Source organism: Myxine glutinosa, chromosome 3, assembly GCF_964187855.1.
Source record: "Myxine glutinosa chromosome 3, kmMyxGlut1.1, whole genome shotgun sequence".
In the NCBI taxonomy this organism is placed as follows: Eukaryota; Metazoa; Chordata; class Myxini; order Myxiniformes; family Myxinidae; genus Myxine; species Myxine glutinosa.
The window spans coordinates 148,012,039-148,156,217 of NC_136263.1; the positions used below are offsets into that span (position 1 = coordinate 148,012,039).

At 44.6% G+C, this 144,179-nt stretch overlaps 2 protein-coding genes across 4 annotated transcripts; one reads left to right on the top strand and one right to left on the bottom strand.

Moving 5' to 3' along the window:
• The first annotated feature begins 4,599 nt into the window (after positions 1-4,599).
• LOC137423129 (cathepsin D-like) lies at positions 4,600-32,372 on the top strand. Its single transcript, XM_068109959.2, has 9 exons — positions 4,600-4,702; positions 4,811-4,943; positions 5,045-5,168; positions 27,473-27,591; positions 28,292-28,491; positions 30,666-30,788; positions 30,871-31,012; positions 31,773-31,871; positions 32,088-32,372. The coding sequence occupies exons 1-9, from the start codon at positions 4,638-4,640 to the stop codon at positions 32,247-32,249; spliced, it is 1,167 nt and encodes a 388-aa protein (XP_067966060.1). The 5' UTR covers positions 4,600-4,637; the 3' UTR covers positions 32,250-32,372.
• A 13,557-nt stretch (positions 32,373-45,929) lies between these two features.
• SELENOI (selenoprotein I) lies at positions 45,930-108,440 on the bottom strand. Of its 3 annotated transcripts, none has more exons than XM_068109957.2 (10): positions 108,147-108,440; positions 101,669-101,737; positions 96,655-96,763; positions 96,405-96,479; positions 80,475-80,737; positions 78,973-79,081; positions 66,202-66,250; positions 58,376-58,556; positions 49,887-50,069; positions 45,930-47,074 (listed from the first exon to the last, which is right to left on the bottom strand). In XM_068109957.2, exons 1-10 carry the CDS (start codon positions 108,207-108,209, stop codon positions 47,009-47,011), a joined length of 1,167 nt encoding a protein of 388 aa, XP_067966058.1. In that variant the 5' UTR covers positions 108,210-108,440; the 3' UTR covers positions 45,930-47,008. The 3 variants fall into 3 exon arrangements, with proteins under 3 accessions (XP_067966058.1, XP_067966057.2, XP_067966059.2); XM_068109956.2 differs by lacking the exon at positions 108,147-108,440 and adding an exon at positions 102,519-102,646; XM_068109958.2 differs by lacking the exons at positions 78,973-79,081; positions 108,147-108,440 and adding an exon at positions 102,519-102,622 and having other exon boundaries at positions 80,687-80,737.
• Positions 108,441-144,179: the final 35,739 nt, after the last annotated feature.

Sequence of the window (144,179 nt, forward strand, 5' to 3'; positions counted from 1 at the left end):
TCAATGAACGAACGCCTTGGCGGCAATGAAACACGAAGGCCCTGGGGGCAATGAACGAACACCCTGGCGGCAATGAAAAACGAAGTCCGTGAGCGCAGTGAATGAAACTAAATGCCTCGGGGGCAATGAAATATGCCCTGAAGGCAATGAAACATGCTCTGAGCACAATGAGACACGAACGCACTGAGCGTAATGAATCAAACACGAATGCCTTTAGCGTAATGAATGAAACACGAACGCCCTGGTCATAATGAATGAAACACACTCGCCCTGAGCGCAATGAATGAAACACGAACACCCTGAACGCAATGAATAAAACACGAACGCCCTGAGCATAATGAATGAAATTCGAATGCCCTGAGCATAATGAATGAAACATTAATGCCCTGAGCATAATTAATGAAACATGAAGGCCCTGGGGGCAATGAACGAACGCCCTGGGGGCAATGAAACACAAAGGCCGTGGGGACAATGAACGAACGCCCTGGGGGCAATGAAACACGAAGGCCCTGGGGGCAATGAACGAACGCCTTGGCAGCAATGAAACACGAAGGCCCTGAGCACAATGAATGAAACTGAATGCCTCGGGGGCAATGAAATACGCCCTGAGGGCAAAGAAACATGCTCTGAGCACAATGAGACACTAACGCACTGAGCGTAATGAATGAAACACGAACGCCCTGAGCATAATGAATGAAACACGAATGCCCTGAGCGTAATGAATGAAACAATAACGCCCTGAGCATAATGAATGAAACACGAACGCCCTGAGCGTAATGAATGAAACAATAACGCCCTGAGCATAATGAATGAAACACGAATGCCCTGAGCGTAATGAATGAAACAATAACGCCCTGAGCATAATGAATGAAACACGAACACCTTTCGCGTAATGAATGAAACACGAACGCCTTTAGCGTAATGAATGAAACACGAACACACTGAGCGTAATGAATGAAACACGCACGCCCTGAGCGTAATGAATGAAACACTAAAGCCCTGAGTGTAATGAATGAAACAGGAACGCCGAGAGCACAATTAATGAAACACGAACACCCTCAGCGTAATGAATGAAACACAAACACCCTGAGTGTAATGAATGAAACACTAACAACCTGAGCATAATTAATAAAACACTAATGCCCTGATCGCAATTAATGAAACACGAACGCCTTTGGCATAATGAATGAAACACGAACGCCCTGAGCGTAATGAATGAAACACTAATGCCCTGAGCGTAATGAATGAAACACGAACGCCTTTAGTGTAATGAATGAAACACAAACGCCCTGAGCATAATGAATGAAACACTAATGCCCAGAGCGTAATGAATGGAACACAAATGCCTTTAACGTAATGAATGAAACACGAATGCCCTGAGCGTAATGAATGAAACACGAATGCCTTTAACATAATGAATGAAACATTAATGCCCTGAGCGTAATGAATGAAACACTAAAGCCCTGAGCGTAATGAATGAAACAGGAACGCTGAGAGCGCAATTAATGAAACACGAACACCCTCAGCGTAATGAATGAAACAAAACACCCTGAGTGTAATGAATGAAACACTAACAACCTAAGCGGAATGAGTGCAACACGAACACCCTGAGCGTAATGAATGAAACACTACCACCCTGAGCGGAATGAGTGAAACACGAACACCCTGAGCGTAATGAATGAAACACTAACACCCTGAGTGGAGTGAGTGAAACACGAACATCCTGAGCGTAATGAATGAAACACAAACGCCTTTAGCATAATGAAAGAAACACGAATGCCCTGAGCGTAATGAATGAAACACGAATGCCTTTTGCATAATGAATGAAACACGAAAGCCCTGAGCATAATGAATAATACACGAATGCCTTTGGTGTAATGAATGAAACACGAACGCCCTGAGCGTAATGAATGAAACATTCATGCCCTGAGCATAATGAACGAAACACGAACGCCCTTAGCGTAATGAATGAAACACGAACGCCCTTAGCGTAATGAATGAAACACGAACGCCTTTAGTGTAATGAATGAAACACAAACGCCCTGATCGTAATGAATGAAACATTAATGCCCTGAGCATAATGAATGAAACATGGACGCCCTGAATGCAATGAATAAAACACGAACGCCCTGAGCATAATGAATGAAACACGAACGCCCTGAGCATAATGAATGAAACATTAATGCCCTGAGCATAATGAATGAAACATGAAGGCCCTGGGGGCAATGAATGAACCCCCTGGGGGCAATGAAACACGAAGGCCGTGGGGACAATGAATGAACGCCCTGGGCGCAATGAAACACGAAGGCTCTGGGGTCGATGAACGAACGCCCTGGCGGCAATGAAACACGAAGGCCCTGAGCGCAATGAATGAAACTGAATGTTTCGGGGGCAATGAAATACGCCCTGAGGGCAAAGAAACATGCTCTGAGCACAATGAGACATGAACGCACTGAGCGTAATGAATGAAACACGAATGCCCTGAGCGTAATGAATGAAACATGAACGCCTTTAGCTTAATGAATGAAACACGAACTGGCACGGTCTTCAAGACAGAAACACGAATGCCCTCGGGGGCAATGAAATATGCCCTGAAGGCAATGAAACATGCTCTGAGCACAATGAGACACGAACGCCCTGAGCATAATCAATGAAACACGAACGCCCTGAGCGTAATGAATGAAACACGTATGCCTTTAGCGAAATGAATAAAACACGAACGACCTGAGCGTAATGAATGAAACACGAATGCCCTGAGTGTAATGAATGAAACATTAATGCCCTGAGCCTAATTAATGAAACACGAAGGCCCGGGGGGGGGGTGCAATGAACGAACGCCCTTTGGGCAATGAAAGACGATGCGCCTGAACGTTATGAGTGAAATACGAACGCCCTGAGCGTAATGAATGAAACATGAATGCCTTCAGCGTAATGAATGAAACACGAACGCCCTAAGCGTAATGAATGAAACACGAATGCCCTGAGCGTAATAAATGAAACATTAATGCCCTGAGCATAATGAATGAAACATGAAGTCCCTGGGGGCAATGAACGAACACCCTGGGGGCAATGAAACAGGAAGGCCGTGGGGACAATACACGAACGCCCTGGGGGCAATGGAACACGAAGGCCCTGGGGTCAATGAACGAACGACTTGGCGGCAATGAAACACGAAGGCCCTGGGGGCAATGAACGAACACCCTGGTGGCAATGAAAAACGAAGGCCCTGAGTGCAGTGAATGAAACTGAATGCCTCGGGGGCAATGAAATATGCCCTGAAGGCAATGAAACATGCTCTGAGCACAATGAGACACGAACGCACTGAGCGTAATGAATCAAACACGAATGCCTTTAGCGTAATGAATGAAACACGAACGCCCTGATCGTAATGAATGAAACACGAACGCCCTGAACGCAATGAATAAAACATTAATGCCCTGAGCATAATTAATGAAACATGAAGGCCCTGGGGGCAATGAACGAACGCCCTGGGGGCAATGAAACACAAAGGCCGTGGGGACAAAAAAACGAACGCCCTGGGGGCAATGAAACACGAAGGCCCTGAGCACAATGAATGAAACTGAATGCCTCGGGGGCAAGGAAATACGCCCTGAGGGCAATGAAACATGCTCTGAGCACAATGAGACACGAACGCACTGAGCGTAATGAATGAAACACGAACGCCCTGAGCGTAATGAATGAAACACGAACGCCTTTCACGTAATGAATGAAACACGAACACCTTTCGCGTAATGAATGAAACACGAACGCCTTTAGCGTAATGAATTAAACACGAACGCCCTGATCGCAATGAATGAAACACGAACGCCTTTGGCATAATGAATGAAACACGAACGCCCTGAGTGTAATGAATGAAACACTAACGACCTGAGCGTAATGAATAAAACACGAACGCCTTTAGTGTAATGAATGAAAAACAAACGCCCTGAGCGTAATGAATGAAACACTAACGCCCAGAGCATAATGAATGGAACACAAATGCCTTTAACGTAATGAATGAAACACGAACGCGCTGAGCGTAATGAATGTAACACGGACGCCTTTCGCGTAATGAATGAACCACGAATGCCCTGAGCGTAATGAATGAAACACTAACACCCTGAGCGGAATGAGTGAAATACAAACATACTGAGTGTAATGAATGAAACACGAACGCCTTTCGCGTAATGAATGAAACACGAACGCCTTCAGCGTAATGAATGAAACACGAATGCCTTTAGCGTAATGAATGAAACACGAACGCCCTGAGCATAATGAATGAAACACGAACGCCTTTCGCGTAATGAATGAAACACGAATGCCTTTGGCGTAATGAATGAAACACGAACGCCCTGAGCGTAATGATTGAAACACGAACGCCTTTGGCGTAATGACTGAAACACGAACGCCCTGGGGGCAATGACATACGCCCTGCGGGCAATGAACACACCTGGTGTGATGGCGAGATTGAGGAAATACCACACAAGCAATTTCAGAGCCGATGATGAGGTGCGTGTGTAATTAATGATTTCGGGTTACGGCTCATATAAAAACCACGCCGACGATGAGGTCGAGACACGTTCCTTGGTTGTAGTTGTTTGTTGGATTTTCGGGGCTCGGGCTTGGTCAGTGGAATCATGAAGTGCAATGTGGTTGTTGTTTTTGTGGTTGCGGTGTTTATGTGTGGTGAGGGTTTACTACGGTGAGTGTTCATGACGTGTGCTTGTGTAGAAGTTGATTTCGTGTCGGATTATCGAGTGTATTGTGGATAGTTTAGTTTGATGTCTAATTGTAGTTTTGTTTTTGACAGGATACCTTTGATCAGAAGTCGCACGGCACGGAGACGGGCAGGTGATCTCAATCTACCTTTCGATGGTTTGCTGGCACGTCTCAATGGTAGCGCTCGGGGAACCACCATGGAAGAGTTGATGAATTACCTGGATGTACGTTCTTTCATACATTCATTCATTCCCCATTCTCCCAATTCAACATCGCTACCATGGAAGATCCGACTACTTGTTGAACCACAATGTTTGTTTTGCAGGTTCAGTATTTTGGTCTCGTCGGCATCGGATCACCTCCACAGACCTTCAAGGTGGTCTTTGACACTGGTTCTGCCAATCTCTGGATTCCGTCGAAGCGCTGCTCCACAAAAAACCGAGCATGCTGTGAGTGATTGTTGGTGGGGGTTTGAATCTTCTTTTTCGGGGTTCATGGTGCTTTTCATGAGTTACTCCAGCCAATCGTTTGTGTCCCAACGTGCTTGGTAAGGAGACTAATGGGCCCATCAAGCCTGCTCTTTCCAAGCACATACAATTATTCCATAAATTCGATTTTTAAAATCTGATTTCTCATTGGTTTTTATTTCTCATTTCTCATCTGCAGATTAAGTTGCCGCAGCATTTGTTTTGTATTTAGTCTGTGATCAGGTTTTGTTATCGCGATAACTTGATGGCAGGAGGGATCCAGGTCAAACTTGGCACAAGTGTGTACAAGGTAGAGATTAGATTATGGGGTCAGTTGACCTTGTAGGTAAAAGATTTATGGGATTTTCACCAAATTTGATGTCGATCATTAAAATGGAGCAAAAGTATGATGTTTGTGTATTTGTGACACAGGTTTTTATTTTCAAGTATTTATAAAACTGAAATACGGTGCATGAGACCAAGCCATATGTCTACATTATCTATTCTGTACTCTTTGTCGGTTGTATCTTGTCTATTACTTTATGTAGTTACAATATCTATATATATATAAAACTGTGTAATGTTACCGATAGACTCCTAAACAGAGGCTCATGTACTTGATATTTGGCACAGACATGGCCATTGAGCCTGGTAAGAGCATGGCCGACCTAAAAATTGATTTCATAATTTTTTTTTAACCATATTTTTACCTCAGCGCATTTCAGCGAGGAATATTATGCACGGAATCTGACCGGTCCCAGAGCAGCGCGCTGATTCGCTCAGAGCGATCACGTGATGTTCCTTGCCGCCATTAACTCAGTTACGCGTTCGCACGTATTTCAGAGCGAAAAGCGATTGCCTTTTTTCACATTTCAGCGACGAACATTGCCATTCACACCACATAGGGTTTTTTCCCTTTCATCTTTAGATCCATATTTTTTGCCATAACGTAGTGCATTATGGCTCTCTCGAGCTCGAGTTAGCCAATCACCTGGGAGCATGAGGCCACGTTGGCCACGCCCACGACAGGACGCAGAGTTGCAATCGATCGCACAGAGCGATCACGTGATGTTCCATCCCGTCCCACGTCACACGTTTGCACGTAATTCAGGGCGAAAACCGATTGCGTTTTTTCACCTTTATGCGATCGTGTTTTGTGTCGATTTTGTGCGATATGAATTAAATTTTAATTCATATTTCGTGTTTATGAATTCGAATACGAAGAATTTCCCCTTTCGATTTCGAATACGAATCGAATACGAGCTTGAGTCGAGAGGGCGAATATACGGGTTGGGAATGTACGGGTCTCCCTTCCCCCGCCCAGCAACGCCGGTCCTGGAGGGCGTGGGTCACAGGATCGGTGAGTCTCCAAAATCCGCTTCGTGCTCTTGCGAAGATGCAGGACGATGTCGCGATTGTTGTGCTGCTCTCCGAACATGAGAACTGCAACGTCATTGTTGACTGCCCCCCCCCCTTCTCTCCCCCTTCCCTCCCCCTTCCCTCCCCCTCCCCCTTCTCCCTTCTCCCTTCCCCCTCCATCCTCCTCCTCCGTCCTCCCCCTCCCTTCCCCCTCCGTCCTACCCCTTCCCCTTCTCCCCTCCCCCCTCCTCCTCCCCCTCCCTTTTTCCCCTTCCCCTTTCCCCCTCCCCCCTCCCATCCCCCTCACCCTTCCCACCCCCCCTCACACTCCCATCCCTCACCTCCCCCCTACACCTTCTCCACCTCTCCTCCTCCCATCCCTCACCCTCCCCCCTCCCCCTCTTCTCCCCTCCCCCCCTCTTCTCCCCTCCCCCCCCATTCCCCTCCCCCTCCCACCCCTCATCCTCCCCCCGTCCCCCTCTCCTCCCTCCCACCCCCCTCACCCTCCCATCCTTCACCTCTCCCCTCCCACCCCTTCCCCCTCCAATGCTCACCCTCCAATCCCTCACCCTCCAATCCCTCACCCTCCAATCCCTCACCCTCCAATCCCTCCCATCCCTCCCACCCCCCTCCCCCCTCCTATCCCTCACCCTCCCCCTCCCCATCCCTCCTTCTCCACCTCTCCCCCTCCCCCTTCCCCTCTTCTCCCCTCCCCCCCTCCCCTCCCCTCCCCCGCCTGGCAATGCCGGGTACTTCTGCTAGTATATTATAATAGAGCAAACGTATATGGTTATTTATATGTGACCAAAACTTCTTCAAATAAAATTAACACCCTAAACAGTCCGTGAACTCTTAATTCCGTTTATACTGAGACCCCTCAGACCTTTGCCGACCCTTTAAAGACCCAGGGGAAACAAAAAAAAAAAAACCAAGACACCAAAATTGTCAAAGATGCCTATCCCTCTGAAACGACGTGCAGTGAGGCATGCCGAGTCGCGCTAGCTAGATTAATGAAAAGGATTAAATAATTAAATTTATATATGTGGCGAAAATTACATGCCCAGACCATGGTTATTGTTTGAATGAAACACGTTGTAGTTTGAAAACGTGGTTGTGGATTTCAGCATCAAAGGGTCAGGTAAAAATGTGGTAGTTGAGAACAGCTGATGGGATTGAAATCACATCACACATGGTGCATGTATTGGGCAGAGACCATCGGTCAACTCGAAGAGGGCCGTTCAAACTAATTTAGCAAATTGAAGATTCCTTTGAGCTGAAACGGGCATTCTCCAACCACCTGCATCATAGTCTTGTCAGGTTGTTCTTACTTTTTTGGGGTCCTCTACTTAAGCCTCAACATTGTACAATTAAGGATGTGGATCTATAGCTATAAATCTGAGCCTGTGTACATGTTGAGAATTGAAGTCTTGTCATGTATATTGGTTTGTAGTTACAGCTTAGGCTGAAACTCTGGTTGAGGTATGCTATTGGCCAATGGATTAAGAAATTATTTTACGACTTGCCGAAAGCACCCGGCGTTGCCCGGGTTCTTTTTGAATGAATTTACGACTATAATTCAGCTTTTCCCCGCGGCTGTAGAAGAATGACTACTATAATTCAGCTCAGCTTTTAACACAGACTTGGCATTTAATATGGAATATTTTTTTTGTGGGGGTGAACTTACTTTTCAAGATGACTTAGAACCAAAAGTTCATTGGAATTATGTTGAAATTATTCTAGATTTTGTTAATGTGACCTTTAAAAGAAACAAAAATGACATTTGACATTTCGAAGCAAATAAATTGATCCTTGAAAGTGATGTAAACTGATATCGAACTCAATTCACGGACAGTACTGTTAAACTTCTGTACGTTTTCCAGAAGTATCTCTTTATTTTGCACATTAGCCAAAAAAATTTTCAACAAAAGCTAAATTATGATGGATTACGGACAGTAAAATTACAGTTCAGTACTTCGTGTAACCCCCACGAGCATTCAGAGCACGTACACCTCGAGGCATGCTGTTCACGAGATTTGCCAAGGTTTGGACAGGAATCGCTTGCCATGCAGTGACAATGGTCTGCTGCAATTCACGCACAGATGTAGGCTGCTGGTCCAAGTTGTCAATTTGACGCGTTAATTTTGCCCACAATTTCTCTATCAGATTCATATCCGGTGACATGGCAGGCCACTCCATATGCTCGACACCACTGTCAGCAAGAAAGTGTTGGATCATGCGAGCACGATGAGACCGTGCATTGTCATCTTGGAAGACAAAGTTTCCTCGAAAGGCTGCACGAGCAAATGGAAGCAATGTTTCTTCCAGAATGACCCTGTACTTGAACTGGTTCAGGTTTCCATTCAGAACAACCAGGTCAGTTTTGCCCCCTGCATGAAAATCAGGCCAAAAGGTCACCCCACCACCTCCAGCTTGGACTCTTGGCACTATACAATCTTTGTTGTAGGCTTCATGCACTTGTCTGCGCACTCGGACGTGGCCATCTTGACGACAGACCAGAAATCTAGACTCGTCACTGAAGGTCACGTGATTCCAGTGTCCTGGCTGCCATTGACGGTGCTCTCTGTCCCACTGCAATCGGCGCTGGCTGTGTCTGGTCAGGCGTGGCTTTCTCAGGGGATGCCTGGCACGATAGCCTGCTTGAACCAGTCGTTGGCTGACAAGCCTTCTGGATACAGGCACATTTGTCAGTTGCTGCCACTCAGCCCTAAGCCGATTAGCTGACTTGGTACGGCCATTGCAGACTAACCAGTGCAGCTGACGATCATCTCTCCTTGTGGTTCTGCGTGGATGTCTTGGCCTCGGTATTGGATTAGGGACACCCCTCTGAGCATTTCGTTTCAGGATCTTTGACACCTGACCTTGAGTGATGCCATACTGCTGAGCAATAGCACGCTGTTTCATGCCAGAATTTTGTAAAGCCACCACTCAATGACAAACAGCATTGTCAAGTTGACGGACCATCTCCAGAGGAAGCGGCAATAACTTTTGTAGATGTGCAGCAGTTGTTTTCCACTAATACAGAACGCAACAACCCTTATATACCCGAGTAGTGTAATAATGTTGGTTCTGGGACACCCCAAATCCCCATTCACTTACATGTTAATTTTTCCATTCCCTCATTGCCCCTAAACACCTCTTTCTCTCACCCTGTTCTTTACGAACCTTCTAACCTTTTGACATGTTATCCTTATTCATTAGACCACTTAAACAATGGTCCTTCTGTGTGAACCTGTGATCCTTCTGACCTTATGGACCTTTTAACCTTTTACTCTTAATATCATCTGGTGAATCATCTTTGACCCACTCAAACAACGACCCTACAAATATTTGTTTGTGTGGGAAATAATTTAATTCTCCTACAACTCTCCTCACCGTCTAATACATTAACAAAAAATATGTTTGAGTTTGGTTCTTTATCAAAATATTTTAACTGAGCTAAAATAAAATGATAAACCTCCCTCAATGTTCTTGTCTGAGCACCTCCTCTCCCACATACCATTTTTAAATTAATGTATATATTTTCCTGACAACCATCAAAGTTTTCCGTCCACTCAAAAATATTTTTATCTTTTTTACCCAACTCACCGGTATTTAAATTAATCTTTTTTACCCAACTCACCGGTATCTATCTATAATTCCAGTAATCTCTGTGTGTTTGTTTGTACGTTTGTACGTTTGTACGTTTGTTTGTTTGTCTGTGACCGCTGTTTCTCGACAACTACCGGTCCGATATACTTTAAACTTGCCAGGTATATTGCTGGGGACCCGAGGATGTGCCTTTTCAAGGTTTCATATTAATCGGAGAAGTAGTTACCGAGCTATGGCGATTTCTTTACCAAACACTGCAAGCCGTTCGCTTTGGACCAAACCATTGCATGTAAATAGAGGGGGGGGGTTCTGTGGTCGTTGCGAATGGACCAAACCATTCATGTAAATAGAGGGGGGGGGGGTTCTGTGGTCGTTACTGCCACGTGGTTTCAAAGTTTTTTTTTGTTGTTGTTGTTTTCACGCATGTTTTTTTGCACCCACGTACGGGCACGCCCTAGGATGTTTACACACACACACCCCTATACAAATTTTTTTTTTTTTTTTTTTTTTTGGCAAGGAACGGGCACCCACGTACGGGCACGTCCTAGCTTATATATAGTACGGGCATGCCCTAGTTTAAATTAATTCTCTTATTTGTTTTGTGAACTTTTTTACCAGTTGCCTTTTCAATTATACCTATTTGATATTTTTCACATTCATTATGTTTTCCATTTATATACCAAGGTTGATTACACCTCCACTCTTTAGTCTGGTTGATACTTGGTTCTATCATTTATATAATAGTAAAAAAGGCGGCGGTAGCCCGTAAAAATCCCCAACCCCCGCTTTTTAACTTATCACTTATATATATCTTATCACTTATATACTTATATAACCATAAGGGAGACTATCAATTCCATTTTCTAAAATAAACCTCTTATCATCAAAAGCCCCCAATGCTTTCTTATTTATCTCTTCTGAATATAATTGATGTTTATAACTTCTTATTCCATTTATCTTTCTAAACTCTTCTTTCTTTGTTGTTAAACAGTTATAATAATCCTTAAAGTTTATTGTTTCTTTAATAACATTTTTCTTTACACCTTTTAACTTCTTATCAGTCTTTTCAACGTTATTCACAATGTATTTATAAGCATAAGCCTTTGACCTCAATCCCACAAATTCACTCAACATTTCCTCCTAATTCATCCTTGAACTTTCCAATCACCTTTTTATTTTTAGAAGAGAACAACTCACTCTCTGGACTGTAATTACTCGTCATAGATATTAATGTCTCTTTTCATGTCTGAATAAACATCGTTGGTATTAATTTTTCAAAATAAAACTATCTGTATCCATATAAAGTAGATTAACATCATTTTGATATTTCTTCCTCAAGTTATTATAAAAGTAATCATACATTAATGACTTTGATAAATCAAGAATTGATGTTCCAATATAAATAGGTTTGTTCATTTCAATACTCCCTTTAATCAAATGGATCGCACAAAAGTTGTCAGTAAAGACCTCAGCTCGAGTAAAACTCGGTCTATTAATTAATTTTGATGCTTGTTCCCAAGATGTTAGTCTGATATTTTGTCTTTCCCTCACATTCTCCATAGTCTTACCAAAGACCGCATTATTCATCAATTTATAAAAGTCTTTCTCAAAATCTGTTTTTGACTCTGTTCTTGTGTATTAAAATCAATGTACCCCTTTAACCAATGACTTTGATTGAACTTTAGAACCCTATGGATCTTCTCTACTCTTAGACCTTTTGATAAATATTGTTGCAAATTTCTTTGGTGTAGAACATAATTTTTCTTGTTATATAATGTAGTAAGTAAATTTTTCTGTTGATTCACCTATATCAAACGATCGTTGATAATCACTCAACCATTCTTTCTTTGGACTTTCTTTCTCACAAGCAAATGGGAGATCTTTGTGTAGGTTATGGAGTTCCTCTGGATATTTTAAATCAATTTCAAAATAATCAACTTTTTCTTCATCCAATTCTTTTTGTGTAGAGATACATACATCTTGTAAAACGTTTTTGTAGTCTTTCCTTTACCCATCTAAGTTTTCCATAAGGAAGAGCCTGAGACATTGCCCAGCCATACAGGTTGTTCGTGTCATAGTACATCAAGTAAGAACTCTCTTTCGTTGGATCCTAATTTGGAAGATATTTGTTATTTGCTTTTGCGTATCTACTCGAGCAGACTTGTGAAATTCCACCTTTTTGCCTTTTCAATCATCAAAAGCATATCAACATCGGTTATCAAATCCAAAGCTTGTTTTGTCATTTTCAACATCGCACTCCAGGCCAATCCAGGTGCTGTGTAGTAGTGAGCAGGATCCAATCCATATCCAGTGCGACAAACAGATCTAAAGGCTTCAAATACATCGGCCAATAAAAGCACATCAGTTTTGAGATACAAATCGTGATACTCGCCAAGATTCTTGAAGTTATATTTTTCGCAAACATTTTGTGCGTGTACATAATCTTTATCAGATATATTACTGTTTAATTTGTTATATAAATTTTCTTTTCAAGGAAGTTGTGTTTCATTGAATCTCTCAAATGAGTCCATATAGTCATAGGGGTAAATTCCCTTTTGTGTTAGAAAATCTTTATCTAAAAAATACTCTGAAAGACATGGAAACTCTTTTAGATTTTGAACCAAGTTAGCCAATGGACTTGCCATGAATTTAAATGTATCAATAAATCTGATATGAGTAATAGGAGATGTGTGAATTGTTTTTGTGAATGAAATGTATTTCTGATCCGTGTTTGGAATTGCTGAGATACTTCCAGAAGTCTTTGAGAGTTCCTTGATAAATAGATGTGTATCATAATGAGCGTTGTTATGAAGAAAGACAGGAATGAAAGAGGGGAGTTGATAATTAATATTACAACTTTGATGAGCCGGACCTCTATATTTACCAGTGAGATGACAATGGTCTCTAACCTTTAGACCTTTACCAATTTTCTTCTGACAAATATGATGGTCAACCTTTGGCTGTCTAAATTCTCTTTTTTCTTTACTTGTTAAGGACATTGGTTTATTGGTTTCTCATTATCTTGGTTAATCGGACAGTCTTTTTCTAGTCGTTTCACAAACTCCTCTGGGGTATTTGAGCCTCTATACACCTCTAACTTGTTATATTCATCACCAACGGATGATTTGATATAATAACAAAAACCACAAGGAGTATTTTTGATATTTATTTGTGTATGATTCTTTTGGATCTGGAGAAGCAGTATCTATTTTTTCTAGAATACTTTCAAAATCAGCATATATAACAAATGGATGTTTGATCTTTTTATTTTCATCTTTGAATGTGATATTTGAGCCTTCTTTAGGCATATTGATTACCGTTGATTTATATTCGCCACAATAATTTGAATGTTTATCTAATCTTTCTTGTGAATTGAAGAAGTTAAGACAACGCAAACAAATATATATTTTATTTGTTCTCTTACAGACTTGTGGTTTTATTAATTTAGCAATATCTTTGATGTATGTATAATGTGAATTTTCCTCTGAATTAAAATATAGAAGATTAATATGAGTTTGTTTACAATTGTCAGAGCTTTAAAACCTGAATGTTGTTTGTTTCTGTTAGACCATAAACATTAACTGATAAATTATTCATCTTTTCAAATTTAGGAATATCATTTAGTCATCGGAAACTTTAGATCTTTCGTATTTAATGTATTCTCATATTTTTTATAATGAGATACTCTTTCATCATGAAAATGTGGAGGATGTAAGTGTGCTAAAATAGACCAGAGAAAACATTTATTGTCTATTTTTGATATTGATAACTGCTTTTCTATTTTTGATAACACTGGGTAAATCAATGTAAGAAGAAGCTTTTAGAGGATCTGATTTAAGAATATGAATGTCTATGTAAATAATTTTTCCTATATTGAATCAACTTCCTACGATTGAATTATCCACATCTTGCTCTTGTTTAATAAGTTCATAATAGACTCCTGATGTTTTAAAATCTTGATAGGAAGATATAAAGTGTGGCTCAGTTCTCATGTATGGTGTATCTATAACTCCTTTATCCTTTGTCATTTCTAATTTTACCCCCATATAAAATTTAAGTGGTTTCATTTCTTTTAGTGTTTTTTCAATCAATGTTTGAACAGCAGGTTTGACTTTCTACAGCATCAACTATAGACTTTGGTTCGGGAGGTTTGAAGTTAAAGATTCGAATCCTGATATGTCTTTTGAAAGCACCATCAGTATTTTTAATAGTAAACAATTTTGACAAGTGTTTGTTAGTTTTAAGATGGGCTTTAAACCCCTTCTTGAGGATGGTTGTTTTAGACCTTACAATGTTTTGTTTTAGGTGGAAGAGGGGAAAGTTTGTTAAGAATGTTGTATGTATGTTTTGCGGTGAGAATATGTTTATAATATTTTACTTCCTTCTCGCAAGTATCACAATAAACCATATTTATAGCGTGAGAAAATGTGGTGTTTTATATATATCACTGTGCTTAAAATAAAACACTTTTGAGCTTTACAGCTCCGTTTTATATATATCGCTGTGCTTAAACTAAAACACTTTTTCACTCAATCATCTAAGTCATAACTATCACATGAATACTCAGAATCATACTCAGTCATCAATAAAGCTACTCATAACTATCATTTGAGCACAAACTATTAGTATCATAACTATCATCTGTGTTCAATGAAATACTATCATCACTATCGTCCGAGTTCAATGAAATAGTAAAATCTTCACTGCTGTAATGACTCATATTTAATTAGCAGAAAAAACCTTTCCATCTATACCAATATACTTTCTTTCATTAACGTATTCAATCTCTACATTTTAAATATCAAACGTTATCTTTAAATAATCTCTAACTATCATAGAACGAAATGACATTTCACCAGAAATATTAACATCATTCATTTTACTTAGATCTACACCCTTTGGATTATTAAAGTAAATACAAATTTCTCCGAGTATTGTTGATGGTCTTATCATTTTTTCAAAGTATCGTGGTCAATCACTTTTTCAAGCTTTGAATAAATTGCCAGGAGTAGAGGAGAAACTTTTGTTAGATTTACTTTAATGGATGTCTTTCCAGGTATAGTTAGAGCTCTTCCTTTAAATGAAATAGAGGGGCTCATGTTATTTTCCATAACTGGTTTTACCCAAAAATTTCCATATTTATCTTTGTTCAATTTAACATCTTTGACATATTTTTCTATCTTTCACCGAAGTAGAGATTGATTGAAATTTGTCTTTTGTGCTTTGAAACATTGTATTTATTAATGAATAAACTTGCGTTTAGTTTAAGTAAAAATTTACCATATAAATATGATAAGTTCTGAAGGATATTTAGAATTTCCAGACTCTCCATATGATAAATTAGAGAATTGTCCGGCTTGTGATAGAATAGGGCTTAATAATGAGGGTTCATATAAACAATGTATTTTCTGTGATTTAATTTTAATTAATAATAAAAAATATAAAAATATATATAACTCTTTTAAATTAGAACCAAAAATGAATTACTTTACAAGATTAATAAGAGATGAATTAAGTATTGTGATGATAATACACCATTTCTTTCAAGGGAAGAGACTATTTGTATTGAGGAAATGTATAAGGGTTTAATGATATTTATTATTCAAAATAATTTTAATGGAAATGTTAATACAAGATACTATATAAATAAAATAATGAATTATTTTGAAATTAAACCCGAACTCAGGATAAAATATAGTTTCTAAAATAGCTCAAAAAAAGTTAGATGACTTGTTTTCCAAATATATAAATGAATGATTTTTTACCCGTTTGGGAAAATAAGATAAAATTTAATAACCATAAAAACATTCCAAATTCATTGAGATGTCTAATAGTTGGTTCAAGCAGATGTGGAAAAACCTGTTTACTTTTAAAGATGCTCCTTGGTCCTAATTTTTTAGATTATGATAATTTAATAATTTTTACAAAGTCTAGTTTTCAACCCGAGTATCAACTACTCTCACAGGGTTTTAATGCAGGTCTTAAAAAGGAAGACATTATCGGTTTATTTAAACTTCAAAACAAACTAAATGATTATAATATTGAGGATATAATACAATTATTTTGTGATGCACAGAAATCAAAATCGAAACCAAAACCCATAACTTGTATTCTCAGTGATAATACGGATGATATACCTTCACCTCAAGATTTAGATAAATCAAAAAAGAACCTCATCATCTTTGATGATTGTGTTAATGAGAGAAACCAAACAGTAATGGATAGCTACTATACAAGAGGGAGACATTCTTCTTGTAATTGTATATATCTTAGTCAATCATATTTTCAACTCCCTCAACGCTCAATAAGAAACAATGCCAATACTTTTATTTTATTTAAGTTAAATTCAATAGATGTAAATAATTTTTGGAGAGATAATTGCTCTACGTTATGTAGTAAAAAAGAATTTGAAAATTATATGAAACACACGATTGAAAAATATAAATATATTGTTGTGAAACAAGATGAGATATTAAAGGATGTCTTTTTATTTTAAACATAATTACATATATAAATGATAACTATTATTATTAATCTTGTGGGTAAATCTGCTTCAGGAAAGAACTTTCATAAATCTAAACTCTTGAATAGTAAAAATGAAAAGATTGTAAGTTTTTTTAAAAAACACCCTATGATTCGTTTTGTGAGTACTACAACCAGAGCAAAGCGACCAGGAGAAGTAGAAGGGAAAGATTATTACTACATTTCAATGGAGGAACATATGCGATTGAGGAACGAAGGTCAAATATTTGAGGAGGTCTCTCTTGGTTCTACAAAATATTCACATTGTAAGAGTTAAATAAAGTAAAATCTAATGGTCTTGGGATTTTAGAAACTAATCCTGAAGGAATGAGACAAATTATTAAACATTTGTGTGGTGATGGAGTTAAGATTTTATCATTCGGTTTTGATATCGATGAGACAACGCAAACATATGAAAAGCAGAGATACAAGTATTAGTGAAGAAGAAATAACAACTCGTATTAATACCAATAAAGAATTTGATGAAATATTTAAAGAAAAGGATTTATTTCAACACATTTACTATAATGATGAAGAAAAGGAAAATTTTCCCATTGACCTTTACAATTCATTAAATGATATTTTTCAATAAATAAATACAGAAAATGAATACTGAAGAAAGAGCAAGAAAGTTTAAAGAACATCAAGAGTTGGTTTCAAAAGTTGTAAAACAACAGGAAGAGATAAAGAAGAAACGGAGACAGAAACTAACTGGTGAAGAAGCCTTTGAAAGAAAACAAGAGAAATTTTTTTAACCACTTTTAAAAACTCAACACCCTACAGTTCCCACGGTAGAATTTACTCCGAAAAAACTTCAAATGCTCAAAGATTTTAGTCAGATAACAAAACAAGAACTTGGAAAATTAGAATATAATGATGAAGAATTATTTCAGAAACTTGAGGAGGTAAATCAACCCCCTAATTATGTAGTGGAAGCTCTTCAAAACAATGAATATTTGGCAGATTCAAAAACCAGAGCAGGTCATTCCAACAGAAGAACCAGCAGTGTTTCATCTTGTGAAAGAAAAGGTATTGGTATTTAATGATGAATTGATGTTCTTGAGCTCTACTCAACCAAATGTTAAATTAACTCCAAGATTAATGTTTCTTCTAACAAACCCCAGATTCAGCGGTTCAAAATATTTTGAGGAACCACTTGATATGGAAAGAGGAAGATAGGGTATATATTGAGTTGCTAAATGCACTTGATTATGGAGTTTCTGTTGCTGGTAAAAGTAAGAAGAATGAGAAGGAGAAACATATTATTGATGCTTTAAGTAAGCTTGGTTCAGGTGTTAGTTTTCTTCCAAATGACCCATCACAATTAGTTAATAGGCTATTATTGTTAGGTAGTAAGAAGGCTGGAAACAACAATTGTTTTAATGAATCCTCAGCCATTTTAGATCAGTTGATGAATATGAAAATAATTAATAAATGTCAATACAAAGATATTTTATTAGATATTAAATAAGATGAGAAGCACAATTCTTAGTTTTAATTTCACAACGAGCGATTACACAGCTTCATTCCCTTACCCACTACAACTTGACCCCACAAAAGAATATGAGGCTTCTTTGTTGTCAATGGAAACTTACAATACCCTTTTTAATATCACAGAGAAAAACAACAAGTTTAGTTATAATCCAGGAAGTGGATATAAAACTAACCGTTTCACCCGGAGCTTACGAGATTTCTCAAATATCTTCAGAAGTCTCTCGCCTTATGAAAGAAAAAGGTGATGAACCAAAAAATATGGTAATAGATATTCAAAAACACTTCAAAATCAACGATTAAGCTTAAAAATAATTATAAAGTTGATTTCACGATTGAAAATTCGTTGAGCTATTGGGTTTCTCTTCAAAAAAGATTGAAACTAACAGGACGTTTTAGTGATAATGTTATCCAAATATCCTCCGGTATAAATTCAGTATTAATTCATTGTGATTTGATTGATGGTGCTTATAACGATGGAATAAGAACAAATACAATATTTTCATTCAGTGCATACTCAACCCTGATTGGTTATAAATTTAATATGGAACCAAAAAATCTTGTCTATTTACCTGTCAGGAAAAACCATATACAGAGTAAATTTTAGGATAACCGACCAAGATAATCGTATGATATCCTTTAATGATGAAATTATATCCATCAGAATTCACCTACGTGAAGTTTTTCAATAAATAAATAATGGTTATTGTGAGAAAACACGAGTTGGGAAAATATAAAATAATTACAGGGGAGGGCATGTACCTTTCACCATACTATAAGGGTGAAGGTATGTTTCTTGGGAGAGGATACTATAAACCTAAGAGACAACGAGGTGTAGGTCATCAATTTCGAAATAAAGGAGATGGGATAATTGATACTCTAATGGGTATTGGTTCAACCATCCTTAAACATAAAGACCTAATTGGTTCAACTGCTTCTGCCATGGGTTCAGTTGCGGGTGCTATAAAGAGTATAAAAGATGCTCAAAAGGAGTCATAAATTACAAGCAATCAAAGAAATAAAAAAAGGTAAAACTCAACTATCTTCACAAGAACGACAAAAAATCATTAAAATACTTGGGTCAGGGTTTCAACAATTTTAATGCTATATAAATACAAGTATGGAAGCGATTGATAGTATCTATGATTTGGATGATACGATTATCATTTCAAACTCCACTAAAAAGGAAGACTATTTTAAGGTAAATGCTATAACAGGAACAGACTGGAATTCAAACGGAACAAAAAGTTTTGAAATAAATAATCAACAAACTTACTTAAATATAGCTGATAGTTTCTTGCTGTGTAAATTTAAATTCACTAAGGCTGCGAATAATACTAATGCTACACTCATAAATGATTTCTTCTGGAAAATGTTTGACAGTGTCCGCCTGTATATTGGAACACAAGAGGTTGAAGCGGTTGATTATGTCTCTGCTACATCTGAAATGATGAAATTTACACTATATTCGTTTAGTGATAGAATGGGTAAGGGAGTTGTTGAAGGTTTTATTCCTGATATGTCAACGGGAACAAATGCTGACCCCGGTTATAGTCAAAGGAAGTCAATGTATAATGATGAAACAAAAGCAGAGAATAGTTTTACCGTAGCAGTACCTCTTAAAGGTATATTTGGATTTTGTGATTATGATAAAGTTTTGTATGGGCTTAAAATTAGATTTCAACTACAAAGGAATGATAATGTAAATAGATTGCTTTTTGGGGCTCAAAATGCTTTTGGTGATAATAATAAATTTGTTATTAATGATTTGTGTTGGTATATTAGTGAATATACTCATCTTAAAACAGAAGAGATGTTAAATAGAAGACTTAACTCAAAGAAACCACTAAATGTATCATACCTTAAAAGAAGATGTCAACACGTTAAACTGGAACACTACCTACACTTGGAATTTAGGTGTTCTTAAAGGAAAGCCACGATACCTATGGCTCATTTTTAAGTAACCAGATGGAGATTAAGGCACTGATAAGAATAATGCGCTGAGTGATAATGCTAAGGTGAAACAACTTCGGGTTTCTCTTGATGGCACATTTTATCCGCGAGATAGATTGGAAATTGATTGGGAAGCAAATGATTATGCGGAAGCCTACAAGTCCTACCAAAAGGTGTGTGAAAGTAATGGTAATAATGATCCTATTTTGGATATGGTTGTGTTTCAAAAACTTTATACAATCTACGCAATTGACCTGAGTTCTCAAAAGGAAACTATAAAGTCTAATCGAGTGGATACTTCTCTATACATTGAAAGAGGGGAGAGTGAAGAGGTTAATGCATATTGTTTGCTTTTGGAGGAAACAGAATAACAGATTAATACAGATAATGGTGTTATGATTAATATCACATAGGTTTTTTCTCATAAATAAATGGTTGGGGTATATGTTAATCAAATCAATCTTAATAAATTAACATCTTGTATTCAAAATCAAAAGCCTTGTATTATTAATGTTAATACAATTCAAAGAAAAGGAGCTGTAAGAATTGATGTTTTACTCACACACACACAAGTAAAAATACTAAATGATGTTGGATCTCTTAAAATTAAAATGACGAAACCTATGTTAAAGAAATATTCAATAGACGAGTCAAGAGGAGGATTTCTCCAGTTTCTAATTCCTTTATTTGCTGGTTTAAGTGTGGCGGGAGCATTGACTGGTGGTATTTCAGCAGCGGTAAAAACTGCTAACAAAAGGAAGGCACAACTAAAAGCTCAAAAAGAATTGGAAAGACATAAGGAGTTGGAGAAACAAATTAGTGGAAGTGGTGTAATTGTAGATTTTGCTCAAAAACTTGAGTCTACCTGATAAAGCTAGATTGTTGGTTGAGATATGCTTTCCTCTATCGCTCAAGCGGGTGTTAAACTAACTAAACGGGGTAATGGATTGTATCTTTCTCATAAATAAATGGATAAATGGTTTAAACAATTTGGAAAGAATACAACGTCAAATATAGAACTAGCTAAGTATTGTAAAACACTAAAAATTGATAATGTGGTTATTTGTATGAGATGAATTAATACATATAAATAAGAATACAAAGAATATTATTATGAATTTAGACACACAGAATGGTTCTCATTGGGTTTGTATTCATAAGTCAGGATAAATATTATTTTGATAGTTATGGTATGCCACCACCTGTTGAAGTAATACAACTCTTACAGAATGGTGTTTATCAAACATTTCAAGTTCAAGAAATTAATTCTAAATGTTGTGGTCAATTATGTTTATATGTATTATTTCAACTCAACAATAATGAAAATTTTTATGATATCATTTTTAATCTAATATAAATGACTTATGTTGGAAAAGATGGTTCTATCTTTGGAAAATCCTCTCAGGATATTGATTTATCAAATTATTATACAAAGGCACAGGCTGAACGACAAAAATATAGTGTAAGTAAAAATATTAATATGAAGAATACTTATAAATTAATCAATTATCCAAACCCTACAGATGCGAATGACTTAATTAGATTAAGTGATTTATCACAATATATATTTTTAAAGAAAACAGCACGTTTTGTTAAACAAGTAAAATTTACAATCACAACACCTGGTTATACTGACCATACACCTTTCCTCATTGAATTTAACTACCTGCTTACAATTGAATTTTATAAAGAAGGACATTTAGTTAATATGCGAATTAATAAATGGGGGTATGATATGCCTGATTTAGGGTATAATTGGTCTTTTTCAATAAACATAGAAGACCTACATGATTTTAATCAGTCTCATAAAGAAGAATATTATCCACTTGGTGAGGATAAGGATTTATGTGGAAGTACAATTAATAAACAACAAATACATGGTTTTAAGAAAAGAAAAATATATGATAGTATAGCGATGGTTAGCATGACAAAGAAGGAAGGTCATGAGATAAGGATAGAAAGCCAAGGAATACAAACCAATTTGGTAGTGGGAAGATGGGGTGGTATTACCTGTCATAATATTAATCTCACATATATTTCTGATACATAAATGGCAGGATGAAGACTACAAGAGAATTATAATTTTTGTATTCAAGGATACCTACAAGAAAAGGGTGCTCGGTATTACATACCTTATGATTTGGAGCATATACATGGGAATTTTGTCATTAAAAACTGGCCTTATACTGATATTGTTAAACCCACAAATAGAGACTTGTTTAAAATATTAAATAAAAATGAACTTCTCAAAGTTATGAAATATAAAACTCTTTTAGAAATCGTCAACAAATCTTATTGGTATCCTATTATGAGAAAAATAATTATAGATACAAGAATATCTCAAAATCCAGATGAGTATATGTATAATCTTTGGGGCTCAAGCTCAAGGGTAGCAAGGGATGAGGGAGTTAAAGAAGAGAAGGAGGAAAGAGAAGGAGGAGAAGGAGGAGAAGGAGGAAAGGGAGAAGGAGGAAAGGGAGAGAAGGAGGAGAGGGAGCAAAGAGGGAGGAAAAATATAAAAAGATGGAAATCAGTGAGATTAATAAAAGATTGAAGGTATTACAGCAAATAAATCAAACAATGCACTGAGGAGGAAAATAAAGAAATGAAAAGTCTAATGGAAATATTATTTTCAAGAATAACGGCGTCAGTCTTCACTTTCAGGGGGGAGATTTAAACGAGAAAGTGGTGAAGAAGAAGGAAAAGATTATGTGGTTGATGATGTTGGTGTTATTGACTTTAGTTAGTTTTATTTGTAAATAAATGGAGGAGAGAGTGAAGGCATTCCTTAGGATTCTTTATGTTTTAAAAATTAAGATAGAAATGTATATGTTGAAAACCAAAAAGGTTTTGATCCTCTGTCGGAATTTTTCTGATAAATAAATATGAGTTATTGTCTCAAATGTAAAAAGAAAACTAAATCTAAAAATATCTTATGTTAAAGCTAAAAATAATAGAGTTTATCAAAAAGGAATATGTCAAGTGTGTGGCTCTAAAAAGTGCCAATTCATCTCTCCTAAAAGAGGAGGAGACATACAAAGGTTTCTCTCAGGAAGTAAATTTACAACAACTGGAATTCCAGGGGAATTACATCTACCTGGATATTCGTTCTGTGGTCCTGGAACAAACCTAGATAAAAGATTAGATGAGGCTGACAATCCTAAATCTTGGTCTAAACCTATAAATAGGGTTGATGAAGTGTGTATGAAGCATGATATTGCTTATGGGAAAACCGCTACATTGGATGAAAAACATGAAGCAGACAGAGAAATGTTATATAATTTGTCTTTGATACAAAATCCTACATTGAGAGAGAAAGTTGATAGGTTTATTGTTAAAAAAATGATAAGTGTCAAATTGAAACTTGGTCTTGGTTATTCACCCTCAAAAAACTATTAGACTCCAATGATGTTATCAAGACTGAGGAGCTTTTGCCTAATGAATTACACAAACCTATAATCAAAGTTTAAAAGAAGGAAAGTTTATTCTAAATACACCAACCACATATGGTCCGCTGATTTAATTGAATTGAATAATGACAGGGGATACAGGTATGCTTTAACCGTTATTGATTTGAGGAGTAGATTTGCCTGGGTTGTTCTGTTGAAAAACAAGAGGTAATACTTTAATGTTAGCCTTTAAGCTAATATTTGATAGGGATAAAAGGAAACCAAAAAAGTTATGGACCGATGAGAACAGAGTTCTATAACAAAATATTTATGAAATTTCTTAAAGGGGAGGGTATTGAATTATACAGCACCTTTAATGAAGGAAAAGCAGTTGTTATTGAGCGTTTTAATCGCACTTTGAAAGAGAGACTATATTAAAAATTCACACAACTCGGTTCTCAAAAATGGGTGTATTTAATTCAGGATATTGTAGATAATTACAATAATACAGTTCATTCATCAACAAAATCAAAACCATCGGAAACATTTACAAAATTAGAATATGAAAAGGAGATTAATTTGAGAAAGCCCAAGTTTAAAGTTGGTGATATTGTAAGAATATACAAATGGAAAAGTCATTTTGAGAAAGGTTATACACAAAAATGGACTCGTGAATTATTTAAAATCATTGATGTAATGGATACAGTCCCTTGGACCTACAAATTATATGATTTAAATGGAGAAGAAATCTTGGGTTCATTTTACTTGCAAGAATTACAAAAAACACAAGTAAGCAGATAATACCCTTCAAAATATTAAATAAATAAATACAATGTAATGGGGATACGTTTTTAAATCTGTGAACCCCAAACACAGAATCCCACAACTTTTTAGTTGGGGCTTAACTTTTGTGTGTATGTGTGAGTGAGTCATAATAATATACAAACCCTAACCCAACCTCATCCCTAACCCAACCCCATCCCTAACCCAACCCCATCCCTAACCCAACCCCATCCCTAACCCAACCCCATCCCCAACCCAACCCATCCCCAACCCTCACATTCAAAATCCCATCCCTAACCCAACCCCAACCCTCACATTCAAAATCCCACCCTAACCCAAGCCCAACCCTCACATTCAAAATCCCACCCTAACCCAACCCCATCCCTAACCCTCACATTCAAAATCCCACCCTAACATAATCTTTTTTTTTTCTTCTTTTTTAAATACGTATTTCATTTTTTTTTTCCTCCTCTTCTTCCAATTCTGTCTTTCAAGGCTTTCAAGTTTGAAGAAGTAGAAATGGGAAGAAAGAATTTTCCAGCATTTTCTTCCTCGAACTTTCTTGATATTGCTTAAATCAAGCGTCATTAAACAAAGAACATTGTTCATTGCTTTAGAATGCAAAGACTCCAAGATGGACCCCACAGGTAGAGTCTCCAAAATAAAACCAACTTTCCAAGTTCCCAAGGTATAACCACATTCCTGTTGAGCCTCCAAGATAGGTATCACATTCCGAGTCATCAAAACAAAACCCCCATTCCGAGTCTCCAAAAATATAACCATCTTTCCAAGTCTCCAAGGTAGAACCACAATTTTCAGAAATATTGGGGGTTTCCGTGATAAGTCTCACATAGTATAACTGCGGACCATCAGGGAAAACTTCCCTTTCCCAATTTTTTAGGGTTTCTATGATGTGTCTCACATAGTATAACTGCGGACCATCAGGGAGAATTCCCGTTTCCCAATTTTCAGAAATTTGTGGGTCTCCAATGTATGACTTGTATTCTGACTCATCAAGGTAGAACTTGTTCAGTGGGTTTTGTTTTGATAACTCACAAGTATCATCATGGTAAAACTCTTTTTCAGGATTTTGTGGATCTCCAAGGTATAACTCTTGGGCTGGATCATCAAGGTAGAACTCGTTCTGGGGGTCTTGGTTGTTCAAAAAGTCTTCAAACAAAAATATAACTTCATCCGAAGTTGTTAAAAGCAGAATTTTCATTTCGTATCTCAGATGCAATTTCCTGTGAAAGAAAATAACAATGTATTAATTTAATACAATATTTTTATTTGTATAAATCAAGCTCTATGAATATTAAAATAAACTTTTAACTCTTACACGAGTCATCTAAAAAAAAAAAAAAAAAAATTAAATTATTAATTAAATAAATAAACAAACTTACCTCCATTGATAAGAGGTTCGAGTCCAGTTCATCAATCTGAAGGTTGAGTTCTACACAGGTAGTAGGACTCCAAGGAATAGCAAAGTTATCCCATTCCATTTCGGCATAGTCCATTCTCAAGTGAAGCAGAAAGCGTTTTTGAAAGCCTGTGTGGTTGGTGCCTTTTATAAGAAGGGCTGGGTGTGTCATTTCCTGTGGAAATTCCCTGGGCAAACCTGGGCGTGTCAACTGGAAATGATGTGATGGAAATTCCCTGAAAATGATGTAATGTATTACCTGGAAATGATACAATGCTGAAGAGTTTATAAAGTGGGTGGGGCTTAGCAAAAGTGGGCGGGGCTTAACAAAAGTGGGCGGAGTCTAGTAAAAAAAGTGGGCGGGGCCTAGTACAAATGCGGGCGGAGCTTACCAAAAAGTGGGCAGCACTGGAGGCGCTCAAACAAACATTGAGGGAGGTTTATCATTTTATTTTAGCTCAGTTAAAATATCTTGATAAAGAACCAAACTCAAACATATTTTTTGTTGATGTATTAGACGGTGAGGAGAGTTGTAGGAGAATTAAATTATTTCCCACACATAAACAAATATTTGTAGGGTCGTTTGAGTGGGTCAAAGATGATTCACCAGATGATATTAAGAGTAAAAGGTTATAAGGTCAGAAGGATCACAGGTTCACACAGAAGGACCATTGTTTAAGTGGTCTAATGAATAAGGATAACATGTCAAAAGGTTAGAAGGTTCGTAAAGAACAGGGTGAGAGAAATAGAGGTGTTTAGGGGCAATGAGGGAATGGAAAAATTAACATGTAAGTGAATGGGGATTTGAGGTGTCCCAGAACCAACATTATTACACTACTTACCCGATTGTGAAGCCAATCGTCAAATGTACCTGTCCTTACATTTTGTCACGCCACCTGTGATATAATCCTGTTATTGACTTCTTGCTGCGAAAGACAATCGGTGACATTGTTCTTTCAACAAAGACATCACTGAAGGGTAAAAGAAACTCACCAGATTGATATACTGAGGTCAGAAAGTAAACCCGTCAAGAAAAAAAAAAAAATTCCATATTAAATGCCAAGTCTGTGTATATATATATATATATATATATATATATATATATATATATATATATATATATATATATATATATATATATATATATAGATACATAATTAATATATATATATATATTTAATTATGTAATTAATCAATCGACTATTTTACACTCCCTCCCAATAGTCTGAGCTGCAGTGCAGCAATGCTGCGCTGGAGGATGTTTATTTGGCATGGAGGTAGTGTACTTTGAATGTATCTGTACTTGTTCCATAATTGGTTATCAAAATATGGTAGAATAAGACATCAGCATACCCACACCTGCTGCTGGGTAGCATGCTCCATGATGCAATTTACATTGATGTACCAAGATTACATTGTAGTTGGGTTTGCTCCATGAAGCAAAACTACCACTGAAATTGAGTAGTATTGAATTGTTAAATGGTTCACTCGATTCTAAAGCACTCTAGCAAGATGGAGGTTTGCTGTGTAGCTGTAGAATAATTTGTCATGCCTTCACTGCAGTATCATTCTTTCCAACTTCATATTTTTAGTTTGAGCAGAAGATTTTTCATTTTCAACAGCAGACTAAATCTTGGAAATTAAAACAAATCCATGCCAAAGTTGTAACTGCATTGGACAGTGTGTTGTCCAAGAAATGGTACCTGTGCATGCTTAACAAATGTTACCTACCTGGTGTGCTTTATTTTATTTTTTTGCAGCAACACACAAGAGGTATGACTCTTCAAAGTCTCGCACTTACACTCAGGATGGCAGACCCTTTGAGATCCATTATGGCACTGGCAGTCTTCAGGGCTTTATGAGCAAGGACATTGTTACGGTATGTGGAGCGGATGGGGATAGGAATAGGAATAGGAATAGGTATGGGTATTGTGGTTGGGGATGGGCTCGTCCACGTGGTGATAATATTTACCAGATATCCCACAAGTTGAGTTCAACCTTCAGCAAATGTTGCCTACCTAGTGGCAGTTTTATTTGGATTGTCGTGATCATAGCCACAAGTATTCCCATGGGGGGGGATCGCTTGAGTTTTTGGCCGCACTCTTGAACCGGCTGCAGTTGGCAAGTTTTACTTCAGGGTGCTGGTGATGACTTGCTTGCTCCAATGCAGTGGGGTATTTTGTTTACCTTGCGCTAATAGATGGGCCATCCAATTTGAGGGACGAGACTACAATGTCTTGCACTTAAGTCTTTGGCAGATTGTAGTTCAATGTGCCATGTGCACCATTCTTGGCCAAGGATTTTGATTGGAAGCTCATGGAAAATGGCAATATCAGATTGCCATGGGATAGTTGGCAAAAAAAGTAGGCCCATTAAGACACTTCAGGGAGAACTCTGATGCTAATACATTGCAGTTGATTTTATACACCTGGAATCTTGGGGCAGGCATTGTTGTCTATATAAAAGTGCGCTCACCCGTATTTTTTTTTTTTTTTTTTTTTTTTTTTTTTGCCCATATTGTCTGCATTGATGGATCCTGATTTCTCACGTGATATGCATGACAATCTTTCTCGCTGTAGATCGGGAATCTTAGTGTGGTTGGACAGAGGTTTGGTGAAGCTGTACAGCAACCTGGGATAACCTTCCTGCTGGCTCATTTTGATGGGATTGCAGGGCTCGGTTTCCCATCTCTTGCTGTGGCAGGTGCCACACCACTATTTGACAACATGATGGCACAGGGTTTGCTTCCACGTCCTGTATTCTCCTTCTACCTGAACAGGTGTGTGAAGTGCAGGCTGGAATTTCACTTGTTTGATTGTTAATTGTATCGATGGTTGTAGATTTATCATAAACTTTCAACCTGTTTGTCTTGTGGAAGTGGGTGGGCCTAAATAACATAGTTGAGTGACATGTGCACTTTGGTATAGTGTTCATGTTAAAGTGCAGCTATTCAAGTGTTCCTTTGCTGTCCCGTCGAGAATGAGCTGCCGTTAGTTTCTGCAGGTGGTTATGGTGACAAGCACCTGTTACCATGGCAACACTGGGGAACTTGCCAACTTCCCTTGCCCCATTTCATCGAGTATATCTGAAGATGCTTTGGCTTTTGACTGGCAATCCATAGGCTATTCCATCTTGGGATCAATCGTACTAAAATATGCAATTCGGCATCTTTTTTTTTTCTTCTTTTTTTTGACCACGATACATTCTATCGTTACTTATCCAATCTCTTCCAAACTTGACAGGATGACTAAGGCATACACAATGAGGTTGTAGCGCATTCATTGCCCCTCTCCCTACAGGGGTTTCTCCCCCGAGCAGGTTTTCCCCGTCATTGCCGTCAATGGGGTTGTGTTGAGGTGTATATCCATGTTAAGTTAGCTTTATCGTGGCGTTTTTCCAAGGCCGCTTCTAACAACAAAACTAACGATAATAGCATAATAATGTCATTACAAAACATAATTCCATTAATATCCCACCTCCCCAAGGGGTTTTTCCTCCTTGAACAAACGTAGTCAATGTTTATAAATAGTCTATCATGGCATCTTCGTGGAAGCAACGACCTCTACCGGAAGTAAAAATATAAACCACAAACACGTATGATTAGCTTTTTAAACGGTCGCTAAAGCTGTAACACTAAATGAAGAAATTTGGAGGAATCCCGACATCCGTAAGGTAATTTTACTTTCAGAACTGACCGAAGATCTGCTGTACTCCATATACCCCACAAGTGTTTGGTTAATAACATGACCCTTCCTGCAGCTACCGTGGTGACCTTTTGAAACTCTCTCCTGCTGTTTAACACAAAACAAAGGGAGGAAGCCTGGGTTGTGCTCATTTGCCAAGTTGCTAGCTAATGCTTGCCAAGCCAGCTGTTCATTAAGGGTTTTGAATGGAGTGCTTCCTCGAATGCTTAAACAACTTGGTGATCTCTCCACAAGAAACTTGGTAAATTAACACACACCCAATGTTTGAAATCCGACCATAGATCGACTAATCTATATACCCCAAAGAAGAATGACTCTTCCTGCCACTGCCGTAGTGAGCAGGTGTACTAGTAAAAGGAAATTTATTCAGTGCCTTGCTCATACAGCCTAATTAACTGTAGACAATTAATTTAGAAGCAGGACCCTCAATTCCCCTCCCACCCGATACCCAACTGTCTTGTGCACTCATTTCTACACCCTGACTATTAACCATCCTTTTCATCAAATCTCGCTTCCCATTTCCACAATGCCATAAATTGGGTAACCTTACCATGAATAACCAGTAACTTCTGTTACACCAATAAACTACATGGTGGTGACAGGTCCTAAGATAAAGTCAATATCAACCACCAAGGCCAGTTTGGGTCAAAATCTGTCTTTAATTCAGCCATTCTCCCAAACAATCTGCTGCATAGTCTTTGGACTAATGTACTTTATATACCAGCTTCTAATCTACAGGGAAGTTTCAAAAAAAAAAAAATTGCTAAGACTGGCCAATAAAAATGGACTTTATTTTGACATCAGCAGTTAGATTTCAATTAAGGAAGCTGGTATTTATACTCTAGAGATTTGAACATTTGAGAGAAACAGGTTGAGATGGTTTGGTCATTTGTGGTGGTATGAAAGTGACTGGTAGAGAAGAGCGATGAATATGAATGTAGAAGGAAGTAGAGGACAGGGAAGACCAAGAAAGACTTTGCTTAAGGTGGTGGAAGAAATCCGGGCAAGGGGTTTAACAAGGAGATGCAGGAAATAGGGTTAAATGGAGAAGATTGTCATGGGGCCCGCAAGTCTAACCCCCGCTCTCGCAGGGAAAATGGCCTTAAAATGCATGTTTACCATATCGCAAAATACCAACTTGACAACTAAGACACTATTTTGATAATATTCAGCAGTTTGTAATTGTTTGCTTGAAAAACTCGAGATGAAACTACATGTTTATTTCCACTGTTGGTTCTCCATCCCCCAGAGACCCGAACATTCTGCCAGGAGGTGAACTGATGTTTGGTGGGTCAGACTCCAAGCATTACAAAGGAAACTTTCACTACGTGAAGCTCACAAAAAAGGATTATTGGCAAATCCATATGGAAGGGTGAGATTTTATTTGTATGTTGTGTATTGTGGTGCTGTGTGTGCTAACTTGTCCAATGTGCTCATGGACTTTGTTTGCGCAGCCTCACAGTGGGCCCAGTGATGCTGTGCCGCAGTGGCTGTGAAGCTATTGTAGATACTGGTACGTCTCTGATCACCGGCCCATCAAAGGACATTGCAATGCTGCAAATTGCGCTTGGGGCAGTTGCTTCACCACATGGTCAGGTTGGTGTGATTCTTTAACCTACAGATTGTGGCATTTGATGATACCTTAATCTTCTCCCAATTCCATGAAGCTTTTACTGGTTCAAGGTTTAGTTTATTAGCTCCCATTGGACCAAGTCCAAAACAGACTTATGAATTGGGTCTCGTGCGTCCACAACCAGATCTGAGATGCAGGGACCAATTTTGTTAACTTGGCACAAAGACGATACATGATGGTGGTGCATACGTCCCTCATTTGGTTTCGTGATGCAATCAAAGATGTCAGACTGGCCATTTTGTTAAACGTGTCCCAAACAATTATTGAACATGCATGGTCCGATTTTGTTCAAACTTAGCAGAAGCACATTACATGATGGCATGCACGTGCACCTCACTTTATTTTAAGATTTGATCCAAGATGGCTGACTGGCAACCATTTCGTTAAATGTATCCCCAACCATTTATTGACTTGCATGGACCGATTTTGTTCACAACGACGATACATGAGTGTACAAATACAGAACATTTTGTTTTGTAATCCGACTGAAGATGGCTGACTAATGGCCTTTAACTCGCTCCAGCAAAATTATTAAAATCTTGGGCTATGACTTTCTTGTGTGATCAGTCATTGATTGGAGCAGCTGGTATGTAACAGTGGGCTATGGAATAGCCAATAGGCTATCTTGATATGCACCTATTCTAGGATTTGATTGTTGGCGTTTTGCGAATTTGGCGAAGATTGAAAGGGCAACTGCCTTATTATTATTATTTTTTTTGGCAGTTTTACATTGACTGCAATGCTGTCGCATCGCTTCCAGTTGTCACGTTCCTGTTTGGTGGAAAAGGCTACACCTTGACAGGAGAGCAATATGTCACAAAGGTAAGACCTGGGTCACTCTGCTTACAACCACTATCATTGCATCGGTTCAAAAGATGACATTCCCAGTTTAACTGAATTGAAGACTAGTACCATTTTAATTTTTAATAAAGCTGCCTGTTTGGGAAGCATACCTGTAAATATAATTATCCTTTCATGACCAAACTATCCATATCTTTACCTGTAGTTCCTTTGAGACTAATTTAATGTTTATTTCAGGACGTGACCTTTTATGGAACCACCTGCCTCTTGGGCTTCATGGCTGTTGATGTTCCTCCACCTATGGGCCCATTGTGGATTTTGGGTGATGTGTTCATTGGCCATTATTACACTGAATTTGACCGTGGACAAGACCGGGTTGGCTTTGCCATGGCCTTGTGATCATGCACTTTTGTATATTTGAGCGTTTAATCAAAATATAAGTTTGTGGTGTGGACTTTCTCTTGTGGTTGGGTTATTACTTCAATGCTTGAGCTTCTATTGTACAAAAATAATATATTTGGTGTCTGGGGTTTTTATTTTTATTTTTGGGGGGGGGGGGGAGATAGGGGATAGCCACACCTAAGATCCAACAGCAATGCATTTTTGTGATGTTGGGGAATGGTCCCATCAATCCATGAGGTCAAACGTTTTGGCACTTTTGATGTCAATAAAAGTTCTGGTTTCTATTCTGGCCTATGTGCACATTGTGCTGTAGTTGGAATGTAAAGCTTTGCTGCAGTCAAAGATATTTTGCATTCTGAAGCGGGGTCTCCAAAGATTTTGCTGCCACCACCATGCGTAATGTTTGGGATGCTGTTAGATGGGTGATAAGCTGTGTTCAGTTTCTGCCAGTTGTAGCTCGGCATTGAGGCCAAAGAGTTCAATTTTCGTCTCGTCAGACCACATACTCTTGCCTTGTGCATTCTCATGTGCCTTTTTTGCAAACTCCAGGCATGCTGTCATGTACCATTTTCCTGAGTAACTTGCATCTGGCCACTCTCCCATAAAACTTAGATTTGTGAAGTGCTGCAGAGACTTCTGGCAGGTTCTCCCATCCCAGCCAAGCTACTCTGTCATTGGGTTCTTGGTCACCTCCCTGACCAAGGTCCTTTTTCAGTTGGAGCAGACAGCCAGCTCTAGGAAGAGTGTGGGTCGTTCCATTATACGTTTTTCTATTTCCTAATGGTGGAGCTCCTTGCTCTTGGTAACTTTGAACATTAGAAATTGTTTTATACCCTTCCCCAGATCTATGCCACCTCAACTCTAACGGAGTTATACAAACATTTCCTTGGACTTCATGGTAAGTGCATGTCGGAGCAGAAACAACTGTGGGACCTGATATAGAAACGTTTCTTTCTAAATAGTGTCCAATCAATTGAATTGGCAACAGGTGGGGACATCATGAGGAAGATCAAAGGAAATTGGATACACCTGAGCTAAATTTGGTGTCACAGCAAAGGGGTTGAATATTTATTTACTCAAGACATTTCAGCTTTTCATTTTTAATTCGTTTAAAAAAAATTAACTCATGGGTTGTGTAAATCTGACAAAACAAAAATCTCAATTTAATGCATTTTTTATTGACTGTTGCACAACAATGTGGAAAAAGTCAAGGGTTGTGAATATTTTCTGAAGGTACTGCATACTAAAGCTGCTTCCCTGCATCTTAATGAATGATTAATCGTATTGCTTAGCTTTCTAGTCATCAGACTTGTCAACTATAGATTGTTTTTAAGATATCTTGGTCTCTTTTCTTGTCTTTTTTTTTCTTTTCTTTTTTTTCCCCTCTGGCCATGGTTTTAAGTGTGATGTGAAATATTGCTACTGTGACTTTTATGACCATTGTGACCTTTTTTGATGCATAGCCATATTCCTTAGGATCGCTAGCCTCTTGATACTGCCAGAGGGAAACTTGGAGAAAGTTTGACGTACTTGCACATGGGTGGTGTATCGGCTAACAGTCGCTGGTTTCAGGGGCGTATCTACGGAAAATAGTGCCTGTGGCAAGCACTGAAATTGCGCCCCTGTCCAAACATCTGACACCCATCTTTTAGATAACTTTACCATAAAATCAGCTCAAAAATACAAGTCAAGCTCGTTAATCTTTTAATTAACAAATTATGGCACTACATGAAAATTACAACTGCACCTTCCTTGCTTTCACTGATGCAAATTGGTCTATGATGTGCTCAAAGTCGGTTTTTTCAGTTTCTTCTCTTTCTACACAGCAGAGCAAGATCAGAGTCTGCCTTGACTCATGGAGGCTCTCAAATACGAAAGTATTAGTTTTAACTTGCTGAATGATCTCTCACAGCTTGGCGATGGAAACTGCGATGGTTAGCATTATCTGAATAGCAATGCGAAGATTGGGGAAGACGCTCATCTCCATACTGAACAATTAATTCGAGAAGCTCTTCAGGTCTTGATATTTTCATGTTGGCCCGACTTGACAGCAACATTCTGCAATCCAAAATTTATTCATATAGCTGCTGTCCAACATCAGAGCCGTACAATTCGCCCAAATTTTCGCACTTCTTCTTTAGGTCGTTACTGTCGGAGCCGTAACGCAGTCCCTCGACATTGAGAAGGAACCCAAACTTGGCGTCAGTGTCGTGCAAACGAGCGAAACTTTCATCCATTTCTCTGAAGACGGTCGAGTGTTCCTTTCATGACTCCATTTCCTCCTTGGCTGTTAACCCAGCGTCTCGAGTTCTCATCAGGCATTCGTTTCGTTTCTGACGTCTTTCAACTTCAATATTCCATTCTTGACAGACCGAGCACTTCTTCGAGTGACTCACTGACCAACACTTCTCTTTCATCATCAAAATGATCTCGGAGGGCTTTCAAATCCAGGGCAGCATCGTGGAAGTTCATGCTAGGATCCTGCAGCCTCTTTTGAATACGGCCAATGCGAATGAGTACTCTGTTCCAAAATCCTAGCAAAGTCAGAAAATCGTAACAACATGCGGTTATACAGCTGCCTTGCATCACTTCTTGTTTCACTGGTCTCGTTTTCATAGTCTATCATGTCCTGGAGAACTTGAAGTATCTCCAAGGTACTTGTTGACGGGCTTCACTGCTTCTGCCCTTGCACTCCACCTGGTTTCGGACTCCGACTTAACAGGCACAGCGTTTTTGTTTTTTTCCAGCGCTTTGTTGAACGAGAGAAGAACACTTAGAGCTTCGATGGTTCCAAAAAACGTGACCATCATTGTATCCTGCTTGGCTGCATGTACACCCAACAAGTTGAGTGATTGTCGCAATTCACAAACACTGCCAGGTTCTTTCTCACTTATTCTTTGATGAACACCACTTCTGTGTCCAGCCATCACAGCAGCGTTGTCATAGCACTGTGACCGACAATCTTGTAGCTCCATTTCATTCTTTAGTTTCAAGATTTCTTCAACCAAACTCAGCACCCTTCTGGGTTATCTGGATTAAAACCAAGGAAGGACTCTAACACGGACTGTTTTCCCCTCAAAATCAACTTCCACGTACCTCACTACTTCTGACCTGCTCACGGTGTGCCTGATCAGGAGTCGAGGCGAACATGAGACCATCATACTTGGCTTTACGAATGCTTCTCAGTAAACTCTGGCGAACAGTGGATGCCATCATGTGGATGAATTCGTTATGGACACCCGGTGAAAGATAAGACATGGATCCAGGATGACTTTCCACACAAGTGAGGTGTTCTTTCATGACAGGGTCAAAGATGGCCAGTAGTTTCAGTAAGCCAAGGAAATTTCCCACATTGGAGTCATCGTCCAGCTGAAGTGACTCCCTGTGTCCTCACAAAGCCAGGTTCTGAGTCGCAAGGAATTTTATGCAGTGAAGGATTCTCGTCAAGATATCACGCCACTTCTGCTTTCCTTCTCAATCTGACAAGTTCTGCATCAATAACATCTGTTTTCAGCTAAATTTCTTTCCACTGTGTGAAGCACTACCGATGATTCTTAGCATTTTCATGAACACATCCTTTCAGGTGCTTTCCACTGGTTGAATCCACTTTCCTGCTCCAATGAGGATTGATGATCTGACCGGAAATGGGAATGGAGAAGACAACATGCAGACTTTTTAGAAGGGGAATCGACCAGCCATGAGCGAGTCACTTCCTCACCACAATTTCCTCTTGAACCAAGTTTTGTTCATTGAGTGGTTATTTGTTGGTAGGAAAAATTGGCTTTCTATATGAAAAATTTGTTGGTAGAAAAGGATATTTCCCCTGTTCTGGGAACATTTCGAACCCAGCTTTTTCTGTTCTCAACGTGTCAGGCAGAATTGCTTTTTTCAGTATCCTTGTCGAATTTCAGAAGTCCAATGTCATGCTGTTCAATCACTTCTAGTATGATGGTTCGAGGCTCTTCGACACCATCCAGTTCACTAGGTTCAATCTCGTCAATAAACTCAACATCACCACCACTGTCTTCCCCTCCTATCATGTTCACGTTCTTTCTGGCAGCCTCATTTTAAATCTCGTCATACTCGGATTTATCTGACTTGACTTCCTCCTCGGCTTGTGACGCATTTGTACTTCATCCACCTTCGGATTCTAACAAACTTGTAGCAGGTGAAGGCGACTATGGAATGTGTCGAACAACTTGTTCCAGGCTTTTCAAAGAAGGGCATGAAGAACATCCTTGGCTTCCTTCGTCTCTTCCGTCCTTCAGCTTCACTTTCCTTCTTCGTGAAGAAACGTTTCATGGTCTTTTTACCCAATGCTCTGAAATAAGGAAATTACACTTTTAATACCATTAAATTTCACAGATTTTGCACAAAATTCTAGACTACCTCCCTAGTTTCTGCAGGAGAATGGTCTTACTGCCAGGTGCTACTGTGAGATATGTGGTCATGTACCTCCCACCACTATTTTTACCTAATTTATATAAGTGGTTTAACAATCTAGCCATCCTCGTGCTTCTCACCCATGATAATCAGACAGATCATACATCTGAAGAAAATTCTTCTTTCACTATCCGAGGATGGCTTGTCTGACTTTTATAAACTGCTCAGGGGCACCCCCCCCCCCCCCCCCCTTTAAGTGGCGCCCAGGGCACGTGCTATAACTTAGGTTGCCACTGGCCATTCGGCACCTATGTACTGTTATAACCAGTTATCTAATTCCATTAAGTTGTGGTTAACTTCTGGTAAAAATCATGATCAGCTATCCCCAAACATCTGTCCTGCACTGCTTTCCGAAGCACTGCCATAGCTTTTATTTATTTGCTGTATATATATATATATATATATATATATATATATATATATACACACACAATATCGAGGCCCGTGTAAGAGCTAATATTAATCACAAACATAATGATGGGGAGAGGGAAGAACACAAGCACAACAACGGTAGAGAACGGATCTTTGGAGATCTGTGAGGGCTTGGGGTGGAAGGGGCAGGGAGTGATATAAAACAAATGGACAATGCAAGGACTTCCAGGAAAGAAGTCGGTATTTCTTTCAAAGAGGTGGATCTGGGGTGAATTAACAGGGGTAGAAAAGATCAAAGTTTTGGATGGGGGAAGATAAGAGATGGTGGTGAACAGCTGTTTTAAAGACCTGGAGTGGGATTGAAGGGAGTGAGGGAGTTTGTTCGAGGTGGGAGTAAAAAGGAGTGAAGGTGAGCAGAAAGTCTTGATTTTGGCAGTTTAACCATAAGAGGGTTGCTGGCAGATCTTGTGTGACCTGAAGGAATATTTGGGGGGCACAGACATAGCTGGGGGAGCTAGGCCAGAGAGGAGTCGGTAGAAGACAAAGACCACCAACCTGCCTGCGGTGAGGGTGAAAGGCACTCAATCAGCTTCGCTCCGGAAACGTAAATATTACTTCAACAACACGATCGCTCCGGAAAAATAAATATTATCTTGTACATATGATCTTCAGAACGACACCGATAACAGCATTCCTCCAGAAAAATTAATATTATCTCAACATTACTTTTACAACATGATCTCCAGAAAAATAAATATCAATATTACCTTAACAACGATTGCTTCAGAGAAAGAAGCTATCCGAGGCCAATCCGTGCTATGGCCTTCTCAAGGCCAGTGACGCCTATTGGCTGCAACCTTTCGATATACATTTGATGATCCTTGCTTTACAATGAAGGGAAAACTGAAATTAAAGGCATAACGATTGTGAATACTGTATAAAGCTTCCGCAGATGGATTGGGCCGACCCGAGCAGAAACATGGCGGCTGAGGCCATTTGTGCAGCCATTGGGTGTAAGGCAGTACACCTTTGATGGTCCGCCCGCCAATTTACTAATACATACATCGTCCGTCTGTCCAAACGTCCAATCAAAAACCACAGTTTGGCTATTTAGTACAAAGATATATGTATCCAAAAAAAAAATGCTCTTGTTAAATAAAGTAGAAACAATTTTTTCTGGTACATCTTACTATAATTCACCAAATGTCCGTCCGTCTGTCTCTGTCTGTTCGAAGGTACCGTAAAAACTGCTGAACCGATCGCAAAGATATTTTGGGTGGATAATCCTGGGATCTCCAGGAGTAAAATAGGCTATTTAGTTTTCCCAATTTCAGCTTTGGTCTCCAGCATTCTCAGGGTTGGACTCCCGCATAACATTCGCGTTCGCATAACGTTCATTGTTCTCATTGTGACGATGTTGTTTTCCCGGGTGCCGCGTGATCGGTGCAGCCGTTTGTGCGGCACCCGGGAAAGCAACATGTCTACATCGATCGCTAACAGATCGATGTCTCCATCGATCTTGCCAAGGCCGTAACAGCTATCGGCTCAAAATCCTTTTAACTGTTGATTTGGTACAGTTACACGTATCGGGAATTTGGTACACGTATCGGGAGTACATACGACATAGCGATTGTGAACACGATTATCGATCACGATTCACGATCACGATCATCACGATCATAGTGTATCGATCACGATTTGAAACACGATGGAATAATATTTACCGATATGAACAGTGATGTGGCTTTTATTGAAATTCTAAAGATACTGTTTGATTTTGATGATTTGCGTGTAATATGATTCAACGGATGTTTATATGAATCGTTTAAAATTAAAAAAAAACCTTCAATTTCTGATATTTTGCCTTTTCATTTGGGCCTCCCAATTGAACCCCCGCCCTTAGGGTGGGTACCGTTGCCAGTATAATAAAAAGTAAGTCTTATACTCATGATAATTATGGATGACCAGTTACGTAAGAAAAGCTTTTAGAATATGTTGACGATTTGAGTTGTTTACAAAGATCTGTGCTGTTTGTGAGCGACATTGTGTAGGTACGTCACAAAAAAATTCAAAAACAAGGAACTCCTTGGCAAAGTCAGTACCAGTCAAGACCAAAGTCAGTACCACGTTCGGAAAGAGCATGAAAATACCATTAAAATGATACACAGATCATTGTCCTAGGTCTAATATTAAGAGTTAAAGCATTTTGACATTTACCAATTACGCGCAATTTTGGTCCTATGTAAACAAAGGAAAAATGTGTGACCTTTTTTTATTATTATTATGGTCAAACACAAGATTTCGTTGCTCAAATTAACTAAATATTAAAACGATGTGGATAAATATATTAACTAATACATTAAATTGGTTTCAGAACGATATAAACTTGCCTTCAATTAACAAACAATTAATTAACAACACAAACGTGTGATTGCATGTCATGAGATGCATGAGCTGTGAGCACACGATGCACCGCGACGACATATTTTGGAATTCCATTCACGACACGTTTTATTATCGTCAAACACAAGATTTCCGTGCTCAAATTAACTAAATATTAAAACTGGATGTGGATAAATATATACCCTAACGATATAAATTGGTTTCAGAACGATATAAACGTACCTTCGTCAAACTCAGTGGTTTTGACAACCCAAACTTGCGGCAATAAATTCACCTACTTCTCGAAGTCGGAAAATAAAGGTTGGAAGACGAGGTCAAAGGGGGAAATCTGAACTACGTCATAAGTATTTCCGGTTCATCCAAGAAAAACAAATACGATCTCTGCAGCGATAGTAATAGAGGGCTGTGCAGACAGCCGAGATCGCTGGCAGCACAGGTAGTGGTGCCACAGCGACGCGCTACTCAGCAGCCGATAGTCATGTACCTACATTGTGAGACCAACACACCACGGGCAGGGCCAAGTTTCATCATCAATCAAAAAATTTTTAAACAACGTATTGCACTCTGTTTTCGAAATAAATACAACAAAAGCAAGGACTTACAGGTGTAATGTCTCTCCACATCGACGGATTTGTCTGTCTGTCCAGTTTATCGACGCACAAGCTGCCATTGTACTGACGAATGAATGTACGCATTGCATAAGTGTGTGCGTTTACCAAGTTTCTTATGGAGTGCTCGTCAAATTGTTTCAGAACTCAATGAAATTATGAAACGCCATTCGAAACCGTTGAGAAAAGATAAGTGAACGAATTAAGGAATAATTTCCCTTCCCACATCTCATTCATTTCGTCATTCGTTCATTCCCCTGGCAATGGATGCCGTTTATCATAATCGAATTCCTCATGTTTTCCTGTCATTAAATCACGTAAATATCTCCAAGAAAACAAAGCAACAGGTAAATATCCCGTTCGTTTTGTTTATTTTTACCCCACGCTCACGAAGCGAAAACAGAGTTAAGCATTCGGTTAGGTACGGGCGTGTCCGCATCCCGCCTGTTGAATTTTATTCATACTTATGACGTCATAGGTCACGTGGTAGGACGCCGTCTTAGAAAAACGGTTCACTATATCTCCGAAACCACTCAAGGCTTATTGTGAAGTACTCCCCATGGCGAATAAGATATGTTAATGATGATGTCATCAGTGTCTTCATAATGACGTCATAATTCGACAAGTGCATCGCTTGATCTGATCAGTATGAAAAAAAAAAATTCTCCAACTGTGAATCCAAGACACGAAATTTTCACCATAGGAGTGCCTCCTCCTGAAGAATATTTTAACATGTGCTAATGATGATGTCATCGGTACCTTAATTATGACGTCATAATTCGACACTTGATTCGATTAGCATGAATTTTTTTCCTCTGCATTCTTGGCCCAATTGGCACAACATTTTCACCGTAGGAGCGACTCCTCTATAATATTTGAATGTTAATTATGGTCATACGTCACGTAGTAAAGGTACCATCTTGTAAAAACCGAAAAACGTTGCACCTCTATCTCCGAAACCACTCCATGGAAAAATTGAAACATGGCTCATTGTCAAGTAACGTGACCACGTGACCGATGACATCATTATTTTTATTTTTCTCGACAAATTTATCCCCAGATGACGCTCGAGAAATTTCATCTTGATCGGATGAAGATTTGTACTTGTCGAATTATGACGTCAGAATGGAGGAATCCATGACATCATGAACATATTTTATTCCCCATGGAGAGTGCTTTACAATGAGTCGTCTAATTTTTTTCTATGCAGCGCTTTCGGAGATATAGAAGTGCAAATGTTTTCGGTTTTTCCAAGATGGCGTCCATACCACGTGACATATGACGTAATAATGATTATCATTTTAAAAAATTATACAAGTGGAGTTGCAACTATGGTGGAAATTTCCTGTCAATCGGACCATCGGTTGCAGAGAAAATCATATTTATTCTGTGCGGACAAACAAACAGAAAAAAAGCCAAACGGACTCAAATGCAATACCTTCTCCTCAGGCGAGGGTAAAAATGTCGTTCTATGCATTCCCAGCTAGAACCAACATGGGGGAGTTTTGAAAAACCAACATGGGGGAGTTTTGAAAAACCAACATGGACTTTGATTTGATGTTGGTCATTTTTTGCTGTTTTAATATATATTTTTTTCTATGTATATTGAAAGCAGATCACACAAAAGGGTGAAACAATGCGATCTCGTGTAAAAATGTTAATGATTTAAATCTAGCAAATACGAACCGGCCCAAAACAAAATGGCGGCTTAAGACCCATATAAGGGGAAAACGGGCTGACAAAGGGTAATAGTGAGGCAACTTAGCATAACAATTGTGCATTTTGTGAGGAAAGCACCAAATTTGGCACACTAGTAGACTATCCTATTATGAACAGATTTGGATATTGGGCCATCTCAAATTCAGCCCCTGCTGGCTGTGGCAGCCATTTTCCAAAATGACACCTTCAGCTTGTTCCGACGAATTGCATCATCAATTGGCTTGGTCCTTTCCACCAGGCATTCTCTGGTGAAAGCCTGGAACTGCTCTTGGCCAATCTTCTTCACATTCCTGACAGTCTCAACTGCAGCAGGACCTGCAATTTCCTTTGAGTCAAGGACAACCAGATCCATGCTCTCTTCCTCAAAGGGGTTGCCAAGCTCTTCTATGACGTTGACAAGGGCGCGGACATCCTTGGCGAAAGAGGTCTGCACACTTGGTGTCTGGTCGTGATGACGTGTGTCCTCTCGCCTCCCCCAGTGTTGATGGCCATCTTGGAACTCTTCTATGGCCCTGGCAACTTCTGGCCCGGCAATCATCCAACGCCGCAGGGCACTTGGGTTGTCAGTGAGGGCGACTGCTCCACCATCTCCTTTGATGCAGGCATTATTCTGTTCATGCACCTGGTCGATTGGGATCGAAGAGAACACCTTCTTCGTCTTCCTTACAGTGAAGTTGCCAGCCCTGAATTATCTGGCTACATCTGGGTGCTTCATTGGGAGTGCAACCATGTCCCTCAGGTGAACAGGGACCCACCTGGCATCGTGTGTGTGGTCTAAGGCATGGAACCATGGGACAAGTTCCGTCAAGGCATCAAGGTACATCGTGAATGAAGCCTGCCGCAGAGAACGCACGTAGACCAGTACCAACATCTCTAGTTCCAGCACAGTTGCCCAGTACTGAAAGTTGGGAATGTCTTCTCCTCTCTGGTGACACCAATCTTCGAACTCAGGCAGGTCTTCTGCATCATCAGCATATGTCAAACAGTGACGTTCATACACACGGTGTTGCAGGATGTGCAGAGCCGCTGCAGTGATTTGATGATCTCTTCTTGTGCGGGTGACGTGGGCAGCTCGCAGGAAGGAGTCGGCCGTCCCTGGCGTTGCAATCTCAGCTTGAAAATCTGCAAATCTTGCAAAAATCTAATCTCTGAATCTGAGATGGCCCAATATCCAGATCTTTTCATAATACGATAGTCGACTAGTGTGCCAAATTTGGTGCTTTCCTCACAAAATGCACAATTGTTATGCTATATTTAGTTTAGCTGCCGGACTATAGGCCTTTTTTATGCCGGGGTGTTCGCCCATCTGTACAGGCTGAATCTCGTTTTTCTCAGCAACCACATGTCCGATTGAGACGAAACTTTCAGGGTTGGACTGAAACCCATGCAGAATGTTTTTTGGAAAATTGTGACGTCATCGGTCAGTGGTATGGCAGCCATCTTGGATTAAACGCAAATAATTAAAATTTATTTCTCAGAAACCCTTGAATGAAAATTTTTGAAACTTGGCACATTGTCAAGTACTCCCAATGGGGCACAAAAGCATGATAATGATGACATCATAGGTGAAGTGGTATACCAGCCAAAAATGTTTCAATCGAATTCGTTATCCTAAAAATCTGAAATTGCATGCCCATGATCTATGACCCATTTGTATTGAAATATGAAATTTATGACCATAGGTCACATGGTTTGGGAGCCATATTGGATTGAAGGAAAATATTAAATAATTATCTCTGAAACCGCGTACCCATCGATGCAAAATTTTACAAACATCATCTAACACCATTGTTGCATATACAGTCACGTGAAAAAGTAAGTACACCCCATGTAAAGTTTTGACTTTTTCAACATATAGCTATTTGATCTTCATTTCAACAATATTGATAGATAAAGGTGATATAATATAACAAATATCATGAAACATTTACATTTTGTAGTCCTTTGTATAATTTAAATAAACATAAATGCAAATTTCGCATGTGGAAAAAGTAAGTACACCTTGGTTCTAATAGGTGGTATTGCCCCTTTGGCAGAAACAACCTCAAGTAGGCGTTTCTTATAAATGTCTCCAGTCTCTGACACCGACTGGGAGAAATTTTTGCCCACTCCTCCATGCAGAATTCTTTCAGCTGTGCGATGATTGACGAGTTTCTTGCATGCACAGCTCGTTTCAAATCCCCCCACAACATCTCGATGGGATTTAGATCCGGGCTTTGACTTGGCCATTCCAGAACCCTCCATTTCTTTCTTTTCAGCCATTCCTTGGTGGATTCACTGGTATGTTTAGGGTCATTGTCATGTTGCAACGTCTACCTTCGGTTGCGCTTCAACTCTCCGACAGATGGCCTCACATTATCCTCAAGCACCCTCTGGTACAATGAAGAATTCATAGTGGATTCTATGATCGTGAGCTGCCCAGGTGCTGGTGCAGCAAAGCTGCCCCAAACCATAATATTTCCACCACCATGCTTTACAGTTGGTATCAGGTTCTTGCAGTCAAATGCTGTCTTTGGTTTTCACCAAACATGTCTTCTGGTACTGTGGACAAATAGCTCTACCTTTGACTCATCTGCCCAGAGCACATTGTTCCAGAAGCACTGGTCTTTGCCTTGGTGTTCATTGACAAACTTTAGTCTTGCCCTGATGTTCTTTCTGGACAGCAAAGGTTTCCTCCTGGCACACCTCCCATGCAGATCAAATTTGTGCAGCCTCTTTCTAATGGTAGACTCGTGCACTGTGACATCAACAATGGCAAGAGCTACCTGTAGGTCCCGTGGTGACATTCTAGGGTTCTTAGAGACTTCTTTCAGCATCTTGCGGTCTTCTCTCAGACTGAACTTGCTGGGGCAGCCTGGCCTGAACAAGTTGGCAGTTGTTTGGAATCTTCTCCACTTGGAGATAATCTTCCTGACACGCGAATGATTGATTTCAAATTGTTTGGAGATCTTTTTAAATCCCTTCCCAGACTCGTAGGCATCTATAACCTTCTTTCTGAAGGCCCCAGAGAGCTCTTTTGATCTAGGCATGGTGACACCGCACACTTCAACAACAAAGAGCAAACCAAACTAAATGTCTGAGGTTTAAATAAGACAGGTTCCTCCAACATTCTCTCTAACAATGTTCTACTCATTTGCACCTGATTCTAATTTTAGGTATTGGAAGTAGTGATAAATGTAGGGGTGCACTTACTTTTTCCACATGCTAAATTTGCATTTATGTTTATTTAAATTATACAATGGACTACAAAATGTAAATGCTTCATATTTGTTATATTATATCACCTTTATCTATCAATATTGTTGAAATGAAGATCAAATAGCTGTATGTTGAAAAAGTCAAAACTTTACATGGGGTGTACTTAATTTTTCACGTGACTGTAGTTTGAAAATGATGATGTTGTAGGTTACGTGGTTTGGGATCCATATTGGATGGAAAAACGAATCTTATCTGATCAACATAACTTCACAAATGTGATCCCCGGCACATACATATGCAGAGTGTACATTTTTAAAGGTCATATGTCACGTGGTGTGGCATATGTCACATTCGCTTGAAAGCCGATATTTAAAAAAAATATCTCTTCTCTGAAACCGCTTCAACGATCGGTGAAACCTATCATGGCTGGTGAAAATGTGATACTTGAAAACAGCTGAAGGGATTTACACTACTCACCATAAGTTAGGGATATTGTGGGAATGAGTTTTTTTTTTTTTATAGGGGTTAGGGTTATGGTATTGAAATCAAGAATGCTGTGTTTTTTCACATTCATTAATAACCATAGAATTAGGACCAACTTTTTTCAACATAATTAATACACAAAAGCAACCACACCGAAGAACCTGCCAATATCACTAACTTATTGTGAGTCGTGTAAATCAAACATGTTTATTTTTAAGACAGTGAATGAGGGCATCTACCCATTGTCGGACTATGCGGAGGCATATTGGGAACACAGGCGCATTGCTCTAGTTTTTCATAAGCACCCCGTTAATTATCTTCAAAAGGGGGTGTTTAAATTGACCCAAATATCGAGTTTTCATTCATGCCTTCCAGTGCATTTCCCTTAGTTTGCATGCAACGTTTTGGGCTGCTAGCTTTCCGTGTTTTGGAGTTATGGAGGAGACACATGCACTGACACACTCTTTTATTATTATTATCGATGACTTGAAAGTTGAAACCCTTTCAGCATGAATGTGAGCATTCAGAATATTAACAGCCTTGAAATCATAGTCCCTAAATCTTACTTTCCCCAGTCATGGACACGTGCGCGTCATTATATCCAGCCGTGCTGTCTCGTGTTGCTGCACAAGTTTACAGCACGCCCTTCATCGTGCTGCACGGTCACCATGGAATGCTTCCAGTCCGAGAATCCAGGGCGCAACACATTGGGATGAATATCTTCCCCCGTGCTGCAAAATATTACCGGTGCAATGCAACCTGTAAAGCGTCACCCCCTCTTCAAGGTAGAGGAAACCTGTTTAGTCATTGTAGATGTGGCACGGAGTGTTTGTTATAACGATATTCCAACAGCAGCAATTTTTCTTAACCAAGTGAAAAAACTTCTTGGACAACTCTATTTGCAGCATGGGCTATCACACATGTCATGTATTACAACAGGGAATGAGAAAATATGGACCCAAGAACCAGCATCTCACTGCAACCCACACAAAACATCATGCAGGCTGAATAACAGGAATGGCTGGGAATACAAATCCAACCGAAGTAATGGCTGCACAGTCCAAAAGTGTAACGGTTTTTGGACAGGGTTCATAAAAATACAGACTTGTGTTTCAGCTCTGATGGGGAAAGTGACAGTCTCAGTGCAGAACAAAGTAAATATGACAAACTATCAAAACCACATCTCATGTGTCCCATTGGACAAAATGGAACAGCTCCATTAAAGTGAGATGAAAAAAAAATGCTTATTTACATCAAAAGTTGCACCTGGAAATTTACATTACTATGCACTATTATAGATGGTGCCAACGCCCACCTGTAACTTTAAATATTAACTCAGGTGTACACAATGTCATTAATCTCTCAAGAAATAGCTGTGTAATAAAGGAAGCTGTGGTCGTTTAAAATGTCTAAGTAAGACATGCTTGCTCTGCCTGACGATGGTCATTAGGGAATAGGGAAGAGTTAGGGAGCAGCCGACATCTGTGTCTCCATCTTGGCTGGGAAACTCCCGTTGAGGTACTGTGATCGTCATTCACTATTCATTTTCTTTAAGGAAAATGCACGGACTCGAAAATGCAAACATAATTGCCGCACCTGGAGGATGGTTGGGGGGAAAAAAGGGTGGGCAGAGGAGGGGAGTAGAATGAGGAGAAATTGGAAGAGGACGGATTAAATAAAATTTGAAACAGAACATGCTATATCAACACATCCATCACACTCACACTCACTCACTCACTCACTCACTCACTCACTCACTCACTCACACACACACACACACACACACACACACACACACACACACACACACACACACACACACACACACACACACACACACACACACACACACACACACACACACACACACACACACACACACACACACACACACGATGGTATGGGGGAGGAGAGGTCCCAAATAATGTGCGGGAGAATCGACGAAAGTATTTAACGTACGTGTGTGGACAGGTTTATACGTGCAAAAGGGTCAAGTGATTGTATGTTGGGTCATCTAACGAAGTAGTCCATGAACACCACAGGCCACCTCCACCTTTTTATGTTACGAATCGTTCCAATACACCCCCAAACCCTTATCTGTCGTGGAGAGGAATGGACGTGGCTCCTGGGATGGCGGGTATCAATGGAGAGATCACATGGTACAATGAAGCAAGGAATTCTATCCCTGCTGTGCACCTTTTTGCACTATAGAATGACAAGGGGCAGCAGGTTCACAAACTACCGAAGGGTATTGAAGGATGTCCCAGACAGGAAAAGATTCAGCATGTGGACAATATAGTGGATGTGTATTGGAGAGTGTAGGAGATAGTGATGGGAGGCACATTTGAAAAACTGAAGTGAGGGGGGCAGGAAAACTGGCACAGAGGGACTATTCCACAATAAGGGGAGGAATTGGTAAGGTCTTGAGTTTGGGAAGATGAGTTGGTGATGGTTGCTAGAGGAACACGCACCACCTGGAGTGGCTTATGGAGGGGCAAATGTATGAAAGAGCAGAAGGAGGAAGGCCATATATAACCTCATATACAGACACGTGAAAAAGTAAGTACACCCCATATAAGTTTTGACTTTTTCAACATACAGCTATTTGATCTTCATTTCAACAATATTGATAGATAAAGGTGATATAATATAACAAATATCATGAAACATTTACATTTTGTAGTCCATTGTACAATTTAAATAAACATAAATGCAAATTTCGCATGTGGAAAAAGTAAGTACACCCTTGGCTCTGATAGGTGGTATTGCCCCATTTGGCAGAAATAACCTCAAGCGGGCATTTCTTATAACTGTCTACCAGTCTCTGACATCGACTGGGAGAAATTTTTGCCCACTCCTCCATGCAGAATTATTTCAGCTGTGCGATGTTTGAGGGGTTTCTTGCATGCACAGATCGTTTCAAATCCCTCCACAACATCTCGATGGGATTTAGATCCGGGCTTTGACTTGGCCATTCCAGAACCCTCCATTTCTCTTTTCCGCCATTCCTTGGTGGATTTACTGGTATGTTTAGGGTCATTGTCATGTTGCAAGGTCCACCTTCGGTTGAGCTTCAACTTTCCGACAGATAGCCTCACATTATCCTCAAGCACCCTCTGGTACAATGAAGAATTCATCGTGGATTCTATGATGGTGAGCTGCCCAGGCCCTGATGCAGCAAAGCTGCCCCAAACCATAATATTTCCACCACCATGCTTTACAGTTGGTATCAGGTTCTTGTGGTCAAATGCTGTCTTTGGTTTTCACCAAACATGTCTTCTGGTACTGTGGACAAATAGCTCTACCTTTGCCTCATCTGTACAGAGCACATTGTTCCAGAAGTGCTGGTCTTTGCCTAGGTGTTCATTGGCAAACTTTAGTCTTGTCCTGATGTTCTTTCTGGACAGCAAAGGTTTCCTCCTGGCATACCTCCCATGTAGATCAAATTTGTGCAGCCTCTTTCTAATGGTAGACTCGTGCACTTTGACATCAACAGTGGCAAGAGCTACCTGTAGGTCCCGTGATGACATTCTGGGGTTCTTAGAGACTTCTTTCAGCATCTTGCGGTCTGCTCTCGGAATGAACCTGCTGGGGCGGCCTGACCTGAACAAGCTGGCAGTTGTTTGGAATCTTCTCCACTTGTAGATGATCTTCTGGACAGTCGAATGATTGATTTCAAATTGTTTGGAGATCTTTTTAAATCCCTTCCCAGACTCGTAGGCATCTATAACCTTCTTTCTGAGGACCTCAGAGAGCTCTTTTGATCTCGGCATGGTGACGCCGCACACTTCAACAACAAAGAGCAAACCAAACTAAATGTCTGAGGTTTCAATAAGACAGGTTCCTCCAAGATCCTCTCTCACGATGTTCTAATCATTTGCACCTGAGCTGGTGCACCTGATTCTAATTTTAGGTATTTGAAGTAGTGATAAATGTAGCGGTGTACTTACTTTTTCCACAAGCGAAATTTGCATTTATGTTTATTTAAATTATACAATGGACTACAAAATGTAAATGTTTCATGATATTTGTTATATTATATCACCTTTATCTATCAATATTGTTGAAATGAAGATCAAATAGCTGTATGTTGAAATATGTTGAAAAAGTCAAAACTTTACATGGGGTGTACTTACTTTTTCACGTGACTGTAAAGTTGAGAGCCCACTAACTTGCCTACTGTGGGAGAGGAAGGAAAAAGGAAAAGATGACAAGCAAACAAAAGTGGAAAAAGATGAGAAGAACAAATCTTTCAAGATACAATTGAGCATCAAACACAGTGGGGACAAGAAGAGTTTGGCACATCTCTTAAAAGCTCCATCCAATAAGTATGAATCAGCAGGAAAACACTTTTTCCAATTATGGAAAAAAATAAGAGCAGAAGTAGAGATGAACCGGGTTTACTCACCACACACACGCCATAGTGGATGTGAGCAAGTGTCACAAAAGTAGTGAGTGCAAAGAGAAGCTGCACCTCATACTCCCCAACAAAGCCATTGCATACTGCCAACACAGTGGCAATGAGTGGCACAAGGAGCCAGTTGAAGGCTTGGCATCGGGTACAACTCATCTGGCACACGATGAGCTTGCACTGCACACCAGAAAAGCAAAATGGCATCAAAATATTTTACCGTATCATTCTTATTGGTCAATTAACAGCGAGAGTTGATCACAGCATGAGCCATTCATTATCATTCATTCATGATCATAGCATGAGCGACATCCATACATGTCGAATATGCTAAACTGGGGAATTTTGGCGCCCACCGTATTTTCCGGTGTATTAGCTGCACTTTTTATCGGCAAAAAAGTTAAAAGTTAGGGGTGCGGTTAATACACAGACACATACATTTATTTTAATTATTTTGTATACCAAGTCGAGGCTCCTGATAATGATTGAATGATTTGCAGGTGAAATCAACTGATAATGATCAGATGACTGTAAAGGAATTCTGGAATGCCTTTACAATAAGGGATGTTCCATGTCATGTTGAGGAGTGTTGGAGGGAAGTCATCCGTTCCTGTATGAATGGTGTATATGGGAAACTTTGCCCTCGATTTGTTCAGTTTCAAGGATTTCAACGTGAATAATGATGTGTTGAAAACACGACGTAACATGGTTGAAATTCCCAATGCTGTGATGAGTTGGAGGAGGGTGATGTGGAGGAGTTGCTGGATTCATACCTGGAGGAGCTCTCAAATGAGGACGTTCTACTGTTGGAGAAGGAACGCCAGGTGGATCTTGAGCATTATAATTTGAATAAAATAAACCAATAATAGTAACAATAGGACCATAACATGAGGATCGAGGCAGCACTCACCCTAACCTTTGCCTCTTACAATGGGAAATTAGTTTGAATTTACACGTTTTTCATTTACAACACTTGCACAACACACTCTCAGGCTGAAGGAGAGGAGCTGAGGAGGATGACATTGGGGACTGCATGACCAGCCCATTGTGGGCCGACAGGTTCATAGCATGCCATGATCTGTCGGTTCGATGCCGCACACACATCTTCCAACATGTACCCGATGGCACGGCCGATAAGACTACGCACTTCCTGTCCTACATCAAGCTTTTCCGGGAGCATGAATTTTTTTTTTTTTTTAAATGTGAAAAACAGGGGTGTAGTGAACACACGGTTCCGGTTAATACACCGCAAAATACGGTACTTACCACTTCTTCTTTGCCTCCACCTACGTTTTCCTTCATTTCCTATTTTCTTTTACAACACTCTCTTTCTCTCCTATTCCATCTCTTTGCTTCCTTTCCTGGGAATCAACCCACCAAACCAATAAAATGTAATATTGCAGCAATCAACCCTAAGCCCAGACACAGCAAGCCCAAACCACAGAAAAATCGTTAAAAAAAAAGAAAGATATTGTAGCGGCTACCGCTGGGTTTTCACAATCGCCTTGCACCTATCAAGGACGCGGAGCGATCACCATGCCGGGCTCGTCCAGGATGCCCGGGCAGGCCCGCGCTCAACTTGCCAGGGCTCGGTCGGGACGCCCGGGCATGCCCGGGCATGCCTGGGCAGGCTCGCCCTCAACTTGCCAGGCCGCAGCCAGGACGCTGGGCCACGCCCCCTCTCGCCTTTCCTGGGCAAACGCTCCGGGATAATATGTATATATATTGCTGCCCGATAAACGGGCTTTTGAGAGTGCCTGAGTGTTTGGTTTGATTAAAGCAACTCGGCTGAATTCCAGCTTTTTGTCGCGTCCATTCTTCCGATCGACGTGGGAGCCCCAGCTCCTTCATTGGTGACCTACCGACATGGACACGGCAGTCGCCCTTAAACTGCCTACCTTCTGGGAGGCTCACGCGGCGGTTTGGTTCGCACAGGCGGATTCCCTGTTCGCCCTGCGAGGCATCACGGCCGACGACACCCGCTTCCACCATGTGGTAACAGCGCTCGGTTCGGCCACCGCGGCCCGCGCCCTGAGCCTCCTCGAGAGCCCGCCAGCCGCTGACAAATACGGCGCGATTAAGAAGCTTCTCCTCGACGCTTTCGCCCTCCCATCGGCGGAACGCGCACGGCGCCTGCTCGACCTGCCCGAGCTCGGCGACACGCGCCCTTCCGAGCGAATGGACTACATGCTTTCACTGCTCGGCGAGCACTCTCCGGCATTCCTGTTCCGGGAGCTGTTCCTCCGTCAGCTGCCTAACCCGGTACGCCTCGCCCTGGCAAGCACGACGATCACAGATCCCCGGGCCCTTGCCAGAGAAGCCGACAAGATCTCCGCCGCAGGACAGCGCATCGCAGCGGCGACATGGGACCCACCGCCGTCCGACGCAACACCCATGGCGCCCGAGCACCCGGCACGGTCGACGACCGAACTGCCGACGCAATTGGCGGCCGCTACACCGAGCCGACCACCTCCAGCACGACGACCGGGGCCTCCACCTGACCAAGCGTGGTGTTACTATCATGCCAGGTTCGGACAGAAGGCCCGGATATGCCGACCCCCGTGCACCTTCGGCAGGCCGGGAAACGGCCGGGCCGGCGTTCATTACCAGCCATGAGCGCCGGCCACACGGGCAACTTACTGTTCATCACGGATAAAGCGTCCGGACGGCGCTTCCTGTGCGACACCGGCGCCCAACTGAGCGTCATACCCACCTCTGACCAGGACAGGCAATCCGCGGTTTGCGGCCCCTCCTTGGTTGCGGCCAACGGATCGACCATCCGCACCTTCGGCCCGCGCAACGTCACCCTCTGCTTCGGCGGCCAACGCTTTGCTTGGACGTTTGTAACCGCAAACGTGCCCATGGCTCTGCTAGGCGCCGACTTCCTCTGCGCACACGGACTGCTGGTGGACGTCCAACGGCGTCGTTTAATCAACGCCGAAACCTTCAGCTCCCTGGTATGCACATTGAGCAGCTCCGCGCCGACCGAGCTGGCATGCGCCGTCCCGGCGGCGAACGAGTTTGCTCGCCTGCTCACGGAGTTCCCGGCCCTCACGTGGCCGACGTTTTCGGCCGTCGCAGTACGGCATGGGATCGAGCACCACATACCAACCACGGGCCCGCCGGTCTACGCCAGGGCCAGCCGCCTCGACCCAGCCAAGCTCGCCGTGGCGAAGGCCGAATTCGACGCGTTGGAGCACCTCGGCATCGTGTGGCGCTCCGATAGCGCGTGGGCCTCGCCACTGCACATCGTGCCAAAGCCGGGGGGTGGATGGCGCCCGTGTGGCGACTACCGCCGTCTCAATGACGCTACCACCCCCGACAGGTACCCGATCCCGCATATCCAAGACTTCTCCGCCCGTCTGGCGGGACGGGTCATTTTTTCGAAAATTGATCTCATACGGGGATATCACCAGGTACCTGTCAGGGCGGCCGACGTCCCTAAAACGGCAGTCATCACGCCGTTCGGCTTATTCGAATTCTTGCGGATGCCGTTTGGTCTCAAGAACGCGGCTCAGGCGTTCCAGCGCTTGATGGACGGCGTGCTGCGTGACCTGCCGTTCCTTTTCGTTTACCTGGACGACATCCTCGTCGCCAGCACGTCCCGGGCCGAGCACCTCCTCCACCTCCGAACACTGTTCGGGCGCCTCAGCGAGCACGGCCTCATCGTCAACCCGGCCAAATGCCACTTCGGCACGACGGCCGTTGATTTTTTGGGCCACCACATCACCAAGAACGGGGCCGTGCCGCTGCCAACCAAGGTCGAGGCCATCACCACGTTCCCGCGTCCCCGCACCATAAAGGCCCTGCAGGAATTCCTGGGAATGGTGAATTTTTATCACCGCTTCGTGCCCCGCACTGCTCAACTCATGCGGCCCCTCTACGAAGCCCTCCGGGGCAAGCCGGCCAAGCACGACATCGCCTGGTCCGCAGCAATGGATGCGGCCTTCCAAAGCTCAAAGCGGGCCCTCGCCGACGCAACACTGCTCACTCACCCGGTGCTCAACGCTCCCATCGCCCTCACCACGGATGCCTCCGACTACGCGGTGGGCGCCGTACATGAGCAATGGGTGAACGGGGTTTGGCAGCCACTCGCTTTTTTCAGCCGGCAGCTCCGGCCGAACGAGCTCAAATACAGCACGTTTGACCGGGAGCTCCTCGGTCTACACCTGGCCGTCCGCCATTTCCGCCACCTCCTGGAGGGCCGACCTTTCACGACGTTCGTCGACCACAAGCCGTTGGTTTACGCCATGGCCAAGGTCACGGAGCCGTGGTCAGCCCGCCAACAGCGCCACCTCTCCGCCGTGTCGGAGTTTACCACGGACATCCGGCACGTCGCCGGCAAAAACAACGCCGTGGCCGACTGTCTTTCCCGGGCCAGCGCGAACGCGGTCCACCTGGGCGTGGACTTTGCGCTTATGGCGCGGACCAAACCACCGACACCACGGTGCAAGCCCTCCGGGCGGCGGACACGGGCCTCCGCCTGGCCGACATCCCCTTCGCGGACACTGTCCTGCTCTGCGACGTCTCCCAAGGCCAGCCTCGCCCCATCGTGCCCGTCACCTGGCAACGCCGCATCTTCGCCTCCCTCCACGGCCTTTCCCACCCGGGCCGGAAAGCTTCCCAGAAGCTGGTGTCGGCGCGATTCGTCTGGCACGGCCTTCGTCGGGACGTCCGCGATTGGACCAGCACCTGCACGGCCTGCCAACGGGCCAAGGTCCACCGACACACCCAGGCCCCGCTGGCACCTTTCACCGTGCCCAAACGACGTTTCGACCACGTCAACGTGGATCTGGTGGGCCCCCTCCCCCCGTCACGGGGGTTCACACACCTGCTCACCATGGTGGACAGGACCACCAGGTGGCCGGAGGCCGTTCCCCTCGTCTCCACCACCACCGCCGACGTGGCGCAGGCTTTCATCGCCACCTGGGTCGCCCGCTTCGGCGCACCGGCGGACATGTCGTCAGACCGCAGACCACAGTTCACCTCCGAGCTGTGGGGCGCGATCGCCCGCAACCTGGGGGTCAAGCTCCACCGTACTACGGCCTACCACCCCCAAGCAAACGGGTTGTGCGAGCGATTCCACTGCTCCATGAAGGCCGCGCTCATGGCCGGCCTTCAAGACGGCGGTTGGGCCGACCGGCTGCCGTGGGTCCTTTTGGGCCTCCGCACGGCCCCCAAGGAGGACCTCCAGGCATCCACCGCCGAGCTTGTCTATGGCCAGGCGCTACGCGTCCCGGGTGAATTCGTGCCCGACGCTACCAGTCCCTGGTCCGCAGCTCACCAGCGCTCGGACCTCCAGGAGGCCGCCCGACGGTTTGCCCCCGTGCCAACATCCCACCACGGTGACCCCCAGTCCTACGTCCCCCCAGCACTTCGCACAGCGGAGTATGTTTTTGTGCGTCACGACGCACATCGGGGGCCACTCGGGCCGCCGTACGACGGGCCCTTCCGGGTGCTGCGACGGGACGACAAGTCGTTCGTCATCGACATCGGCGGCAGGTCGGACCGGATTGCGGTGGACCGCCTCAAGCCGGCGCACGTGGACGTCGACCACCCACCACGGGTGGCCCTTCCGCCGCGGCGAGGCCGCCCCCCGTCCACGGTGCCCCCCACTCGACCGCCCACCACCACACCGCACCCCCTCCCACGACCCGCCAGGGGTCGCTTCGGCCGGGTCATCAGGACCCCCCTCAAATTGACCCTGCCGGTGCAAGTCGATTCTGGGGGGACGTGTGTAGCGGCTACCGCTGGGTTTTCACAATCGCCTTGCACCTATCAAGGACGCGGAGCGATCACCATGCCGGGCTCGTCCAGGACGCCCGGGCAGGCTCGCCCTCAACTTGCCAGGCCGCAGCCAGGACGCTGGGCCACGCCCCCTCTCGCCTTTCCTGGGCAAACGCTCCGGGATAATATGTATATACAGACTTGGCATTTAATATGGAATATATTTTTTGTGGGGGTGAACTTACTTTTCAAGATGTCTTAGAACCAAAAGTTCATTGGAATTATGTTGAAATTATTCTAGATTTTGTTAATGTGGCCTTTAAAAGAAACAAAAACCACATTTGACATTTCGAAACAAATAAATTGATCCTTGAAAGTGATGTAAACTGATATCGAACTCAATTCATGGACAGTACTGTGTTAAACTTCTGTACGTTTTCCAGAAGTATCTCTTTATTTTGCACATTAGCCAAAAAATTTTTTAACAAAAACAAAAGCTAAATTATGACGGGGATTACAAACAGTAAAATTACAGTTCAGTACTTCGTGTAACCCCCACGAGCATTCAGGAAAGCACGTACACGTTGAGGGCATGCTGTTCACGAGATTTGCCAAGGTTTGGACAGGAATCGCTTGCCATGCAGTGACAATAGCCTGCTGCAATTCACGCACAGAGGTCGGCTGCTGGTCCAAGTGATCGATTTGACGCGTTAATTCTGCCCACAAGTTCTCTATCGGATTCATATCCGGGGACATGGCAGGCCACTCCATATGCTCTACACCACAGTCAGCAAGAAAGTGTTGGATCATGCGAGCACGATGGGGCCGTGCATTGTCATCTTGGAAGACAAAGTTTCCTTAAAAGGCTGCACGAGCAAATGGAAGCAATGTTTCTTCCAGAATGGCCCTGTACTTGAACTGGTTCAGGTTTCCATTCAGAACAACCAGGTCAGTTTTGCCCCCTGCATGAAAAGCAGCCCAAACGTTCACCCCACCACCTCCAGCTTGGACTCTTGGCACTATACAATCTTTGTTGTTGGCTTCATTCACTTGTCTGTGCACTCGGACGTGGCCATCTTGACGATAGACTAGAAATCTAGACTCGTCACTGAAGATCACGTGATTCCAGTGTCCTGGCTGCCATTGACGGTGCTCTCTGGCCCACTGCAATCGGCACTGGCGGTGTTGTCTGTTCAGGCGTGGCTTTGTCAGGGGACGCCTGGCACGACAGCCTGCTTGAACCAGTCGTTGGTTGACTAGCCTTCTGGATACAGGCACATTTGTCAGTTGCTGCCACTCAGCCCTAAGCCGATTAGCTGACTTGGTATGGCCATTGCGGACTAACCGGTGCAGCTGGCGATCATCCCTCATTGTGGTTGTGCGGGGACGTCCTGGTCTCGGTATTGGAGTAGGGACACCCCTCTGAGCATTTCGTTTCAGGATCTTTGACACCTGACCTTGAGTGATGCCATACTGCCGAGCAATAGCACGCTGTTTCATGCCGTAATTTCGTAAAGCCACCACTCCATGACAAACATTGTCGAGTTGACGGACCATCTCCAGAGGAAGCGGCAATAACTTTTGGAGATGTGCAGCAGTTGTTTTCCACTAATACAGAACGCAACAACCCTTGTATACCCGACTGTGAAGCCAATCATCAAATGCACCTGTCCGTACATTTTGCCACGCCACCTGTGATATAATCCTGTTGTTGACTTCTTGCTGCGACAGACAATCAGTGACATGGTTCTTTTAACAAATAAATCACCAAAGTGTAAAAGAAACTCACCAGATTGATATACTGAGTTAAGAAAGTAAACCCAAGTCAAGAAAAAAAAAATATTCCATATTAAATGCCAAGTCTGTATATTGCTGCCCGATAAACGGGCTTTTGAGAGTGCCTGAGTGTTTGGTTTGATTAAAGCAACTCGGATGAATTCCAGCTTTTTGTCGCGTCCATTCTTCCGATCGACGTGGGAGCCCCAGCTCCTTCAATATTACTCGTAAACATATTTTATTAAAACCGAGGTTTGAGATTTATCCCAGGTGAGTTTGGAACAACTGTGGTATAATCATTATTTAGTTTAATTGCTTGGAAAGGGCAAGTATAAAAATATCTGATTAGAAATACATTCTAAACAAAATCATGATAGACAAGACCAAAGATTACCTGTTTATTTAGCTAGCATATCCCAGACGGGGTCCCTAACTCATGACTCAAGGAGCTCAGCTTTGAATCCTATTTTAACACCACATTGTCCAGTGTCTACCAATGGCCTTGTAATTCACATCAAAATACACTGATGTACAGCAGTCTTTAAATTGCATGCAATATATGCACAAGAAGCTCATATACGAGCCCGCGAGGGTTGCCAAGATATCTGTAACCTATGATGCAGAAACCGATTTGGCGTACAGCAGCAGAGCGAGCTTGTTGAAGCTCAACGCACAGTGTGAAAGAGAAAACCAACTGAATGCAGCAAATAATCAGCGCATGACATTCGACGCGCAGCAAGGATCAGGCACTGAAACATGGCAGCATCCGCTTCATTCAGGCCATGCCAGACCAGGACCTGTGGCCTCACTAGGTTTGGAATCTCTACGTAAGAAGTGTTAAATGTAAATTTTGTTCCGTAGCATCCACGTTTGCTCCATTAGAATAAGATTTTACCTTGCCACAAGTCAGAGTATTGTATGTAGGTGACTAGGTCAAACTCGAAACAGCCAAGTAAAAAAAAAAAATTGCCAGAAGCTCTCACCGTAATGTTGGAGAAGTACGTTCCAACAAGCCAATAGAAGAGTCGTGGTTGCACTTCAAGAATAGTCCCCCTGGCACGAACACCCCAAAGGTAACATAGCACAAAGAGTAAAATGGGAGTGAAGAGAGGCAGCAAGCCCTGCAGCAGAGAGCTCTGCTTCAATGTGTGAGAGCAGTAGGCCCTACAAAGTGGTGGAACAATGAAAGACAAAAGAAAACAAGAAAGAGCAATCAGATTGCAAACCCTCACCATGATGTACTTTCAGTGGTTTTTAAGGCTTTTGTGTTAAAACAAATATGGCGGCTGAACCACGTGACCTATGACGTCATAATTGTCATTAAAAAAAATTATACAAGTGGAGTTGCACCTATGGTGAAAATTTCCTGTCAATCGGACCAACGGTTGCAGAGAAAATAATATTTATTCTGTGCGGACAAACAAACAGACAAACAGACGGAATCAAATGCAATACCCTCTCAGGCGAGGGTAATTAAACGAACCGAAGATGTCGTGTTTGAGGCAATAGGTGCAAAAGAAACACTGTGTATCCAGGAAAATGTTTTAAGAACACATCATCATATTGGGGAATGGGAAAGAATGAAACCAAATTTAGATTTTGAGACATAAGAAGTTAGGAAAGTGATAAAGTCTATGAAGATCTGTTTCAAACCTTGTTTTGATACAATTTTGTTTGAAGAAAAATATTTTTTCCAATCCTCAAATGCTTAAGCTGTCTCTCTTGGCTCAAGAAATTTGGCCAAAGAAGTAACCGGATGGCTATCACAAATCGTATGTAGACCTTCATCTAACTTCACCTACATAGACATTATTGGGGGAATCACATGGTAATAAGTTTTGAATTACGAACAGAAAGCAAAGCTAAGCTAACATTGTTCAATGGGAAATAAAATAAAGCAATAAAACAGAGTTTTGTGTGAAAGCGCCACAGCTTTCAGTCAGATAAGCAGCGATCACATTGTTTCAATGCAAGTCGCTCAGGTTGTGACTTGGGAAAAGGAGGAAGCGTGCAAGTCACTTGGGTTACTTTTCAAAAGACTGCGTTCAAACTGCGTTGCTTGCAAAATCAAGCTCAGAATAAAAATTGGAAGGCTGGTCAAGGATTTTTTTTCATAATAAATAATAATCTTGTTAGGCGATTAAAAAATATAATGACAGTTTTATCTGATTGTACTGAGAAAAAAATAAATAATTAATATGTATGCTGGCCGGGCAGGTTGGCCCAATTGGCATTCCTATCTGAACCGATGGCTCCTGATGTTTGGGAACCAGGTCCAAATATTATATTTATCTGTTTAGTGTCCACCAATGTCCTTGCATTTCACATTCATAATAATCATTCAGGGTCACAAGCGGTTGCTGGTTTGCCTCATTGCTGGTACTTCGACTACTCAGCTAAAGCAGTCGAAATGCCTGTATGCCTGTAGGTCCATAAGAATTGCCTGTAGGTTAGAGCAGGAATTTGTTATTTGTTCAGGGTGCTGGCAATAAATAACTTGACCCCTCTTCATGAAAGAAATCATGGGACCTTTAACCTCCATCAAGAACCTGTGCTGTCACATGGATCCACCGGGTTAATGCCCATCCAACGGATAGCACACATCGATGCACCGCCCTGCAAGTGAAACACCGGGATGACAAGTCTTATAGCCGGATAGAAGTCTTATATATCTTGTAGTCTTATAGCCGGATATTCAAATCCTATCGAGGCAGCTAAAAATGAGTGCACATACTGTGAAGCTATGCTGCAGTAATTGACATTAAAGTACACTGCCATCTACTAAAAGTATTTGTTTTCTACATTCAACTTAAGCAAAAGCTACTCAATGAGCTTTAAATATATGAATGTAAAAAAACAAGACCGAAAGTCTAACAGCGGCATAGCCAGGCTTGTTTGATACTTTAGTTGAAGAGCATAGTATGACCTGGGTGGAGCAGAGGAAAGGAAAGCTGAAAGGGACTGCTAAGGATCCATCACTTCCGCCTTTGTTGTTATTATATACTTGTAGAATATTTTTAGTGTCAGGTAATATTGTTGTTAAGATTTGTGTGAAATGGAGATGACTTCAGTAAAATGTAAAAATAAATGTTTGTGAAGGAAAAAGGAAAACGCGGCAAAGAAACCGGAAGAAGAGAGATCGAGATGGCCAGAAGAGAGATACAGCCGTGAATCGCATCGAGGCTGCGAGCGGACTTTTTTGATTTTGGTCGCGAATGAGTTGAGGCTTCCCGGGAAAGGGATTGCCCGTGACATCATCACATATTGCGAATGCAATTAAACCTGCGTCTCAGGTTTTATCACCAAGTGTGAGTTATTGTTGGAGGGAGCAAGTGCCTCCATTACAGGACGATACGCCATTTTGTCCTCGAATAGTCTGTCCGCTTGGTGAATCTGGTTTTGTCATTGGGATTCCCACATCGACATCATGTGGATTGCCGTTGGTTTACCTATCGGCTCAATTCCCATTTCGACCTCTCACCTCGTAACTCCTCATCCACAGCCACGCCAACACCTGCCTGGTGTTTTGCCGTTCTGCACGATTTCGAACTTCACCACGTTGGGAGTTGTGCATGGACTTTGGGGAATGATACAATCCACTAACGTTTGGTGTATCGTGAGTTCATTGCTTTGAGAGCATTGGGGAATGATGGTACCATCATATGTATTGTTCACGTGATGCAAGTGACATTTTCATTGTACTTTCTTTAATAGTGTTATTATTGTGTATGTGAGAGTTCTTAATACAATTACTTGTTTTGTTCTACAATTGCATTAGTGTGGTTTTTTTTTTTTTTTTTTTGTATACAAGATCGAGGCTCGTGAAAGAGCTAACATTAATCACACAAACGCCAAACCGACACATAAAACACAAAATAAGGGGAGCGGTAGACAAGATGGGGAGAGAGGGCGAAGGAACAAAACATTTGAGAGCAGGGACATCGAGAGATCTGTGGGAGGGAGAGGGCTTGGGGGGAGGTGGGAGAGGTATAAAATATGTGGACACTGCAAGGACTTCCAGGAAAGAAGTTGGAATTTCAAAAAAGTGGATCTGGGGTGAATTAGCGGGGGTAGAAAAGATCAAGGTTTTGGATGGGGGAAGATAAGAGATGGTGGTGAACAGCTGTTTTAAAGACCTGGATGGAGGAGTGGGATTGGAGGGAGTGGGGCAGTTTGTTCCAGAGGTGGGAGAAAAGGGAAATGAAAGAGTGAAGGTGAGCAGAGAACCTAGATTTTGGCAGTTTAACCATAAGAGGGTTGCTGGCAGATCTTGTGCGACCTGTAGGAATATTTGGGGGACAGAGCCCAGAGAGACCTGGGGGAGCAAGGCCGGCGAGGAGTCGGTAGAAGATAGAAAGACCACCAACCTGCCTGCGGTGAGTGAGTGAAAGGCCCTCAGAGTTAGCTTCATCGCAGGAGATTCCAATGATTCTGAAAGCTTTGGTTTCAACAGCGTGAAGCCGATCTAGGTGCGAGGCAGGAGCACCGGCCCAGAGGGGGGAACAGAGGGGAGTAGTTTATTCGAACACTCAAAATAACAAATCTTTCTGCTGTGTTCCCGCTCCAGGCTCTGAGGTGCAAAATAACCGGGGTTTGGAGAGACCATCATGGATCAAAATCATGGATCGACTGTCATGGAGAGACAGTCATGGAGGCGACCCAGAGAGGAGTATCGAGCAAAATCTGGAACCTCAAATTTTAGTGATCAAAATACTGACTGTCCAAAGCAGACCTACCTTCCAGGGAGCCCGAGGCAGACCACGGGATTTTCCTCTGGGCCTACTTACGCTTTTTGTAAGAAACCTGGGCATTTGATGTCCCAATGTTACGCCCTGAAAAGGAGAAATCAGGATCAGAGTCAGGCTAGTTCAACTCTGAATGCGTTGGCCAGTGCAAGAAATCGTCCTTGGAGGACAGTGAATTGTGAACTTCCCCATGCCAAACTTACTGCATCAGAGAACGACATTGTCCAAGAGGGTTACAAACCTTTCATTTCCAATGGGTTTGTGTCACTGGATGGGGATTTAACTAACCAGAGACCTGTTAGGGTATTGACGGACACGGGAGCACATCAATCTTTGATGCTCGAGGGCATTTTGTCATTGTCTGAAAAAACTACAACTGGGGTTAGTGTCCTCTTACAGGGGGTTGGTGGCTTCGTTAAAGCTCCTCTTCATGTGATCCATTTAAAGTCTGAGTTGGTTTCAGGACCAGTCACCGTAGGTTTATAAGCCACTCTTCCTATGGAGGGAATTTCTTTTATTAGCGGGAACAATTTGGCCGGTGGTCGAGTTTCAGGTAATCCGATGTTGGTTATAAAGCCCAGTATGGAAAATAACAGCACAGTTAGAGCAGGAGATTCCGGGTATCTTTCCATCTTGTGCAGTGACTCGTGCTATGGGTAGGAAGCACCCCTTCGAGAATGAGAAGGAAGGTGATGTGGATTTGGTTTCCAAAGAGTTATTGGAGGAAAGGTCTGGGAGACATGGTAGGAAAGGGAGTGACACCAAGGAACCTAATGATAAGGTTTCATCTGGACCAAAGTATAAAATGGAGTGTCCATCGGAGACATCTGGGAACGAGGCTGAACAAACGGTGCTTGTCCGAAAGAGACTTGTTGAAGAGCAACACAGAGATTCTGAACTCCGGAGTTTGATTTGTAAAGCCATTACAGAGGAAGAGGGTGTGAAGGTACCTGCTGGTTATTTCATGAAGGGAAATACTTATGAGAAAATGGAGATCATCAGAGGTACCAACGAATGATGAGTAGAAAGTCCATTACCACATTGTGGTGCCACAACCGAACCAGAAGGAGATGTTGAGTTTGGCACAAGAGACACCTTTGGCCGGGCACCTTGGAGTGAACAAGACATGTGAAAGAATTCTGGCACATTTTTTCTGGCCAGGATTGCGACGTGATGTGGTGGAATTCTGGAAATCTTGTCATTCTTGTCAGCTGGTGGGCAAACCTAATCGGAAAGCCCCTTCAGCGCCTTTAAAACCGATTCCAGCTTTTGAAGAACCATTCAGTCGGGTCATTATTGACTGTGTAGGTCCTTTACCTAAAACTAAGGCTGGACATAAGTATATGCTGACCATCATGTGCGCTTCCACTAGGTTCGCAGAAGCGGTGCCTCTTAGGAAAATTACTGCGACAGTTATTGCGAAGGCCTCAATTTAATTTTTCACCCTGGTTGGCCGACCTAAGGTCATCCCGTCTGATCAGGGTTCCAACTTCATGTCAAAGCTTTTTCAGCAAGTGGTACACCTGCTGTGAGTGGAGCAAGTAAGATCAAGTACTTACCATCCCGAGAGCCAAGGGGCCTTGGAAAGGTTTCACCAGACATTAAAGAATATGATCAGAACTTACTGCTTTGAATGTGACAAGGATTGGGATGAGGGAATTCCCTTATTGCTGTTTGCTATGAGGGAATGTGTTCATGAGTCATTGGGATTCAGTCCTTTTGAACTTGTGTTTGGACACACAGTTCGAGGACCTTTGAAACTGATGAAGGAACAGTGGCTGCAAGAGGAGTCGCAGTCAACTGTGTCGGAGTATGTGACAACTGTTACGCACAGATTGGCTAAGGCCTGTGAAGTAGCGAGAGGAAACGTGAAAGCAGCACAGGACAAAATTAAAGTGAGACATGACAAGACTTCTCAGATAAGACATTTCAGTCCTGAGGACCGAGTGCTCGTGTTGCTTCCTGTTCCAGGTCAGACACTGCAGGCTAGGTATTTTGGTCCCTATGCAATCGAAAGGAGGGTTAATGAAACAGATTACGTGGTGACAACTCCCGACCGACGGAAAAAGCGGCAGCTGTGTCATGTCAACCGACTGAAGAAATATTATGAGAGGAAGCCTGTGTAAAAATGGCTCCGGTCTCACCTGCCGTTGGTGTGCAAGAGAACCCAGAGTTTGAGGACAGTGTGAAGTTCGATAGCATTGATGACCAGGCTTGCCCCAGATTGACAGACACTGAAATGTTAAGGAACCTGGACCAGAAATTAGGTCATTTAACGAGGGAACAACAAGGACGATTATCCAACCTAATTTCTGAGTTTGCACATTTGTTCACAGATGTACCTTGTCGTACCGATCTGTTATGTCATGATATTGATGTGGGGGAGGCCATTCCCGTGAAACACCACCCCGACCAGATGAACCCTGTTAAGATGAAATATCTCCAGCAGGAGGTTCATCCAGCTTGAATTAACCTTGAGGATTCCTGTGAGTCGTTTGGAATTTTTGTTGCTTGAGGGATTTGATCAGCCATAGTTTTGATTTGCAGTTTTATGGGTGTGAGTATTACTTTTGGGTGTTAAAAATACTTTTTGTATGGAAAGAAAGTTTTCACCATGTTCAAACTTTCTTCCTTGAAGGTGGGGAGTGTTACGGATCCGTCACTTCCGCCTTTGTTGTTATTATATACTTATAGAATATTTTTTAGTTTCAGGTAACACTGTTGTTCAAGATTTTTGTGTGAAATGGAGATGACTTTAGTAAAAGGTAAAAATAAATGTTTGTGAAGGAAAAAGGAAAACGCGGCAAAGGAACTGGAGGAGGAGGAGTAGGAGGAGATGGCCAGAAGAGAGATACAGCCGTGAATCGCATCGAGGCTGCGAGCAGACTTTTTGATATTGGTCGCGAATGAGTTGAGGCTTCCTGTGAAAGGGATTGCCCGTGACATCATCCTATATTGTGATTGCAATTAAACCTGCGTATCAGGTTTTATCACCAAGCGTGAGTTATTGTTGGAGAAAAAGCAAGAGCCTCGATTACAGCCCGATATGCCATTTTGTCCTCGAAGAGGCCGTCCGCCTGGTGCTTCGTGTTTTGTCATTGGGATTCCTATATTGACATCATTGTGTTGATCGCTGTTGGTTTTCCATGTCGGCTTAATCGTTGGTGGACGTGAGGCGTGGATTACACTCATGTTTTGGGGGATCGTTATCCCATGAGCCGCCAGCTGCCCGACCTCTCACCTCGTAACTCTTCGTCTGCACTCGTGCCGATACCTGCCTATTTCTTGCCATCCTGCACGACTTCAAACTTCACCCAGTGTGGGGATTTGTGCACGGACTTTGGGGAGTGTTACATTCCACTCGTGTTTGGCCTATCGTGAGTTTATTGCTTTGAGAGCATTGGGGAATGATGGTACCATCATATGTATTTTGTTCATCAGATGCAAGTGATATATTCATTGTACTTTCTTTCATAGTGTTAGTATTGTGTATGTGAGAGTTCTGAATACAATTACTTGTTTTGTTCTACAATTGCATTGGTGTGGTTTTACCATGGTTTATTAGAACACTCAAAATAAATCTTTCTGCCGTGTTCCCTCTCGAGACTCTGAGGTGCACCATAACCAGGGTTCGGGGAGGAACACGTAACAGTGGCCACGTATTCCTGGGGGTTAGGATAACTTAGGCCAGAAGAGTGACTGTGGGAAATGTAAAGCTTGATGAAATGCAACAGCACCACCAAGATTAAACTTAACATAAAATAGGATGCCATTCTCTTTCAGTCCCATCTGCGCTTAGGATGTGGCCATAAAATATCCCGTGATATCATTTGAAAAAGGCGACCGCAGTGTTTCAGGTGTCCTGGGCAAATTCAACACTTGTACATATTTGAGAGATATGGATGCTAAATTCCATTGAATGCTGACAAGAATTACGTTAGTACATAGAAAAGGGATTTGATAAATTAAGTCAACCAGGTAAGGATAAACAACAAGCACAATGGGCCAAATGGCCTTCTTAGCTTTCTTGTATATCCTTAGTAGTCACTGGTGCAGGTTCCTACCTGTACACGTTGTACAAACTCATTGGTAATGTCATCACCAGCGTGCCACCTATATACACAAGGGGAAAAAAAACAAAAACAAAGTGATGGACAGCTACACTTTGAAGTTAAAATTAAATAATTTGTTTGAAAAGTCTCTATCCCTAAAATATACAGATGCTGCGGCATAATGTTCCCAAGCAATAAAACAAAATAAAAATTACAAATATATCTTTACTAGAAAATCACAAGCACAACAAAAATCACCCAACCCCTCGGGGTGGGGGATTTCCCCGATGCCCCATTTGCTGCTGTTGCCAAGGCAATATTTTGCAGGTTGCGTTCCATTTTCCTCTCAGCAGAGCTGGGAGGTGTATTTCCTCCCAAAAGCGACGCAAAAACATGTTTCTTTTGATATTTTGAAAAATCAATTATAGAACAATACAAGCTCTATTTTGAAGACTTGAAAATGCAAGGCCTTGTTTACAATGCAAACAACATGCTGGGAAAAGCGATAATTCGTCATTACCAAGTTAATTTCCGGCTTTGTGCATCTTGAATGCAGCAATTGACTCATCATGTCGCCGTGAGCAGAGTGGGTCATGGTCGCATGTTTCACACATTTTAAATGAACAGCTTTACGGTGTTATGTAGAGGGGAAAGCGGAGTTGGAGATCACAGAGGAGGAGGTGTGGACGGCATTGAAGAGGATGAAGGGAAGAGAGGCAGGCATTGAGGTGTGCACAGAAATGATAATTGCAGTGGGAGAAGTTGGAGTCAGTTGGACGAAGAGGTTATTGAATGTATGTTTGAGAGATGCTTCAATTCCGGAGGATTGGAGGCCAGGGTTAATTGTGTCTATATGGAAGGGGAAGGGGGATGTTCAAGGTCTGGGGAAGTACAGGGGCATTACTTTCCTTAGTCATGTTGTGAGGTGCTGGAGAGGGTTCAGGAAGGGAGGATAAAGAAGAGTGTGGTGATAGAGATCGGAGAAGAGCACCAGTGGTTTAGAAAGGGAAGGGGATGACGGATGGGATGTTCGTGCTGAGACAGCTGGTGGAGAAGATGTTGGAGGTGCAAGGTGGAATGGCATTGGGCTTTGTGGACCTGGAGAAGTTCAACAACTTTCCAGAGAAAGATGGTGATGGCAACACTGAGATGGATGAGAGTGCCAGAGGCGGAAGTTAGGTTGGTGGAAGGGATGTACAAGGGAACAAATGGAAGAGTTTTGGTTGGTCCTTGGATGCCGGAGCAGTGCAGTGCAAGCATCAGTTTGAGGCAGGAAAGCTCTCGCAACCCACTCCTGTTTATCATGTTAACAGAGCTGCTAAGCAGGAAGGTAAACATGAGTGTATTCTGGGAAGCATGTTGTATACGGACAATCTGTTTGTTGTGGTAGAAAGTAGGCGGGAGATGCTTGAAGTACTAGGGGAGTGGAAGGAGGCATTTGAGAAACATGGGCTGAAGACTAGTATTGAGGAGAATGAGATGATGTGTGTTGGGCAGCAGAGAAAAATCAATGAATATTAGGTTGAAGGGGGAGGAGATTAGACAAGGAAATAGGTTCGAGTATCTGAGTGGAACAGTGACCGGAGAAAGTAAGTCGGATCCAGAGGTGCAGAGGAGGATTCAGGTGGGTGTGAATGTGTGGAGTAGGGTGGAGGGCGTAATGGCAGACAAAGATATTGAGATTGAAAGGAAAGCTTGAGCTGTTCTGTTTGCTCCGTGTGTGCGGCCTTGTAGCCTGAGGCTACCCCCGTCGGTGGTTGTTAACTTAAGGTCCTTACTTCGTGTTTTGCTTCATCCTTACATTTTTCCCTTCTCCCCCGAACATCTACTCTTTGTCTAACGTTTTAAATCCCCCCCCACCACCCCCCCACTAAAAAAAACAAACAAACAAAAAAAAACAAACAAAAAAAAAAAACAAAAAACATTTATTTCCTTTTCTCCACGTGTGCTGTTTCGCGTGCTTCTGTCCACGTGCGCCGTCTCACCCCGCCCCCATTATCTCCTAGTCTTCCACCTTTTGCCCTATTCACGTGACTCATGGTTGTCCCTCTAGGCCCTCTCCCCGTTGGTATTTTGTGAATAAAATAGATTGTTCTTCACGGTTCTATTTAAATATCATTTAAATATGTTTAAACTTTCCCCTGCAGTGTTTTATTCAGTGGTATATTACAACACGCTGTTTTTCTTCCTATTTAAAAGGCTCTTTTCAATTCCTCTTCAAATCATTCCACTTAAAAAAAAAAAAATTCAATCTCTTACAATTCTTCCTCACTACATGTTCTAAACTCATTTTCATTCCACCCCTCCTCGATTGTTCTTAAACGGATCTCTGACTTGAAAATCACAATAAATCCAATTTGTTATCAAGGTTCGTCTTTCATTAATCATCCACTCTCTAAACTCCCCCCTTTCCCCTCCCCTCCAAATCTCCCCCCTTTCCCCTCCCCTTCAAAACCCACCCAAACCCTCCACTTCAAATCTCCCCCCCCCCATACCATCCCTCTCCAAATCTCCCCGTTCCACCCCTCCTCCTCAAAGCCACCTCCTCCCCACTTCGTCTCCCTTCTATCTCAAACCTCCACCTCCCCCAACCTTCTACTTTCCTCTGCACCCCCCCCCCCCCTCAAACAACCCCTCACTGTGCCTCATCCCTTCACCATCAAACCTTTCGTCCTCCTCATCCTTCCCTTTCTTGTAACTCCTGTAATCTCTGACACACTATCAACTGCTCTCCCTACCTCCCCCTCTCATCCATCTTACCTTACCAATCCCCTCCCCTGTCCTGCACCCGATGCTCCCCTCTCTCTTCATTAACGGTATGGACCTCAAACATCCGAGGCCTTCGTTCAAACCTGACTGATCTCTCCATACAGGTTGCTTCTGACAATCCAGACTTGATCTGCTTAACAGAAACTTTCCTCCTTCAAGATGTCTCTGATTCCTTAATATCTCTTCCTGGTTACTCCCTCCTCTGGTATGATAGACCTGAGCCTCATCCTGGTGGTGGGGTTGCTATCTTTATCAAAAACTCTCTTCCTCAATCTCCTTGCACTGCCCTCTCTGCACCTCACCCCCAGGAGTACCTCTGGCTACGGCTTCCTCGCCGCTCCCACCTTTTGTTCATATGTGTTCTGTACCGTCCTTGAAACAGTGATGACTCCATTTACAGTCACGTGAAAAAGTAATTACACCCCATGTAAAGTTTTGACTTTTTCAACATGTTTCAACATACAGCTATTTGATCTTAATTTCAACAATATTGATAGATAAAGGTGATATAATATAACAAATATCATGAAACATTTACATTTTGTAGTCCATTGTATAATTTAAATAAACATAAATGCAAATTTCGCATGTGGAAAGGGTAAGTACACCCCTACATTTATCACTACTTCAAATACCTAAAATTAGAATCAGGTGCACCAGATCAGGTGCAAATGATTAGAATATCGTTAGAGAGGATCTTGGAGGAACCTGTCTTATTTAAACCTCAGACATTTAGTTTGGTTTGCTCTTTGTTGTTAAAGTGTGCAGCGTCACCATGCCTAGATCAAAAGAGTTCTCTGAGGCCTTCAGAAAGAAGGTTATAGATGCCTACGAGTCTGAGAAGGGATTTAAAAAGATCCCCAAACAATTTGAAATCAATCATTCGACTGTCCGGAAGATCATCTACAAGTGGAGATGATTCCAAACAACTGCCAACTTGTTCAGGCCAGGCCGCCCCAGCAAGTTCAGCCCAAGAGCAGACCGCAAGATGCTGAAAGAAGTCTCTAAGAACCCCAGAATGTCATCACGGGACCTACAGGTAGCTCTTGCCACTGTTGATGTCAAAGTGCACGAGTCTACCATTAGAAAGAGGCTGCACAAATTTGATCGACATGGGAGGTATGCCAGAAGGAAACCTTTGCTGTCCAGAAAGAACATCAAGGCAAGACTAAAGTTTGCGAATGAACACCGAGGCAAAGACCAGCACTTCTGGAACAATGTGCTCTGGACAGATGAGTCAAAGGTAGAGCTATTTGGCCACAGTACCAGAAGCCATGTTTGGCGAAAACCAAAGACAGGATTTGAACACAAGAACCTGATACCAACTGTAAAGAATGGTGGTGGAAATATTATGGTTTGGGGCAGCTTTGCTGCCTCAGGGCCTGGGCAGCTCACCATCATAGAATCCACTATGAATTCTTCATTGTACCAGAGGGTGCTTGAGGATAATGTGAGGCCATCTTTCGGAAAGTTGAAGCTCAACCGAAGGTGGACCATGCAACATGACAATAACCCTAAACATACCAGTAAATCCACCAAGGAATGTCTGAAAATAAAGAAATGGAGGGTTCTGGAATGGCCAAGTCAAAGCCCGGATCTAAATCCCATCGAGATGTTGTGGGGGGATTTGAAACGAGCTGTGCATGCAAGAAACCTCCCAAACATAGAACAGCTGAAAGAATTCTGCATGGAGGAGTGGGCAAAAATTTCTCCCAGTCGATGTCAGAGACTGGTAGACAGTTATAAGAAACGCCTACTTGAGGTTGTTTCTGCCAAAGGGGGCAATACCACCTATTAGAGCCAGGGGTGTACTTACTTTTTCCACATGCGAAATTTGCATTTATGTTTATTTAAATTATACAATGGACTACAAAATGTAAATGTTTCATGATATTTGTTATATTATATCACCTTTATCTATCAATATTGTTGAAATGAAGATCAAATATCTATGTTGAAATATGTTGAAAAAGTCAAAACTTTACATGGGGTGTACTTACTTTTTCACGTGACTGTACATTTCGCTGTCTGACAACATGGACCAACTTCTAGCCACTCATCCAAACTTTTTCTTCCTCATATGTGGCGACTTCAACTGTTATCATGCCAGCTGGCTGGGTGTGGGTTCCTCTCTCACCAGCCATGGCACCTCAGCAAAGGACTTCTGTGACTCATTGGGACTGACACAATCCGTCAATTTCCCGACCCGGATCTCAGTCAATGGAGTATCTTCTCTTCGAGACTTGGTTATGACAAACTTCCCTGCAAATGTCTGCTGCTCTTCTTCTGCTCCAATCGGTTCTTCTGATCATGTGCTTGTTAAAGTGGACAACTCTCTGGCCATTCTCAGAGAGCCTCCTCAGCGCCGACGAGTCTGGCATTTCACTCAGGCCGACTGGCATGGTCTTCAAGCAGCCATCAATCATCTGGACTGGTCTCCCATCTCTACTGCCTCTGACATCAATTCTTCCTGGGAATTCTTCCAAAGCAAACTGCTCTCTCTCATGCACAGATTTATCCCATCTCATCTTCAGTTCTCTTACCCTTCCTCCTGTCCATGGTACACTGAGTCTTGTGGTGAGGCAGTTGTCCTGAAACAACTTGCCTTTGCCTCTTGGAAGGCTAATCCAACTGAAGACAATGTCAGTTCCTCCCACCAAGCTCGGAACAAGTGTGCGTCTACCCTTAGGAGTGCCAGGAAGCACCATCTCTCCTCACTCAAGAATGAGCTCTCAAACCTGTCTCCTTCTTCCAAATCCTGGTGGCGTCTGGTCAAATCCGTTTCTGGTGTTTGTCCCCCCTCCATCCCCTTCCTTTCCTCAAATGGCTACACAGTTGACACCGCACATGACAAAGCCGAATGCCTCAACTTGATGTTTGCCTCAAAATCTTGTGTCCCAAACCCATCTCTCTCTGTTCCCACCTTATCCAGTCGAACCCAACTGCTCTTGGACTCTGTGTTCTTCTCTCCTGACAAGGTGGAGAAGTTTTTGCCAAACCTCGACTCTGATTCTGCAACTAGACCAGACGGCATCAGCCCACGGGTCCTAAAATCCTGCTCTGCCGCTCTATCTCACACTCTCTCTGTTCTTTTCACCCTCTCTTTTGCTCAAGGTCATCTGCCATCAGTTTGGAAATCAGCAAACATTACCGCTTTACACAAAAAATGTGCAAAAACAGATCCTTGCAACTACAGACCAATCAGCCTGCTCCCAATTATCAGCAAAGTCATGGAATCCATCATTGCTTCGGATATCAAATCCTACCTCTTCTCCAATGGCTTGATCTCCGATCATCAATTTGGATTCAGACCAGGTCATTCTACTCTGGACATGCTGCTTCTGCTCTCTCAACAATGGATGGAGGTCCTCAATGCCAAACAGGAAATCCGAACTGTCTCCCTTGACATATCACGAGCCTTCGATACGGTCTGGCACCCGGCTCTGCTCACCAAACTCTCCTCCTATGGTATCCATGGAAATCTCCACGCATGGCTTGCAGACTTCCTCTCTGGTCGTAGTCAACTTGTGGCCCTGAATGGATTTCTCTCATCTCCCCTTCCTGTTCAGGCTGGAGTTCCTCAAGGCAGTGTTCTGGGCCCTGTGCTTTTTCTGGTCTTCATCAATGATCTCTCCGACTCTCTGCAAAATCCTCTCTATCTCTTTGCTGATGACTCCACTCTCTGCTGCTCCATTCCTCATCCCTCAGATTGGCAGTCTGCAGCCTCCTCATTTTCTGAAGACTTGGACAAAATCACAGACTGGTCAAACAAGTGGAACATGTCTTTCAATCCTGACAAATCACACACTCTTACTATGTCTCTCTGAAAAGGCCGACTGGACAACCCTCCCATCTACTTTCTCAACAATCCTCTCCAAGAAGTTCTGTCACTCAAGCTTTTGGGTCTCACTGTCTGCCATGATCTTTCCTGGGAAAACCACATTTCCAAGCTGGCCTCCAAAGCCAGTCGCCGACTGGGCATCCTCCGTTGTGCAAAGTCCTTCCTTGGCACACCTGAGCTCCTCACCACATACAAGGCTTTCATCCACAGCTCAATGGAATACTGTTCTCCCCTATGGGCCGGTGCTCCTGCTTCACACCTGGCTCGGCTTCACGCTGTTGAAACCAAAGCTTTCAGAATCATTGGAATCTCCTGCGATGAAGCTAACTCCGAGGGCCTTTCACTCACTCACCGCAGGCAGGTAGGTGGTCTTTGTCTTCTACCGACTCCTCTCCGGCCTTGCTCCGCCAGCTATCTCTGTGCTCTGTCCCCCAAATATTCCTACAGGTCGCACAAGATCTGCCAGCAACCCTCTTATGGTTGAACTGCCAAAATCTAGACTCTCTGCTCACCTTCACTCTTTCATTCCTCATTTGTCCCGCCTCTGGAACAAACTCCCCCATTCCCTTCAATCCCACTCCCCCCTCCAGGTCTTTAAAACAGCTGTTCACCTCCATCTCTTATCTTCCCCCATCCAAAACCTTGATATTTTCTACCCCCGCTAATTCATCCCAGATGCACTTTTTTTTTTTAAATTCCAACTTCTTTCCTGGAAGTCCTTGCAGTGTCCTTATGTTTTATACCTCTCCCAGCCCCCCCCCCCCCTTCCCATGCCTCCTCCCCCCAAACCCTCTCCCCTCCCACAGATCTCTCGATGTCCCTGCTCTTAAATGTTGTGTTTGTGTCCTTCCCCCTCTCTCCCCATCTTGTCTACCGCTCCCCTTATTATATGTTTTATGTGTCGGTTTGTCTTTTTGTGTGATTAATGTTAGCTCTATCACGAGCCTCGATCTTGTATCCCGCCCCTAAAAAAAAAAGATAAAAAAAAGGTTCTGATGTCATGTGTAATGTCGGCCTAGCTTTATGGTCTGGAAACTGTGGCACTAACAGAGAGACAACAGAGACTGCAGGTTTGTGAGGACATCTGGGTCAGGAGGATTGTGGGAGTGAAGAGGGTGGATAGAAGGAGGATGGATGACTGAGGGAGGGGATTGGCATGTAGATGACCTTGACGTGGAGATTGCTGAAATGCTGGATGAGATGGGCTGGAAATTTGGTGCAGATGGGGGAAGAGAGAGTGGATAGGTTGAATGAGCAAAGTAGGAAGAAACGAGTTGGACCACAATTAATGAGTGTTAATTGTGTTGGATTGTGTCAAGTGAAGAGGGATATAAGTAAGGTGGGGGTGGTTGGAGAGTGGAGAGAGTTAGCTGAGGACAGAGGAGAGTGGAGGAGCATTGTGGTCAAGGCACGACAGGAGCTTGGTGCCATTGAACCTCATCCATTATAAAGGGAAAAGGCAGATAAGAAGAAGAAGAAGAAACTTCCACCGCTTAAAAAGCGACAATGAATCTCTCAAGACTAGTCTTGGCATTCGGCTTAAATGTCCTTTACCCAACTTAACACTAACATGGAAAGTGGGCCTTGTTTGCTTTCACTATAAATTTGTCTCGCTCTCCTTTTTATTTTTACGTGTTGGGGTCTGAGTCGTAAGTGTAAACGCCCAAATTAGAGGGAATATAACAGAATGTTTGTGAAGTACAACATGTTGTCTTTTCATTAAATTTGTCAGCAAAACAATGCGTAAAAATGCCATGCCTTGTATTATATATTGCACAAATAATATGCCAAGATTTTAATTTTGTTCCTACAACATATATAAAATAATATAATGTTGTCCATCTATATTATAATAGGCGTAGGTGATTCTGTCTGTCTGTCCGGGGGTGTGGCGTACTCCGTTTAGAGAGCAGCTCCACCCATTCTGGGAGAGGCTTCATATAAACAAATATCCACCATTTTATTAACTCGCATAGCTTTGAGGCCTGTTTTGTAGGCCAGTGGCGTCTTGCTCTCTCTCCCAGTTTGATTTCAACTATAATTTGATATATCATTTCATTTTTAACAGTCGCTAACATCGTTTTAGACTCGGTTGAAAAAACAACGGGAAGAAAATCCGATAAAAGTTTCCGTTTATAGAACGAAATGAATTCTCAAAGGCCTGTAATTTCAAGGCCATTGAGTCTCTCTCACGCCTTTCTCTCCAATCTAATTCACCATCCGATTTCATTTTTATGTTTTAGACTCGGTGTCAGCAATAATTGAGAACATTCATGCTCACACGGGAAATTGCCGAGATATATTTTTTTTAAATCGCGGCACGGTCTGTCATACACCGCCTAAAATAACAGACGGGAAAATGGTGAGACATATTAAAAATTTGTGGCGGACTTTTCCATTCGATGACAATCGTCACGATGAAATATTTAATTTATACGTCGTCACAATAATGTGGAGAGAGGAGCATAGCTTCGTTCACGTGTCGCCACAGACGGGAAATTGCCGACAGATATTTCTTCGTTATTATTTCATTCATCATTATTATACGGAAGTAAAGGTAATCCTGTTTAAAATGGCATTCATTCCATCATTTTTTTTTTTTAAATTTCCGCACGAGTTCTCATGGATGAATCGCCTAAAATAACAGACGGGAAAATGCCGAGATATATAAAACAATCGTGACTCGGTTTCAAAAAACGGAAAGAAAATTCAATGAAAGTGACCGTTTAGAGAACGAAATACATTTTCCAAGGCCATGCTAATTCACCATCACAGTCGCTGGGATGGTTCAAGTCTCAGTTTCAGCTGAAGTTGAGAAAATCGGCAAAATGTATTCCAACATCCCTTTTGAATGTGTTGACTGTAATATGTGGGCACGGCAAAGGAGAGAGAGGAGAATGAGAGAGGAGAATGAGAGAGGAGAATGAGAGCAGAGAATGAGAGAGAAGAATGAGAGAGGGAAGGAGAGAGGGAAGGAGAGAAGAAAACGTTCCCAGGACTTCGTTATTTATATTATTACTTGGTAAAAGTACAGCGACTGAATACTGAAGTTCGGGATCGAACCGAAGTCAAAATATATTTTTCCATATTCCTGGGGTTACATAGAGTTTGCTTAAGGCGATTCAACTCTTTTCCAACTATGTAATTAAACAATATAGTACTTCAAAAATGTACATAATAATGTCGACCAACTATGGAATACAATATTTATAAATAACGTTTGGTTTTAACCCACCTCTGCTTTGTAAAGCGAAGTGTTTTCGATACTTTCAAATTTATTAATGAACAAGAGTCAAGGTGGGTTCTCCACCCTCCACCCTCTCAAGTCAAATCAAGTGAAGTCAACCAAGTGAAGGTAGAAGTTTCACTTCCCACCCTATGCTCCCTCCTCTCCCCTGTATGTGATCCTTTCCTCCTCTCCCCTGTGTGCAATGCTCTCCACTGTGCAGCGTGCGTAGTGAGGGGTTGGAGAGGAGCGAGAAATTGGAGAGGAGCGCGGTGTTGGAGAGGAGCGAGGGGTTGGAGGATGAGGAGCTAGGGGTTGGAGAGTGAGGAGCTAGGGGTTGGAGAGTGAGGAGCTAGGGGTTGGAGAGTGAGGAGCTAGGGGTTGGAGAGTGAGGAGCTAGGGGATGGAGAGTGAGGAGCGAGGGGATGGAGAGTGAGGAGCGAGGGGTTGGAGAGTGAGGAGCTAAGGGTTGGAGAGTGAGGAGCTAAGGGTTGGAGAGTGAGGAGCGAGGGGTTGGAGAGTGAGGAGCGAGGAGTTGGAGAGTGAGGAGCTAGGGGTTGGAGAGTGAGGAGCGAGGAGTTGGAGAGTGAGGAGCTAGGGGTTGGAGAGTGAGGAGCGAGGGGTTGGAGAGTGAGGAGCGAGGGGTTGGAGAGTGAGGAGCGAGGGGTTGGAGAGTGAGGAGCGAGGGGTTGGAGAGCGAGGAGCTAGGGGTTGGAGAGCGAGGAGCTAGGGGTTGGAGAGCGAGGAGCTAGGGGTTGGAGAGCGAGGAGCTAGGGGTTGGAGAGCGAGGACCTAGGGGTTGGAGAGTGAGGAGCTAGGGGTTGGACAGTGAGGAGCTAGGGGTTGGAGAGTGAGGAGCTTGGGGTTGGAGGGAGAAGAGCGAGGGGTTGGAGAGTGAGGAGCGAGGGGTTGGGGAATGAGGAGCTAGGGGTTGGAGAGTGAGGAGCTAGGGGTTGGAGAGTGAGGAGCGAGGGGTTGGAGAGCGAGGAGCTAGGGGTTGGAGAGCGAGGAGCTAGGGGTTGGAGAGCGAGGAGCTAGGAGTTGGAGAGTGAGGAGCGAGGGGTTGGAGAGGAGCGAGAAATTGGAGAGGAGCGAGAAATTGGACAGGAGCGAGAAATTGGAGAGGAGCGCGAAATTGGAGAGGAGCGAGAAATTGGAGAGGAGCGAGAAATTGGAGAGGAGCGAGGGGTTGGAGAGCGAGGAGCGAGGGGTTGGAGAGCGAGGAGCGAGGGGTTGGAGAGCGAGGAGCGAGGGGTTGGAGAGCGAGGAGCTAGGGGTTGGAGAGTGAGGAGCGAGGAGTTGGAGAGTGAGGAGCGAGGAGTTGGAGAGTGAGGAGCGAGGGGTTGGAGAATGAGGACCGATTGGAGAGGAGAGTGAGGAGCGATTGGAGAGGAGAGTGAGGCGCGATTGGAGAGGAGTGTGAGGGATTGGAGAGGAGTGTGAGGGATTGGAGATGAGTGTGAGGGATTGGAGAGGTGTGAGGAGGTATTGGAGAGGAGTGTGAGGAGGTATTGGAGAGGAGTGTGAGGAGGTATTGGAGAGGAGTGTGAGGAGGTATTGGAGAGGAGTGTGAGGAAGTATTGGAGGAGGGCGTGAGGAGGAGTGGTATTGGAGAGGCATGAGGGTGGAGAGAGGAGAGCGTCAGGTGGAGAGGAGTGAGGGGTCACATATTATGTGAAATAAATAAATTGTGTTCATTACACCATTTCTGGATCTGATGAATTGCCAGTAACCATTTTGTAAAATTTAATGTGCAGCATCTAAATCAAGATGTCCAAATGTCACACACGTCCATGCCCGTGGAATTCCCATGGGTGACCCCACTAGTAGTTATATATTACTGTATGATGGACAATGGATAAAAAGTTAATTCTAACTACCCTCACTGCAGCTGTTTTATTTGTATTTTCAATAAGTGTCCATTTATTTTGCTGAAGCAATTTGAAACTGTGAGCAAGTGCATCCAAAGTGGTAGCTATAATTTTCTGGAAGCCGCAGACGATCGACTGTGGGTCTCCACCACCCTTCATGAGCCTTGAGCTCTACATTAAAATGAACAAGGAAGAAAATCCCCATCAGTCCGCATTATAATTCTACAAATAATTCTGCTGCCCATCGATAAATTCTGCCCATCGATTGGACAGTTTGCCTGACCACACAATTTCTATACTACGGCCACCATTTTGATGCTTACTGTATGCGAAGTCAAAGATATCTTCAGAGATGTCATATTCACAATTGCCATGCCATGCCCTCCCTATAAGTTTTCCCTTCAGTGTAAAATGACCAAAGTTACAGTTAAAGCTGATAGGCATTACGGGCCTTGTGGATATAGGCCTCAGCGATTGAGGCAGCAGTCTGTTTATACACTGCCTAAAAAACGGTGTGGCCTTTTCTCAAGCAGGGCTTTTACCATGGAGGTTACGCAGTTCCTGACTATTATTTTGATTATTTTTTCTTAATCAACTCGAGCAGGGACCATAAAACCCATGTCATTACAAAGGTATTTGTTGAGGACTTCCGGGAATCTCGCTACGCTGCAAAAGAAAACATCCATCATTAATTACTTTCAACGATTTGTATATATCCATCAGGAAAAAGGGCACAATTGGCACCATTTAATGGCACAATTGGCCTGCTCATGGTCACTTGAGAGTTGCAATGCCATAGGATTTCCGCATATCTCACAGGATTGTGAGTTTGACAGGTGACAGTGATGGGTTTCTGTGAAGTCGGTAATAGCATGATAGGGGAGAGGAAGGCCGACGAGTAATCTAATAAAACCTCACTTTGATGTAATGCATCAGCACAGCAAAGAGATGTACAAACAATTCCACCCTCTGTATAATTTCAATGGGATGATAGAAAATTACACACAACTGTCGATTGCTTATATGTGCATTGTGCAAGGATTATAATGAATCAAATAGTCAAATTGATGGCTTACATGTCAGCATGCCAATAAAGAGTTCACGATATCCAAATCCAAACGGAAGAGGTTTGTACCACGACTCCACACCTACCATCGCTGTCACAAAGTACACGATGGATACAGTCTGGAAACAACAAACACGTCACAAAGTACACGAACGGTTAAATACCGTTCACTCAATGAAATGCACGCACATGCACACGCGAACATGCGCACACATTGTTGGACTCTAGGTTTGTGTGGTCTATGTAAAACAAACTACAAAATGGAAAGAAAAATTAAAAGTAGCCAGGTTTCTCGCCTGCGGTGGAGTGATCACACGTTCAGGATTGTAGCCCTAGCCAGAAAAATGCATTGGCAAAACCGACGCTCCGTATAGAGCATGGTACATGATGATCATGAAGTGTTTACAACTCATTCACTTAAGTCTTGCTCCTTATCAATCTGTCAAATCAAACCTTTCCATCCAGCTCCACCACTTTGGCATATTTTCTCCTGCCTTGGGAATCATCTCCCCATTTCTGTTTGATTAAACTTTATCCTCAAATTTTAAAGGAGGTGAAAAAAAAAATCGCCGATGCTTGCCAACCAACCTAGGTATATAATCTACTCAGAATATGTCAAACTTGTGTCCAATATCCACCTGTTCTCAAGAAACACAATCTTCTCTTCTGCAGCACGGTTGCATCAATGCTAGCGAGTGTGGCTGTGCCACTGATGCAGTTACCCCTGCAGATTAGGGCAATAATTTAGATTTTGGCCAGGGTACCTGCGGTAACTCATGTACTCTTTATCAAGACACATGGATATTTTACATCTAATGCGAACAGATGTGTTCGCAGCTAAATGTAAATCAGATGAATGGTGGTGCACTTTGCAGTGATGCAACATGTGTGTGAACTACTGATCTGAGAGTTTATATTCAGGAAAAGAATGAACCAGACTAGACAACTCCAAGCTCTATTGCATCCTGTCAGGAAAATCCAGTTACCGCAGACCTTTCAGCCTTGGTAATTAATCGCTTCGACAACTTTTTGCGACATGGACGGAGGGCTTCAAAAAACGTCACAACTATTCTGTTGACACAAATGTTGTGTCTTCCTTGATCTGCAAAAAACCTGTAAGTTTGGTAAAAAATTGAAGTTTAAAAATTGTGGAAATCCAAAACCTTCATTAATAGAGGTTAGTCTTCTGCTTGATAGTTGTAACAAAACCTGATCAATTCCCAGAATCTGTGATAATGTTTAGAGCATCTGCTCCGAGTGTGGGAGGTCAGTGGTTCAAACCCCAGCCGAGTCATACCAACGACTTTAAAATAGTACCTGCTGCTGCAGTCCTTGATGCTCAGAATTTAAAAAAAGATAGAGCACAAACAACCATAGGTTGGAAACATTGCAGTCTTTATGGGACGAAAGGACACTTCCTGTGTCGAAGTTCCTTGCAAGGGAAAATTTTATGTCAACGTTGAATAATAAATTGTGCATGCAACAGAAAAAAGAAAGGATGCTGGTGCGTACCACTTGGCTGATGTCGTAACCCCAAGGCAGGAAGAGCACACCAGTGTTGTACTTCTCCCAGTGGGACAGTATGAAGGAAAAAAGGACAAGCCAGAAAAGGAAATGCATCGTGACAACTTCAACCCCCGTTGCGCCTCGCCCGAAGATCGAATAGACCGTGCTTGCGAAGAAAAGGCATGCCCAGCTATCGAGGCCATGGTCAAATAGCTCACCTAGTGGCGAGCTCGAGCCTGTGCGGCGGGCCTGTTTTCCATCCACACCATCTGAGCATGGAGAGGGGGTGGATAATGGTGAAAAGTAAAGACAATAAAGTAGGTCTCATTTGGGGCTAAACAAAGCAACATGTGCCTCTTTGCATGCAATATTAAATGTAGCATGTTCCTGGGAAAAAGGGGAGACAATTCTCTTTCTTTCTCTTTTATTTTATTTTCAAGTAGCATCGTCGATCCAAAAGTCGCAAATCATGGATCTCCATTCTTCTCTGTTTTCCGATTGTTTTTTTCAGTTGCCCATATTAGTTGATGTCATACCGTTCCTTTATATCATCCGTCCACATTATTTTCGGCGAACCCATTGCTTTTTTCCCCCCATCAATGTTACCTTCCCGGATGTTAACAAACATTTTGCCACAGGATCCTATTGTTACATGGCCAAACGAAAACGGCACTCGGTAGAGCGCATACCTCTTCTGCCAGGCTGAACAGTTTATACCCCACTGATAGGCCGGATCTGGATCCGGACCTGAACCAAAATCTAATCGGCTTGTTCTTGCCGCCTAACCAACTCATCCACCAAGTTTAGTTATAACTCGTCCACAACTTTTTGAGACATCGTGCTTTAGGCCCCTGTCACACATAGGCGGATATTTTGGCGACTACTGGCGACTGCCGGCGATCAAGATTTTTCGGCGACTACTGGCGATTTCGGACGGTCAAATATGGTCAGGCGGCAGTATGGCAACTGCAGGCGGCCACATTGCGACGACGCCCCGAGTGGGATGGCGACTGTTGAAGATCGACGACGACTGCATTGCGGATGCACGGCGGCAGCGTGGCGACAGTCTGGCGGCTATATTACGACCGATGGCGGATCGCGGCGACTGCATTGGGCCCGGATGGCGGTTTACTCCGACGTCCGCAAGACTGCAATAAGACCGCCGGCGATTGGAGACGATTCACACAACTTTTTAAATCTTTATTTCTCTATTTTACATTTCACTTTATTCATTTCAATGATGTATGACATGAAGCATAAAGATGTTTGATACAATAAGAAAGTTAATAAAGATGTATCATTGTAATGTAATAATCTAAACTTTTCTGCAGGGAGAGAGAATGGAAATAAAGTCCAACAAATTATTTCCATTGGTCCCAAGTCCCATAAATAAAGTTTCCAAAGGACCAAAGTCCCAAAAATAAAGTTCCCAAAAGTCCCAAGTCCAAACAATAAAGCCATATCCTTGTCGGCACCACAGGACCTCACTCCACGGAGACCCTCACACCATCCTGTCTTGCCATGGAATCGTGGTATGTCGTAATGCAGTCGCCAGGCAGTCGTATCTCTGTCGCCAATGGCCGTAACTCGGCCGCCACTAGTCCTACTGCTGTCGTCGTCAGTCTCCCATAGCCACAGGTGAGACGTGGCAGTTCTTCTGTAGTCGATATGCAGCCGCAACAGTGTCGGCCCGTAGTCGGGAAGATGCCGCAGGAAGGCCGTATGGCATTCGCATCTCTGCTGTGCTAGCTGGTGGGGCGATGCTGGGGCGATTGCGGAAGACTATGAGCGACTGGGTTGCGGCCGCTTTACGGTCTTATTACGGATACCGACGACAGCATGGCGGTTCCATCACGACAGCATGGCGGATCTTTTTTGAGGATGACTGAGCGCGCCGTTTTTAAACATTAAAAAAAATATTTGGCCCCTTTGCGGCTCTTGCCGACTGCAGCCGACCTGGGGAGGATAACCACGACTACAGAAGACTGTCCATTACGGTTTCATTACGATTGTCGGCGGGTGGTGGCGATTTTTCCAGTCGCCAGTAGTCGCCGACAAATCCGCCTATGTGTGACATAGGCTTTACGGTTTCATTACGATTGTCGGCAGGTGGTGGTGATTTTTCCAGTCGCCAGTAGTCGCCGACAAATCCACCTATGTGTGATGTAGGCTTTATATCCCGAAGCCGTTTTAGCCAGATCTCTCAATGGTGAAGAATCACTTAAAAATCAAAAAAATAATTTATTTAATTAATTTGATTAAATAAATAAATAAAATTTAATAAAAGAATGAAAAATTCAATATAAAATTCTCCAGCCGGATCTGGATCCGGATCTTCACCAAAATCGAATCTTTTGTCCTTGTCACATACATTACGTAGGTCTCTGCCAAATTTAGTCTGAATCCGTCCATGACTTTTTTTAAATATCTTGTTCACAAACAAACAAACAGACAGACAGACAGACAGGGGTGAAAACATAACCTCCATCCACCTTTGGTGGCCGAGGTAAAATACGCAATATACACCGTAGAAGTGGATGGGTTCATATAACTCATCCGTAAGGTTATCCTAATTCATACATGCAATGAAAGGAAACTAAACAAAACTGTATAATGTTAAAAGTTATCAACACTAGTTTTTTGAGCCAAACCAGTCGGGCTTGCTCTCTTAATGGCTTTGAGGAACAAAATGGCAGATAACACCTCAATTTATTAAACTTGATCATACTAAAATACTGTCGTGTGGCCGCCTTTGATGAAAAGCAGGCGGTCACGGAGGCCGATCGCGAAGGCCTTCGCTCTCGAGGCGAAAACTCAATGGTGGACTCGGATAGAAAGCTATGCAAAATTGCGCGGGGTGGATGGGCGGCGCAAGACCCCTGCAGTCTTACCTGTTCTCGGGGCGTCTCCAATGATGCTGCAAATTAAACAAGCGTTACGCCCAGGTCCCCCGTCGGTGAAGTGATGTGAGATGACAAAGTGGAAGACGCAAGGCGGCCATCTTAGATTTTGACGTGGCGACCCAATTTTCAATAGCGTTCTCCCTTATGCGCAGATACACCCACACACCAGATTAGAAGTTAGTACTTCGCTTATTTTTCAAGATATTTCGCTCACAAGGTTCAGACATACATGGTGGCGGCCATCTTGGATTTTGACGTGGCGACCCAATTTTCAATAGCGTTCTTCCTTATGCCTAGATACACCCACACACCAGATTAGAAGTTGGTACTTTGCTTATTTTTCAAGATATTCCGCTCACAAGGTTCAGACATACATGGCGGCGGTCATCTTGGATTTTGACGTGGCGACCCAATTTTCAATAGCATTCTTCCTTATGCCTAGTTGCACCCACACACCAAATTAGAATTCGGTCCTTCACTGACGCACGCACACACGCACGCACGCCCGCACGGACGGATGCACACACGTAGGGAGGAGAAAACCATAGTACCCCTTTTGATCCACGGTGCGACGGGGGACAACAAGCGTTGCGCCTAGATCCCCCGTCAGTGAAGTGATGCGAGTTGACAAAGTGGAAGACGCAAGGCGGCCATTTTGGATTTTGACGTGGCGACCTAATTTTCAATATCGTTCTTCCTTATGCTTAGATACACCCACACACCAGATTAGAAGTTAGTAGTTCGTTTATTTTTCAAGATATTTCGCTCACAAGGTTCAGACATATATATGGTGGAGGCCATCTTGGATTTTGACGTGGCGACCCAATTTTCCAAAGCTTTCTTCCTTATGCCTCGATACACCCACACACCAGATTAGAAGTTGGTACTTCACTTATTTTTCAAGATATTCCGCTCACAAGGTTCAGACATTTACTTTTCAAGATATCGCGCTCGCAAGGTTTAGATATGGTGACAGCCATCTTGGATTTTGACGTGGCGACCTAATTTTCAATAGGCAGGGTTCTTCCATATGCCTAGTTGCACCCACACACAAAATTAGAATGCAGTCCTTCGCTTACTTTTATAAAGATATTGCAGTGCACGTACGTACGCACGCACGCACGGACGTACACATGGACGGAGGGGAAAACCATAGTCCCCCTTTCGCTCCGCGGTGCGACGGGAGACAATAAATCACATGGACAACTGCGTTCAAGTATATACAGAAATAATACAAGGATTTATTAACGGTTCCGAGAACAAAGAAATGACGCGCTATGATGCTCTAAACCCCCTATATGGAGTACTCCCACTCGACAGACTTATTAAACAAACAACAGGGCAGATGACAAAATGACCAAAGCTGGTTGTGTGTGGTGCGTTCTTAGCTTTGCTCGCTCGGGAGCGTGGCGTGGAGATAGTGCAGGCCTCGGACAGCTAGGCACCGACACGTGGGGGGGAAGGAGGGTCTCCCCGACGCGACTCGCTCACCGGCCCTTGTACTCTCGCACCGCGACTCTCGAACACTCGCTCTGTCTGAAGGACCACGGTTCCTGGGGCTGTCGTCTCTGCTCGGTGCTCTGGAGATGGTGGGTGGCTGGCGATGGTATGCGCGAGGCCACGAACGCAACCACCAACGGGGCTAACCTCGGCACAACAGCCGCCCACGCAAGCACGCGATCCGATCGCAGGGACGATGGGAGAGAACGAAGGCAGGAAGGAACGAGAGGGAAATGTCCAGCGCACTCGATTGCTACTGAATTCTCTCAGCTCTCCGAAATGGCGTCTGCTCTGCCTCGTGTCCAACTCCGAAATCTTCTTCTTCTCCTACCTGTCGTCACTTCCCTCACGTCACCGTCCCGCCCTCTCGTGACGTCCATCGGTCCGCCTGCCCCCATGACGTCAAAAGATCCGCCCCCTTTTCATCATGTCTCGGCAGGGCGTGTCTCAGCCTGCCCGTTTTGGTTGGTGTTGTGTTATTGATGTGAAAAGGAAGGGAATTAATTAATGTGGATGCGCTAGGGGCATGAATTCCTCCTGTCTAGGTGCGGTGCCAAAAGGGACATTGGATTGACCACAGAGGTGGGAAAACACACAAAGTTACCCTTATCGCCCTGACTACTTAGCACTTCCTGTCCTCGTACAGAAAACACATACACAATTATCCCGTGTATGCCTACACATACTAACCTAAAGGTACATAGTGGGTCCTAGCTATCGCGACATTCCAGAGCATTCGACCTACACAGATCTACCTACATCTATGTATTCCTCTACCCCCGCAGACATAACAACCCCCCCCCCCCCCCCCCCCCCACCTGGAACCGTAGCCCCGGCAAGGTTCACCGCAGACGCTACCTTTCCAGTCTTGACACTTACCGTCTCACACTTAATTAACCTATGACATAAAGCGGGAGGGCTGTGCAAGGTGAGCCGGAGCTACCTACCTATACTCCTTAACATACTACCCCCTTAAGCAACAATGCAAGTATGTACATTTACAATGATTAATAATTCGTTGTTCCTGTGGTGGGAGGAAATAAAACAACACGCAAAATCTACTTAACCACAAAACTTAACCAAACTTACAAAAATTCAGAAACTCTACGAACATTTATAAAACCCCAGTCTGCAGACCGCGTCCCCTGGTGGATGCCACAAGATGCAACCTTACCTGTGGGGCCATCCCAATGCACCCCTTAAAATTTCCGCGGGCCCTGTCCTGGTGTTACAGGTGAGTGACATGGCTCGGTGGATTTCGCCCTCATTCATACAACACAAACCCTTAACCACGCATTCTCATTCCATAATTCATCACTACACAAAAATCATTACCAAGCACGTACTTATTATACCCCCCTGCAGGACCATGGCATAGGTGTCGTATTCATGTGTGCATTTCTCAACTAGGCAGCGGGGAGGTACCGCACAATTAAGATGGTGGGGGCGCTTCAGGCTGTGGTGCCCGCAGTCCCAAAACAAGTCACGACCAACAAATTCATTGCCCCCCCCCCCCCCCCCCTTTACCTCTTGGCCCCGTAACAGCCAAACAGCCCTTTCCGCCGTTACCCCGCCGGTGGGGGTCTCCACACCACAGGCTCCTCCGTGGCCTCCTGCTTCAGCGCGGCTACACAGGTCACCGGGAGTCTCCCTTACCCCACGGCGCCCAAACAGACCCTCCACCGACAAGCTCCAATTTCCAGACACCACTGTCTGCCAGGGGTAATTGCCGCAAAGGGGGGCCGCAGGCATCACTCCTCAGAGCTTGATCTGTACCTGCGGACACACACACACCTTCCCCACCCACAAAATCCCAAAACACATTTCCTCCCCCGCTGCCATTCAATTCTCAACACATTTCCATAGATGATACAAAAGGTTTGCCATGGCCTGCCATTGTGTGAAATCCCCGTTCACATTTTACCAATACATCTCAAAACACAATAATCACCACTCATCCATTTTCTCCACTCTCACGGCCACATAAAAACACATAACCACAACACAAAAACAAACGCCACCCACAAGACTCTGTGGCACACATACCATCCCCCCCTCACCGGCTATGCCATCAATCTCACCCGCCCCCAACTCCAAATTACATATCCCCAATTTACATAAGCAAGTCCTGAAGCCTAGGACAGTAACCATCAACGAGGCCTTAACTCTACCTTGATGTGCAGGTAATTTCCGGTTGGTCAGGTCCAAAGTGCGACCCACCCTCAAAATCCCAAAACTTCTCATTGGACCAATCAAATTTTTCCAAATTTCACTTTTCTCCCCACTTTACTGGCAGGTTTGTGGATCCGCATCCAATGGTGAACTGTTCTAAACAACTACCTGTGTCTACGACAGCTCCGCACCTCTACCGTGGAAGGGTCATCGGGACAAGGTGAGCAGTCGAAACGCCAACATGGCCCATGAGTGTCCATAAGGGAGCGACCCACCATCCATCCTTCGGCCCCCCTGCGAGGAACACAGCTGCACTAGCCCCAGCTGGCCAATGTGGTGAGCACCTGCTGCCAACAACCTCACTCACACAACCTCGGCCTTGGGGGAGACGGTCGCAGTGCATGGCATTCCCCTCACGTCACCTATGCCGCCCTTGTCCCCCAGTCCACAGAACTGCAGCCCCCAGTGCCCACCCACACTTGACCACACCAAGGTCCAGTCGACAGCCATGCTCCACCAGGAGACTCACCCAGAAGACATGGTCCACACACCTCGGACACCCATAGCACCACATTGACCCGCAGGCTACACAACTACATCCCCATGATCCCGCGTCCCAAATATCCACACAGTCGCCCCCGCAACTAGTTGAAGGCGGTGTCCTGCTACCCTGTCAATTTTATCACAGCCTCCAACATTTTAGTCCAAACACACCTGGATCAATAATGGTGTCACTGCTGTCAGTGACCACCATGACATTTCAAAATTCATCCTTAACCACCATGTCAGTGACCACCATTGCATCTAACCCTGAGATTACCCATGCAAACCATTCGTCACAATTCACTAATTTCACCAAAGAAAGGTGCTTTTCCATACACATGCCAGCCGAGCATGGCCCATATGCTCGGCTCGTTACACATTCCCGATTCAACAATCCCATGGCTCTCTTCCCAAACCGAGAGTCCATAAATCATAAAAGAACATCTGTGGAAGGTCATTCTCACACCCTCACGTTCCACAGATGCTCTAATGGTTGTCCAGTAGGCTATGTCCATCCCTGTCCATGCGGTTTGACCCGCGTCCATAGACCAGCACAGCATTGCAGGTCTCCACATGCTGGCTGTCCCAGAGTCTCAGGGACAGGGTGTCAGGCCGCATGCCCGGGTGGTCACCACATCAGGCCCATGTTGGCCGTACGTGGTGCCACCACCAAAGCGTGACCCACAACACCTCCCCCTAGTGGTCCTCAATATACACCATCCCAGGCTTGTGAGGAACCACCTCGGACCCCCTGGAGGTCTTAACCCCAACCAGGGTCCGGTGACCCTGACGGCCTGAGCCACACGCTCGGGCGGTGCCCCGATGGACAAGGGACACCACACTCCACCAGACCCCCCGTGGGGCCCAGGTCGTACCATGCCACCCATGGCTGGACCCCACGTCCAAATCCTGCCAGCCCAGCCGCCCAGCTGGCTGGCATAACAAAATTTTGAAAGGGGCAACTTTTGCCCGAGACCATCCCCATTGACCTCTCCTGGTCCACATTCCACAACCTGGGGACCAACTCCCTCCAAGGCTGTGCCAAATCAAATTCCCATTTTAATTTTATTTTAGATTTCCTTTTAACAATTTTTATCTCCTGTCCCAAACCACAGCTGCAGGTAACAACTCCCACCACAGGTTGTTCTGCCCCACCATGCAGCTGGTCCAAATTCCCTACAGGGACCAAATCTCCTGAGGCTCTATCTCCCGATCCCTCTCTGTCTGAATCCAGCCCGTAGTCAAAACACTCCCCCAACTGGGTATTCAATTTCGCAGCCTCCGTTACCAAATTGTAGTGCATGGTGAAGGTCCCCTCGGTCACCTCAACCACCTCCTCAGACCGACACCTATTCACCCAAGCTTCCTTGGAACTGGTCAACCTTTACCTCCATGGGACTGTCCCAGGTCCCCAGCCGCTGGATCAAATCATTTTCATCATCATCCCCCATCAATTCTGGCTGCATCAGGCCTTCCCCAATAAATACCCGGTCCGACTCCATTACTCGGACCCCCCTATTGTTATCCCCTCTTGCACTGCACAGCTGCCCTTGTGCGGCAAGGACTCCAATCCATCCCCCGGTTGGGATGTTGTGGCATCCACCCAGCCCCGATAAACCTCCAGGCCACCATGTGGGAAACATTCGCCAATTAAATTTTTGCCTTCCCCATTTCCTTCCCTACCTTCCCCATTTGCTTCCCTACCTTCCCCATTTGCTTCAATTGCCATTTCCGGCTCCTGAGCCCCGTGCACATCTGCATGGGCTGTACTCTCCTTCATTCCCAATTTGAATTCCACCCCCGTTCCGATTCTATTTCTGCCACCCTTGGCTTCTCCTGGGCCCCATGTGAATCATTCTTTTGTTCTTTCTTTATCTCATTCGTTTGCTCACATGGGGTTTTCTTTTCTTTCATCTGCGTATCCAGTCTTTCACTACATCCCCTTATTATCCCCCTCAATTCATTCCTTAGAGTCCATTTTTTCTAATCGCTCACTCTGAGCCTCCATTTTATTGTTCATTTCTCCCACCTCTCCCTTCAATTTCTATTTCATTCCATCCATTTTTTCACTCATTCCCTTAATCTCCTTAAATAATCGATCCCAAATCTGGTCGGGTATCGGGGCCGCTCCAATTGTTCCCGGCTCCCCAGCAGGGGAGGGGGATAGGTTGGTGCTCGGGACGGGCGAGGTTCCAAGACTAACCTCCAATTTCCCTACCCCCGGCTCACCTTCTGAACTGACAGAAGCCTCGCTATGCACCTCCATTTCACCGACCTCCAACATCCGCTTTGAGGAAGGTCGTTTCCCACGCGCGTATTTATTTTCACCTCAGAATAAAATTAAAATTTTCCAAAGATGCTATATCGCACTTCGTATGTCCAATCAACGATGCAAATTTCTCCGCCTCGACGACGAAAATTTTGCGTCCGAATGCCGGGCGATGTACGTCCGACCGTGTCGATCTCTCGCCGTGGACAAAAAAAAAATAATTGTTCTACGGGCCCAGATCCTCACTCCTGACACCAGTTTGTCGTGTGGCCGCCTTTGATGAAAATCAGGCGGTCACAGAAAGCGATCGCGAAGGCCTTAGCTCTCGAGGCGAAAACTCAATGGTGGAATCGGATAGAAAGCTATACAAAATTGCGCGGGGTGGAAGGGCGGCACAAGACCCCTGCAGTCTTACCTGTTCTCGGTGCGTCTCCAATGCTGCTGCAAATTAAATAAATCACACGGAAAACTGCGTTCAAGTATATACAGAAAATAATACAATGATTTATTAACGGTTCTGAGAACAAAGAAATGCCGCGCTATGATGCTCTAAACCCGCTATATGGAGTACTCCCACTCGACAGACTTATTAAACAAACAACAGGGCAGATGACGAAATGAACAAACTTTGCTCGCTCGGGAGCGTGGGGATAGTGCAGGCCTCGGACAGCTAGGCCCTGACACGTGGGCGGGAAGGGAGGTCTCCCGGACGCGACTCGCTCGCCGGCCCCGGTCCTCTCGCACTGCGACTCTCAAATGCTCGCTCCGTCCGAAGGACCACGGTTCCTGGGGCTGTCGTCTCTGCTCGGCGCTCTGGAGATGGTGGGTGGCTGGCGATGGTATGCGCGAGGCCACGAACGCGGCCACCAATGGGGCGAACCTCAGCACAACATTCGCCCACGCAAGCCCGCGATCCGATCGCAGGGAAGATGGGAGAGAACAAAGGCAGGAAGGAATGAGAGGGAAATGTCCAGCGCACTCGATCGCTACTGAATTCTCTCAGCTCTCCGAAATGGCGTCTGCTCTGCCTCGTGTCCAACTCCGAACTCTCCTTCTTCTCCTTCCTGTTATCACTTCCCTCACGTCACCGTCCCTCCCTCTCGTGACGTCCATCGGTCCGCCTTCCCCCATGACGTCAAAAAATCTGCCCCCTTTTCATCGTGTCTCGGCAGGGCGTGTCTCAGCCTGCCCGTTTTGGTTGGTGTTGTGTTATTGATGTGAAAGGGAAGAGAATGAATTCATGTGGGTGCGCTAGGGGGCATGAATTCCTACTGTTTAGGTGCGGTGCCAAAAGGGACATTGGATTGACCACAGAGGTGGGAAAACACTCAACGTTACCCTTATCGCCCTGACTACTTAGAACTTCCTGTCCTCGTACATAGTGGGGCGGATATGTGTAAAAAGCCACCAGGATTGTGGGTTTGGTGGTAAAAGCACCAAAATTGGCATATATGTTGCCAGGATGGTACTAATTAACTTGAGATATGGTACCAAGCTGGATTTTTTCCGAGAAGCCCGTAAAGTGCGAAAATTCAAAATGGCCGCCGCCAGAATTGAAAATATCTATTAATTGCTGTATCTTTGTGAATAGTTAACATATAAACTTAAATAAAGTATCCTTTTGTATGTTTTCAGACATGCAGAATCCAATGGAGCCATCATTTGGTTGAAAAAATGCATATATATCAACATAGTGGTCAACTCTATGCTAAAATTCAAAATAGCCGCCATTCGAATTGTTGATATCTACCACCCAAATCATATAATACCAAGTAATTTTGTCATAAAACATAGATCAAGTTTATTTATTAATATATTTCAGGCAGAATGGCACCATCAATTAAAACAATACAAATGCATAGTGAACCACCTTCAGTTGTTGTTAAATGTTATGATTACGAGCGTCCGAATTCCCAAAAGCGACCGGTTATCTTATGAGAAAAGTAGACTGAGCAGCTAGCTATACTTGTGCAAAACAAAATCATATTTTGAACAAAGTGAAACATTTTATACATCTCCAATTATAATGTGTAGAATAACCTTTATACATTGCATACTATCAGTAGGCCCTATACATTTATACACCCATGACACCAGTACACATTGCATACTAACAATTATACCGTACATTGGCGTGACTTGTGCATTCACAGAGCAGTGGGTTTGGCAAAAATCATTATACTATTTTCATAAGTCGGAATATTTCAGCACTTCATTTATGCGTCTAGATTATGACACACTAGTATGGGGCATGGTGTGTAGAAGTGCATACTCAGTTCCTAAATTGCGAACATTATGTGATATACTAGTAGCCTCTCTCCAGTGTGAATGTTCATGACGATGTACATGTCATAATGTAACAACTTTTAGTTGCCCTCATTGTGATCACAATTGCCACTGCAACGGCAGAGTGATGTACACTTAAGAGCAGCCCTGACACATTTGCATAGTCCCCTACAACCTTTCTGACATCCACATCGCAGCAACTCTGAACAAGACACCACAGCTTCTGGTAGTGTTGTCCACACCGGTTGCCAGCCCTGCATGGCATTCTTTTGCTAACCGCATGCCTCTGGAGATGGAACTACTGGGGAACGCACAAGGGCCTGTCCCCATACATGTCCACCCTGGTATATCGCCCGTTTTGTATGCTGTAACAGTGCTGCTCCTGTGGGCGGTATAGATTCGATGGGCCTAGCTTTGGTAGTGAAGATGTGCTTCCTGGCTGAGTCGACAGTAGTTTCTGTGCATGTGCGGTCATACAGTAGAACAACCTACGTCTCCAGAACAGACATGCAGTCGTCATTGAACTTTGATGGCTCCATCGACAAAGTAGAGAATACCGGCGTCACTTCGTCGAAAGACTTCCAAATGGCAAATGCGGTCTTTTTCCCCCTGCCAGCAAACGATGATACTGTATCACAGCCTGTGAAGGCGTGAAACATAGGAAGTGCACGTGCCTTTCTACTTCCAAGCTGTGAGGCGATATCATGAGTAGGAATGTACCTGAAATGCTTCCCAGTGCCAAAAGCGACCCACATTTCTGTGTGTTCAAGCAGTGCCACAGTTGAGACGGCCAGGACGAGCACGTCGGTGTCCACAGTCCGTAGCACGATTCTGCGATACCCTCTGTTTACGGCATCGACTGCATGAAGTAGCATTCGCGTGTCCGCCTCTTCGTGGGTACATGGTGCTAGGGATGTAGTGTCCTGGTGAACTCTTGTGCAGAGCACATTCTCACCGCATGTGGTGTAGACGTCCTTCTCTGACGTCAGATTTTCTACAACCTAAGATGGCCAATAAAACAAGCCTGATTAAACTGTATGTCATTACGGATATTGCACATAAAGTGATGTAGGAATTACACTCGGTCGTTATCATCCACATATTTTGAAGTGTATACTCGATGATACGTGTATATGGTTTGCGAAAAACAATCATGCAATACTGGATGGAGTCTTGCCTGGTGTGCCAAGAAGTCGAATAGCTCTGTCTTGTTGTCTGCCAATCTCAAGAACTCCTGCCAATTTCCGGGAATCTTGTTGCATGGCGCAACACGCCGCCGAACACCTTTTCCACGGTTCTCTCTCACAGTGGATTTCAAACCGTCTTCCAGGTACACATCCCAAATGATGTCGAGTCTGTTCACGTTTCGCAGCTGCGCTTTGACATAAGGGAGAAACACCTGTGTGGCATATTCTTGGAATGTTTTGATGCCGATGGGCTTCAGCATGTTGATGATTGCAGCACCATCCAATATGACGACATCAACTGATGGGGCATCTCCACATGATGTGCAGTAGTTCTCGAGACATTCGAAACTGATCATCATCAAAACTGAGCATGACATCCCGGCCTTGTTTGTATGCACGAAGCCATGGCATGTTTGCGAGTATTCGATTTTTTCAAATCAGTGGAGTGTATACGTCCACTTATTGCAACTCCCAGTTCTGCCAGTCGGTCGGTGTATAACTGTAGAAGATCCACCAGTTTGAAAACAGGTGCAATAGCCTTGTCGCTCAATTTCGTCTCTTCTATGTATCCCATAAGTTCCACCAATGCTATACCATGAGACACTCGGTCAACGTTCTCTTTTTCTACCTGCTCTGTCTTCCTGTTGCTGGCATTGTACAATTTGACAAGACAATTGGCATGGTACTTCGCTTCCTGGGCCACAAGGTCACAAGAACTGATTTGTGTAATTAACTTTTGATCCTGCAGTTTCAATGCACATTGCCTAACCCTCTGTGTGAGTCGTGGTGTCATTGCTTCATGCAGAGGTATCGCCTCCGTTCCAGCTTCATCACAGAAGAAACACTTGAAATCTTCTAGAGGATCTGTACGTTCAGCCTGCCGTAACATGTAAGGTCCTCCTAGGGTATCGTCAGATGTACATGTAGTAGGTTGTGAAGCTAGCTGAACTCTGGCGAGGCGACTGGCACAGCACTTCAATCGGCATGATTTGTGCCATTGGGCATGATTACATTCCAGTGTGCTTCCAATACCATCCCCTTAATCAAGCCTACGTATGTCAATCGGTAATGGTTGGTTGCCCACTTCAAGAAATTTGCTCAAGTTTTCACCCAGAGTATCATATCCAACACCAACGTCTGTGCGTTTTGATTTCGCTGGACATTGCAGTGGTTTATCCGAGTGTTCTTGGCATAAGGCACACATACTCCAGTCTATCGGTTGACATGTATCTACAGTTGATCTCAGTGTCTCGCCGTGAACAAGTTTGCATTTTTTCCGTGTCGACATAATTCCCGTTCACTCACCTACGAAGAGAAGAAATACAAATTATTACAACAAGAAACAATAATTCCTTTTTCTTTCCCTTAATTATTGCATGATCCTGCAGTTCGTCACAATGGATAGTATGAAGATGATGATCCAACGAGGTGATGATATACATTCCTCCTGTAGGAGAGTGAGAAAGATTCATGCGAGTGCGAAAGTACTCGTCCCATGATATATATGCATTTTTTCAACCAAATGATGCTTCCATTGGATTCAGCATGTCTGAAAACATACAAAAGGATACTTTATTTAAGTTTATATGTTAACTATTCACAAAGATACGGCAATTAATAGACATTTTCAATTGCGGCGGCGGCCATTTTGAATTTTTGCACTTTATGGGCTTCTCGGAAAAAATCCAGCTTGGTACCATATCTCAAGTTAATTAGTACCATCTTGGCATCATATATGCCAATTTTGGTGCTTTTACCACCAAACGCACAATCATTTCACATATCTGCCCCACTAACAGGAAACACATACACAATTATCCCATGTGCGCCTACACATACTAACTTAAAGGTACATAGTGGGTTCTAGCTATCGCGACATTCCGGAGCATTCGACCTACACAGATCTACCTACATCTATGTATTCCTCTACCCCCCTGACATAATAATATGCCATTTGGTGTCTGATGATTTTTTGATGCCAATACATTCCGTCGTTACTTATCCAATATCAACCAAACTTGACAGGATGACGAACGGTTACACAATGAAGGTTGTAGCGCATTGATTTGCCCCCCTCCCTAAGGGGGTTTTCTCCCTCGAGCGGGTTTTCCCCACCATTGCTGTCAATGGGGTTGCATGTTGAGGTGTATATCCATTTTAAGTTAGCTTTATGGTGGCGTTTTTCCAAGGCCGCTTCGAATAACAAAACTAACGATAATAGCATAATATTAATGTTATTACAAAACAATATAAATACCATTAATATCCCACCTCCCCAAGGTATTTTTCCTCCTTGAACAAACGTCAAATCAACGTTTATAAATAGCTCATAATGGCGTTTCCGTGGGAGCAACGGCCCAACGGCCTCCACCAGAAGTAAAAATATTATAAACCACAAACATGTAGGACTAGCTTTTTAAACAGTCGATAATGCTGTTTATAACACTAATATAATACTAAATAAAGAAATTTGTAGGAATCCCGACGTCCGTGAGGTAAGTTTTACTTACAGAACTGAGCGAAGATCTACTATACTCTATATACCCCACAAGGGTTGGGTAAATAACATGACACTTCCTGGCGCTAACATGACACTTCCTGGTGCTAACATGACACTTCCTGGCACTAACATGACACTTCCTGGCACTAACATGACACTTCCTGGCACTAACATGACACTTCCTGGCACTAACATGACACTTCCTGGTGCTAAAATGGCGTTTTTCGTGTTGGCCTTTTGAAACTCGCTCCTGCTGTAAAACACGAAAACTGAAAAGGGAGAAGCTCGGGTTGTGCTCCTTTACCAAGCAGCTAGCTAGCGCTTGCCAAGCCACCTGTTCCTTAACGGTTTTGAATGGAGTGTTTGCTCAAATGCTTAAACCACTTGGCGATCTCTCCACAATAAACTTGATAAATGAACAGACCCAATGTTCTTGAGACCCGACCATAGATCGACTGTAATCTATATATCCCAAAAAGGAATGACCCTTCCTGCTGCTCCCATAATGTGCGGGTGCACTAGTTATTAAAAAGATGGAAATTCATAAATTGGCAAAATGTTATGAGTATTACTCACCAAGTGTGTATGCCAGGAAGTTGAGTGTACCAGCAACTACCCATACCCATCCTGGGATGTGCTTCTGATGTGGAGCTGCAAAGTGTGGGTGAAAAAATAATGAAACAATTCCACATATTCAAAAGACATCAAGTACACAAAATAACTACCTGCAGTACAAAAATCACCAAACAAAAATACATTTCCAGCAAAAATGAAATAAAACAAAATTGTGCACACAACATTCCATGAAACAAACTGCCACACTAACACGAGGCAAAGAACTCAAAGTCGTAGTAAGCGAGGAGGATGTAATTGAGCACAAGTAGCAGGAAGCCAGACAACGTGAGAAGGTTTGGAGCAATCCACTTGGGCAGAATCTAGAACAGAAACACAAAAGACAATGAGAAAGGAAACCTTTTCTCAATTTCAAAAACACTTCCTAATAACCCATCTAGCACACAGCAGAAAAAGTGGAAAATAACTCCTGATTCAAAGGTTATAGCTAAGGAACATAACTCGGAAATTATTTGAAAAGCGTTGCTACAAATTGTACACGAGCTAATATTACGAAGTATTTGGGGAAAACTTGGCCTGTTATTTGAACCAGTCTTTGATGATGCCGAGAGCTCAGGTTCACATCCTATATCATCCATTGCAATAATCCATAACCATATCCTGTATGCAGAGCATCAGTTCTGCCAACGAGGTTGCTAGGTGGAGCAATACACTGGAAGCTATGCCATTCCACTCCCAGCGGGGACGGTTTTTGAACCTGAAGTCAAGTGTTCAGCCCTACTCAGCATCCAGTGTGTTGCACTGTTCAGGCCCAATCGATGTACGCACAAATCTATAAAATGGCAGAGACATTTCCCAAAGGCCGACTACATTGCGGCCTTTGTCTCCATCAAAATTTAACTTTCACACGGAACAATTAATATAAAAAATAAATAAATCACAATCGGTCTATATTCATGTTATCTTACTATGATTCACCAAATGTCCGTCTGTCTGTTCGAAGGTACCGTAAAAACTGCTGAACCGATCGCAAAGATATTTTGGGTGGGTAATCCTGGGACCAATGGGAGTAAAATAGGCTATTTCGTTTTCCCAATTTCAGCTTTGGTCTCCAGCATTCTCAGGTTTGGACTCCCGCATAACATTCGCGTTCACATAACGTTCATTGTGACGATGTTCTCATTGTGACGATGTATGTGTTCAAATGTTCATGGTAGTGTTTGACGTGACGGTGTGAACGTAATTTTGTAATTTTTTTTCGTTTCGTAATCCTTTAATGAACGTTTAATGCCCATCGATGTCTGGGGCCGCACACGCGCTACACTGGACGGGCAAGCGTGTACCTTGCCCTTCGCCGTCAGGCTCGGGTAAACCGCTGAGCCCCATCCGTAATGGGGACTGGGGCTTGAGACAGTGTCCCACGAACGAGGAATTCCCAGTAAGCACGAGTCATCAGCTCGCATTGATTAAGTCCGTGCCCTTTGTACACATCGCCCGTCGCTACTACCGATCGGACGGTTTGATGAGATCCTCGGATCAGCCCCTGCACGGGCCGTTCTCGGCTCGTGCCAGTGCACCGAAAAGATGAGCGAACTTGACTGTCTAGAGGAAGTAAAAGTCGTAACAAGGTTTCTGTCGGTGAACCTGCGGAAGGATCATTATCGGCAGGGCCGGCGCCAGACTATTTTGCGCCCCAGGCAAGTCCAGCTACTTGCATCCCCTCACCCCCCTCCCCCAAAAAAATTTTTGGCCAACTTCGATGATTCAAAAGATGTTTTGTAGAAAAAATAAACAGCATAAAACTTGAAACTGCTAAATTTATTTTAAATTGCAAGAATAAGTACCGTAAGATGCCAACAGCACCAATATTAAAGGCGCAATATCCATTAATATGACAGTGGCCCTGTTACCCCACGCGTTGGGGCAAATGGGCTTTCACTTTTTAAAAAATGACACTATATATGTGGTTTGCAATGCAAATTAAAGAAAGTGGTCCCTTTTTGAGTGTGTGAATGGAAATTACAGATAAACAAAACAGTTTTTGGTTTGAGCAATAAGTTTTAGATATGCAAAATCAAAATTTTAAATAATCAATTTTTGATTATCTTTTGCAAATACAAAATAAAATATTTTGGCACACAAATCATTTTGAACTAAAGGGCACTCGATATAATGCATACCTCAGCCATTGGGCAACACAACATTCAAACCATTTACTTCACACACCTCTAAGTATATATACCATTTAAGGATACTTGGCGTAACCAACCCGTCATGTCACCACAATATTTAGCTTAGTCAGACAGAGAAACAAACAAAAACACAGACAGAGTTAACAATGTCTCATAAATGTTTCAATTTCAGACACATCAACATCTCACTTTGCGTGCCTTTTCCTTTGCAAATTTTGCCACAAATTCAACCAGATCAAGTGCTGATGCCTGGGCATGTTCAATTGATATAGTTGCCAAGCCAACCAGTCTCTTTTCCAACATTGTAGAGCGTATGTAAGTTTTTATAACTTTGAGCTTTGAGAAACTACGTTCACCACTTGCCACTGATACTGGAAGTGTGAGAAGGATCCTTAAAGCAACGGAAACATTAGGCACATTATCCAGGAGTTTTTGTTGTAGTATGAAGAGAAGTACTTCTTGTGGCAGCATGGACTTTGGAAGTCTTCGAGCTATTGCTACAAGTTCAGTAATGCGCCCCTCTGATGTCTGCGCCATAGGTGGCTGCCTAGTTGGCCTAATGGTAGCGCTGGCCCTGATTATCGGGACAACACGAGAGCGAGCGAGACGTACGTGGTACGTGATCGTCCATGTACTGTTTAGATTTTGATGATTTGCGTGTGATATGATTCCACGGATGTTTATATGAATCGTTTAAAATAAAAAAAAGTCTTCAATTTCTGATATTTTACCTTTTCATTTGGGCTTCCCAATTGAAGCCCCGCCCATAGGGCGGGTAACGTTGCTAGTATTCATCAATGACAGCTTGGAGTATCCTTTTAATTGAGTCAAAATATGTGCTTCATGAAAAGATGGCTCTATTCTGCAAAGGAAAAGCCTCAATAAAGTTAAAGCACAGCATGCTGTATAAACTAAACTAATTGATATGAAATTTGTGAGATAGTGACACATTGACTTAAGATTTTGATGAACACCAATAATGATGAAAATAGAACAAGAAAAGAAAAAAAAAGACAAAATGTCCCAGTCCTGTGTTTTTAGTAATTTTGTTGTACGGCGTTAAAGGCCGTCGGTCGGCCATCTTTGGTCGGATTCCAAAATAAAATCGTATGCATATGTATAAAACCAAAAACCACCGTTTAGAGGCCATTTTTCCCCGCAAAGCGGAGGTTGGCCTTTTCGGGGACCGTGGTAGTTGTTGTTTTTTGGTCCCCTTTTTGAAGCAATGTTTTACGGCCGGATGCCCTTCCTGACGCCAACCCTTTTTGCCGCCTTCAACGACAAACAGGGAATTACCAGTGAACTGGTACTCAATTAGCCGACCTCGGAAGGATGACAGGCTGAGTCAACCCCCCTGGCGTTAATTCGGCGATCGACCGAGATTCGAACCCAGGATCCTAGGATCCTAAGCCGGCACCCTAGCCGCTAGCCCAACACCAGGGATTCGTATGCATATGTATACTGTCATGTATTGTCTTTGTGCCAAGTTTGAACCAAATCGGTCCATGCATGTCGAGAAATGATTTGGGACACGTTCAAGTAACAAAATAGTCGCCAGTCAGCCATCTTGGATATGATCTCGAAAATAAATGACGTACATATGTTTACCATCATTCTTTATCTGTGTGCAAAATTTGAACAATATCAGTAAATGCATGTCCGAAAAATGGTTGCGGACGTATTCTAATTGGGTTTTTTTTACAACTAAAATGGCCGCTAGTCGGCCATCTTTGATCGCATCATAAAACAAAATGATGTGCATATGTATGTCATGATGTATTGTCTTTGTGCCAAGTACGAACAAAATAGGTCCATACATCTCCAAGATATGGTCGCGGACGCACGCACAGACAGACAGACGAGACCCAGTCCATAAAGCCCCCGTTTTGGACCAAGTCGGCCGGTGTTAGGTCGTGGACATTAAAGAGCCCATGGTGTCCTTCGCGGAGAATTTCCGGCAGATGGGACTCCCAGTTTAATGTCCATCCGAAGGACGGCACACTTTGTGATGCAAAATCCTGCATGCTGCCCAAGGGTACCCCAAGCATGGTTTCTCTCTGGGGGGAAGATCCCAATTCTCCTCAAAGTAAATGTGAATGGTATAACGCCATCTGATAATAACCAGTATTACAAATCTTCCGCAATATAAAATAGATAATTCTCCAATGAAGAAAGTTTAAATAATTTGATAATATGCATTACGGTGATGTTGATATCTAAGTGAGAATAATTGGGAAATTTTCAAAATGTTTAACTTCATTCATTCATTTTAAGTGGATGTTCAAAGCAAAGCATCCAACACTGAGATTTGCAGCAGGGGGCAATGAGACGAGTGATTGCCAAGAAAAGGCTTTTAAAGTCTGTCTAGGCTGACCGATGCTGCGGTTAGGCTACATCTGAGCTGGAATGTGTATTCGATTTTGATATCACATCTTACCAGCTACCATTTGGCTACCACCTTATGAACAGGTAATGGGTACCTAAACAGGGTAGGTGTGTGGCAGCTAACCCCTTTCGGTCAGGACCCTTGAAGCGAGTGCTTGTGTGGCGCAATGGTTCATGGTTACCATTCTATTTATGAGGCGTGTGTGTGTAAAGGAAGAAGCCGCCCCAATCACAAAATAAATCACTTATAAACTATAAAAACTTGGGTCTAGTTGAACTTACCCTAGATCCTCATCGACACAGATTCACACGGACACGCTTCGTATGTACCTTTCACCCAATTTCCACACGCAATACGCATTCCTATACACGTTTCACTCAATTCCCACACCTTTCACCCCATTTCCATCCATAACAGGCAAAACTGACAAATATTTGCTTTGGGAGCAAACACAAGCAAATGATTAACTCAAATAAGAAAACCAGACTTGGAAGGTATCGATTACAATGTGGAAACCAAGGCAGCGATTTGATATTTGCCGTGTCACAGTAACACCAATAAATCTGAGCTCGAAAAGCACAGATACTCAGCGTTACTGACGCATTTAATTGTGTTTACCGATTTAAAGTACTCTTATTTAGCAAAAAACTACCGATATTACTTGAGGAAGCATCGAAGGTTCGACATACCTTGACTACGACATCCCAGAAAGGATGAAGGACGTACACCGAAAGAGGGTTTGTATCAATAGCGCTGTACTGCAAACACAAGGATGACACAAAAATAATTTCCACGAGGGAAGGTTCAGGGTTCACCTTAACTTTTTGACACATAACAATCAACAACAATAGTTCAGTGCTGAGATTTTGCACAATATTGTCGACACGGAACAAGTTGTAGACAAATTGACATTAACCCTGGTTGAATCAACCTGGGGAGGAAGAGGTGCAGACAAGAAAGTGGCCAAGATAGCAAGGTGGAATAGAGGTGGATGATGTAGTCGCTTGTGAAGGAGTCACAGGTGGATTGTCTGCTGCGGATAGGTAATCTTTTCGCGTAGTGTGTTGAAATGGTGAAATGGAGGGGGTGGTGTGGAAGGGGATGTGCGTTTGTGTGGATATGTGTGTGTGTGTGTGTGTGTGTGTGTTGGGGGTGGGGTGTGTTTGTGTGTGTGGAGGTGGGGTGTGGAGGTGGGGTGTGTGTGGTGTGTGTGTGTATGTGGGGTGTGTGTAGAGGTGGGGTGTGTGTAGAGATGGGGTGTGTATGCAGGTTGGGTGTGTATGGAGGTTGGGTGTGTATGGAGGTTGGGTGTGTGTGTATGTGCGGTGTGTGTGTATGTGCGGTATGTGTGTATGTGCGGTGTGTGTGTATGTGTGGGGTGTGTGTGTGGAGGTGGGGTGCGTCCTGCATGGTTACGTGTTCAGCAGGCTAAGCCGGACATCAGTGTTGGATGAATGAAGTATGGAAGGTTCGTGTGTACCCCCACACCCAACATCCGCGATTAGCTTAACGAGTCCAGAATTGGGTCCGCACACACACCTTGTACTTATCGAAGCCGTCGAGTTGCTCCTGGCTTATGTACTCATGGTAGAAAAACGACATGCTGCACGCACAGAGTAACAACCTCCGTGCTTCCTCCAAGGCGGAGCCCAGACTTGGCAACAACCTTCCACGCCCTCGACCTGGTTGTTGTTGTTGTTCGGTGTTTTTCCGATGGGTTGCTGGGGTTAATTATGCTGATAATGCCGATCGTTCACATTTATAACACGTCAACACCGACGTACGACCCTTCCTTCTCCAGAGATGACGTGGCCATGACGTTGTGGCGGACACGAAAGCTCACTGGCGTGAGGGCATCATTCCACGCACCAAGTGGGCGGCGGCCACGCCCGAGGGGTAGGCGTGGCCATGGGATATACACCGGGCGCGCAGCCCGGAGCGCGCCAGTGCTACAGTGAGCTCTTTTAATAAAGACTCTTAAACTCACCGCGTTGTCCGCTTCCTTCTTGTTGTACAAGCAAGCGCGCGTAGCACCGCGCTTCATTGGTGACCCTCCGACGTTCTGGTCAGCCGTCGCTGACCACCCGAATATGCCATCGCAATGGCAAACACCGCGGTCCAAATGAAACTCCCCGAGTTCTGGGAGACGCAAGCCGAAGTCTGGTTCCTGCAGGCAGAAGCCCAGTTCCGACTTCGAGGCATCACGGTGGACGAGACCAGGTACTGCCACGTGGTCGCTTCCCTCGGGCCCGGCACGGCCGGCCGCGTCGTGTCGGTCCTGAGGAACCCACCGGCCGACGGCAGGTACGAGCCGATCAAGCGTCTCCTCCTCGCCACGTTTCGGCCTCACGGTGGACGCACGGGCCGACCGCTTCCTGGACCTCCCCGAGCTCGGTGACACGCGACCGTCGGTCCGCATGGACCATATGCTGTCGTTGTTGGGCGACGAAACCCCGAACGCTCTTTTCCGGGCGTTATTTCGACACCAGCTGCCGGCACGAGTCCGCCTCGCGTTGGCCGGTTCTGTGATGACAGAACCCCGGGCTCTCGCTGCCGAAGCCGACAGGTTCTTCGCGGCTTTGGATGCGCAGGCGAGTTTTGGCGCGGCCGCCACGCATCCCGAAGCTAACTCTGATGCTGATGCACCACACCTCGGGGATCCCGAGGCTGACGCATGCCACGCCCACCACCACCGCGAAAACCACGGCCTCCGCCTTCGCCGCAAACCTGGTGCCATTTCCACGCCAGGTTTGGCCACAAGGCGAGGAATTGTTGCCCGCCGTGCTCCTTCGGCAAGTGGGGAAACTACAAAACCGGCGCTCGGTAGCGGCCCTGAGCGTCGGCCATTCCGGCAGCCTTCTTTTTATAACGGACACCTTGTCCGAGCGCCGTTTCCTTTGCGATACGGGGGCACAGGTGAGCGTTATCCCTGCCTCTACGTCCGACAAGCACACCGCGGGCCGGGGCCCCGCATTGCTTGCCGCGAATGGAACACCCATACGCACATTCGGGAAGCGCTGCCTCTCCCTGCGGTTCGGAAGGCAACGTTTCGAGTGGATGTTCGTAACCGCTAGTGTCCCCATGGCACTGCTCGGTGCGGACTTCCTCTGTGCACACGGGTTGTTGGTAGATGTGAAGAACAGACGTCTAGTCCAGGCTGAAACGTTCAGCTCGCTTGCTTGCGCGCTGAGCAGCTCGTTGAGCGGCTCACCGAGCGGCTCGCCAAGCGGCTTGCTGAGCGGTTCGGTCCCGGCGAGGTTAGTTTGTACAATTCCGGCAGCGGACGACTTCATCCGCCTCCTCGCCAGCTTCCCGGCCCTTACGCGGCCCACCTTCTCGGCGGGGGCCGTCAAGCACGGGGTGGAACACCACATCCCCACCGCCGGGCCACCGGTCTACGCCCGGGCACGCCACCTCGAGCCGACGAAGCTCGCGGTGGCTAAAGCAGCGTTCGCTACGCTGGAGCGGCTCGGCATCGTGCGGCGCTCCGAGAGTGCTTGGGCGTCGCCGCTTCACATCGTGCCCAAGCCCGGCGGGGGATGGCGACCGTGCGGGGACTACCGGCACCTCAACGACGCCACCACCCCCGACCGTTACCCCGTCCCCCACATCCAGGACTTCTCTGCCCGGTTGGCAGGCATGTCCTTCTTTTCGAAGGTGGACCTCATACGCGGCTACCATCAGGTCCCCGTCAGGCCGGAGGACATCCCGAAGACGGCCGTCATCACGCCATTCGGACTGTTCGAATTTCTTCGGATGCCCTTCGGTTTGAAGAATGCGGCTCAGGCGTTCCAGCGACTCATGGACAGCGTCTTGCGCGACTTGGATTTTGTGTACGTATACCTGGACGACATCCTCGTCGCCAGCGCGTCCCGCGAAGAGCACCTCCACCATCTCCGCACGCTCTTCGCACGCCTGGGCCAGCACGACCTGATCGTGAACCCCGCCAAGTGCCGGTTCGGTGTCGCTGAAATCGACTTTTTGGGGCACCGCATCACCAGGCACGGGGCCGTCCCCCTACCGGCCAAGGTGGAGGCGGTGAAGGGGTTTCCGCGCCCCCGCACGATCAAGGGGCTCCAGGAGTTCCTGGGCATGGTAAACTTTTACCATCGGTTCCTGCCCCGCATCGCCCAGCTCCTGCGCCCCTTGCACGAGGCCCTCCGAGGGAAGCCGGGCAAAGGTGATGTTACCTGGACCACCCAGATGGACGCGGCATTCGCAGGCGCGAAGCTCACCTTGGCTAACGCTACCATGCTCGCGCACCCGGCGCCCGATACACCGATCGCCCTCACCACCGACGCCTCGGACTACGCGGTGGGCGCGGTGCACGAGCAATGGGTGCGTGGTGCTTGGCAACCGCTGGCGTTCTTCAGCCGGCAGCTTCGCCCGCCCGAACGCCGCTATAGTACCTTCGACCGCGAGTTGCTCGGGCTTCACCTGGCGGTCAGGCACTTCCGCCATCTGCTCGAGGGCCGTGCGTTCACGGCCTTCGTCGACCACAAGCCACTGGTCTTCGCGATGGGCAAGGTCGCCGAGCCGTGGTTGGCCCAGCAGCAGCGTCACCTCTCGGCCGTGTCAGAGTACACGACGGACATCCGGCACGTCGCGGGGAAGGACAACCCGGTGGCGGATTGCCTTTCCCGGTCCGTCGCCCACGCCGTCCACCTTGGCATCGACTATGCCCGGATGGCGGCGGACCAGGCCGCCGACCCCGGCGTCCAGGCCTTGCGGACCGCCGTCACGGGCCTCCGCGTCACCGAGGTGCCGTTCGACGGCGCGGCCCTCTTGTGCGACGTCTCCCTCGGGCGGCCTCGCCCCATCGTGCCCGCGGGCTGGCAGCGCCAGGTTTTTGAGGCCATCCACGGCCTGTCCCACCCGGGCATGAAGGCCTCCCAGAGGTTGGTCGCCGACAAGTTTGTCTGGCATGGCCTCCGGAAGGCCGTCCGCGGCTGGACCAGGACGTGCCTCGCGTGCCAGCGCGCGAAGGTGCACCGGCACACCCAGGCCCCATTGGCCCCGTTCACGGTGCTGGAACGAAGGTTCGACCACGTACACGTGGACCTGGTGGAACCTCTGCCCCCCTCGCGGGGTTTCACCCATGTCCTGACGATGGTGGACCGCACCACCCGGTGGCCAGAGGCCATGCCTTTGGCGGCGGACGTCGCACAGGCGTTCATCGCCACCTGGGTCGCCCGGTTCGGCGCCCCCTCGGACATATCGTCCAACCGCGGCCCCCAGTTCACCTCGGAGCTCTGGGGGGCGGTTGCGCGGGGGCTCGGGGTCCAGCTGCACCGAAGCACGGCCTACCAACCCCAGGCCAACGGCCTGTGCGAGCGGTTCTACCGCTCGTTGAAGGCCGCACTCCAGACCACCCTCCGCGACGGCGGCTGGGTCGACAGGCTCCCCTGGGTCCTGCTGGGCCTCCGGACGGCGCCCAAGGACGACCTGCGCGCATCCGCGGCGGAGTTTGTCTTCGGACAACCGCTGCGGGTGCCGGACGAGTTCCTCCCTGACCCCACGGCACCATGGTCCGCGGCGCAGGAGCGCTCCGCGCTGCAGGAGACGGCCCGGAGGTTCGCCCCGGTGCCGACGGCGCAACACGGGCACCGGCCTACCCACGTCGCCCCGGAGGTTCGCACCGCGGAGTACGTCTTCGTCCGGCACAACGCCCACCGGACACCACTGCAGCCCCCGTACGATGGGCCTTTCCGCGTGCAGGAGACCAGGGTGAAACATTTCACCTTGGACATCGGCGGTACTCCCGACCGCGTCTCGGTGGATCGTCTCAAACCGCCCCCCCTCGACGTGGACCACCCACCGCCGGTGGCTCGACCCCCGCGTCGTGGCCGCCCCCCTGCGGGCGGACCCCCGGCACGCCGCCCCCCGGTCCTGCGCCCATCCCGGGTGCAGCCGGAGGCATCCCAGATGGCATCCCTGCACCCCGGATGCCGCCGGTCGCCAGAGGGCGCTTCGGCTGGGTCATCCGTTTGCCCCGCAAACTGGCCCTCCAGGTGCGCGGGAATTCTGGGGGGGGGCGCGTGTGGCGGACACAAAAGCTCACTGGCGTGAGGGCATCATTCCACGCACCAAGTGGGCGGCGGCCACGCCCGAGGGGTAGGGGTGGCCGCGGGATATACACCGGGCGCGCAGCCCGGAGCGCGCCAGTGCTACAGTGAGCTCTTTTAATAAAGACTCTTAAACTCACTGCGTTGTCCGCTTCCTTCTTGTTGTGCAAGCAAGCGCGCGTAGCACCGCGCTTCATGTGTGTGTAGAGGTGGGGTGTGTGTATTTGTGTGGTGTGTGAGGTGGGGTGTGTGGAGGTGCGGTGTATGTGGAGGTGGGGTGTGTGTAGAGGTGGGGTGTGTATGGAGGTAGGGTGTGTATGGAGGTTAGGTGTGTGTGTAAGTGCGGGTGTGGAGGTGGGGTGTGTGTGGTATGTGTAGAGGTGGGGTGTGTGTAGAGGTGGGGTGTGTGTGTGTGTGGAGGTGGGGTGTGTGTGGAGGTGGGGTGTGTGTGGAGGTTGGGTGTGTGTGGCGGTGGGGTGTGTGTATGTGCGGTGCGTGTGGAGGTCGGGTGTGTGTAGAGGTGGAGTGTGTATGCAGGTTGGGTGTGTGTGTGTGTATGTGCGGTGTGTGTGTATGTATGTGCGGTGTGGGGTGTGGAGGTGGGGTGTGTGTGGTATGTGTAGAGGTGGGGTGTGTGTAGAGGTGGGGCGTGTGTGTGTGTGGAGGTGGGGTGTGTGTGGATGTTGGGTGTGTGTGGAGGTTGGGTGTGTGTGGCGGTGGGGTGTGTGTATGTGCGGTGCGTGTGGAGGTCGGGTGTGTGTAGAGGTGGAGTGTGTATGCAGGTTGGGTGTGTGTGTGTGTATGTGCGGTGTGTGTGTATGTATGTGCGGTGTGTGTGTATGTGCGGTGTGTGTGGAGGTGGGGTGTGTGTGTGTGTGTGTGTGTGTGTGTGTGTGTGTGTGTGTGTGTGTGTGTGTGTGTGTGTGTGTGTGTGTGTGTGTGTGTGTGTGTGGAGGTGGGGTGCGTCCTGCATGGTTACGTGTTCAGCAGGCTAAGCCGGACATCAGTGTTGGATGAATGAAGTATCGAAGGTTCGTGTGTACCACCACACCCAACATCCGCGATTAGCTTAACGAGTCCAGAATTGGGTCCGCACACACACCTTGTACTTATCGAAGCCGTCGAGTTGCTCCTGGCTTATGTACTCATGGTAGAAAAACGACATGCTGCATGCGCAGAGTAACAACCTTCGTGCTTCCTCCAAGGCGGAGGCGGAGCCCAGACTTGGCAACAACCTTCCACGCCCTCGACCTGGTTGTTGTTGTTGTTGTTCGGTGTTTTTCCGATGGGTTGATGGGGTTAATTATGCTGATAATGCCGATCGTTCACATTTATAACACGTCAACACCGACGTACGACCCTTCCTTCTCCAGAGATGACGTGGCCATGACGTCACGTACACGGCGTGGTTCCGTAGTTTCATACGATTCATTTATTTACGGCAAAATCATCGAAAATGTCGATTAGGACACATTGCCATAAATATAAATCTGGCAGGATGGCCTAGACCCTAGAGGTACACAAAGCCGCCTGTCTGGGCGAGCCTGGGTTGGAATCCCGATCCAGCTGTAAACTGTCATCCTGGTGACGCTTCCAGTTCCACTTCCAGGCAGGACGAGGCATCAGCGATGAGAATCCATCCCTTCTGGATGCATTAGTCGGGGCACGTTAAAGATCGTCACGGTGTCCCTCACGAATTGTCGGAGAGCTATCGCAGGCATCCTGAACAAATTACAAATCCCTGCCCTCACTACTGCTGGGAAGGCAATGGCAAACCACCCAGTATAACACTTGCCAAGAAACTGCTTCAGCAGCACTAACGCTCTCCAGAATCAGAAGAGCATCAAAATTAAATTTAAAATATTGGATTTATAAACAGGACAAAGGTGAACACCATTTCCAGACTTAGTGGCGTAATTACCTTCTGGTGGACGAAAGTTGTTTGTCCTAGCGTGAGCAGGAAGGATACCGACATCTCCAAAAGTTGTGGACGGATTCGGACCAAACTTGGTGGACAGGTTGGGTGTTCGACAAGGATGAATCGATTCGATTTTGGTGAAGATCCGGATCCGATAATTTTTTTAGTTATTCTTCCCCCATTGAACGATGGGGCCAAAAACTATATATATGTGACGTCACACACCTTTGGTCCACAAATATAGCCATTTGAGCCCAAAATGATATTTAAAAACGTTGTGGGTGGGTTTCGACAAAACTTGATGGATGAGTTGGTGAGGTGACAAGAACTAGCCGATTCGATTTTGGTTCATATGGTCAGGTTCACGATATTAACAAATATAATTTCGTTCAAAATTTTGGTCGATTAGCAAAACTATACATTTTTGGAATATTCAGAGCATGAGGAATCCAAAAATTAATGTTTACATTTGCGTAGACACCTTTGCGAAAATGACACTCAGGACAGTGATGAAGATAGTCAGGTTCACTATGTTAACAAATATAATTTCGTTCAAAATTTTGGTAGATTAGCAAAACTATACATTTTTGGAATATTCAGAGCATGGAGAATCTGAAAATCAATGTTGGCATTTGCACAGACACCTGCATGGCCGCCATTTTGGATTTTGAAAATGGCCGCCATAAAATACATATTTTGCGCGATCTCGGCTTCTAGTCAACCTAGAGACTTAATTAAATATGCTAATCCTATGTTTTCTGGGCCAAGGAATCCAATAAAGGCCTCAAGATAGTGCTCAGGAATATAGAAAAGCAACAAACAAAGGTAATTGAAAACCATTGTCTTTATATTTGTGATATAACTGTATTACATAATACATGATATTGCAAGTCCTTTGAAGTTATAGGTATGGGTTTATAAAGCAAGAAAGCAGCCTTGTTAGTATCAGATTGAACTATAAGTCCTATACACAGGATCTACGAGGTCTACACCGTTCAGGAATATGCTTTTACAGATCTTCATCACTGTCCTGAGGGTCATTTTCGCAAAGGTGTCTACGCAAATGCAAACATTAATTTTTGGATTCCTCATGCTCTGAGTATTCCAGAAATGTATAGTTTTGCTAATCTACCAAAATTTTGAACGAAAAAACATAGTGAACCTGACTATCATATGCGATCAGTGGGATACAAAATTTAAAGTGTTCACTTGGTGGAGTAGTGGGGCAGATTTACGACAAAAATGGATGAGATGTTCACTTCTGACAGAAAGCATGAAAATTTTCATACATATCATTTGAAGCATGTAGATTTCAAAGTGTCAGAAACAGGTTCTGAAATATACTGCTGAATGTACACATTTGAGCCCATTTTGTCACAAAATTTGAAAACATGTTTTTATAAATTTTGATTACCATATCTCTTTTGTAACATACTGTCCTGTCTGTGGCCGATGAAAACCGGCCTCAGACGAATAGCCGAAACGAGCTTTAACTCCGAGGCATATTTCGAACCTTGGCGGGATTGTCTTTGGCGTGCGCGGGAAAGGCCCGAAGCCTTATCTAATTCTGAACACACCGGGGTTAATCAGAACCCACAAAACAAAGAAACGAAAAAAGACAAGAAATTGAAAGTCAACAAATAATGATTTAATGAAAATAATGCAACCAATTAAAATAAATGTGAAGTAAAACTATTTCCCAATTTGATACATCTCCACTCAGACTCGTATTCAAACAAGGGGGAAAGATAAATAAAAATAACTTTTCTTATTGTAGGGCTGACCTTCAGCTCTGGCCCCAAAGTGGGTCGAGGGCGCTTTGTTCGTTGCTGCCGGTAGAGCTACTTGTGCGGGACGTGCCCCGATAATGGTGCCAAACCCGGGCGTCAGAAAACGCCCAGGTTTTTCGAAAACGTGAGCAGGCACTCAACTGGCCTTCCTCGCTTCCACAGCCAAGCGCAACACGGCCACAGCTCCCCCGAAAGACACCACAGTCCAAAAACACCCCCTCCTCCAATGTTGCAAAAACTCCACAATGCTCCGAAGGTTCTCTGTATGAGCGCGCACGAGAGGAGCGACCGTCCGCCATGCAGCCAGGACAAGAAGAGAGAGAGAGAGAGAGAGAGAGAGAGAGAGAGAGAGAGAGAGAGAGAGAGAGAAAAAGACGGCGAGACGGCATCTTTTTCCCTTCAGCTCTCGAATGTACGACCGCTGACGTCACACGCTGTCCAATCACCGAGCGCTACTCAATCATCCCATCGCGGCTCTACCAATCATGAAGGCCGGGGCGTGGCCTCCTCATTACGAGTCGTTGGGGGGACGGGGGAAGGGGCAGATAGGGAATGTTCGGATGACGTCGGGATTTACTTGCCGATTGGCAAATGTGCTCGGTCTGTCGGACCTGGCGGCGTGGTGAGCGAATGAGTCCATTGCCTGGCCAGCTGAGTTTTGTAAGAACATTATGGAAAATCACAGGGAGACAAGCACGTACAGGGTAATTTAACCTTACAGACCCGACCTAGATAGCACAAGTCCACTCCTCTGTGTGGAGACTCCGAAACACTTAACCGGACATCTGACCTGACTTGGATACATCGATATGGCTTCTTCCTCTTCACGACACTTCACCCATACTAAAACCTACATATTCCTGACTTTCCTAAGGTATTTCATTGTTTACCCCCATAAACGTAACATCTCTTTTGTAACATACTAACCCAATTCATTCCAGATATTGCACACTTAAATAATTTGATGTAAAAACTGTATTTGATGTGTAATTTGTTGGAATAAATATTACTTACTGTATATGCCTCTATTTAAACCCGATCCACACATCATGCAACTTCTCAAAATATTTAGCTCATAAATGGAAGTTCAAGGTAAAATCACAAAGTCTACATGACGTAATATATTTGGATTATCTAAGAATATTTTTGGGCATTTTAAATGCTGTTACATTTCATCTGACTTGCCAGTGTTACTAATCCCAACTAGAATATTTAATAAACTTGTTAATGTTATACATTTCTAGATATGAACACATTGTGTAACTTCATTTCATGGATCAGTTTTAACAGACCAGCAAACATGTTCATGCAACTTTTCAACTGCACAAGTTCTTGCAAAATATGTCATGGAAATAAGAATTATAATCCAGATTATTAATGTGAATATTTAATTTTTGTTGTTGTTGTTGGATCATTTGTTTCCAACCATTTTTGAAATCAGCATACATGAAAATGCTTAAATACCACGACTATCAAGGATGCCTCTTCATGGTGGTTGTACCCCCACCCCACAAACACAATTTTTTCTTCTCATATCCAGATCCGGATTTTCACCAAAATCTAATCATTTCGTCCTTGTCCCATATCCAACCTCTCCACCAAATTTCGGCCAAATCCATGAACAGGATATCTCAAACATCTTTTGAGATATCATATTCACAAACAAACAACAAAACAACAGGCATTTTAAGGCCATTTTCCCTGCTAGAGCGGGGGTTAGCCTTGTGGGCCCCATGACAATCTTCTCCATTTCGCCCTATTTTCTGCATCTCCCCTTGTTAACCCTCTTACCCGCATTTCTTCTTCCACCACATTTAGCCAAGTCTTTCGAGGTCTCCCCGTCCTCTACTTCCTTCTACATTCATTTCCATCACTCTTCTCAACCAGTCACTTTCATCCTTCCTCAACACATGGCCAAACCATCTCAACCTGTTGCTCTCCACAGCATCCATCACAGGCTCTATTCCCATCATCTTTCGCAATTCATCATTTGTCTTCCTCTCTCTCTCAACGATACTCCGCACATCCACCGAACCATTCACATTTCCACCCTTTCCAGCCTTCGTTGCTGCTCTATATTCATTACCCATGTCTCACTCCCATAAATCATAACACTTCTCACACATGCAGCATACACCTTTCCCTTCAGCTTCAATGACACTCCCCTCCTCGTCAGCATGCCACTCAGTTCCCGAAACGTCTTCCATGCACATCTCACTCGAGCAACCGTTGCCGAGTTTGATCCACCTTCTCCATTCAGCATGTCTCCTAGGTAGCAAAATGTTTTCACACCTTCCGGCCTCACGCCGTCTCCAAGATCCAACTCAACATTTCCTCCATCTGCAGCTCCCTCTGTGCACACCTTACACTTGAATCAGCTGCCACACTGGTTAATGACTCTCTCAGACCACGACATTTTTGATGAACCCATTCAGAGCACATTGTACATTGAATGGAGTTCACTCCGACACCCTTCATGCACACAGTACACGGCCACTTCCCAGTTCTTTCCACCTCACCACATGCTTTACCACTTGTCATTACCTTCGTTTTTCCAATATTCACCTTCAGACCTTTTGTCTCCATACATTCCTTCCACTTGTTCATCTTCTCCTTCAGTCCATCCATACTTTCTGCAATCAACGCCAGATCATCTGCATACAACAGCTCCCACGGGAAAACCTCCTTTACATTCCGAGCCAGTACCTCCATCACAGCTACAAATAGTCGTGGACTTAGTACCGACCACTGATGCACTCCCACCTTCATCTCTAACTCACTACTGTTCCCGTCCTGCGTCCTTACAGCTGTGTGCGCTCTCTCATACATTGCCAACACTACTCTGATCAACCATTCCTCCACTCCTACCCTCCTCATTGCCCATGTCACAACAACGCGTGGAACCCTATCGAATGCTTTCTCGAGATCAACAAACCCAAGAAACAACTTCTTCCTCCTCTCCATGTTCTTCTTCCTCCTTCTTTCCCCTCTCCACCTTCATTCCATGCTCCAATAACTTTATTGCTCGACACGAGCCACAGTCCAGAGGGTCACCTTTCCTCTTGTATAGAGGGATGAGGGTACTCAGTTCCCAATCCACTGAAAGGCGGCCTTCTTTCACCACCAGATTACAGATCTCTGTCATTCTCTTCACACCCCAACTTCCCACTGCCTTCAAAATGTCTCCCACAACTCCCGTCGGCCCTCCAGCTTTTCTACTCTTCATTCCTTTTATGGCTTCAACTTCCTTCTCAGTTATCTTCTCTTCCGGTCCTAAAACTGGGTTACTCTCGATGTTGCCATCCCATTCATTCTCTGCATTCAACAGCATTTTCATATATCTCTTCCATCTTCCTTTAATTCCATTTGGGTCCACAACGATTTGTCCTACTTCATCCTTCAAGCAACTCACCCCCATCACATCGCACCTCTCTTTCGCTATCTGCTTTGCAATCCTGAAAACCGTTCTCTGACCCTCGTCCGAACCCAAGCGTTCTCCGAACATTTTCCTATATGCCTCCTGCGCCTTTGCTACCTCTTTCTTTGCAGCCGTCTTGGCTGCCTTATAACTTCATGTTCTGCCTTTTCTGCCCCCATACCCTTCACATTCGGCAACTCTTTGAACCTCTTCCTCTTCTCGTGAACCATCTTTCCAACTTCATCATCCCACCACCATGTTTCCGAGTGCCTCGGTGGTCCTTTGGTCCATCCACATACCTCACTAACAGCTCCCAACAGACTATCTTTTATTGACATCCAACCACTTTCAAGCTCAACCACATCATCCTCTGCCATACTCAGCCTCTCTTTTAATGCCTCCCTCACTGTCACCTCTTTCAACCTCCACACCTTCCTTCTCAGTTGGTACTTCACCCGCCGAGCTCTCCTCGCACCTTTCACCCTTATCTCGCAAACAACCAAGTGGTTCTGTGAAACAGCCTCCTCCCCCGGGATCACCTTTGTGTCCCAGAGGTGCCCCCTATCTCGCCTACGCACCATCAGGTAATCAACGGTTGTCGTCGACTCACCTGACGTGTATGTAACAAGCTTATTATCCTCTTTCTGGAACTGAGTGTTACAAATCAATTAACCAGCTCTGTCAGCAAACTCCAAAATCCTTTCACCTTCTCCATTCCTCACATCATATCTGTAACCCCCATGAACTCCCTCAAAACCGTCCATAATCCTTCCCACATGTCAATTTAGGTCTCCTCCTACCACAACAACTTCCTCATGTTTCACGTTTTCCATCAGCTTCTCTATCGCACACCAGAACTTGTCCCTCTCTTCATCGCTCCGACCGACCTGCGGAGCATATCCAAAGATGACATTCACCAAGAGCTTTCCAATCATCATTTTCACCATCATCAACATTTCAGTCACTCTAGTCACACTCACCACTCTGCGTACAAACTCCTCAGAAAACAGGACACCACCACCGTGCATGCCTTCTGGGAACCCTTGCCACACAAACTTGTATTTCTGTCCCTGCCTACCCTTCACCATTCTCACACCACTTCCCTTCAATCTCGTCTCCTGCACACAACATATGTCCACTCTTCTTCTGACCAATACTTCCACCACTTCTCCTGATCTCCCTGTCATTGTCCCTCAGTTCCATGTCCCAAACCTCAGAAACCGATCTCCACATGGGGCATCAGACTGTCACGCGAATCCCTTGGTTAATACCATGGGTTCGCGGATGGCCAAACGGACTTAACTGGAGGCAACGATCAATGATGGATTCGACTATAAAAGCATGGGGGGAAGAAGGAAGAGGAAGAAGCAGCAAGCTCTTACCTGACGCCCCGACGGCAGCCCTCGATCCTGTAGGGAATGAACCCAAAATGAAAACGAGGGTAAAATGTACAAAAATAAAGATTTATTACGGAACCCGATACAACGAAACGCGATGGAAGAACTAATTCTAAATTAGGATCCCGCACACCTCACTTCGACAACAGCACAGGGGAATGAATTAAATATAAGAATCGTTGGGTTGTGCATTCGTGGGCGCGAGCTTATCTCAGTCTGGCTGGATGTGTCCATCAGGAATCGCCCAGGCTCCGGCGCTCACGCTAAGCAGGCCTCTGTCCGCCTCGCTCTCGCTCTGCTAGGCCCCGAGCCTCCCGCTCGCCCCGCTCGTCGGTCGCACGCGAGGTCCCGTGGTTCGTAGCACCAAACCACGCTCCAAGCGCCGCGCTCCAAGCACCAAGGGCACAAAGAAGAACCCAGGGAAGACGACAAGAACCAGGGAAGAACACAGGGAAGAAGAACAAACCGAACAGGGAAGAACGCAGGGAACAAGCACAAACCGAACCAGGGAAGCCGACCAGGGAAGCCGATGGCCGAACAACCAGGGAAGAATGCAGGGAAGAAGAACAAACCGAACCAGGGAAGCCGACCAGGAAAGCCGATGGCCGAACAACCAGGGAAGAATGCAGGGAAGAAGAACAAACCGAACCAGGGAATCCTGATACGTTTTGTCGTCGGTCGCACGTGAGGTTCCGTGGTTCGTAGCACCAAACCACGCTCCAAGCGCCGCGCTCCAAGCACCAAGGGCACAAAGAAGAACCCAGGGAAGACGACAAGAACCAGGGAAGAACACAGGGAAGAAGAACAAACCGAACAGGGAAGAACGCAGGGAACAAGCACAAACCGAACCAGGGAAGCCGACCAGGGAAGCCGATGGCTGAACAACCAGGGAAGAATGCAGGGAAGAAAAACAAACCGAACCAGGGAAGCCGACCAGGGAAGCCGATGGCCGAACAACCAGGGAAGAATGCAGGGAAGAAGAACAAACCGAACCAGGGAAGCCTGATACGTTTTGTCAACCTCCCCCCCCCCCCCCCCCCCCAGTCTGACGTCAATTCTGGTGCGTTACCAATCCGTCCCTCCCTTCTTTGTGGTCTTTCCCGCGTTCTGACGTCACTGGACCTTTTCCTCTAACCAACGACCTCGTTCGAAGTAGTGGTTTGGCGCCTTCCGCCCTGATTGGCCGAGTGTTCGCGCCTTCCACACTGATTGGCCGAGGTGTCAATGGTTGGTGGCCAATCAGTGTGCCGCTCCCTTCCCCCAACCAATCACACGTTCCCTGGGCATGGCTATTGCTTGCCTTGCACGATACTCGTCACCCATGGTGGCGTTGTACGCGGCCGCTTCCTGCTTGTCTTTCCGGTTTGTTTTATTGTAAGGGTGGGGATTTAATTAACGTGGTGCACTAAGGGCTTATCTAAGTGTCTATGGGAGTGCATTGCCATAAGGGACACTGGGTTGCTCACAGAGGGAACGACAAACGAGGGAATTTTACCCATAATCCCTGTACTAATTAGCATGCCATGCCCCCTCGACCCTCGTGGCAGGGACACAGATACAACTTATTCCGACATTCGGGCTACACATAGAACTTATTACAGGTAGATTCCCTATCACGACCGTAGAGTACCTACCTATGCAGATCTACCTGGCTCTAGATATTCCTCTACCCCCCGACATAACAAGACGCTTCGTTATCATAAATGGAGTGATTTCCACCCTTGCTTCGATCGGGTTCCCCACCTTGAGTTTTGACGAGAGGGATAGGGGTCCCCCACGGGGTACTTCGGGCTGTACCCTGCCCATATGTAATTGTAATTGTCATGGTTCCCTTTTTGAGGCAATGTTTTTATGGCTGGATGCCCTTCCTGATGCCAACTCTTTTAGTCACCTCTTATGACATGCAGGGATACGGTGTACCTATTCTAAACCGGGGTACACACCGGTAACCGGGGTACACACCGGTAATTGTAATTATCACGAACACAAACAAACAAACAAGAAATATGTCATGCATAGCAAGATACTTGCGAAATCCCTGAAACGTTTTGTTGACCTTTTAGCCGATGTTGACCTCAAAAATAACTGGTGCTTGAATTCAGTGACCTGATATATAAATACTCTTCAAATTTCAAGTCAACTGGATGAAAATTGAAGATTTTAGAAATTCTACCTTAAGTTGTTGACCATTCGTCTATGTTGACCTTTTGGCCTATGATGACCTCAAAAATAATTGGTGTTTGAATTCAGTGACCTGATATGTAAGTCCTCTTCAAATTTCAAGTTATTCAGATGAAAAATGAGGATTTTAGAAATCTGACAAAGTTGTTCACCTTTTGACCTCAAACTCCAAAGGCTTCTTCCTTATGGCTAAGTGCACCATTTGGTGAAGTTTTTTGAAGATCGGTTTGAAATTGTGACCTCTAGGCGATTGATATACAAACAAGTGTATAAAAAAATTTGTGCTAAATTAAAAAGGCAATGTAGGGATGACAAACTACAGTCGAAAAAAGGTCATAAACAAGATAGGGATGATGTTGGTTTGGAGAGTAGCTAACAGTATTGACATCACATAACAATCCCTCCATCACTGAATCCAGACTATTGTGTCGGGCTAGGCCTAGAATTAACGGGCATAGAAAAGATCAAGGTTTTGGAAGGGGAAGATAAGAGATGGTGGTGAACAGCTGTTTTAAAGACCTGGAGGGAGGAGTGGGATTGAAGAGGGAAAGGGAGTGAAGGTGAGCAGAGAGTCTTGATTTTGGCAATTTCACCAGAAGAGTGTTGCTGGCAGATCTTGTGCGACCTGTAGGAATATTTGCGGGACAGAGCACAGGTAGAGCTGGGGGAGCTTGGCCGGATAGGAGTCGGTAGAAGACAGAAAGACCACCTACCTGCCTGCGGTGAGTGAGTGAAAGGCCCTCACAATCAGCTTCATCACGGGAGATTCCAATGATTCTGAAAGCTTTGGTTTCAACAGCGTGAGGCCGAGCTACGTGTGAGGCAGGAGCACCAGCCCAGAGGGGAGATCAGTATTCCATTGAGCTGGGGATGAAAGCCTTGTATGTGGTGAGGAGCTCAGGTGTGCCAAGAAAGGACTTCGCATGATGGAGGATGCCCAGTTGGTGACTGGCTTTGAAGGCCAGCTTGGAAATGTGGTTTTCCCAGGAAAGATCATGGCAGATAGTGAGACACAAAAGCTTGAGTGACAGAACTTCTTGGAGAGGATTGTTGAGAAAGTAGATGGGAGGGTTGTCCAGTCGGTCTTTTCGGAGAGACATAGCAAGAGTGTGTGATTTGTCAGGATTGAAAGACATGTTCCACTTGTTTGCCCAGTCTGTGATTTTGTCCAGGTCTGCAGAGAGTGAGGATGCTGCAGACTGCCGATCTGAGGGATGAGGAATGGAGGGGGCAGAGAGTGGAGTCATCAGCAAAGATATAGAGAGGATTTTCCAGAGAGTCAGAGAGATCATTGATGAAGACCAGAAATAGCACAGGACCCAGAACACTGCCTTGGGGAACTCCAGCCTGAACAGGCAGGGGAGATGAGAGAAATCCATTCAAGGCTACATGTTGACTACGACCAGAAAGGAAGTGCGCAACCCATGCGTGGAGATTTCCATGGATACCATAGGAGGAGCGTTTGGTGAGCAGTGCGGGGTGTGCCAGACCGTATCGAAGGCACATGATATGTCAAGGGAGACAGCTCTAATTTCCTGTTTGACATTGAGGACCTCCATCCATTGTTGAGACAGCAGAAGCAGCATGTCCAGAGTAGAGTGACCTGGTCTGAAACCAAATTGATGATCAGAGATCAAGCCATTGGAGAAGAGGAAGGATTTGATATCCGAGGCAATGATGGATTAAATGACTTTGCTGATAATTGTGAGCAGGCTGATTGGTCTGTAGTTGCAAGGATCTGTTTTTGCACCTTTTTTTTGTAAAGCAGTAATATTGGCTGATTTCCAAACTGATGGCAGATGACCTTGAGCAAAAGAGAGGGTGAAAAGGATAGAGAGACGGTGTGAAAGAGCGGCAGAGCATTATTTTAGGACCAGTGGGCTGATGCCGTCTGGTCCAAGTTGCAGAATCAGTCGAGGTTTGACAGAAACTTCTCCACCTTGTCAGGAGGGAAAGACACAGGAGCAGCTGGCTTCGACTGGGTAAGGTGGGTACAGAGAGTGATGCGTTTTGGACATAAGATTTTGAGGCAAATACAGAGCTGAGGCATTCAGGTTTGTCACGTGCGGTGTCAACTGTGTAGCCATTTGAGGTAAGGGAGGGGATTGAGGGGGAACAAACACCAGAAACAGACACCACCAGGATTTGGAGGAAGGAGACAGGTTTGAGAGTTCAGTCTTGAGAATAGAGAGATAGTGCTTTCTGGCTCTCCTGAGGGTAGACACACACTTTCCGGTTTTGGTGGAAGGAAGTGAGATTGCTTTCAGTTGGATTAGCCTTCCAAGAGGCAAAGGCAAGTTCTTTCAGGGCAACTGCCTCACTACAAGATTCACCGTACCATGGACGGGAGGTAGGGTATGACAACTGAAGCCGAGATGGGATAAATCTGTGCATGAGAGAGAGCAGTTTACTTTGGAAGAATTCCCAGGAAGAGTTGATGTCAGAGGCAGTAGAGATGGGAGACCAGTCCATATGATTGATGGCTGCTTGAAGACCATGCCAGTCGGCCTGAGTGAAATGCCAGACTCGTCGGCGCTGAGGAGGCTCTCTGACAATGGCCAGAGAGATATCTACTTTAACAAGCATATGGTCAGAATAACCAATTGGAGCAGAATAAGAGCAGCAGACATTTGCAGGGAAGTTTGTCAAAACAAGTCTAGAAGAGAATATGATCCATTGACTGAGATCCGGGTTGGGAAATTGACAGATTGTGCCAGTCCCAATGAGTCGCAGAAGTCCTTTGCTGAGATGCCATGGCTGGTGAGAGAGGAACCCACACCCAACCAGCTGGCATGATGACAGTTGAAGTCGCCACATATGAGGAAGAGAGAGTTGTTATGAGTAGATAGAAGTTGGTCCATGTTGTCAGAAAGCGAAATGTAAATGGAGTCATCACTGTTTGGTGGACGGTACAACACACATGTGAACAAAAGGTGGGAGCAGAGAGGAAGCCATGGAGTGGAGAGAGAGCAGTGCAGGGAGAGTGAGGAAGAGAGTTTTTGATAAAGCTAGCAACCCCACCACCAGTTGATGCACCGATGTCGTGAATCTGCCACCAAGAAACCATGACTGGAGGGTTTGTGATCACGTGTCCGGTGTGTAGATATTATTTTATTTTCATATATGTAACACTGAAAAACAAGGCATTTCCCAAGGAATATTTCTGCTGATATTATTTGATGCCACATTCACATTATCACGCATAACGCCCACACTGCAGGCAAACGTGTCTAGCGGCCCCGCCCCCATCAAGCTGATTGACAGTCATAGCCAAGCCCACCCAGGTCCTATTATTTTACAAAGGAATGCAGTTTTGCGTACTTTTCGTGGAATATATAGGCCTCCTCGCTTTCAAGCTATCTATATTATAATAGCCGTAGATGATTCTGTCTGTCTGTCTGTCTGTTGGGCGTCTGTCCGGGGTGTGGCTTACTCGGTTTGCAGAGTAGCTCCACCCATAGCTCCACCCATTCTGGGAGTGGCTTCGCTTCATATAAACAAATATCCACCATTTTATTAACTCGCATAGCTTTGAGGCCTGTTTTGTAGGCCCGTGGTGTCTTGCTCTCTCTCCCAGTTTTATTTCAAATCAAATTCGATATATCATTTCATTTTTCACAGTCGCTAACATAGTTTTAGACTCGGTTGAAAAAAAACGGGAAGAAAATCCGATGAAAGTTGCCGTTTATAGAACGAAATGAATTCTCAAAGGCCTGTAACTTCAAGGCCATTGAGTCTCTCTCACGCCTTTATCTCCAATCTAACTCACCATCTGATTTCATTTTTATCGATGGTTTTAGACTCGGTGTCAGCAATAATTGAGAACATTCCACACACATGGGAAAATGCAGAGATATATTTTTAAAAATCGCGTCATGATGTATCATACATCATGGTGAGAGAGGAACTCCCGTCTGCTCACGTCGACCCAACATGACACCGATGGCAACGTGTAGACATATATTTAAAATTCGCTTTTGCTTTTCCGTTAAGATATATTACTTTTTCGTTTGATGACAGTCGTCACAAAAACGTCAACAATGATGCCGACATATATTTCTTCGTTTTTATTTCATTCAACATTATTATCCGGAAGTAAAATATGTTTCAGGAAATTACCGAGAGATATTTCTTCGTTTTTTAAATTAGTTATGTGCGCATACACTTTAAATAGGTTTATTTGAAATCTTTAATTTTCAACAATATAATTTACTTGCCATTTATCATTTGATGATTACGAGACACTTCCTCTTGAGGATCGTGACAATTCATGCGCTGCGTGGAAACTTCTATTTCCAAAATGAATGAGACGATCGATGAAGAACGCAGACTTGAACAGGATGTAGCAAGAAAACGAATGAGACGGGCGAACGAGTCCATCGACGAACGTCAATGCAAACCTGAACATGATGGAGCAAGAAAAAGAACGAGACGGGAGAAAACGAGAGAAACGAGACGGGGAAAAGCCGATTGGAGAGGCGAGTGAGGAGCGATTGGTGAGGCGAGTGAGGAGCGATTGGAGAGGAGAGTGAGGAGCGATTGGAGAGGAGAGTGAGGAGTGATTGGAGGGGAGTGTGAGGCGCGATTGGAGAGGAGTGTGAGGCGCGATTGGAGAGGAGAGTGAGGAGCGATTGGAGAGGCGAGTGAGGAGCGATTGGAGACGAGAGTGAGGAGTGATTGGAGGGGAGTGTGAGGCGCGATTGGAGAGGAGTGTGAGGCGCGATTGGAGAGGAGTGTGAGGCGCGATTGGAGAGGAGAGTGAGGAGTGATTGGAGGGGAGTGTGAGGTGCGATTGGAGAGGAGTGTGAGGCGCGATTGGAGAGGAGTGTGAGGCGTGATTGGAGAGGAGTGTGAGGCGCGATTGGAGAGGAGTGTGAGGCCAGATTGGAGAGGAGTGTGAGGAAAAATGAGACGATCGATGAAGAACGCAGACTTGAACAGGATGCAGCAAGAAAACGAATGAGACGAGCAACGAGTCCATCGACGAACGTCAATGCAAACTTGAACATGATGGAGCAAGAAAAAGAACGAGACGGGAGAAAAACGAGAGAAACGAGACGGGGAAAAGCCGATTGGAGAGGCGAGTGAGGAGCGATTGGCAAGGCGAGTGAGGAGCGATTGGAGAGGAGAGTGAGGAGCGATTGGAGAGGAGAGTGAGGAGTGATTGGAGGGGAGTGTGAGGTGCGATTGGAGAGGAGTGTGAGGCACGATTGGAGAGGAGTGTGAGGCACGATTGAAGAGGAGTGTGAGGCGCGATTGGAGAGGAGTGTGAGGCGCGATTGGAGAGGAGTATGAGGCGCGATTGGAGAGGAGTGTGAGACGCGATTGGAGAGGAGTGTGAGGCGCGATTGGAGAGGAGTGTGAGGTGCGATTGGAGAGGAGTGTGAGGCGCGATTGGAGAGGAGTGTGAGGCGCGTTTGGAGAGGCGAGTGAGGAGCGATTGGAGAGGCGAGTGAGGAGCGATTGGAGAGGCGAGTGAGGAGCGATTGGAGAGGGAAGTGAGGAGTGATTGGAGGGGAGTGTGAGGGGCGATTGGAGAGGAGTGTGAGGCACGGTTGGAGAGGAGTGTGAGGCGCGATTGGAGAGGAGTGTGAGGCGCGATTGGAGAGGAGTGTGAGGCGCGATTGGAGAGGAGTGTGAGGCAAAATGAGACGATCGATGAAGAACGCAGACTTGAACAGGATGCAGCAAGAAAACGAATGAGACGGGCGAACGAGTCCATCGACGAACGTCAATGCAAACTTGAACATGATGGAGCAAGAAAAAGAACGAGACGGGAGAAAAATGAGAGAAACGAGACGGGGAAAAGCCGATTGGAGAGGCGAGTGAGGAGCGATTGGAGAGGCGAGTGAGGAGCGATTGGAGAGGCGAGTGAGGAGCGATTGGAGAGGCGAGTGAGGAGCGATTGGAGAGGAGAGTGAGGAGTGATTGGAGGGGAGTGTGAGGCGCGATTGGAGAGGATTGTGAGGCGCGATTGGAGAGGAGTGTGAGGCACGATTGGAGAGGGGTGTGAGGCGCGATTGGAGAGGTGTGAGGCGCGATTGGAGAGGAGTGTGAGGAACGATTGGAGAGGAGTGTGAGGCGCGATTGGAGAGGAGTGTGAGGCACGATTGGAGAGGAATGTGAGGCGCAATTTGAGAGGAGTGTGAGGAGCAATTGGAGAGGAGTGTGAGGCGCGATTGGAGAGGCGAGTGAGGAGCGATTGGAGAGGCGAATGAGGAGCGATTGGAGAGGCGAGTGAGGAGCGATTGGAGAGGAGAGTGAGGAGTGATTGGAGGGGAGTGTGAGGCGCGATTGGAGAGGAGTGTGAGGTGCGATTGGAGAGGAGTGTGAGGCGCGATTTGAGAGGAGTGTGAGGCGCGATTGGAGAGGCGTGTGAGGGATTGGAGAGGAGAGGAGTGTGAGGGATTGGAGAGGGATTGGAGAGGAGAGGAATGTGAGGGATTGGAGAGGAGAGGAGTGCTAGGTGGAGAGAGGAGAGTGTCAGGTGGAGAGAGGAGAGTGTCAGGTGGAGAGGGGTGAGGGGTCACATATTATGTGAAATAAATAAATTGTGTTCATTACACCATTTCTGGATCTGATGACTTGCCAGTAACCATTTTGTAAAAATGAATGTGCAGCATCTAACTCAATATGTCGAAATGTCACACACATTCATGCCCGTGGGATTCCCACGGGTGACCCCGCTAGTTATAATTATAATACCAAAGGATGTTGCAAGAAGTAAAACTGTCGGATGGTGGCAGAATTATTGCCATTGATAGAGGCAGCTCGGAAATATGCCGTCTGAGGAAGAAGACTATTATTATGCGCAAGAAGATGAATTCCCGGGTTTGACCGATCTCGTTTTTTACGGCGTAGCTCATCGGGAAACCCGTCAAGAACAGTGTTTGTCCGTCCGTATGCATGTCCCCTCAAACGTATACCAATCAGAGCTGAGGATCTGGTCACATGGCAAGGTGATGTGATTACGTGATTACGTCTGATGTCATTACGGCGATAAGGCAGCTGATTCCACACACCGCCATTTTAATTCCAATTTCGTTCAGACCAAACATATCGTCGAATCTGTCATATATCACAATTGTCATGCTCTAAGTTAACGTTTGTCATTCAGTGTGAAACACAAACAAACCGATTGTTAAAATGACCATCAAATATCGAAAGCAGAGACGTTTCGGATCTTCCAACGCCACAGTACTCATAGGCCCGGCAGGAAGGGTCATGTTATTTACCCAACTCTTGTGGGGTATATAGATTACAGTAGATCTTCCTTCAGTTCTGTAAGTAAAACTTACCTCACGGATGTCTGGATTCCTCCAAATTTCTTTGTTTAATGTTATAAGCAGCATTAGCGAATGTTAAAAATCTAATCATGTGTGTTTGTGGTTTATAATATTTACAAACCCAGTCACGCCGCTGTTAGACTTTTGGTCTTGTTTGCTTGCAAAATCTAAGATTTTTCAAGTATATTGATTGGTCTTGTGCCTTATTCTCTCTGTCTGTTTGTTTGTCTCTCTGTCTGTATGTCAGTCGCCTACAGGTCACAATTTTCAACCGATCTTCACGAAACTTCATCAAATGGTAGAGTTGGTCATAAGCATGAAGCCTATTGTTTTTGGGGTCAAAAGGTCAACATAGACCAAAGGTCACCAACTTTGTCAAATTTCTAAAATCCTCAATTTTCATCCGATTGACTTGAACTTTGAAGAGGATTTGCATAGCTGGTCACTGAATTCAACCACCAATTATATTTAGGTCAACTTAGGCCAAAAGGTCAACGTAGGCCAAATTTCTAAAATCCTCAATTTTCATCTGATTGACTTGAACTTTGAAGAGGATTTGCATATCTGGTCACTGAATTCAACCACCAATTATATTTTAGGTCAACTTAGGCCAAAAGGTTAACATAGGCCAAATTTCTAAAATCCTTAATTTTCATCCGATTGACTTGAAATTTGAAGAGGATTTGCATCCCAGGTCACTGAATTCAACCTCCAATTCTTTTTGAGGTCATCAAAGGCCAACAACTTATTTCAGGGATTTCACAAGTATCATGCTATGCACAACATATTTCTTGTTTGTTTGTCTGTATGTCAGTCGCCTACAGGTCACAATTTTCAACTGATATTCACGAAACTTCACCAAGTCGTAGAGGTCGTCACAATTGAGAAGCCTACTGATTTTGAGGTCCAAGGTCAACTGGGGGGCCAAATTTCTAAAATCGCCATTTTAAATCCAATTGACTTGAAAATTTAACAGCATTTGTATATTGAGTCACTAAATAGGGAAACCTACTATTTTTGAGGTCAAAAGGTCAAACTTCCCAAATCGTAAATTTTCATCTGCAATACCGTCAATTTTCATCCAATTGACTTGGAAATTGCACAGCATTTGCATTTTGAGTCACTAAATTGGGAAACCAACTATTTGAGGTCAAAAGGTCAACTCAAGGTCAAACTTCCAAAATCATACATTTTCATCTGAAAAATCAGCAATTTTCATCCGATTGAATTTGAAATTTAACAGCATTTGCATCGTGCCTCACTGAATTGGGAAACGAACTATTTTTGAGGTCAAAGGCCAACTCATGGTCAAACTTCCAAAATGATCAATTTTCATCTAAAAACATCACTTTTCAGCCTATTGACCCGAGCTTTGATCAGGATCGTCAATTTAGATCTTGATGAAATGGACAATTTGCTGGATCAATTGCAACCTTTTTCTGGGGGGGGGGGGGGGGGGAGGGGGGGGGAGGATTTTGGAAGTATCGTGCTCTGCATGACGTCTTCTGGTATGGTCTGGAGAACTAGACAGGGATCCCTGCCTCGACAATCAGCTGAACAGGCCAGGTAGGCTCTCATATGTAGCCGAAGCGACTTCTTGAAGAAGATATTCCAACTTTAGTTTTGTTGTATCAGATGGGACCGACATTTTGTTTTTTCCGCGCCATCCCTTCATAGAGAGTACTAGCGTACTTTCTGATAGACAAACAGACCAAACTGACAGAATAACACACAGGATCAACCAATATACTTGAAGAATCTTCAATTTTCGCAAATAACAAACAGACAGGGGTGAAAACATAACTTCCATCCATCTTCGGTGGCAGCGCTCAAGGTAACCTATAGGTTATAAGGTACTCCATTCCACAGGAAATTCATGCCAGAATTCCACCAGTTATACATTTAGTGTATACTGTACATGAAGAAGAAAATGCCTTTCATGGACATGGTTATTCGTATGTGTTAAAGCTACAGCAGTAATCAATCCTAAAGATAGCTTGACAGCAAAGTAGTCTGGCAGTGAGACCCTTTATATAGAGTTCCTTGATATTACACAAGCTGCAGGCATGGATAAACTTCACAAGGAGTTAATTGGATACAAGCTGTTGCCAAAGGAGGACATACTGGATGCCAAAACAAGCCATGGCACTTGGATTCAGACCAGGTCATTCTACCTTGGACATGCTGCTTCTACTCTCCCAACAATGGATGGAGGCCCTCTATATCAGACATGACATCAGGGCATCAGGTCTCTCTTGAGTGCAGACATATCTGGTGCTTTTGATACAGTCTGGCACTCCACCTTACTCCAAGCTCTCTCTGCCTTCCAACCACACAAATAGTGTAGGCTTACTGACTTCCTCTACTCTTGTCGCCAACATGTGGCTGTTAACGGATTCCTATTTCATCTCCTCTCCCTGTTAAAGCTGCAACGTCCCAAGGCATGCAGTATTCTGGACCCAGTCATATTCCAAATTTTCATTAACGATCTCTCCGATTCTCTGGAAAAAAATGTTTGGGCTTTTTAGACAATCTTTTTGACGAAGTAGAGAGATGTATTCTCCTTGAGACCCAAAGCTCAACTGCTGCAGACATGCACAGATGCGGGTGGCCTTCACCACCTCTGGAACCGCCTCCCAGCACGATGTCCTTTTCAGTACCTTTCAGTGTGGCCACAAGTCCTCCACCTGGGCTTGCCTATTACAGGTTTTACACAACAAGCTTACGATGCCAACCGACGTATGGGATTTTATGAGAGGGTAATGCGTAGATATACTTGATGTGGGACCAACCGACATGGTCATAATCTTCTGACATAATCTTCAGTGCTGAAGCCTCGTTCCATTTGGCCCGAAGAGTCGCCATCATAATTGCCGATAATGGAGCAATGAGAATCAATACCTTTGAGGTGGGTAGGTACACTGTGGCCTGGTAGAAAAGCCACCATGTAATCCAGATTTAACGCCACTAAACGTTTTCCTATGTAGACGCCTGAAATTCGTGGTTTATAGCACAAGACCAAGCTGTATACCAGAGCTGAAGGAAAACATTCAGAAGGCATGCGGACATCAATCTTTCCTTATCAAGAAGTGTTCAGATAATCATGTGCAAGCAAGTTAATGGGAATCAATTTGAACATTTCATAAATTAAAAATAAAATATTTATTTCTTCTTATGGGTTGACATTTCTGAGACACCCTGTAAATGGCATGCTCCATTGCTCTCCCAAATTGACTGGCGCCCCAGCATCACATTCCTGGATTCTATGGAATCGAAAGTGCATTTTTGGCATCTCCTGCGATGAGGCCGAAGTACAAGGCCTGTTGCCGTCACATCACAGCCAGCTTGGTGGCCTATGTTTGTTACCGCCTCTCCTCTGGTCTAGATGCCTGGTGTCGGATTAACAGTTAAGGAGGCTGGCTTAAGATCTTCAGGTCCTGAGTCTGAGCTTCTGTCATTCTATACAATAACACCAGGTTTGTTGACTCAGGCTGTCATCCTACTAAAATAAGGACAAAATCTGGGGAAAATGAGCTATTTGTGTATCCTGCGTCGGAGTCGTGACCCATCCAAGATTGTGTCCCCTAGCTGAGGAAAACTGCCTTGACAGTCTGAAGACGCAATATTAGTGGTTCTTCTCCTCCGGACTAATTTCCTTTGCTCTCCCAGGCCTCTGATTGTCCCTACAGTTTCTCCAGGATGTAGGTATTCTTACAGTAATCCCTGCACACTTCAACTCCCAAAATCAAAACTTATACTGTCCACCTCCACTCCTTTGTCCCTCCTTTCTCCTGTTTGAGGAACTGCCTTCCAGAGATGGTTCAATCCCAATCTTCTCTCCCAGGGCTTTATGTGGGTTGAGCACTACTATCTTTTTCCCCCCATCCTACATTATTTTCTACCCAGATAACCTTATTGAATCCAACCCTCTTATTTGCATGTTACTGTTTTCTCTCCCTCTTCTTGGGTCATTCCTTTACTTGGTGTTGTCAACTGCGACACCATTTCCCCACTCCATCGCTACCCTGTCCCCATCTTCCCCCACTGACACATTCCCATATAACCACCTCGGCCCTCATAAACATATTGCTTCGGCTTTCCATGAACCTAGATTTTCTGCAAAACAATAAGACCACCCTTGGGTATGACCCCTTTGCTACAATGCATATTCTTTTTAAAGGGAAAACCGAATTAATCTAAATTATGAACACGCTAAAGCGACCGCAACCAACCAGTTTCGCTTAAATATTTCAAATTTGACCTGCGCTTTGGTTTACACTGATCATAACTAAGCTTGTCCAATTAATTACAAATATGAAAGTGGAATTACGTTTCCAGGTATTCTCTGGATTTCTCCAACTGTGGACACACTTGCCCCATCGTAGTGGGAAGCTTATGCACACATTTAGTCTGCCTTTATTTACATGTGTATAGCCAGTGCAAGAGGTCAATATTAATAGCTTGTTTGTCAAAACTACAAAACAACAGCTCCTTCCGGGAGCATTAAGAGGGTGGGGAATGTTGGGGAAAATGTGCATTGGCTAGTAATCCCCCCTCTCCAGCAGGGGTCAGTCAATAACTTGTGCCACATTCACAAGCGAAATTCGTAAGTCGTCTCCCCCTTTATGTATATGAATAATTATGCATTTTTTTGACCAACCACTACCCTCCTCCCAGTCACCCCTCACCCCAATATGTTCCAAAGATGCCTTAAATCGAAACACCAATGTAAATTTACTTAATAGGGTGTTGGGCCACAACATGCTGTGGCACAAAGTGCACCAGCATCTGGAATTCTGCAGGAGGGATGCGGCACCATTCTTCCACTATAAAGTCAATCAACTCACCTGTTTGATGGAGGTGGAAAACACTGTCTCAGGTGTCATTCCAGAATATCCCATAAATGCTCAATTGTGCTCAGGTCTGGTGACCCGAGAAGGCCATGACATATGGATATCGGTCATGCTCATCAAATCATTGGGTGACCACACGTGCTCTGTGGATGGGGGCATCTCCTCTTGCAACCATAATTATAAGCAACCAGACCTGTGCAGCATATTTATACATGACCCCAGGTATGCTGGGATGTTATTTGCTTTAATTAACACATGCGCCGGCCGCACTTGTGTGGATTCCGTTGCTTGGTGTCCCTCATTTACCCAGGTGTTTCCATTTTTTGTCCACTACCTGTACATGCAATGCAACACGCCAACCTCAGCTACAGGACAAGTTTCATCACTTGTTGGCCAGTCATCAGCGACAACGTAGACATAAATACACACCACCGAGGCACGTAACGTGCCGCGAGTTCTGTGTGAACCCAGGAGATCTGGAGTGCCGCTTGTGTGAGACCTTCTCCGATGGAGAATACAGCGAATGAGCTGTTTGCCTGCCAGGGGATGGGGGGAGGGGGAGGGGTAACTTCAGAAATGGGAGGCGAACAAAGCGTCTGAGCCGGACTTGTTTTGGATTGTGGGCACTACAATATGACGCACCCCCACCATAATGTTTGTGTAGGGCCTCCCCGCTTATGAGTTGAGTGCCACACCTGCAGTGTTAAAAGATGAGTCCATGGCCTGGCTCATATAAAGTTATCATAGTTGTTGTAGTTGTGTTTGAGGAAAAGTTCCACTCAGTCTTGTGACTAGAAATGTGCTATGGCGGGGGCAGGCAGCCTGTGAAATTGGCTAGGTCGTATCAAAATTGGGTATTTAGCTCAGCTCACAGTGAGAGCAGGTAACATCTACTGGGTTTGAATTGGTGGTTAAATTGTGGTTGAAGTAGGCCTGTAGGTGTTTTTGCCAGCTTCTCTCCCCGGCCTAGGAACACCTGAAGCAGATACTGGAGAGGCAGGGATCGAAATTTTGAAGAACTTGTGTATATAATTTTGTACATAAGAAAAGGATTTTATTTGAAAATATGGGGTAATACGGTAAGGAGAATATGTAAGTTAGCCACAGCTCACTTCCCACAGCCTCCTGATTTATTTTCTTGAAGTTAATTAGGTGTGTCTGTAAGTGTTATGGCTGGAACTGTTGCCACTGCAGTGCCACCTGTTTAAATGTGCATTATAGATTCGTTGTTAAATAATGTCGCTCAACTCCGATTAACACCAGAGTTGCGGATTGCCGATCATGAAGGCTTTAACTCCCGAGGCGAAAACACAATGGCGGATTCCAAAACCAAAAGCCCCAAGCGCGTAGGATGGAGGGGAACGACGAGAGCCCTGCAGCCTTAACTGTGAAAATCAACCACCCGGAAAACTGCGTTCAGGAATATGTACAGAAAATAATATAAGGGTTTATTGGGAAAAGCAAGGACAGGAAAAGCACGCGCCGGTAATAAATATCCTAAATCGGGATCCCGCACACCGACTTCAGAAACAAAACAAGGGATTATGAATTAAGAAAGAAACACGTCTTTTGTGCAAAATGTACGCGGAGCTCGGGCTTATCTGTCTCGTCGTCTTCCTTGGCTGCTGTCCAACACCGCTCCGCCCGGCCCGACCACACACCACGAGGTTCTTCGCTCCAAGTCCCACAAGGCCTCACTCCAAGCGCCACGCATCCCACGCAGGCTAGCGGCTCCACACGAGGTCGACTCGGACCAAAGTCCTGTCGCGTCTCAAACCCAACTGCTCAAAACGGACTCGGGCTCTGCACTGCACTGCCAGGAATCCAACTGCTCGGGATCAACTGCCAACTCTGCCCGTGTGCAACTCAAACAAACTGCCTGGCGTTCTTCGATCTGACCTTCTCAACTGCACAATGGCGTTCGGCAAATAACTCGTACGAACTGCACTCGTATCAACTCTCGATCACGTTCACCTGGTACTGGTGCTCGGCCCTCGTTATAGCCTCGGCCGGTGACGTCAGCCCTCGTGCACTGCCAGCCAATCAGAGCCTCCACCGACTCGCCTCTGTGCACGCCCACTGCGTCACTCTCACTCCCGTCCCCTACTCCGTGGTCACAGCACGTGCTATGTGAGGTGGATAGACCTCTTGGAGGTGTAAATAGTGGCGGCCATTATCGGCGGTGTCCTGGCCTGCTTTCTTCCGAGGTCATGGCGGGGGGAGGGCGCTATTAATGTTGTACTAAGGGATCCTAACCCAGTGTCTTTGTGGTCTGCAGTGCCAAAAGGGTCAAAGGCTTGGCTAACCAGGTGAGACATACAAGGGCTCTACTCATTATTCCTGACACTACTTAACACACGAACTCCTGGTAGATTCAGTTATACCCCTTAACCGACAAAACGCCTACACATGAACTTATTACAGGTAGTGTTCCTTACCGCGACACACAAAGCATGTTACCTACTCAGATCTACTCTGCTCTACATATCACTACCCAAATTCATAACAATAAATAAACAGGGTTTAACATGAAGGGCTTGTACGTAAATCCTTCTTTGATATCCTGGATGGGGCACCGGTGAGGCCTCGGGAGAGAGAGGAGGGGTGCTATCAAATGTGAGAGAGAGAGAGACAGACAGACAGCTAGAGAGAAAGACAGAGAGAGAGAGACAGAGAGAGAGACAGAGAGAGAGAGAGAGAGAGAGAGAGAGAGAGAGAGAGAGAGAGACAGAGAGAGAGAGAGAGAGAGAGTGAGTTGTTAAACCTCCAGAAGAGAGGAGTTTTTGGGCTCTTGAGGATTGATCGCGCTCCTAAAAAAACAAAACTTTTGGTGCTCACCTGTAGTCTGGTTCATCTCCTGCTAGTGTGCCTGCTTCGTCATCCTGCTCATCTTCCTGGTTCCTCATCCTTTTCCTGACTGCTCGCCTGCTTTGTTGTAGTTTTGTGGCTGATTCGTCGCCACCGTCCGACAAAAGCAAAGGCCTCACTCGGTTCTCATTTCCCTTCCCCGTCCGGGCTAAAGTCTGGTGTGTGGCACCTTATATTCTTGGGGAAAATGGCAGGGGCATAGAAAAGGCACCTTTATATGGTATGTGTCATGTGGCAAAGTATAGAAAGAAGGGACATTCTATAGCTTATAGAAAATGTCGAATAATACAAAATAAGGGGCATTCAAAAAAAATCTCATGTGCATGCTGGACTACCCTTGTGTTCTTAGGAGGAACCAAGTAATGCTCTAGAAAAGTTCATATAAAGGAGCGCCCGCCCTACTAGTGTAGGCTGGTATGTCATTTCGTGTTTTTTTTTTGTTAAAAGCAAAATTCCACTTGATTCCTTGTCTTTGGGGTGTCACATGTTCGAAAAAATAGGTTGTTAATTTTTTTAAACGGATTAAGGGTGTCAAATCCAAGATGGCCGCCAAAATATATAAATTCCATTAAAACTGGTATTCTGAACACAGTATGAGGTCCAAATTAATGATAATACCCATAATTTCAATACCAAGGAGTTCAAAATCAAAATCAAAATCCAAGATGGCCGCCACTTCTTAAATAACCACAGTACAAAAACTTAATGTTCTTGATAACACAAATTGTGAATGATGAAATAGGTCCATTTTGGTGGTAATGCCCACATAAGTAATGCTAGGCCATTGGGGAAACATGTTACTGATTCGTTGAAATCGGTGGATGCCAGCCATAGTGAGAAATAGTGAGAAAATCCAATATGGCTACCACTGTTTTACACAAAGGTCCACATTGCTATAACAATGATAGCGTAATGTAATTTCCTGTTTGACCATATTTAAATATTCCTGTCTCACAATCATCCGTTTTACCTTACAAGTCCTCGTGTTCATCTCCCACAATGTTCTGAGCTGATTGTTCATTGTTGCTACAGCCGTAGTTCAAACAGCTACAGACCTCTGTGCATGGGAGTTTATTGCTGCGGCAACTACAGGAGTTTCCTTTGCATCCTGATTTGCAGCCACATTTTACCAGCTTGGTCACGGCCTCTGGTGCTGGAGGGTTCAAACACATCACCGGAAGAAATCTATTTTCCTCTGACTTCCATCCGTAGTCAGTGGGAGAAGGAAGGGACGGTTGACTTTCGCATGCCTGCATCCATATCATTGCAATATAATGTGCTCGCAGAATGTGTGGTGTCAATGATCCAGAGGTTGGAGGCAGACTCTCTCCCTCGGCCTGTCGATTTGAGTACAAGAACCATCGTAGTGCATTTACTTTGGTGTGTGTTTTGGATCTGTACAACAAGCAAACGAACCTTTCCAGTTGGTCAATTGCGTTTGGAGAGGGTGTAGCAGCAGATTTGCCAAGTGAAGCAAGTGAATCCAGTATCATATCATCGCAGGACATGAACACCTTCATACACCAGTCCTTTGTCCTGCCGGCGAACCTGCCACACATATCTGATCCTGTGAAAGAATGAAACCCGAGAATAGCTGAGGCACGGTTAACTCCTAACTTTTCAAAGATAGGTTTGACTGCAATTTTCCTATTCAGTTTTCCTTTTCCGTTTTCCGGTAAGGAAATATGTCTCAGCAGGTAGCTGTGGATACATGTGGATCATCAGCAAGAAGACATCGGTATCTGGAGAGTCTATTACAAGTTCTACATCGCCGTTAACTGTTAGGGCATGGAGCAAGAGTAACGTATCCGCTTCTTCATGACCGTGTTTTACCAATTCATCAGGCACACTTACATTGCCTTTTGTCTCAGTGCCGAAGGTTACCATGAACTTCTTCAATTTGTTGGCAGAGCTGTTGCTGTGATCCAGAGTCTTTGCAGCTAAATACTCTACAAGTTCTGCCTTGGTTTTGACACTTGAAAGGAAGTCCTTCAAGGAAATATTCTAGATCAGTGTACTATCTTGGATGTGATAGTAGGTCGAGTTTCCCTTTGTTCTCTTTTTTCTCATTTGCTCTTTCAGAGAACTTTCGACGTATCTGTCAAATACCAGTCTTACTTCGTCGTAGTTAGCTGCAATCCTGATAAGCTTTTCAAGAAATGACATGGCAAAATCACTGCATGTTTTCATTTTGTCTGTCTTGGAGATGGAGTTAACGAGGGCCATGCCATCTATGACTACAACTTTAAATTTCTCAGACATGTCAGTTGAAGCTTCTTGCTCAGGCTGCGCTTCTTGTACTTCAGGCGCCTCGGCTTGGGGTGGTACTTCAGTTTGGGAGTTTTCACTCAATACTTGGTCGCCAGAAACACTCGGTATGGCATTAGCTGGATCGCTTGTGGCTTCTGTTGGGCTAGGTTGCTCCTTGGTAACTAGCGCTTCAAGATGATGAAGGACCTTAGCCTTGTCATATGCTAGGAGAAGTGACCCATCCGAAGCGAAAAGGGCACGTGGAACAATTTCAAATTCATACTTCCCAATACAGTCCTTTAGATCAAGGTCTGGACGGCTTCTTGATGCTACTATAAACCTCTGAAGGATAGTTTCAAACTGCCTCAAGTAGTTACGGATGTAGTGTTGAATTGGTGCTGGATTGCTTTCAAACTGTCCCAACTTTGTGAGGATATCTCTAGATTCGAACATGGTCATGGTTTCTCTGACGGCATCTCTGAGGTTTTGACGGTTGCCTGTGTTCATGCTGATATCTTTCTGATATGCTTTTTCCAAATCAATGGACGCTTCACTTTGGAACACTTTCTCTTCTGGTGCTTTTGTTAGGAACCTGTCAAAGTAGAGATGGTATAGAGCAAGCAATGTTACAGTATGTGCTTCTAGGGACCTGTAGAGATGTTTTCCATTTAGGATTTGCGTTACGGTTGTTGGAGAATATAGTCCAGCTTCGACCCAAGCCTGGTCAATGCCGCTTCCTTCTGCCATATTGAAATTAATTGTTTTTGAACTCCTTGGTATTGAAATTATGGGTATTATCATTAATTTGGACCTCATACTGTGTTCAGAATACCAGTTTTAATGGAATTTATATATTTTGGCGGCCATCTTGGATTTGACACCCTTAATCCGTTTAAAAAAATTAACAACCTATTTTTTCGAACATGTGACACCCCAAAGACAAGGAATGAAGTGGAATTTTGCTTTTAACAAAAAAAAAACACGACAGCCATTTTTAAGACATAGCAGCCTACACTATACATCTGGCAAATAAAATACATTTACTTCTTCATGCAGCTGTATGAATCAAATTGGTGCCCTTTTATTAATTAATTAATGGCAATTTCAAAGCCATTAATTAGAACTATTAGCCGATGATCATTCCAGGTTTCAGTTAGTTTCAATGTATAGCCTTTGAGATATGAGCGCCAACACATTTTGGGCAGGCGGAGGAACGGAAGGACGGACAGACACCAACGTGATTGAGGGTTTTCTGAATAAAACTCAAGAATGCGGAAACGGACGTTGCTCAAATTTGGAACACATTACCTCAACATACAAAGCATTTACTTCTGAAATTTGTAACCGATTTCGTCCGGCAGAAGCCAATAAACGTATTTTCAGTCCCCATGTTAAAGCTGCATACAGAGAAACGATCCCTTATATAAAGGGAGGGCGCTTTGCACCTCCCTTTGATTTCTTTAGTGCCCTTGTAAATAACTTTATTGTGATTCCATGTTCCCCTCCCTTCCCTATATGTTCCATTTTCCCCTGTTATTTGTGGAGGGGACGAAACCCCGTTAAAATAAGATTGAGGCTCTTGTGTGATTCTTGCGATTCCCACGAGCACGCAACCACCAATATAATTGACGCAGTCCAAGGGAGTAACAGCCAGTTTGGTCCATTCGTCCAGTGGTCGGTGTTAATCGAGCGCTGGACACGACAATATATTTGTTACGGATCTAGCTTAACGGATAAAATGTGGGAAATTGTAATCGTTATTTTGTGGTGCCTGTGTTGAATAAGTGTAAGTAATTAATGTATTAGCGAGGCAGTGTCAAATGAGGTGTTTAGAAGTTTGTCTCCCTTCCTCCAATGTTCGTATCTAATCCCATTTCTCGCTCCCTTTTATGTACCGGTATTCTGTAACATTCCCTGTTGCGATCCGTTTGTTTATAGATTTCCACCCTGCAGTGCCAAGAGTCCATGTGGCCCAGCTGCAAGCAGGACATGCAGGACCATATTGCGATAGTGACACTGAGGCCCACGGGTATGTATGTGCAACATACAAGCTGGACACGGGAAGGGAAAAAAAATGTGGGGTCACTTTTACCCTTCAGGACAGTCAGTGAATGAGCACACGAGAGAGTCAAAGGCACTGCCCCGAGCGGAACTATAAAATAATACACCATTCTGAGGTTTCCACTCATTCCTCCCTCGGATTTAATTGTGTGGCTGCAGTGGTGGTTTATGACCCAAGGGACGCTCGTGGAATGAGGGTCACGGAACGCTCTCTCTGTTCACATACCTGGTCATCGCAGCATGGATGGGCTGTTCCGAGCCGTGCACTGGCCCAGGCTTGGTGACAAACCACAAGTGGGCTGAGTTCGCTCTTGCGGTTACTACTGTCTCCACCAATATAGTGAGATATAAACTTCAAAGGAAACCTCATCATGCTATCATGGACACTGAGGATATTTATTACATTAATTACCATCCGTATTGTCGCAATGTTCTTTTCTCCTCTCCCACCGCATTTAATTGTGAATAAACCCTGTTTCTTGTGTATCATGGCCCTTAGGGAACCAGAACTCCATAGCACATACGTGAATTTGGCAAATAAATCTGTATGCAGGACCATTTGGGAATAGCGCATTTAAGGTGCCATTCAAAAGGCAACTTCCGGCAAGCTCAGCCAATTTGGGCGGGCAGATTCCCCTGCAGTCATCTGGTCTTAATTACCAATTCAAGCGCAAATTACGAGCAGACACCGAACATCTCGCTCCCTCCCTCCCTGCCCGGTGGGTGCGTTGGTCATTGGAGACCCACGACCATTACAATATATATATATATATATATATATATATATATATATATATATATATATAAGCACACGAGTCCAATATATATACAGTCATGTGAAAAAGTAAGTACACCCCATGTAAAGTTTTGACTTTTTCAACATATTTAAACATACAGCTATTTGAGCTTCATTTCAACAATATTGATAGATAAAGGTGATATAATATAACAAATATCATGAAACATTTAAATTTTGTAGTCCATTGTATAATATAAATAAACATCAATGCAAATTTTGCCTGTGGAAAAAGTAAGTACACTTTAAAAAAAAATCTAATTTAATTTAATTTAATAATTTAAAGTAATCTTCCTGTTCCTGCATTCCGGTTCAATAAACCCTTGTATTATTTTCCTTTCCCATTAAAACCTGTGCCCGCTTGAGTTGATTGTCCCTACAGGGTCGGAGTGTCGCAGTTAAGCGCTTGTGCAGCCTCCATTTTCCTTCTTCCTCCCGCGCGACATATAGCCGAATCCGTATTGGTTATCGCCTCCATTAAATCCGTTTCGGTCCATCCGCGACCTTCTGGTGTTAACCGGAGTCGCACGACAATATATATATATATATATATATATATATATATATATATATATATATATATATATATATATATATATATATATATATATATATATATATATATATATATATACATATATATACATATATATATATATATATATATATATATATGTATGTATATATATATATATATATATATATATATATATATATATATAAATAAATACATATATATATATACTAGCAGAGGTACCCGGCTTTGCACGGGAGTGGGAGGAGGAGGGGAGGGGGAAGAGGAGGGAGGGGAACGGGGGGGAGGGGGTGAGGGGGAAGCGGGGGAGGAGGAGGGGAGGGGGAAGAGGAGGGGAGGGGAATGGGGGGAGAGGGGGAAGGGGGGGAGGGGGGGAGGGGAAGGGGGGGAGGGAAGGGTGCGGGGGTGCCCAGGGGAAGAAGGGCCCCTCCCCTCCCCCTCCCCCCCTTTCCCCTCCCCCCCCCTCCCCCTTCCCCTCCCCCTTCCCCCTCCCCCCTCCCATCCCCTTCCCCCTCGTTCCCCTCCCCTTCTCTTCCCCCTCCCCTCCTCCTCCCCCTTCACACCAGGGGGGTTGACTCAGCCTGTCATCCCACCGAGGTCGGAAGTCGGAACTCATTGTCGTCAAATAAATGTAGCCTGTATGTTTCACTCTTTGTCACATGCCGTTGGTCCCATGTCAATCGGATGAAGTTGAAAAATTAACGTTACGAAGGTTCTCTGGGACGTACTGATTCCGAATAATGAAGTTGAAAAATTAACGTTCCGAAATACGCTAATTACGCTAACAGAAGCGCTGGAGGGAGCACTGCGCTCCCTCCCTTAGATTCCCTCCCTCTTCTGCTAGCGCTAATTACGCGTAACACACTAATTTTAAAACCCGAAGTTTTTTTAATTTTAAGGTGTGCTGTAGTCAGAAGCGCTGCGCTCCCTCCCTTCGAATCCCTCTCTCTTCTGCTAGTGCTAATAATACGCTAATTTTAAAACCCGAAATTTTTTAAATGTTTATGTCTCCGTGACATTCCTGGGACCATCCCGAGTCGAACAGTACTTTCCGCTCGCAAATCCGTCCACGGGTTCTCGAGATCTTAGAGATCATAGATACATAGATCAGGACCAACTCTACTTTATATATATAGAAGGTGTGCTGTAGTCAGAAGCGCTAGAAGCGCTGCGCTCCCTCCCTTCGAATCCCTCTCTCTTCTGCTAGTGCTAATAATACGCTAATTTTAAAACCCGAAATTTTTTAAATGTTTATGTCTCCGTGACATTCCTGGGACCATCCCGAGTCGAACAGTACTTTCCGCTCGCAAATCCGTCCACGGGTTCTCGAGATCTTAGAGATCATAGATAGAGGCCAACTCTACTTTATATATATAGATATATATATATATATATATAAATACAGACTTGGCATTTAATATGGAATATTTTTTTTGGGGGGTGAACTAACTTTTCAAGATGACTTAGAACCAAAAGTTCATTGGAATTATGTTGAAATTATTCTACATTTTGTTAATGTGACCTTTAAAAGAAACAAAAACCACATTTGACATTTCGAAACAAATAAATTGATCCTTGAAAGTAATGTAAACTGATATCGAACTCAATTCACGGACAGTACTGTGTTAAACTTCTGTGCGTTTTCCAGGTGTATCTCTTTATTTTGCACATTAGCCAAAAATTTTTTTAACAAAAACAAAAGTTAAATTACAACTGGGATTACGGACAGTAAAATTACAGTTCAGTACTTCGTGTAACCCCCACGAGCATTCAGGAGAGCACGTACACGTTGAGGCATGCTGTTCACGAGGTTTGCCAAGGTTTGGACAGGAATCGCTTGCCATGCAGTGACAATAGCCTGCTGCAATTCACACACGGAGGTCGGCTGCTGGTCCAAGTGGTCGATTTGACGCGTTAATTCTGCCCACAAGTTCTCTATCGGATTCATATCCGGGAACATGGCAGGCCACTCCATATGCTCTACACCACGGTCAGCAAGAAAGTGTTGGATCATTCGAGCATGATGAGGCCGTGCATTTTCATCTTGGAAGACAAAGTTTCCTCAAAAGGCTGCACGAGCAAATGGAAGCAATGTTTCTTCCAGAATGGCCCTGTACTTGAACTGGTTCAGGTTTCCATTCAGAACAACCAGGTCAGTTTTTCCCCCTGCATGAAAAGCAGCCCAAACGGTCACCCCACCACCTCCAGCTTGGACTCTTGGCACTATACAATCTTTGTTGTAGGCTTCATGCACTTGTCTGCGCACTCGGACGCAGCCATCTTGACGATAGACCAGAAATCTAGACTCGTCACTGAAGATGACGTGATTCCAGTGGTCTGGCTGCCATTGACGGTGCTCTCTGGCCCACTGCAATCGGCACTGGCGGTGTTGTCTGGTCAGGCGTGGCTTTCTCAGGGGACGCCTGGCATGAGAGCCTGCTTGAACCAGTCGTTGGTTGACTAGCCTTCTGGATACAGGCACATTTGTCAGTTGCTGCCACTCAGCCCTAAGCCGATTAGGTGACTTGGTACGGCCATTGCGGACTAACCGGTGCAGCTGGCGATCATCCCTCCTTGTGGTTCTGCGAGGACGTCCTGGCCTCGGTATTGGAGTAGGGACACCCCTCTGAGCATTTCGTTTCAGGATCTTTGACACCTGACCTTGAGTGATGCCATACTGCCGAGCAATAGCACGCTGTTTCATGCCGTAATTTCGTAAAGCCACCACTCCATGACAAACAGCATTGTTGAGTTGACGGACCATCTCCAGAGGAAGCGGCAATAACTTTTGGAGACATGCAGCAGTTGTTTTCCACTAATACAGAACGCAACAACCCTTGTATACCTGACTGTGAAGCCAATCATCAAATGCACCTGTCCGTACATTTTGCCATGCCACCTGTGATATAATCCTGTTGTTGACTTCTTGCTGTGACAGACAATCAGTGACATGGTTCTTTTAACAAATAAATCACCGAAGTGTAAAAGAAACTCACCAGATTGATATACTGAGTTAAGAAAGTAAACCCAAGTCAAGAAAAAAAAAATATTCCATATTAAATGCCAAGTCTGTATATATATATATATAAATATATATATATATATATATATATATATATATATATATAAATATATATATATATATAAATATATATATATATAAATATATATATATATATATATATATATATATATATATATATATATAAATATATATATATATATAAATATATATAAATATATAAATATATATATATATATAAATATATATATATATATAAATATATATATATATATATATTGTTGCGAATATGGAATTTGGCCTCCATATCCGCTTGTAAATATTCCCCTATTTTCTCCAATACTCCCCAACTTTCCCCGATCCCCCATTCCCTAGTCCCATTGCATGTAAATAACAATCAGTAGAGCCGACCTTCCCCTTATTCCCCCATTAAATGTCGTGCCCAGGTCCACCGCACCACACGTAGACAACTTTCGGACATCTTCCTAGTTATTCTTATTCTATGTCAGTTAAGGCCTCGTCTCCATTAATTATGACTCTTCGTTGCACCAGAATGTGATTATATGGCATCAGTAGTGAGTTTAGGACCTTTCCCATACCTCCTCCCATCTTCTTCCCCAAACAACAACAATAACAACAACTACACCAACAATTACAACAACAACAGAGGAGATGGCGGCGGAGCGGGGGAGGATGCGTCCTCACACCGGCTCGATTAGCTCCAGACCATGCGCTCCACGGGGTTACCCCGAAGGGGCTGGCTGTCAGCTCCTCGTCAGGGGCGGAGCCAGTAACCCCCCCGCACGCACCCAATGAGAAGCAACGTGCCGATTCCACGAGGCGGAGCTAACGAGCCGAGGGCGTGTCACTCCCCGCCGGATATACGCGGCCACGCGCCGGATGTGACGTCAGATGCGCCTCAGCTTGGAGACTGGAGAGAGAAGCCACCGCCACCCCCAGCGCGACGAGACCTCCCCGCATCTCTGGACCGGACCGAGTCGATTCTGCCTTGAGCCAAGAGTGCACCTTGAGCCATCGCGACCTGCCTTTCCTTTTCATCAACCCCCGTGTGAGTCAGCATTTTGTCCCGTGTGTCTGTCGTCTGTCCGGGGTTAATATAAGAGTGTGTCTAAGTGCCTGTCTTCCTATGATGTACCTCTCGTCCCTGTAATCTGACCTTCCGCACGAATATAACCTCCTCCGGAGGTCTTGAGAACTGAACCCCTGGTGTCGTATTGTGTCATTATAACCCAGCCGGGTGTCTTCTCTTTCCTATTGAGCCAGCGTAGCGCGGCTTCGTCGACGTTCGAGTACAATCGGGTAATTTGTGCAGACGTGGTCATACCATAAAACCGCTCGGTAAATAACATCCAAGCCACGTCTGTAACAATTGGTGTCGAGGAGTGAGATTCGGAGACCCGGGACTAAATTAGTTAGGCCCAAATTTTGGGAGGGAGAATCGATCCGGAGCGGAGCGCATTTACTGTGCTCGCCGAAATTATAACGAAAAAAAAAAAATTTGGTCAAAATTTGGAGCGGCCGAAATTTGTTTTGTTTTACGAAACTCGAATTTTGCAAGTCGCGCTATGGCGGATCAAGACGGCTGGGGTCCGGTAGGGGAGAGTGAAGCAGGGTCGGTCCAGGACCAAATTGAGGGACATGAGGAGAGCGAAACAGCGGGGGTAGCAGACGCGCAAAATAGCGCCGTCACGCACGAAGAAGCGGGCGCGGCAAAATGGCGCCTCGCTGATCACCGCGCCAGCGACCGTGGCAGCGCCCCCGGTGGATTGGAATTTGTTTTTTATACAAATGACGGCCCTTATGGAAAAGAATAGTGAGCGATTGGAGGGCCAAATGGGGTCCAATAGCGAGAAATTGAGGGAGGACATGGGGGGCGCAGATCGGGGGGTTAGGGAGTAGAATAGAGGGATTAGACAAGAAATTAGAGGGGTTAGACAATGGGATAGAAGGGGTGAAACATGGGTTAATGGGGGTAGAAAACAGAATGGCCGCTCAAGAGAATCAAATGGAAGGGATGCAAAAGGGGTTAGAGGGGGTAGAAAATAGAATGGCTGCCCAGGAGAATCAGATAGAGGGAGTGAAAAGTGGGTTAGAGGGGTTAGAAAACAGTATGGAAGGCAAATTGAGGGACATGAGGGACCAAGCGGAAAGGGAAGTTAAACAAATGGAGCAGCAGATAGAGGGGGTCAGAATGGGGGTAGAAACCAAACTGGATGCTCACAGGGAGGAAATGGAGCAGATGAGGGTGGCATCTGGGCAGGAGATGCAAGTGATGGGAGAGGAGATCAGAAGAGGAGTGAGTGAGGAGGTCGGAGGAGTGCGCGAGGAGGTGAGGCACTGTAAGGAGCGCATGGAGAAAGAGGTGAGAAAGGGGACTGTAAAATTGCAAGGTGGTATAGAGGAGTTGACGCTGGGAGTAGAACAACTGACAGTGGGACAAAAGGAGTTGGGGGACCAGGTAAAGAAGAACACAGCGGTAATAGAGGGTTTAAAATCGACACAGAAGGAGATGAAAAAGGACGTAGGGGTAATTAAAAAAGAGTGTCAGACGGTACATGAGGACCTGACGAGGAAAATGGACAAGGTGGTAGAGGTAATGGAGGTTAAAGAGCGGGAGGTGCGGGAGCACATAGAAAAAAATAAAGTGGAGTTAGAGGAAGAACTTAAAGGGGCGCACGAAGAGATGAAGGAGATGAAGCAAAAATTAGAAGAAGTGGAAGAAGGGGTGAGCGAAATTAA

What these genes read in the sequence shown, in the direction of transcription:
- LOC137423129 (XM_068109959.2), top strand. Translation starts at nt 4,638, where the DNA reads ATGAAGTGCAATGTGGTTGTTGTTTTTGTGGTTGCGGTGTTTATGTGT. An exon ending in TTGCTTCACCACATGGTCAG is followed by an intron (nt 31,013 to 31,772) that starts GTTGGTGTGATT and finishes TTTTTTTGGCAG; the next exon opens with TTTTACATTGACTGCAATGC. An exon ending in GAGAGCAATATGTCACAAAG is followed by an intron (nt 31,872 to 32,087) that starts GTAAGACCTGGG and finishes TGTTTATTTCAG; the next exon opens with GACGTGACCTTTTATGGAAC.
- SELENOI (XM_068109957.2), bottom strand. Translation starts at nt 108,209, where the DNA reads ATGTCGTTTTTCTACCATGAGTACATAAGCCAGGAGCAACTCGACGGC. An exon ending in CTTTGAGTTCTTTGCCTCGT is followed by an intron (nt 96,480 to 96,654) that starts GTTAGTGTGGCA and finishes CACACTTTGCAG; the next exon opens with CTCCACATCAGAAGCACATC. An exon ending in GTTACGACATCAGCCAAGTG is followed by an intron (nt 79,082 to 80,474) that starts GTACGCACCAGC and finishes TGTTGTTTCCAG; the next exon opens with ACTGTATCCATCGTGTACTT.